This window comes from Oryzias latipes, chromosome 6 (assembly GCF_053564925.1).
Source record: "Oryzias latipes strain Hd-rR chromosome 6, Olatipes_Hd-rR_3.1".
Lineage (NCBI taxonomy): Eukaryota > Metazoa > Chordata > Actinopteri > Beloniformes > Adrianichthyidae > Oryzias > Oryzias latipes.
This window is the reverse complement of record NC_136242.1, coordinates 5349962-5493509: the sequence shown is the minus strand read 5'-3', so window position 1 is coordinate 5493509 and position 143548 is coordinate 5349962. Positions and strand designations below refer to the sequence as shown.

The 143548-nt window shown below is 44.1% G+C and overlaps 4 protein-coding genes and 1 long non-coding RNA gene across 9 annotated transcripts in view; 3 read left to right on the top strand and 2 right to left on the bottom strand.

Annotated features, from left to right (window-relative positions):
* LOC101169916 (receptor-type tyrosine-protein phosphatase beta) overlaps positions 1-43921 on the top strand; it is a 44322-nt gene extending 401 nt beyond the window's left edge. Inside the window, exons 2-31 of the mRNA XM_011472851.4 lie at positions 5339-7947; positions 8667-8946; positions 10881-11144; positions 13124-13393; positions 13990-14253; positions 14329-14595; positions 18506-18769; positions 19012-19275; positions 20599-20862; positions 21040-21303; positions 21382-21651; positions 23215-23478; positions 23560-23826; positions 28111-28401; positions 29395-29673; positions 29751-29900; positions 30901-31150; positions 31333-31445; positions 31539-31644; positions 31734-31811; positions 31930-31947; positions 32025-32109; positions 32460-32550; positions 32629-32705; positions 34777-34911; positions 35385-35507; positions 35601-35764; positions 36345-36480; positions 43538-43644; positions 43725-43921. Coding sequence (XP_011471153.3) covers positions 5339-7947; positions 8667-8946; positions 10881-11144; positions 13124-13393; positions 13990-14253; positions 14329-14595; positions 18506-18769; positions 19012-19275; positions 20599-20862; positions 21040-21303; positions 21382-21651; positions 23215-23478; positions 23560-23826; positions 28111-28401; positions 29395-29673; positions 29751-29900; positions 30901-31150; positions 31333-31445; positions 31539-31644; positions 31734-31811; positions 31930-31947; positions 32025-32109; positions 32460-32550; positions 32629-32705; positions 34777-34911; positions 35385-35507; positions 35601-35764; positions 36345-36480; positions 43538-43636 — 8006 coding nt within the window. The 3' untranslated portion in view covers positions 43637-43644; positions 43725-43921. The remainder of the gene's footprint in view (positions 1-5338; positions 7948-8666; positions 8947-10880; positions 11145-13123; positions 13394-13989; positions 14254-14328; positions 14596-18505; positions 18770-19011; positions 19276-20598; positions 20863-21039; positions 21304-21381; positions 21652-23214; positions 23479-23559; positions 23827-28110; positions 28402-29394; positions 29674-29750; positions 29901-30900; positions 31151-31332; positions 31446-31538; positions 31645-31733; positions 31812-31929; positions 31948-32024; positions 32110-32459; positions 32551-32628; positions 32706-34776; positions 34912-35384; positions 35508-35600; positions 35765-36344; positions 36481-43537; positions 43645-43724) is intronic.
* Positions 43922-46809: 2888 nt separating this feature from the next.
* LOC101158925 (fibroblast growth factor receptor substrate 2) lies at positions 46810-58865 on the top strand. 2 transcript variants are annotated; one of them, XM_078948302.1, is made up of 8 exons: positions 46852-47235; positions 49689-49756; positions 49828-49919; positions 50268-50454; positions 50563-50596; positions 52964-53095; positions 55529-55692; positions 57556-58865. In XM_078948302.1, exons 4-8 carry the CDS (start codon positions 50401-50403, stop codon positions 58585-58587), a joined length of 1416 nt encoding a protein of 471 aa, XP_078804428.1. In that variant the 5' UTR covers positions 46852-47235; positions 49689-49756; positions 49828-49919; positions 50268-50400; the 3' UTR covers positions 58588-58865. The 2 variants fall into 2 exon arrangements, with proteins under 2 accessions (XP_011471154.1, XP_078804428.1); XM_011472852.4 differs by lacking the exon at positions 50563-50596 and having other exon boundaries at positions 46810-47235.
* Positions 58866-66890: 8025 nt separating this feature from the next.
* nup160 (nucleoporin 160) lies at positions 66891-90331 on the bottom strand. Its single transcript, XM_011472854.4, has 34 exons — positions 90139-90331; positions 80967-81075; positions 80047-80257; positions 79523-79745; positions 79256-79446; positions 78944-79180; positions 77861-77958; positions 77665-77749; positions 77507-77575; positions 76437-76520; positions 73973-74143; positions 73794-73893; positions 73561-73726; positions 72996-73129; positions 71909-72069; positions 71672-71808; positions 70976-71046; positions 70441-70591; positions 70265-70334; positions 70084-70182; positions 69897-70010; positions 69707-69802; positions 69538-69632; positions 69188-69284; positions 68921-69026; positions 68686-68846; positions 68544-68604; positions 68267-68383; positions 67957-68080; positions 67696-67794; positions 67490-67631; positions 67293-67418; positions 67130-67225; positions 66891-67058 (listed from the first exon to the last, which is right to left on the bottom strand). The coding sequence occupies exons 1-34, from the start codon at positions 90227-90229 to the stop codon at positions 66957-66959; spliced, it is 4194 nt and encodes a 1397-aa protein (XP_011471156.1). The 5' UTR covers positions 90230-90331; the 3' UTR covers positions 66891-66956.
* Positions 90332-95768: 5437 nt separating this feature from the next.
* Positions 95769-140740, bottom strand: LOC105358736 (septin-7). 4 transcript variants are annotated; one of them, XM_078948301.1, is made up of 13 exons: positions 140660-140740; positions 135591-135690; positions 117821-117927; positions 115065-115165; positions 114853-114987; positions 108025-108142; positions 107851-107943; positions 107554-107650; positions 101242-101293; positions 101027-101152; positions 99196-99331; positions 98890-99035; positions 95769-97012 (listed from the first exon to the last, which is right to left on the bottom strand). In XM_078948301.1, exons 2-13 carry the CDS (start codon positions 135598-135600, stop codon positions 96973-96975), a joined length of 1161 nt encoding a protein of 386 aa, XP_078804427.1. In that variant the 5' UTR covers positions 135601-135690; positions 140660-140740; the 3' UTR covers positions 95769-96972. The 4 variants fall into 4 exon arrangements, with proteins under 4 accessions (XP_078804427.1, XP_023811275.1, XP_023811276.1 ...); XM_023955507.2 differs by lacking the exon at positions 140660-140740 and adding an exon at positions 137600-137874; XM_023955508.2 differs by lacking the exon at positions 140660-140740 and adding an exon at positions 137600-137869 and having other exon boundaries at positions 135591-135687.
* Positions 109405-112090, top strand: LOC144992394 (uncharacterized). Its single transcript, XR_013656298.1, has 5 exons — positions 109405-109550; positions 110067-110124; positions 110267-110328; positions 111139-111234; positions 111724-112090. It is a non-coding gene; the product is annotated as an uncharacterized LOC144992394 (long non-coding RNA).
* Positions 140741-143548: the final 2808 nt, after the last annotated feature.

Sequence of the window (143548 nt, the reverse complement as noted above, 5' to 3'; positions counted from 1 at the left end):
GGAGTAGACGACAGTAAAGGTTGGCAAAATCTTTTAGCCAAAGATTTCTCTCTAAATTTTTAATAAAAGAATGGACATCAGGCATGCCCATTACTTAACCAAACCTAAAACACGGCTCTGGCAGAGGAAGCAGTATTCTTGTTGGTGGAGAGCTTCATCGGTGTGTGTTGGTGTGTGAAGTCAGCTACTTCTGTTAGACTGTGAGCTTTATTACAATCTTCTGGGGCATAACTGTTAATTTGGGGGCTTCAGTCAAGGTTAATGTGGGTGATAGAGATATACATTAAAGTTTCCCTGCTAATGACCTTGACTGTTGGGGGGGGGGGGGTCATTTTAGGATTAATGTGGTGCTTTCCCCACCAGTTATCTGAACTGAATCAGGCAGTAGATAGATAGATCTTTATTTGTCCTTGTCACACTTTCAATGAAATTAAAAGTGCTTCCTGGTCGGTGCAACTGTCCTGCCTTAAAAATAACCCCAGGTAAAAGAAACGTTCTACTAAAAATGATAAATAATATATAAAAGTACATTAAAAGTGCTTCAATATGTGTTATAATTGTTAAAACCAGAGAAATAATAATATTAATAGTAATAGTAATAATAATACAAAGAAAACTTACACCTTATTTAAATTTACAAGAAGAGGTCCAGGTTTAATGTTTTCTGGCCATGTTTAACATGTTTATGGCAGTTCGATGAAAACAGTTCTGGAATCTTTTTGACCGTACTCTGCTTGACCTGTAGCGTTTGCCTGAAGGCAACAGATCAAACAGGGTGTGAAGCGTCTCTGATAATGTTCTTTGCTCTGCTGAGGCAGCGGGAGCTGTGGGGAGACGGCAGGCAACAATCTTTGGTTGGTGTTGATGACCCAGTGAGGAGCTTTCCCTTGAGCCGCTGTACAGCTGCTGAACCAGTGCATATGCAGTATGTTAGTACACTTTCTACAGTGGTACGGTAAAGGGTCACCAACAGTCTTCGGTAGATGGTTTTCTGCCTGAGTATCCTCAGGAAATACAGTCTCTGCTGGTCTTTTTCAGCAGCTCTGTGGTGTTCGTATTCCACTATTCACCAGACCCCACTGATGAATAGTGGCAGTATGTCCGTCTTCTTCTTCCTGTAGTAATACTGTTGATAGGTTCAGTTAAAGAGCAGCTGCTTTAAAGAACTGAAAGAAATGTCAAACAGGAAGGTTTAAACAAGCAATTAAAAAATCTATAATTTAAACATTTAAAATAATGCTTATAAATTGTGTATTATGATTTACAATAAGAGGGGATTTTTATTGTTGTCTTACGGATTGTAATGTGCCTTACAATTCTGATGAAACTGTAAAAATGTTATATAAGATTATTTTAAAAATGGTTTTTGGGGGTTTTACGTGTTGAAACTTAATATGAACCTTGGTCAAACTTTTTAACCTTCATATTTTTTATTTAATTTATACTTCTGTTTAAAATTATTTGAAATAAGAATTAAATTGAATGATCTACAGTAATGCAGTACAACCAGTCACCTTTACTGAGTCAGGTTCAGTGGCGGTATACACTAACACTTACCTTGGGCAAGTAACCCGCTGCCCCTCCGCACACAGACAAATTTGACGATATCCTTTTGTGTTCCCTTATTTGGCCATTTTACATAGAAAATTCAAGAATTTTATAAACTCATATTACAGGGTTGTCAAACTCAGTTGCACAGAGACCCTAAATCCAAAAAATGCCTTAGTTTGCGGGCCAAACAACATAAACATTTACTGAACACACCAAAGCGAAACTTTTAAACCTATCAAACGTAACTTTTTGAACATATACATGAATAAAGACAGATAGGAAAATTAATCCAGAATAAATCAAGTCAAACCTTAAATAACGTATCACATTTTGCTCTCCATAAAAATATATTCTGTCAAAGTTATACAAATATGAACATGCAGCAGAAAAAAAACAACAAACAAAAAACATTAATTTTTAAAAACAGATCAAATCATTCAGTTTTCTTTGCTCTTTTGCCCATTTTTTTAGAGCTGGATTCCTCATGTTTTTTAGCAATAAGTTAATTTATGCTTGGTGTGTGATGTACTGTTTGTGTCTTTGTGAAACACATCAGGGGTATTTTATTTAAAAAAAAACTGTTATTGTGAATATCATTTTTATGTCTTATATAAAAAATTAAAAACAAAATTACATAACTCATCACTGGGATTACTCCCAAAATATTTGGAATTTTGGAACAGTAAAAAGTCCTCCAAAAAACCTAAATCAGGGGTCGCGAACCTATGGCTCGCGAGCCATATATGGCTCTTTTGATGGTCGCATGTGGCTCACAGACAAATCTTTAAAAATACTTTTTTTTTTTCATTAGACCAGTCCTTCTCGGGTGCGATGCGATGCCAGGGGGGGCGCGCAGTAGTAGCGGTGCTTGGAGAAAATAAATCTGCACCACTATCAATTTACTATTATGTATTGTTTCACAGAGTTTATAACAGCCTGAAACGTGCGAACTACCGTCCCTTCAACTGCGCGCTCCCGTCTCTGAGAAAGAGCGCGCAGTGGCAGGGACGGGATTTGTGAGGAAGAAAGGGGGGGGGGGGGGGGGGCACACAGGCAGCAAGGTGAATCGCGCAGGGAATGTCAAAACTTATTTGACATTATTTGACCTGCCCGTCACTCACTGCAGCGTGTGAGTGTGTGTTTGGCTCTGCATCTGCATGTGTGCAGTCATTCTCACATCTACAGAACATTCAGACAGACGATCACGTTTAAAGTCTCAACGACTGCATGAAGCTGAAACTCACCACGTATCAACCAGACTAGACCATCAGCAAAACCATGCAGCACCAGAAGTCGTAATAATGGTAAGAAATACTCATCATTTATTAGCAACAGCATAACAATGTTATTAAAAAAAGAATCCACAGACTGATTGTCCTTTAAAAGTGTTGAAAATACATCAAATCCACACATTCACTTGTATATTTAGTTTTAAACATTGTTGCGGACTGACTTGGACTGGGTGGCTGTTGTTAGGTGGCGTTCTAAATTCTGGAGTTCATTAAACGCATCATGCAGAGATCTGATTGGCTCTCAGTTCTGTCACTCAGCCTGTCGTTGGGGAGTTTGGACCAATGGGGTTCAGCTATGGGCCGAATAAGGGAAATGGGAGGGCTGATGCGGCAGTGAGGGAATAAAAAGTTGGGAGAAGCGCTCTCATCTCGGCGGGAGAGATCCAGGAGTTGCTGAATTGTTTGTACGGCGTTGGTTACGGCCTGCAGTAACCAGAATAAAGAACCTTAAAAGAGGTTACGTCTCCATGCCTCAGTGTGGGAAAGGGACACGTCAATATTGTTTGGCTCTTTCGAAATTACTTTTAAAAATATGTGGCTTTTATGGCTCTCTCGGCCAAAAAGGTTCCCGACCCCTGACCTAAATTCTTTAAAAAACAAATCTTCTATTGTTCATTTGTGATCTTGAAAAGCGCAGCTGTTTTATTGCCTGCATTACCTGCTGTCTTTATATCAAATATGTTACTAACACCAGCTACATGCCAAGCAGACGTAAAAAACTACATTCTACTAGGAAAAAAAAGACAAGTAATAAAAATGTCTGCAATAGTTAATAAATAATGACTTTATTAGCATGAGCGGAGTAATCCAACAGCATACGATGATCCAGGTGTTGCGCAATCGAGGCTGTGCTCTGTGCTCACCTTGATGCCTGCGCCCACTACCCCTCCCCTTTTCCTTCACACTCCTTCTTTAAGACAGGAGCGTGTGCAGCTCGGGGGGGTTCCAATTCGCAGGTTTTAGGCCGTTCCAAAGTCTGTGAAATAACATAATAGAAAACCGATTGTTAATTTTCTTTTTCTTCGAATCACGGGGATGGTACCCCATTTAAATTTTTGCGCCTCGGGCAATTGCCCGCATTGCCTGTGCCTAAAACCCATACTAGTCATGTTCTGTTGGAGGGTTCTTCTTATTCATCCATTCAGATTCAGTTTGGTCATTTAACATGTGTGGACAATTTTCTTAATTAGTTAAAATAAAACATAGCTTTTCTAAAACAACCTTAACATTTTTTAGAATCACAATCTGACATCTGGGGGACTAAAATTGGATACCCAAATGACATTTTTGAAAATAATCTGTTGAATTTATGTCAGCAGTCCAAACAATGGAAGAGTTTGCAATGGATGGTATGAATGGAAGGATTTCAATAGATCCAATGACAAGTTAGAGCAATTCTATAAACGATTTTTGAGTAGATAGGAAACCAGTCCTGTAGTGCAGAGGTGGAGCAGTTGGCTCCTGATTTGAAGATTGCAGGTTTGTGGGCTGCACAGTGGCACTCTTGCCTCACAGCGACAATGCCCCTGGTTCAAGTCCCGGCTGGGGGACCTGCCGGCTTCCTCCTACCATCCAAAAACATGCTTCATAGAAAAAGTCTATATGCATTCATGGTTACTCTAAATTGTCCATAGGTGTGAATGTGAGTGTGCATGGGTGTGTGATTGTGGCCCTGCCACAGACTGGCGACCTGTCTACCGTGTCCACTGCCTTTTCCCGCAAGTGACCGGGATAGGCTTCGGCAGCCCCGTGACCCCGAAAGGGAACAAATGGATTAGAAGATGAATGAATGAAAAAAAGGTCATGGTCTTGCCTTCCTGCTTCTGGTGTGATATATTTGAAATGGGTAAATGAGACTGTGACTTTAAAGCTCCATGGGCATCAATTCGGGTAGAAAAGTGCATGTAACATTTTTTAAAAGTTTTGATAAGTTCATATTTGTGTACTCTCATTGAAATCCAGAATGACAGGAGGAAACAAAAGCATGCTTTTCTGCATTAAGGATCGGACAGAGTTTGGTTCTGTTGTCAAATTTTCCACACATTAAGAGAGACTTAATGTGTGGACACTGTTGTAAGAGAGGTTATATTTAATAATACTGTTTGGTAAATGCTCCAGAGAACAGAATGATAGTTTCACATTTTTACTATAAAATGACCTCAATGTTTCAGCAAGTCTGTTAAACGTCCAGTGTGTAGTGGGAGGGGCCTGCTTGATTAGCATAGGCGTCTACTGCTCCCCTTATCAGACTGTTTTCAGAATCATGTTGACAAATACAAATAATGACATCAAAAAAAGATTTACGTGTTGAAAATGTCCAGAAGAAAAAATCATGCTCAAGTTGACCATAATGCATGCTCTGGACTATTCTCATAAATACAACCGTTTTCTAATTACCTTTCTTTAGCTGTTTGATTTATCTGACAAACTTGCCGTCTTTTGCTTTCAATGTCCACAAACCCTTTTCTTTATCGGTTATGTTCTCCATTTTTCAGACACGTCCTCCATTCCCAGATATCCTCCCTCTGCTAATGCACCAATGGAACTCTCCAGCAACTATGATATCCCTACCAGCTCTTTTTACAAAACAGGTGATACCGAATCTCTAACAGATACAGAAGAACCCCACAGAACCATCCAACAGATCCTTAGTTCCAGTCCTCAAAGCTCAACAGCTAAAGAAGCCTCAGAGTATGATAACGCCAACGAACCTGCTCATTTACGCACCAATGTTTCTTTCTCAGTCACTCAGTCTTTAGGTGTGAACACCAATCCAACTGATTTATTGCATCCCGCTGAGCTCATGGCCAGTCAAGCACCTGTGTCAGAAGGAAGCAGCATAGAGCTCCAGAGTACATCAAGTTCAGAACAGACAGAAGCGTTCAGCGGATCTTCTTTGATCAGAGACCAGACTGAGTTTAGAGCCAGTAGATTCACCATCACCAGGGATTCTACAGCGGATCCACAAGTCATAGGTGACACAGTGGCCTCCACAGAGCTGACCCATGTCTCATTTACAGCTAAATCAGAGTCAGAACACAACAGCAAATCAACAGTATTTGCTTCACAGCCCTTCACACCCTTCACAGTACCTGCTGCAGCACACCTGATACCTGCTTTTATTACACAGTCACACCCTGACCCCACTGACAGTAATGGTGAAGTATTCCAAAATTCCTCATCAGCCACAAGCTCCACCCACCATACAAAGAAATCTTTGAGCAGGAAAACACCTATAACTAGACTTATGAACATAACTGAAATGATGACTGCAGTAACACTGTTGAGCAAATTTGTGACAACACGTGCAACAAATCGTGTAAGAACACCTGTGACAACACCTGTGATACAACCTGAAAGCACACCTGTGACAACACCTGTGACTGAACCTGCAAGCACAACTTTGATAAAACCTGCAATCACACCTGTGAAAACACTTGTGATTGAACCTGCAAGGACACCGGTGACAACATCTTTGATAAAACCTGCAAGCACACCTGTGACAACACCTGGGACTGAACTTGCAAGAACACACGTGGCCAAATCTGGAACCAAACCTGTCAAGACACCTATTACCACACATGCAACTAGACCTGTGACCACACCTGACACAACACCTATAGCCATTGCTGTCACCACACCTGTGACCACACCTGGAAATGCACCTATGAACTCAAGTATGACCAAATATACAAGCACACCTGAAACTACATCAGCAAGTACACCTATGACCTTACTTGTGACCATACCTGCAAGCAAACCTGTAGGTGTGGTCACATCTACAAATCTGGTCAGAGATTTGGTCAAACCTGACACTAAATCTGCAACCAAATATGTGAGCACAGTCAAGACTCAACCTGGGATCACTTCCATGAAAACACTTGTAACCCAATCAGTGCCTACACCTGTGACAACACAAGTGGAGATCCCTGTGACCAAACCTGGAATAACACCTAAACCTGCAACAATACCTGTGACTTCATCTGAGACCAAACCTGTGACAATACCTGTGACTTCATCTGAGACCAAACCTGTGACAGTACCTGTGACTTCATCTGAGACCAAACCTGTGACAGTACCTGTGACTTCATCTGAGACCAAACCTGTGACTGTACCTATGACTTCATCTGAGACCAAACCTGTGAAAGTCCCTGTGACTTCATCTGAGACCAAACCTGTGACAATACCTGTGACTTCATCTGAGACCAAACCTGTGACAATACCTGTGACTTCATCTGAGACCAAACCTGTGACAGTCCCTGTGACTTCATCTGAGACCAAACCTGTGACAATACCTGTGACTTCATCTGAGACCAAACCTGTGACAGTCCCTGTGACTTCATCTGAAACCAAACCTGTGACAATACCTGTGACTTCATCTGAGACCAAACCTGTGACAATACCTGTGACTTCATCTGAGACCAAACCTGTGACAGTCCCTGTGACTTCATCTGAGACCAAACCTGTGACAATACCTGTGACTTCATCTGAGACCAAACCTGTGACAGTCCCTGTGACTTCATCTGAAACCAAACCTGTGACAGTCCCTGTGACTTCATCTGAAACCAAACCTGTGACAATACCTGTGACTTCATCTGAGACCAAACCTGTGACAATACTTGTGACCACACCTGTAACCAACCCTGTGACAACAATTATGTACAAACTGGGAACCACACACATGACCAAACCAGTAACAAAGCCTGTTACAAAACCTGTGGACAAACTGACAACCACATCTGAAACCACTCGTTTTACCTCACCTGTGACCAAACGTCTGTTTAAAACTGTCTCAAGACATTTAACAACACCTGCTACGGTTCGGACTACACATGCAACATCTGCAAAAACTGTCACAACCATGAACTTGTCTAAAAAAACTCCTGCAATCACACATGGAGATAATCAACAGGTAGCTAAAACACCTACACCTACTTCATTAAATAGTTCATCTGTAGCCAAAAGTAAGACTCAAGCTTTTACACCTTCAACACCACTTTTGGTCACTACGCCTTCTACAACAAGAAAAACGACCACAGGAACTGCCATCAGCACAACCCTCCAGCCTCCTTTGAGTACAACTACAGTTCCAGCCACTGTTAAGGTGAGTGTTGTTGTCTTTGTTGAACCATGCCGGCTATTGTTTTCAAAAAACTTAATGTCAATCTGCTAAAATGTAAACATTCATCTTATCAAGCATGTTCATAGAAGGTCTTCTGTTCTTTTTTCATTTATCATCAAATGCAAAGAGAAAAAAGAACTTTCATACTGACTTGGAGTCAAGTTTTAAGGTAGTTAGGAAAAAAAAAAACGAGGTTCTTAAGTTTAGACTTGACTTTCAGCTGAGCTCTATTTGCTGTGCCACAACATAACTGGTGCACCTGCTGTTTGAGGCTGAAGGGAGGCAGGAAGGAAGCCAGGGTGGGGTGTTGTCCAGTCTCTTCTGTGGAGATCAACAGAGTCTAATGGGGGAGCTGTAAAAGAAGAAGAGTGATTGTTCTGACATCAGAAATGCTGGATTCTGAGTCAGTTGATCTCAGACAAACTCTGCATAGTGTTGGGATTCCAGTTTTAAACATGAAACGTGGACTTGGAGGCTCATCATGTCGAGCTTTTGTCCGACTGAAGAGAGACTAAAGTAATCATTTTGTATTGTGTCAGTGATGCAGATTTGACAGCTTCTTCTTTTGACACATCAACCCATTGATTTAGCTTGTTGCTATTATGCTGTGTTAACACCATCCTTTCATGCAGTGTATAAACTAAATGACTGACATGCATATTTTAGGTGTTCAGTGCTCATGTTCAGGTCTGCTTTTGAAGGTTCACACATCAAGGGGACCCAGATGTTCTCCACAAGTGACAGAGATCAGCACCAGTTCAGAGTCAGCAATTCTCCTGTTGACCAGCACCAGTTTGTCTTGTGAATTCAGCGCTGTCATCAACTCACCTTCCTCACCTGGCGTCTTTCAATGTGAGCTGAATGGGAAAAACAGCAGCATGTTCATCTGCCACATCAGCAACTTGGAACCAGGAACTCTGCACCAGGTGACTGTGATCTCCAAGAAGGATGGAGGGCAAAGCAGCACCTACATGAGGACAGGTAAAGCCTGAAGATTGGTTTTACACGTATATCCTTACCAAGAAGAACCAGTGTGTTTTTGTCAGTCAAAATTTGCACAAAGGCTCTCAATGGAACCAAGAGTTGGCCTAAAAATAGGTTTAAACACATCTTTCAATGCAGACATTTGAGTTTAAAAAGAATATTGGTCAAGAAAAAATCTCAATGGTTTCACCAGAATAACATCCCAACAGTGAAGCAACACAAAAACCGCTGACATCTGATGATAAAGAGGCATAACAGTACATGATATCAGGGGACGTGACTCCTATAGACAGAAAGATAATTGTTTTAAAAACAAAAATATTGTAACATTCCTAAGACTAAAATAAACCACAGTGATTCTTCAATCATTGAAGGTCATAGCAGTGGGCAGAAAGGATCATCTGCATAGGATCTGAAGAAAGTCCTGACTGAAGACATGCTAGACAAATAAAGATCCTTTTCTGACATGTTTGTTTCATGTTAGCACGGATAATCTAGGAAAACAAGGACCATTGAGGGGAGCACATATGTGTGCACACATGTATGCAAAGCTCACCTCAGAGTTTATAAACAGAGGAATTTTAACTTATGCACTGAACAAAAAATCCATCTGAATATTTTTTGGGTACTCACACTTTCAGGTCTTCAAAAAAGAAGTACATGTTTAGCCTTTGGACACTGAGCTTTCCAACATTTGGTCAAAGCTCTGTCTCCGCTGTTGGGTCAGGCAACAAAAGGCCACAGCCACAAAGGTGGCTTGGTTTGGTCCTGGTCTGATTCCTTTAACACTTTAGGTGTGATTTCTGATCTAAATACCACTTGCGACCCAAATGTTCCATGGCTTATGTCCACACGGCTTAAGTGTTGTGAGTCTAATGCTCACAAAGGTCATATTTTGTTTAGGTCCAGTAGATTTTTTTAAGCTAAATTTACTTCAGTAAATTGCACCAAAGAGACAGATGTGGTGAGGGAGGTACATAAACATGGAAGCAGAGAGGAAACTCACCAGGAAGGGAGAAGTTTTGCTTGTAGCCTGCAGATCCCATCCACACCTCCTCCTATTTCCTGTCCCGTCTCCATACTCTGTGTGACCCAGGTCCTTTGGGTCTCTGTGCTCTGGGTGTTGCTGGCATTCAGGAACCAGAGAGGTCTTCTTAGACAGGAAGCCATGATGAGGAGCAGGGAAGAGTTCAGTACTGATGTTCTCTCGTGTCACCCACTCAGAAGTTTCTATTTCCTGTTTTGACTCTCTCTGCTTCACTGGAAACACCTCTGCCTGTCATTTATGATTCTCTTCCACCAATGTAGTGTTATCCAAAACTGCCCTCAACCCATCCTCCTTCCAAACCACATCCATGTTCTGATCCACAGAGTCTTTCGTCTATTAGGCAAGCAGAAAGAAAAAGTAGGGTTTGAATAATGGATAGTCTTGCCACCAGGTTCAACATAAGTGAAGTTAAACACAGTGTTGTCTCCTGCCTTAGGCCCAGGGAAACAGCCTACCTGGAGGTTCAGCTTCACCCTCTTCAAGCTCAGTATAAAGTCCTACCTATTGATTCAATGTCGCTTTCTTGTGCCCTTGGTGTTCTGGTCCTGTTTTGCTGGACCGGCAGACTAGTATCAAATGAATCTGTAGAACCTGAGCACAAGATAATTTCCCAGCATCATACTCACAGGTTCTGCAGTTGCCAAGTCCAGATTTAAATGAACAGTTCTGGGACAGTTAATTATGGAATGGTTTTCTAGAAAAAAAAATCTAATTCATAAGTTTATTTGTCCGGGTTTGAGCTCTGGTTTTGTACTGCTGACAAGTTTTCAAATTGTGTCTGTTCACAATCCCAGTTTTTATAGGAAAAGTCCTGAAATCCAGAACACAGGAATGGTTGACTAAATCAGCAGAAAGCTCATTCTCTCTCTCTGTCATCCTGAAGCTCCCTCTGCTGCAGTCCACCTGCAGGTGGCATCCTCTTCCTCTGAGAAAATTAAGGCATCTTGGCAGGCTGGTGCTGGACGGTTGGAGAAATTTAGGGTTCTGCTAATGGACTGGAATGGAGTTCTTCTGCAAAACATCACTGTGAAGAATACCACCACGTCTGTTGACTTTGAGAGTTTGGAGCCGGGTACTCGATACACCATCACCGTGGTGGCAGAGGCTGCAGGCCTCAAGAGTTCCACCTCCACTGATGCTATCACAGGTTGGTGTTACAGGCTGATTTAAAAATTCTTCATTGATAGGTTTTCAGTTCTGCAGTGTTACTCAACCTTAGTACAGTGTTTTTCAACCTTTTTTGAGCCAAGGTACACTTCCAAAAATGGAAGCATCCAAAAATGTAAAAAAGGAGACTCCATAGTCAGTATTGATGTACAGTCCCTCCAAGATCTCACGTGGATTTTTTGTGATGATTGAGGCATCATCATTCTTATCAAAGTGTCTTTAATAGAATCGAATGAACGTGACAACACCTGTGACTGAACTGAATGTACTTTATGATCTTTCATATTCCTAACTACTCAGTGTTTTTATCAGGGCCTGGTTGGATGAACACAGAGCTGATATCCTGGAGATGTTTTAGATCAGAGAAAATGATTAATTTCCCACTGTATTCCTGACCATCTCTTACGGCACACTACTGTGCCGCTGCACACGGTTGAAAAACACTGCCTTTGTATTACAGCACACCCAGCAGCTCCTGACAAAGACTTGAGACGTGTTTGTAGATGAACAGTGAAGGAGCTTGATCAGGATGCACACATCTTTTAAAGAATACAATGTTTTTAGCTTCAACATTGGGATCATTTGTGGTGTTTTGTCAACAGGAAGTGACCTCATTAAAATGAATTGACTTCTAGGCCTGAAGCTCATCTATGAATATGCTGAAACATCCAGGACCAGGATGGTTCCAATACTGCTTGAAACAAGACATTTGTTCTAACATGCACATCTGCAAGAACATGGTTCTTTCTGATCAGGTCACTTTGTGCTCCAGGTGATGGGTAGCTATCCTGTAACATCCTCAAAGGGCCCTCCCACTGTTATTTATGCCACATGGACACAGCAGCAGCACATGGACCACAGTTATCATGGAGCTGGTTGAAGAGAGGGGGAACCACAGGTTTTGAGGAAGAATCTAATTTGCTGTCACAGGGGAAGACTGACCAATATTTGTCATTCAGTTCTTCTCAGACACTTTCCTCAAAGGAAGTTCACAAAAACACCTTTGTTCTGAGTCAAAGCTGATAGAAAATGAACTCAGTTGATTGAGGGAGGTGTTGGAGGAGGCACAGGAAGTAGTGCAAAAGTGTGAACAGTACTACGGGATGGTAGAAAATGATCAGTTGAAGTTGAATTATGCAGTTGGATGAAGATCACAGAGTCTGACCAAGGAGAACAGAAAGGTAGAAGCTGATCTTTTGATGGTACATGACAAAGCAATTGGAAGATGAGGAAATGTTTTCAGCAAAGTTAAACTAGCCCTTATCAATGAGCCCCACATTTTTGTGGAACGATCTCTGAGCTTGATAGTGAATGGAGCCTGGTGTATGAAGGTTTACAGGAAAGGTCAGGACCTCCATCAGGATGTAATCCATTCCAGGACCATGCAGAGAAGCAAAGTTCGTCAAGGTAGAGAGGAGAATGGGGTGATCAATAATGAAGAGAGCTGCAGAAAGATCAAGCAGGACAAAGACAAAGGTTGTCCTGCAGCTGTAGCTCTCATGTCCTCCCTCGTCGGTTTCGCAGATCATCACATAAGGAGGGTTCAACTTTAACCTGATTATATAGAATGGTTGAAAGTAGCTCAAAACACATCCTTGATAAAACCAACAAATTAAGGTTTCTTTGTTGGTCTAAAGCAACAACAGGTCACCTATAAGCTATTTAGCACCCAGAACCATCAACCGTCAGAACAATTCCAAATACTATAACTTTTATCTATGAAGCAAACATTTTCCCCTTTTTTTGTCTAAATCAAGGCATAGAAACAACAAAGAATCACAAAGTGAAGGAAGATCATCTCCAAAAATGTTCATTAAGATTTGACTTACTGCAATCAAAGATCGGTTTCCATCAGTGAGTCTCCTCATGGCTGAGGACATTAGGATCTGGGTTAAGGAGAAGGCACACAGAGGGATTTGGGGGGAGAAGCTAACACTTATGTGTGTCCTATGTTTTCAGCGCCTGGCCTGCCATCTGCTTTCTCCATGTCCATCAATAGCCGCACTGTGCGACTCAGCTGGAAACCCCCCAGAGGAAACTTTGACAACTACAATGCCCTGGTCCTAGATGGCACCACCATTCTTCTGAACCAGACTGTCAGCAAGCTAAGCAGCGAGCTTGTCATTTCTGTTGATACACTTGGCCTGGTGCCTGGACGCCTTTACACAGCAGAGCTCACTGTGCACTATGGCATTCTGGGTAACACGACACGTTGCAGCAGCAGACTGGGTAAGTTGGCGAATGCAGCATCTTTCTCTTAGCCTCATGATTAAAACTGGTCAAAAGCAGCACCACAGTTACCTCAGGTGTGGTGAAGATGTAGAGTGGTTGACCACTAATCAGAAGAGCACAGGTTTAGTTCACACCTTCCCCGCCTTGCACCCATGTGTTGTGGTGTCATTTGTCAAGTCATTAAACAAGACGCTCCTGGTGGTTATATGTTGGCGCCAGTGTCCGGCAGAGGAGCCGGCATCAGTGTGTGAATGTGTTTTAATGGAACTCTATGGCCCTTCAAGAAGGGTGGTATATAAGTATGTGTAAGCGCTATATCAGTATATACCATTTACCATTGGCTGAGGTGAGTTTCAGTCACCACAGTCATGGCTAAAAACCAGCGGGAGGAATCCCAACAGGACACTCTGTTCCTGAGCTGCACCTTGGGGTAACAGAAACAATCTTCTTCCAAAGCATCACAAGACTTTAATAAACCTGAAGGTTCAACATCCCATTGGCTCAGTCTTAAACTCTGAGGATAGATGTTTTGTTCTTTTATATTGTGTAGCTGTCGTTCTTCCCTTCCTGAGTTGCTCTTTGTCTTCTGGCAGCACCTCGGCCTGTGGAGATGCTGCACTTGCGCCACTCTGACGAGACATCTTTGAGTGTCCAGTGGATTCATCCCGTTGGACAGTGGGATGGCTTCTTGGTGTTCCTCACAGAGGACCTCTCCACTGCTATTTCTCAGAGGATCCTCAGGCTGGATGCCAGAGACTGCACCTTCACCAGCCTCACTCCAGGACGCCGTCACACTGTCACTGTGGTAACCAGAAGCGGCAACCTGAGCAGCTTAGCTTCGGTGATGGCGTGGACCAGTACGTCAAGTGATTGGCAGTAGTTCATAAGGTGAAATGTGAAGACCTATTCTGTCTTTCTGTTTGTCTTCTCAGCTCCAGCTCGGGTTGGTCACATCCAAGTTTTTAGTCTGGGCAGCACCAACAGTCTGCAGACACTGTGGGAACCAGCCTCTGGAGACCTAGACTGGTATCAGGTTCTGCTGGTCCATGATAGCAGTGTCATCAAGAATGAGAGTGTTGGAGTGAACACCAGCCATGTTGTCTTCCAAGAACTGAAACCAGGAGCTCTGTACAAGGTGGTGGTCACCACAGTGAGGGCCGGACTTACTTCCAAACAAGCTGTGGGAGAGGGCCGCACAGGTGAGAATACCCGCCATGACAGCTCCACCAGTAGCGCCCCCCCCCCCCCCCCATCCCCAATCTGCCAATAACAGAAGAGGTCTTAAAGTGGGGAATATGTTACGGATTCAGACTCACACTTATATATATAAATATATTTTTTTAACATTGATTAGGGGGTCATATTAATGACCAGTTAACATGCCCACAGTAGAACTTAAGAAGCTGTAGACTTTGTTTTATCACTTGCAAATACTCTTTCATCAGCTGTTGATCATCCAACAACTGCAGTTACTTTTCCTTCATTGACTGTTCACCCTTCAACAGCTGTATTGTCTTCTCCTTCAGCAGCTCTCAGGGATGGAACAATAAATTTTAACAACGATATGATTCATATAATATTTTGTGGTTGCTAATACAATTCATATTAGATTTTGGTTCATTTTAAACTATCTGATTCAGTGACCTATAATGGATCCAGGACATCTTTATCCAAAACTTAGACCACTGTGACTCTGAGAGAAATTCCTGCTACTGAACAGTGAAGGTTTCCAGATTCCTTTTATTTCTTCAAGATAATCAAGTGTAAATGAAATATGTGTCCAAACAAACAAGTAAACTAGAATGAATGTCAAATCCATTCACATGTTAGTTTCCTAAAGTTCACCACTGTTGTTTTTCCACATCCAAAGAATCCAAAGGGAACATTCTTAGAACATTCTAGACACTGGATGGTCACACGACTTTATTCAAAGTCTGTCCACACTTTGGACTGGAATGATGGACTGATCAGTTTTTGCTGCATCACACGTGTGTTGTCCGCTGTGATGCACTTGGTCATTTTTACATTATAGTAAAATAAACCTACCGTGCCTCAATCCAAATGGTATTTTCCAATGTTGATTTGATTCAATTAATTATGGTCACTGACTGCAAGGACCATATTGTTTTCACAGTTGGAAAGATTTCGCCACCTTTAATCAAAAATTTGACCCCTGCCGCATACTCGTCAAAATGTCCACAAAGTCAACATCACCCCCAAAGACGATGACATCATGGTGAGCGATCCTGTAAAAAATTGAATGGGCCGAACATCGCATATGGGGCTGAAATTTTTTTTTTCAAAATACAGTTATGAAACCAAAACACACATGTTGGGGATGTCCCAATAAAGTTTTGAAATCATTATGGGATGGCCACACAACCTACGGCTTGGCGGCCATTTTGTGGCAAACTCTGAGAATTGGCGATTTTTGTGTTTTTCCACAATATGGGACATATTTGACATTTTTGTTTGAGTGATTTTCACGCAATTGCACTCACTTGCTTCCAGCTCCAGTCTACAAACACCACAGAAGTGTCGTTGACCTTTGACCTTGGAAAAAGGCCGCCATCTTGCATTTTGAAAAAAGGGCACCTTCACCGGCAAATACATACGAAAACTCGTCCTAGGGATTTTTAGCGATTATCTTGTTACTTCTCAGGCATCCATAGCAAGATGATGTGGACAAAATGTTGGAATTAGAAGTTGTAGATTTTGAACAGCGTGTCCGCAAAATCACAAACTTTGGGATCTAGCTAGCTCGCACATTGTTATCAGAATGTCGTGAAAATGAAATATGCGATCCCCTGACCCGCGCTGAACAAAACGATATAACATACGACAAGATTAATAAAGGAATGTGGGCGTGGTAAGCAAGAAAACGTCACAAAAAATGTGCTGACTCTGCAAAAACAAAGAAAATTGAGATTTTTTTTTCTTTGAGAATTGACAAACGAAACCAATATATCTTTGTCAGCAATATCAAGAGGAAGGTTTGGCGGCCATTTTGTACCAAAATCTGCGATTTAGCCATTTTCACGTGTTTCTACAACATGGGAAAAAGAAATTCCTTTCAAGCAATTTTCACAAAATTCTACGCATGTCACTAGCATAAGTCTACAACCACCTCCCGAGTTTCCTTAACCTTTGACCGTCATTTTTAATTTAAAAAAATCAAGTCATTGATTAATCGATTATTTATTGTACCCCAAGCAGCTTCGAATCCTTCTTTTTCGCGGTTTTAAGGAACTATTTCTTCCATAGTATGTAACTCAGACTTAGGTCTGGTCTTTGACTAAATCATTTCAGCAACTTGTTTAACCTTCCTCCCTTCATTGGATTATTACAGAATAAAGGTATGATTGAGATCCGTCCTTGCTCCTTCTCTGGTTGCTTCATATTAGATCAAACCATTGACTGGCCATTTAAAGAGAACTACAACACTGAACAGGTTTGTTCAGGGCAAGCAGAAGGCTCACACCTATCATGTGAACAGCACAGGATATGAATGGAGTTGAAAAAAATTTATAATTTATATAAAGGGAGTTGAAAAATTGAATAATTTGTACGACACGCCTGCATCTGACCTATTTCACCCTTACTTCCCCTTGCGTTTGTGTAAGTGATCCCAACCTGTCGCCTGCAGCATGCCCGTGGAAATAATGTGTATGAACAATTTCACTTTACATGCTCACCGAGTGGTCTACAGCCTTAAAATTTCACTTTCATCACAGCATCATCTGTCTTTTCAGAATCACTCAGATATAAATTGTTCTTGTTCCTTTTCTGGTTCTCCTTGGAAATTTCTTCTGGAGTTTCAGAGATGGAGACAAAGATTTTGCCATAATATAAAAAGGCATGGCAAGGTGTGACAGAAACACCTCAGAGGGGAAAAGAAACCCTTCATGAAGGTGGCTTACTGTCATCATACTGTTGGAGATCCTCCTGCGCTTGGATCACTGTTTAGTTGAAGACCCTGGTTGAGCTCCAGTGCTCACACAGATTTGTAATGGATATTCTAAAAAACAGAGTAGCGTATGGTCTCATGGACTGGTTATGACCTGTCTGATATGCAGCTTTTAACAGAAAATTGGGGAGGACATGTCTAAATTCTATTTATGACCTTCACAAACTGATGAAAATTTGCAGTTTCCTCCCAGAGAACGTTGCTGATGTCTTTCCTGCCATTGTTTTCACACACCTGAATGCCAGCCTTAAAAGACCTTGGGGGCCCCTGTGTTTTTTGAGAGTAGCTATTCTGCCATTACTTCTAAAAAGGTTTTTTTTAAAGTGAGATTAAACCCCTGGATCTTGTCCCTTCCAGCGTTTTCCCTGTGACTGTTTCGAAACTTAAACTTCTGGATAGCAACAAATAACTGATCAGAGTAATGTCATGTTAGTGTGTTTACTGAGTGACGAGCAGAGAAGGTTTCCTGTGTTTGTGTTCAACTGAAAGCAGGATATTGTTGAAAAGCAGGAATTTCTTTAGAAATTTTCAGGAAGTTTTGAGGACGACAACACTAAGGAAGGTGCAGGCCTCTGCTGCACAGCTTCCTGTCAGGGTGAGTGTAAGACCTCACTGATGCCAGGAAACAGGTAATTGTAGAAACTGCTGGCCTCCTCACGTCAGCAAATGTTTGTCCAGAATGTTTTGTATCTGCCAAGTTACATCCTGCTCCTATGTTTCAAAAAAAATTTTATTGAACAGGGAGTGTACAAGAGCATCAGTCACATGGGATAAAGTTTGTTCTTTGCCGCAAATTATAGGTCTTTACGTTTTTAAGCGAATTGCATCTATTTCCATCTGCAGTCCAGCACGGAACATCTCAGACAGTTGTCCCTGTTTGAGGATAAAAACCATGAAAAATCTTTGTTATGGAACCAAACAGGAGGGTAGACACAATTATAGCTGATGCACTTGTGTACTCTGTGTCGTTTAAATATTTGTCACAATGACTGTCAACCAAGGATTTGAACCCCCAAACAACCAAAAAGCTGACAGTACTCAATCCGTTGAGCTACAGCCCTCCTGTTACCACTCAATAACACTGGGACATAACAAAGATTGGGAAATTCACACTGCTTATACCTGTTCTGTCTGTCCTCCAGTGCCAGCTGCAGTCACAGACGTACGGGTCAGTAACAATGGCCGGACAAATTTTCTGACCGTGTCCTGGGGCCAGGCTGCAGGTGAGGTAGACAGTTACCTGGTGACTCTAGCAGACCAGGACAGGACGCTCCACACTGTAGCTGTCTCCAAATCCAACCCCAGCTGCATCTTTAATTCGCTGGTTCCTGGACGGCTTTATAACATTTCCATCACCAGCTGCAGTGGGCGCTACCAGAACAGCACCTTCATCCAGGAGAGAACCCGTAAGTTATGCTGTGTTCTGGTCCAGAATTCTGTTTTAAGTTTCTTTCTGTAGCTTCTTCACTTAAGTTCAAGACACTTCTGTTCTGCCAGCAGTAAAACAAGAAACACAATTCCTGCCAAGGGCTTCATTAACTCTTCATTATGATATATATTTCACAAGTTTGTTCTGATTAGGCTTGTTCTTCATCCACAAAAAGAATATCTTTTCAGCATGAAACTCACCCCACACTTTCACCTTCAGAGCCAGCCATGGTGCAAAGCCCGACTGCGACCCACAGCGCGAGGGACGACTACCTGAAAGTGTACTGGCGACATGCTGCCGGAGACCTAGACCGGTACCAAGTGTTCATCAAACACAACAACACCCTCCTTCAGAATAAGACACTGCCAAAGGTGCAGAGTGAGTGCGTGTTCATGGGCCTGACACCTGGACGCCTGTACACAGTGCTGGTGAATACCTGGAGTGGGACGTATGAAGCCAGTGCCTCTACCTTTGGACGGACCCGTGAGTAACCGGCTCCGGCCACCACACTGACAACCACACAATCAGAGTTGGTCCATAGTCCACACCAATCCATCAAATGACAATGAGCTGGATGTGAACCAGAGCAACGAAGGTCACAGTATCACGGTTGGTCAGGGAAAATAAACCCAGGAGCAGGAAGACTCAAACACGTTCATCAAGTTTCAAGAATTTACTCGAGATTCCAAACAAATGATCCAACGTAGAAGATGCTCCAACACAAAACACAGAAAGAACAGAACTTAAATGGGAAGCACGATAATTGCAGGCAGCTGTGACCAATCAGGGAGAGTGCATAGCTAACCTGCCAAAAACAGAACCAAAAAACATCACTAGGGGGCAACCATAACATGCAACTACCAGAACAACAAGACGTTGTAGTTATGACTCCTCCATCAACAGCTTTACACCCTCTTAGATGTTTTTTTTTCAAATGGACCATCTGCCAGGCAATGTGGTTCTTTTTTGCCTTTTATGAAATTTAAGTAATTTAGGGGATAACACATGTTCATTGGGCGGTTGGGCAGGTGACAACAAAAAAAAAGCTGCAGAGAAGTGATGAGGACTAATAGATCATAATTCTAGAAATAAGAGCTGCAGTGTCTAAAGAATAGAATTGAATAGAATGCCTTTATTGTCACTGTACACATGTACAATTCGCATCACACACACATGCAGTGAAATTAAAGCCGCTCACTATTCAGTGCAAACATGCAAGAGAGAAGTAATCTCGCAAAATAATATAATAATAAAATAAAATAATTTCACAAAATGAAGAGCACAATTTACGAAGTACAATATACAAAAGAACAAAATCTACAATAGAAATTTCTGCAGAGACGTAGTTATAACAAACACAAAAAAACCTGCTGTGTCCATGATGGCAGAGATATATTGCACTTAATGTATTGCACATGATGAGATGATATTGCACATATTGAGATGGTGTTGACATTATGGGATGCCCATAGTGAGAGAGAGAGACATGGGGGTGGAGCTGTCAGTGTCAGTGCATGTGGGAGTTCAGGGTGGTTATGGCTTTGGGGAAAAAACTGTTTTTTAGGCGGTTTGTCCTTGATATGATGCACCTGTAGCGCCTTCCTGAGGGCAACAGGTCAAACAACAGGTCCAACAAGCAGGACGAATGTGATTAACGAGCGGGTGAGGAACAGCACGTCATTCAGCACTTCATCTCAGACTCGACTTGGCAGAGCCTCGGAGGAAACTATGGAGTTAGATTAAACAGACTGTAACTCAGATATAGAACGACAAAGAGGCTAATCTCAGGTCTTGTCTCACTTTCAGTGCCAGCCCCGGTTAGATCTCTGACTCTAACAGGGTCAGGGACAAAGGAACTGTGGGTGTCATGGCTGCCGGCTCAAGGTGACGTGGATCACTATGAGGTGCAGCTGCTGTACAGCGACATGAAGGTGTTTCCACCTGTCACTCTGGGCAGCAATGTAGGGGAGTGTGTCCTGACATCGCTTACACCCGGACGACTTTACAAGATTCTGGTGTCCACCTTCAGCGGTCCCAACCAGAGAGCCCACTTCATTGAAGGCCGTACAGGTCAGTACCCCTCTATGAAAACATAAAATGTTCCTACTGAGGATGAAAAGTTCTGTGACCCACCCATGACCAGAGGTAGAAGACCACAAACCAGGTCAACGTAATAGAAACAATTGGGAACAGAATGAACTCTAAAGAAAGTGGCCTGACCTTCAAGCTGCCTCTCCTCTTCCTCAGTTCCCAGTAAGGTAAAGAACATCCATGTGAGTAATGAAGGGGGCAGCAGCACCCTGAAGGTGAGCTGGACTCCAGGACATGGCGACGTGGACGGGTACTCTGTATTCCTGTCCCAAGGAGACCGAGAGCTAAGTGTGCGCGTCATCCTCAAACAGCAAAATGAGTTGACGTTTGATTCTCTACAGCCGGGTCAGCTGTACAGTATCGTAGTTCAGTCTGTGAGCGGGCAGCTTATGAACAACCACAGCGCCACTGGCCGCACAGGTGAGTCCTCCCACATCCTCAATGCTGCACCCATCAGCTGACCACAACCAGCCTTAACAGCAGGTCTCTGTCCCACAGTCCCGTTGTCCGTCACAGGGCTGCAGGTGGATCCCCTTCAGAGCACCTGCAGCCTCCAAGTGAGCTGGCACGAAGCATTGGGCATTGCAGATGGCTACATCCTGCAGGTCCTAGATGACAGAGGAAGCCTGGTCACAAATGCCTCACAGCCTTTTGGACTCACACATCACAGGTTTAAAGGCCTTGAACCAGGCAAGAATTACCAATTATTGGTCCAGACCACCAGCGGAGGCATCAACAGCCCAGGGGTCAGCATCAAGGCTCGAACATGTAAGACATAAATTTCAACATTGGCAAGAAAACAAAGTAGACATTCCCAAAAAGGGGTTTACGTTTCACAACTGGATAATGGCAGCGAAACAGGCACATCAAAGACAGGCTGGACAGAATGTCACTCATTGGATTCAGCTCGGAAAAAGGAAGCCTGAAGTGGCTTCAGCACACTAAACGTTAGTTAAAATATGAGTGCTGCAGGTTTTTGGTTGTCCAGGCCCGGGTAGGGTTGTAGGGAGGAGGGGCTGCGGGTCTTTTTTGCAGTCCCTTTGAGATTCGTATGGCCGATTTAAGGGACGTCAAGAAAATGGAAGTTACACACTCTTATAAAGTACGGGCGATACTGTCATACAGTGCCCTTTACGCTGCACTCCAGTCATTAATGAGATGTATGTATTGGCTCCTTATTGACCACACACAAACGTTTTACACATGGTGTGTGCATGTGATATGTAAGTGCTCGTAAGATGCCCCCACACACTATGCTCCGATTAGATAATTTTCTGATTTCAAACACCTAGGTTGCATGCAATTGGTGCACAAAAAAAAAAAAAAACATTTGTACAACACACCTATGTCTCACCTACTTCTCCTTTACTTACGCTTGAGTTGGCAATTTCAAAGATGGGCAGTCCTAGACAAATGTCACACAGAAGCTGACCTCTAGTTGTTTGATATACAGTTAAAAACACTTTCTATGCTCTTTTGAACTTAAAACATCTTATTTTGAAATACTATGTATGTTTGAAATAACGTTGTTTTTTCTTTTTTTCACTGACACAATTTTTTACTTAACTTGATGTTAAAATATAAAAGGCACATATATTTTCACAAGACTTGTAAAATTATTGTAAAATCTAAATGAATAAAAATAAATTAAAAAACCTTTTGCTCGCCCACAAGTGGCCAGGATAGACTCTGGCAGCCCCGTGACCCCAAAAGGGATAAAACGGTAGAAAATGAATGAAATGAACCCTTTTCAAATATTAAATTTTTCAATTTACATGTTTTCACATGAATTAAACATTTTTATCTCATCATATCTTGCCATCTTATATGCCACCTTATTTCAACCAAACTATGAAGTTTAGTTCTTTAGGAAACATCCAGATATTCTTCGCTTAGATTTATTCAAAGAACTCATTTATGAGACATGACAACACCTGGGCCTCTAATCTCAATTCTTCCGAAAATTCTTCTTAAAGAACCCTCCTCCTGGGCAGAAGGACTTTGCCCCTGCCTTGCTCTCAACTGTACTTTCTGTAACATGGGCAGGGGGTTGCCTGGGGCATGAGGCCGGTCTTTCTTAGGGGGGCTAGTTTGTGCCTGGGTCGGGGGGGGTAATCAAAAAGAAATGTACACATTTATAATACAGATAAAGTTTAGCATCAAATACAGAAGAGGTTTATACAAATATACTCTTCGTGTGTCATAAGATTCATAACCCCTATTGTAACGGGAAAACCTTTTCAACACAAGAAACCTTCAGATCTTTAAAAAAAAAAAGTAAAATTATAATCCAAAGTTCTTCTGCTCTGTTATAATTTCCTGTCCCATCAGGGCCTGCCGCCATCACCAGCCTGTCCATAAAAACCAGCACCACCACCAGCTTGACCTTTCACTGGTCACCACCAGAGGGAGACTTTCAACTTTACGAGATCTTTTTGTATAAAAACGACAACTCCCTGCAGGAAAGTCGGCGTTTGCAGATCAGCAGTCAGCAGTGTTCCTTTCAGGGTCTCCGTCCTGGGGCTTCTTATCGGATGGTGATTGTGATCCACAGTGGCACACAGACCAACCAGACTTCCATGTGGGCCAGAACAGGTAACATCACGACTGGACTTTGGTACTTTTTACTCACAGTTTGAAGTTGCAGGTTGTGTAACAGAACATGGTTCTCCTCAGTGCCAGCCGCGGTGGTATCTCTGAAGGCTAGCAGTGGTAACCAGTCAGACCGTCTGTGGGTGACCTGGAATCATGGTTGTGGGGACGTGAGCGGGTACCTGCTGTCTCTCTACAATCCTGATGGCTCCAAGCAGGCTGAGCATCAGCTGGGCTCAGATTCCACAGAGTTTGTCTTCTCAGGCCTTGTACCGGGCCGACAGTACCAAGCTGAGGTGCTGAGTCTGAGTGGAGAACTCCACAACCGAGCCAGCACCAACGGCCGGACGGGTGAGACCTCATTTTGACACCACAGTGCTTTGCATGAAACTTATCTCACCTGGTGTCTAGGTTTTTAGTCAAGTTTGAAATGTCAGATCTGCAGCTCTCGAGGTTTATCCTCAATTTTTGAAGCAGCAGGGCTTTACAACATCATTACCGCAGACATGAGAGAACGGCTTTTTGTTTTTGTTTTAATCTGACAATCCACACCAGGAACATTATACATATCTTCTGAATGACTCATCCATGACACAATCCTCAAACTAGATAGTGTTCTATTTTTCTAGTTTCTCTGCATCAACCAGCTGAAATAAGGAAACACAGGATCCATTCTGACTAGAGTCAAATGAAAGGTCCACCACAGTTTGAAAACAACGGATCTCTTAAAAAACATGATGAACATCACATGTTTCACCAATAACTTGATGCTGTGTCTAAACTATAAGTCAGATCACAATAATTATTTCAGTTTTGAAAAGCTCTCAAGTTGAGGGATACAGTGATATATGTTTTATTAGTCTAAATAATAAAATCTCCATGTGTGAAAGTTTAATGTTTGTATGTTCAAATATGTTCCCTCAATTTCAGGTTAAGAACATGATTTGTTAGACAAGCAGTGAGAAAATGTAATATGGGCATGAATACGAGAAACAGTAAACTATGTGTCAGACTACAAGCGGTAGAGGCAAAAGTGTTTACCCCACAGGTTTGAGGGTCACATGTTCCTACGTTTTGCTGAAAAAATTGTGACTGTTACGAACAGTGTTCAAGTAATGGTAGTTTGTCAGGAAAATTGTCATCTTAATAAATCTGGTGGCTCCCATATTGCGTCTCTGCTTTGACATCATCCACTAGATCCTGAACATTTCATCCATTGAAGTACATTGAAAATTGAAAAATGCCCTAATATTTGCATTAAATTTTAACTCTATTTTCATAAGAACCATAAGGTATTTTAAAATGTTGAAGGCAACATAAATTGCTCAATCTTTGCTGAACATTTTAAAGTTTGAATTTGGTCTTTAGCTGAAAGTATGCAGACATTTATAGGGTTCAGATTGCACAGTTTTTGAAGAATTTAAAGAATTTCTTATTTGTTTCCTATAGGGCATATTTTGTTCAATATTAAAAAAATATATAAAGTTTATCAATACCAAAAGTACAAGCAGTTACTTCCTAAACAACCTGAACGATTTGATACCAAAATTGCTGAAATCGCTTTAATTATGAAGGAGTTTTTATGTCCCGAAATTATATGGAAATGCAATAAAATAAAATGAGAAACTATGTGGTTCAGTCTTATCCCCACCAGTGAGTCCTTTCTGTCCCTCCTGTGAGAGATGTCCTCTCACCACTCTCTGAGGACCCTCCTTTGTAAGAGCATATGAAGAAACAACCGTCCTTTCTGTTTTCCTCATGACTCAGCGTATTCTGATGCTTTGTGATCCGATTCCTCTGCATCTGCTCCTATGCGTTTGGCAATTCCTGCTAAAGCCTTTTCCATGAGTTGCAGTCTCTTGTTGTGTCCAGTAATCCACCCTTAAACCTCCTCCATCCTTGCATTTGTTTTAGAAATTTCACCTTCAGTATCTCCTTGCTAGTGCTTATTGTCAAACCTGGGTTTTCAGAGTCAGACACATTTTCTGATTCATTCTCAGCATCGTGCTTTGGATCCTTAAAGTCCAATTCCAATCATCTTTTGATCTTGTGTAAAAGCGTACCAGCTCAGACGAGGAAAACAAAGATGTACAAGGATCTATTTGTCTGCAAGTGGATGCATCAGAATGGAGCGACCAGGTTGCTTGAGGCCCACCAAGTGTATTTTTTATGTCACATTTAACTTCTTTTTCAAACTGCATTTCTATGGTCTGCTTCTGATTCACAACAATTTGAATAAAGAAATACTCAGAAATGCAGTTTTAACCTGTGAGATCCCAGACCCATTTTCTCTTGAAAATAAAATTCTGTGAATTTTACCACAAACCAAATGAACCCCAGAATCAATTTCTGATATTTTCCTGTTACACTGATGTTAAGCTTAATTTTACTTATATATATATATATTTTTTTATATATTTTTTTTTTATTGAAATATAATCATTACAAAACTCTCGCAGACACAACACACAAAGATGCAAGGCACAGCTCTTTTCAAAAACAAAGCTAAAAAAACACAAAGTATCATGAATAAAAGATATTTAAAAAAATCAGCATAAATTAAAATACAAGGAAATCAACAATCTGGACCCTAGATTTGTAACCATTCTGTAGCAGAGTTAAATGTCATCAATGAAAGGATTTGAGTTGTGAATACATTTCAATGAGGAAAAATACAATTTGACTTCATTTTGAAAACACAGGAGGTTCGGCCGATCTTTTTTCCACTTTTTCTTATGTATATGATATTTTCCCAAATGCAGGAAGATGTTCACTAAGTTTATTGACTCTTTTGGCAACTTACTGTTATAAAACAAAGTATCTTTTTCTGTGAATTGTATGTTGTTTTAATTTTACTTATATATGCCCTCCGTCATCAGAAAAACACCACAAGAACATGTTTCATTGGAGTTGGTCTTTAACATACCATTTTTCTTTTTCTTTCGGCAAACTTGTTTTTATACGACATCCTTACCCCCTTCTTAGACATTCCTTAACTGCCTTATTTTCTCAAAATGTAAGTAAATCCAGTAGAATGAAAGATTTACTTTTATCCTGTCCTGTCGGTGACTAGAAGTTTGAGAAATAATTATTGGTGTGTGGCAATTGAATACACTTGAGAAATAAAACACCTATTTTATAACATCCACAAGAGTGGGAATGAAGTCTGCAAAACACAGGATCCATTTCCTCTTGAAATGGTCATTTATTTTTCTATACATTTCTTTTTGAGAATCCCCCCCAACCCTGAACCCAGGCACAAACCAGCCCCCCTATGAAAGACCGGCCTTGGGCCCCAGGCAACCCCCTGCCCATCTTGCAGAAAGTACAGCTGAGAGCGAGGCAGGGGCAAAGTCCTTCCGCTTAGGAGGAGGGTGCTTTAAGAAGATTTTTCTGAAGAATTTAGATCCACAGATGTCCACATGCAGCTCTCACATCTTCGATGTAGACTTTTTTTTATTATATGCATTAAATAACCTTCTGCAGGAGCATTACTTGGGCATTTACGGCATGAATTCAGCATTGCGCGTGTAAAAATTGTACATAATAATACAAGGAAATCGTAGCAGCCTTGGAGTGGTCAAAATACTGTAAATCTAATCAAAATATGAACAAGAAACAATTAAATACATCTATGAAAAAATAGAATAAAGTGGAGTTCAATAAAGTGCAGCATAACAAATATTGTGTGTAGAGGTAGATGAAAAGTCAGTTATTGCACACATTCGTAATAAACAGGAGTTTAGTGTGTGTGAAACAGTCAGAGTGGGGTGTAGTTAGTGGAAGAATGTGTGTTCCGTATGGTGATTGCCTGTGGAAAGAGGATTTTCCTGAGTCTGTTTGTCCTGGTTCTGATGGACCTGTACCTCCTGCCAGAGGGCAGCAGGTCGAACACAGGGAAAGCAGGATGGGTGGAGTCATTGATGATGCTAGTCACTCTGCTAAGGCAGCATGACTGGTAAATGTCCTTCAGTGAGGGCAGAGGGCAGATCCTCTGCGCTGTCTTTACCACTCTCTGCACAGGCGCTGCTGTGCCTTCCCGATGACAGTAATGGTGTTGACGGAACAGGTGAGGTCAGCCGAGATGGTGGTGCCCAGGAGGATGAATCTGTGGACCCTCTCCACACAGTTTCCGTTGATGTAGAGTGGGGGTGGATCTGCTCTGTGCTTCCTAAAGTCCAGGATGATCTCCTTGGTCTTGGTGGTGTTCAGGATGAGTTTATTAGCCTGACACCACCTGGACAGTTTCAGGACTTCATCTCTGTAGGCCGTCTCATCAGCCCCAAAGATCAGCCCCACCGCATTAGTGTCGTCTGCAAACCTCACTATGGTGTTGCTGGTGTGGGCTGGTCTACAATCTGCCGTACAGAGCGTGTACAGAAGGACTGAGCACACATCCCTTTGGGAATCTGTGCTCCGCATCCAGGAGGAGGAGAAGTAGGGTCCCAGTTTAACTGTCATTATTTGTATATATTTAAATTCTCATTTAAGTACAAATACCCACAAACAATACTTAATCCCAGTTGCATTAAGAATACAGAATTCTGCTTCTAAGATCTAATCTCATGAAGAAACTCTGAAGATGGGGAAAGTCCTTTGATGATTTCTTCTTCCCTTTACTTTCTTATTTCTCAGCTCCTAAACCGCCCGCATCTTTCCTGTTTGGGGGGGTCACCAACACCTCCTTGGAGATCACCTGGAGTGGGCCCGTGGGGTCAGACTATGATGACTTTGACCTGCAGTGGGACCCTCATGACCAGCTGTCTGTTGTGAACCCCTATCACAGCCGGATATCCGGCAGTCGTATCCTGACAGGACTGTTCCCTGGACGGCTTTACAGCTTCAGCCTTCGCACTGTCAGTGGGGCCACACAGCCAGGGGCCGTGGTCACCCACAGCATCCCCATCTACAACAGCATCCGAACCAGTAAGTGACAGTACCTAACTTCATTTTTGTTTTATTTTTTTTAAATGCCAGACACTGAACATCAGAAGATGTATTCATTTTTTAAGTGACCTTCACTGAAGGAAAATCTCTGAAAGTTTGGTCCAGTCAGAACATTTGTGTCCCCACAAAGAACTGAGTGTGTTTTTATTACAGACACCAGGGGCCTAATTTCAAACAAAAAAGTTGCTCAAACCTCTATAATTATTAACAAAACTGTGAAAAAAAGAAGCCATCTTTTGTGCATATGTGAATCCTCAAATCCTTGATTATGGTAATAATGGGACTATGAACGCAAACTCCTCAAGACAGGTGTGACTCTCTTTAACTCTGGAGCTGCCCACAGTGACAGGCAGGTGTGGGTGTGGTTATAGCCCCCAGTTCAGTCATAATGGCCTGAGGTTCACCTCGGTAAATGAGAGCGCTGCGTTCCTGAATCTCCTGGTCAAGGACAGGTCTCTTACCATGACCAGCTTATAGGCCAGTCAGGAGTACAGACTACTCAGGGATTGTTTTAGGTCTCTTACAGAAGAGTGTTCCTACTGGGAACTCTATTGTTCTACTGGCAGATTTCAGTGCCCATCCAGGCAAAGACAGCACATCTAAAAGGGTATGATCAAGAGCGGAAACCTGAGGTGGCCCAGGCATCTGGACACCTCCCTGATCAGTTGAGCGTGACCAGTAGCAGTCCTTATGGCTCTCCCAAATGTTTTTAACTTATTCAGAAATTCAGATTTCTAAGTTCGGATATGAGATAAGCCACAAAAATCTTTGGCACTAGAATTCTAAAGTATTTACACGACCAGAAAAATGTTGAAAAATGTAAATTTTTTAGTGGGCTGTCAAATGTGAACGAATTTTTCACACCTTCAAAGGTTTAGGAAACCAAGTCTTTTGGCAGCTCAGTGGTGATGATGGAGAAGAAACAGACTCAAGGCATCTCTTCATTTCAGGCTGTTCTGTCTTCTTGTGCAGGACCAGGGCGAGTCCTCGGCCTCCATTGCCGGCCCCAAAGCTCTACTTCCATCTCCTGCTCATGGACACCCCCAGAGGCTGATTTTGACTCCTACAACATTGAGTGTGTTCATCAGGACTCCCGCACCGTTGTCTACTCTCGGCGCACTGGGAAGGACTCCACCAGCTATGTCATTACTCAGCTAGATCCCCACAGACACTATACAGTCTATGTAAAGGTCATCTCTGCTGGGACCACCAGCAGTGAGGTAGAGGACAGCATAGTCACCATGATTGATCGTAAGAGATGCTGGATCATAATGAACCATCTATCAGCCAGGCAGGAGGTCAATATACTCTTTGCCCTTCCCCTGCAGGTCCTCCCGCACTCCCCATTGGTACCCGGGTCAGTGAGAGGTCCACTGTTGTTTCCACATGCTCCATCTTGTTTTCGTTTAACTGCAGCTGGTTCAGTGATACCAATGGCGCTATCAAGTTCTTTACTGTGGTGGTGACAGAGTCTAAGGGTGAGTGGACTGGACTGTGGAGGACCTTCTGTAGAGGAAATCTTATGAAATGAGTCTGAAAAGATGAGTGGATCATCTTCAGATGCTTCTGTTGCAGATCAAGTAATCAGATCTCAGAAAGTGCATTTCAGAAAAAAGGAATAGTGGTAATTTTAAATGAAGAACCTTTAATTATAAGTAATTACTGAAGTGTTTTTCTTACAATAAAAAACAAAATTGTTTAAAAAATAAACAGCCCAAGAGATGGGAAAATAAAATAAACTACAAAAAATAGGTTTTAGGATTCCCCTTGATCCCTAAATAGTGGTTTAAGAAAATAGGTGTTTTGGGATTGTTTTAAAAGTTAACAGGAAAGATGTTTCACGTGTTACTACAGAGCTGGGCGCCAGCAGCTGAAAGCACTCAGTCATCTCTGTATTTCAAACCCACAAAAAGCAAAATCTTATGTAACCTAAGAGTTTTATCATCAAAAACAAAGACTGGAAATTGTTGTATAGTATAAAAACAACTGAAAGCTGTGGAGAAAAATTAGTGTGATAGGTTTATTGGTGTGACATGCTTTCTTCTGGGTGTCCCAGTAGAGAGATTCAAAGCTGCATCTGAACAAGCTGTAGACACTATAGAGACAACAAATAAACCAAAAGTTCCCTTTCATATTTACTTTGTGCGGTGAAGAAAGCATGGATTGCTGGATGCAGATTTTAGTGACTACCAATACAGATTTTGCTAACAATCATCTAAAAAAATAATTTTGACTTTTGAAAACTTTGTAATTACGCTCATGTCCGTCAGACACCACAGCCACTGAAAGAAAACAGCTTTGGTAAATGGGTCAGACTTTTAATGGAAAAATGTGTTTAGTGTTATGGTTACAAAAATTAAAAGAAATATTTGATACGGTATACATGTTAGATTTAAACACAGGCAATATTTAAACTGGAAAGATGTAGAATTCCAAATATCAAAACAGGAATTAAATCTGTCTTTGACCCGTTTGCAGGTGTGGAAGATGTTCTGCCCGACCAGTATCACCCACTACCTTCTTACAGGGACTACATCTCCAACAGCTCCATCAAGTCTTACCAGACCAGTTACTTCTCCAGTTACTGCTCAGAGAGCCTTGACAGCAATGCCCATGTCTTCAACATCAGCCTGGGGTCAGGCATGGAACCACTGGGGGGACCCTGTGAGCCCAGCAGTGACCTAAACCAGTTCTGTGATGGACCACTGAAGCCCAGGACCTCCTACAGGTATCCATGACTTTATCCTGTCATAACAGTAGCTAAACTTAAGGGACAGGGATACAAGCGGTCTGAAATTGAGTCAGTAAACATTCCATCACGAATAAGCCTGGTTAAAAATGCTCCTGGATGACCCAAACTTTGTGGTGCAGAAATTATAGGTTGATACTGATGGTACTACTGTCTTCCAGGCTCAGCATCCGAGCTTTCACTCAGCTCTTCCATGAAGATTCAAAGGACATCGGCACCTTCAGTCCTCTGTTCACAGACACGTATCTGTCTCTGCCCATTGTCACTGAGACTGGTAAGGACCTACCACAACTTAACATTCTGAAGCTAAGTGAAAGAGGGTACGGGCCAGGACGATTTTGATAACATTCTGGAAACTGTGCTGCAGAAAGTCTGAACGGGGTGATTGGAGGCATCAGCGCTGGACTTTTCCTCATCGCAGTGGTCGTGGTTATCACCGCTCTGTTGGTTTGCAGGCGCAGGGTTGGCAGAGTGTGAGTAACTGCACATGAGCAGTCACTGACAGGGAGATGATGGCTGGGCATTGATTCACCTGCTTATCACCTGTTGCTGTTGGATTCAGGGGTGAGGAGAGGCCTGTTTTTGGAATGAGTCAGAGAAGAGAGAGACTTAGTACAGGAACCCAGCTGGGTATCAGAGGGTAAGAAACAATGTTTAATCTTAACCGGTAATAATGATTACAAATAGTGTGTTGAAGCTCCACATGGAATGGGTTTGTTGAGTTTGACGTTGAACTTTTTGTTTTCATTGTTTCTCAGAAACAGAAGAACCTCTAGGTGAGACATTCAGATGTTCTCTGTTTTGCTGATACAGTTCAGGTGAGATTTGTTGTTAAACTTTTCCTTATCATTAGCAGTCCCATCAGGATCATGAACTTTGAGTCCCACTTCAACAAACTGCAAGCAGACTCCCACTATCTTCTCTCAGAAGAGTATGAGGTGAGCCACCCAAGTCCATCTTCTTGAGCATTCAGTACCTGTTAGAACAGAGTGCTTGTTTTTGACATACTCCACTAGGACATGTTCTTATTGGCTGGACACCTGATCCAGGTAATCATCTGTGACTTTGTGAATAATATCTGGAAAACATGTAATCGCACTAGCTCCTGAGGTCCACCCTTGTTAGAATACGATCAGTGCTCACTGTTTGTCAGGAGCTACGCCACTAAACACACAGCCGCTAACGTGTAGCTCAGGAGATGACAACAGATCTTCTCACTTTCATCATGTTGGGCAGATGGATTTCTCCTCATTTTTTGACTTTTAGGTTCTTGTTTTCCTTCTGTCAGGACCTGAAGGATGTTGGTCGGAATCAGCCTCTGGACTCAGCACTGCTGCCAGAGAACCGTGGGAAGAACCGGTACAATAACATTCTTCCCTGTAGGTGACCCCTCCAGCCAACTCACTGCTTGGTTCTTTGTCTGTGTGGAACTGCAGCTCTGCTTTGCTTGTGCACAGATGACTCCACCAGGGTGAAGCTCTCCTATGTGGACGATGATCCCTGTTCAGACTACATCAACGCAAGCTACATCCCAGTATGATCCTCCTGGAACCACATGCTAGTGGCCTTTTACCCACAGACACAATTCATTTTTCCATTGACGTCATTCAGCCTCAGTTTTAAAAAATGAGTGCAGAGGAAAATATTGGTTTAAACAAAAGCAGAACCTTAAAGCAGAGTGGTTACAGTGCTTATTCAACATAATCCAATACTAACTGCAGTTCCATGTGCAAAACATCTTTGATCGGATCAAAGATTGGATTAGAATTGAACTGTGTACATGGGCCCAGAAATTTTTTTTCCGATTATAACAAACGTTTACATACCCCACACTTTCGGTCAGAATAAATAATTTAGATGTGCAGAACTCTCTAAAATACCGGAAGAAGAAATGAGTTCCGTTGTAAACAAACAGAGCTGCCACATAAAGCAGGATGATCGTCTGAACGTGATGTTTTTATTATCATTATGATTATTATGAAGCGCCTGTTTGCTCAACTTTTTTTTTTTTTGTGCTTTTTTGTGGCGGAACGGACCCATGCGGGCAATGCCGAAGTCTGCATCTTGGCTGCACGTTAATATGTGGGAATACCGTCAGCCTTTATTTTGTCGGGTCACGGCTGGAAACACAAATCCACGTGATTGTTTGAACGATTTCTAAGGACTGCGCGGCATTTCTCCTTTGAAAAGCTGCCTCCGTTAGCTCACACACAACCCCAAAGCCTCTCCTCTGCTTGGGGATACAGTTGTACCGGGAGACACGGTCCTCCTGAGTTTGGCAGCTCGCTCACGAAGAGTGGCGGGACAGACTGTCAACCGGAACTCGTAACAAAGCACCATATCCACCCTCCCCTGCCCGCAAACACAAAGCTAGGAGTCCGGCTGCTCTGCTCAAAGACACAATTTGCTCGCGTGGAGCAGCCAGTCGGTCCTGTTTGCGTTTTAAAGCCTCCTCTGGAGCGCCGCACCGTCTACGCATGATGCAAAACCAGAGCAGCAATGACCCACGATCAACGATTTTAGTGACTAGCAATTTATTAACTGTATTTATAAACACAGTTAACTGTTTACATGTACCATGATCATATCAACAATCGGCATAACCCAACTATCTCGAGCAGAAAGAAATTTTGATCCGAATGAGTCTGATCGGGGCAGATTATTCCGAACGGCGTGTTTACATGACGCATTTTTCTTCCGATCAGGCATTCATTCTGATAACTTTTGTCCATGTAACTGCAGCTAATGACATGTTCAGTACAATGCGGGCTTGGTGTTGGTGTGGTTTTAGTGCAGTCTTGGTTTGGCCCTTGGTGCAGTCTTAATTAATTCATGGTGCATTCTTTTAACAGTCTTAGTTTTGTGCTTGTCTATCCCTGTTTAATCTTTGCTTAGTCCTGGTACAATCCTGGTTTAGACTTGAAACAGTCTCGGTGCATTTAGTTCAAGTAAAGTTTCAGTTCAATCATTACAGTATGATTGCAAATTGATTTCGATCGGGCTCACTTTAGGACCTGTCTTGATTGTCCAGATTTGGTTTACTTGAAGTCCTGGTTTAATGTTGTGTAGTCTTGATTTTGTCTTGATTCTGTCTTACTGATGTCCTGGTCTAGTCTTAGTACAGTCCTAGTTTAGTCTGGGTCTGGTCGTGGTTTGGTCCTGGTTTAGTTTTGGTTTTGCCCTAGTTTAACTTGGTGAAATCCTTGTGTAGTCTTGGTGCAGTCACAGTTTGGGACAGACAAGTTTGGATCAGTCTGATCTGCCACCCACTGCAGCAGAATAAACCTGCATCTTTCTATTGGCGTGAATTAGCTTAGTGATGACACTGAAGTCTGTTTCTGCTGCTCTAAAATGAATCTACTGCAACTCATCTGTTCTCACCTTCTGCTTGGGATTATAGTCAGCACAAAGACTCTTATTTGTTATTTTGTTCTCAAGGCTGGTGCACTTTGAAATTTATCATAACTGCATATACAAGTGAACTAGAAGCTGGCAGATAGAGAAGGACAATGGCAGCGCACAGCAACGCAAGTTGTTGGTCATCCTGGTGTTCTAGAGCAGCAGAAGCCAGCTCAGGATAAATGTCACCTTTTTGTTTTTTTCAGGGCAATAATTTTCGCCGGGAGTACATTGCCACACAGGGTCCACTGCCAGGAACTAAAGATGATTTCTGGAAGATGGTGTGGGAACAGAACGTCCACAACGTGGTCATGGTCACGCAGTGTGTGGAGAAAGGCAGAGTGAGTGCAAGCTGGAAACATCTTTTTAATTTTTTCTTCTTATTTATTTTACTTGATAATTGTCTTGATTAATTATTCAACAATTTAATTTGATTTTTTTTGTGTTAACTTAATTTAATACTTTTTCCTTACTAATGCCAAATTTACTATTTTATTCAGTGTTGTTTCAGACTAATATTTCTTAAAGTTTTCATTTAAGTGTTATAGATTAAAGCTTAATTTGAGCTTGTCTCATTGCGTTACCCAAAAAGAAAGAAACAATAAACCAACCTCAATCCATTATCATCTCATCATCCAGTTCAGTCCAGAACAGTTCAGAACAGTTCAGTATTTTACAAGTTTTTGGTCTAATCCTCGAACTGAGAAAGCAAAAGGTGACACTAAAGAGTAAAACACCCTTATTTTATCTTGAATTGTATCCAGTTAGAATGGTTGCAACAATTCAGTTAATAAAAGTTTACTTTTTTATTCAGGTAAAGTGTGACCACTACTGGCCCTTTGATCAGGACCCGCTGTACTACGGAGATCTGATTGTGCAGATGCTTTCAGAGTCGGTGCTGTCAGAGTGGACGATCCGAGAGTTCAGAATCTGCAGCGTATGCAATTCAAGTTCCTGAACCAAAACACAAGCTTTCAGGAGTCGAATTAAGACCTAAAACCTACATCCGCTCTTATGTTTCTGTGTCCAGGAGGAGCAGCTTAGCTTCAGCCGTTTGGTTCGGCAGTTTCATTACACGGTGTGGCCCGATCACGGCATTCCTGACAACACCCAGTCCCTCATCCAGTTTGTCCGAACAGTGCGGGACTACGTCAACAGGTCACCTGGTTCTGGTCCCACTGTGGTCCACTGCAGGTAAAGAGCATTCTGTGTTTCAAGGAACCTATGGTTACGCTGTTAATGTAAAGAACGATATTCATACTGGTGCCAAAGATTTAAAGATGAGATGAAGTTCATTGTTGTAAATGAGAACTGACTATGCTGAGCAAAGCTCGATTAGATGAGTCTCCCTGCCTGTAGTAGGGAGATTGTGAATATTTGATTTGATTTGTTTTTCCCCTCTCTTTAACACACAGAACTTAAGTACGGTAATTACATGCATTTGGTTCTTTTCCACTCTTTGGTTTGTGAAAAGTCCATGTGCATTAAGGTAAACCACACAAGAGTTCATCTGCAAGTGAAATGGAACCGTTGTTCTCAAGAGGACCAGAGTTTTGTAATTTGGTTCAAATCAGAGTTAGAGGGAGTTTTCATGCTTTAAAAACATCAGAGAACACAAGGTCTAGTTCAAATCTGACCAAATATGTCTGTCTATCCAAAGAGTTTGAAGTGCATAAATTCTACTACAGACAAATTTTGAAACAGGAGCAAAATCCCAATCTGTGGTTTCTGTAGTCAGTGAACTACTGTGTCTGTGTGTTTGTGTGTATATTAGTGCGGGAGTTGGCCGTTCAGGGACTTTTATTGTCTTGGATCGAGTGCTACAGCAGCTGGATGTCAGGGACACAGTGGACATCTACGGGGCTGTATTTGATCTGCGACTCCACCGCTCACACATGGTGCAGACTGAGGTAGGAAGACTGAATCTTGTCTGTCTATGTTTGCTTGTGTATGCTCACCAAAGCACATGATGCGTGTTGTTAGGCTTTACATAAGGGTAATTTCAGAATTCAAGTCTGAACTCATGGAAGCACTCATCTCTAGGCTTATGACAGCACTCATCCTGGGCACATTCAAGGTTTAGGTCCTGGTTTATGTGAGGACCCATGTCCTGGTTCATATCAGGGTGTCATGATATGTATGACGTAGCAGACCCAGATGCTGGAACCCGGAAGAAAACTCAAACGTAGAATGAATAAAAAAGTTTTTATTTTTCCGGCTGGAAAAATTAAAGTCTTTGGAGTTCTGACTCTTTTGGCTGGTGACCAGAACCGGCAGTAATCTTGTCGAAGTAGGAGTTTTCTTCGTGGCGTGGCTGGAGTGGAGCGTGGCAGGAGGCGAGGTAAGGCAGCGGCAGATCTTGGAGAAGATTATTACAGGTGGACACTCGTGAAGATGGACCTGAGAGCGAGATGACAAGGCCAGGTAAGTAGCGAGACACGTAGCGAGCATGAATAAACTAGGTGACCAGACTAAGCACCGTGAAGGGCAACGAACTGGCGATGAATGCTGGGCTGGATCTCCTTAAGAAGGCGGTGAGTAGATGAGATGAGTGTCCACAGCTGGTTCCAATCTTCAGAGCAGATGAGAGAGGGGAGGGGGAGGAGAGCTGCCAGAGGCACCATGACACAGGGTTGACATTTTGACTTATTTCAGGGTCCATGTAAAGGCTTATTTCATAGTTCATGTCAGTGTTTATAACAGCATTTAGGTGGGGCTTTATGCCTCATAATAGATAGTGCCCTAATGCCCTCTGCTTTTTTTTCTAATTTTTTTTGTATTAACATAACTACACTTTTGTTAGAGATACAAGAAAGAAATGTGGCTTCATAATTCCCCCGGTATTTTATTGAAATCGTTTTCATTGCCGTTTCTGTCTTTGCGGCTTTGCTTGGACTCAGAGCAGTCAGAGAGAGTTAAGGACAGCCAGGGACAGCGAGAGCAACTGCTGCCCCACCGAGACCTGAAGAGACATGAGAGTGAAGCTACTTGAATCTGATATTTTGGGTCTAACTAGTCGTTTACTGGTTTAACAAGCTTAAATATGGTTCATATTTGAGAAAAATGCTCTATATTATTTAAGGAGTCACTTTTTACTTAAGCCAGATGACTGAACGGCACATCAATGTAACACGGAGTAGATCATTCAGGGACAGGAGGTTGGGTACTAATTTCCAAATAAAACACTGGGGAATTTTCAAAATAAATGAATAGTATTTATAGCGAGTTCACAAGCCGGGTTAGCTCGTGCAGCCGGGTTAGCTCGTGCTGGTTTGCAGCGCCTTCCGTCCGTGAAACCAGGGTTCAACTCCGGGCTGCTCCCTGTTCCCTTCTCTGCCTCTGTTCCGGTTCCAAGCCCAGTTTGAGAAGGTTGCGTCAGGAAGGGCATCCGGCGTAAAAACATTGCCAAGTTTACCATGCGACTTGTTCGCTGTGGCGACCCCTGATGGGAGAAGCCGAAAGAGGAAAAAAAATTTATAGCGAGTTCACAGCTTCCCTGCTACAGCTCTGACACTGCATGTATCTGTTTAACGTGAACAGGGGTCTCCAAACTTTATCCAGCGATGCCCCTTGACGTTTCCATTCTCTGATCGGGGCCCAGGGTCAGTTTGAAACAGAGAAAGTGTGACGATCGCAGGGGGGCCTAAATGTAAACTGAAAGCCACACATAACCAAGAATTAAGAACCCAATCTGATATCAAATAATTCTCTTCACCAAAAGACAATGATAATAGGAAAATATATAATGGAACTCTATGAAATCAGTAAAAAACAAATATCCCTCTCTGGGTTATTTACATAAAAAGTCAGGAAATATATAGTTAAAGTATTTTAGATTTTAGAAAATCAATAATAACCAAATGAATATCTGTGGGTTGTTAACAGAAATAAAGCTTCTGTTGTCCATGCACACTCTTAGGTAAATTTCCAACTTCAGTTGTAGAGCAGAATCTCTTAACCCTTGTGCTATCTTAGATGACCCCACCTTTACATTGACGTGTTCTCCCTACCATGACAAAGGTGGAAAGATTTCATGTAATCCGTGGACACCAGTGAAGATCACAAATCATTGAAGTGCTCTGAACTGCAACGCCTTGCCTTCCAGGAGACCAATGACATATGACACCTTTGCTTGGTCACTGGCGTAGGTGAGACGTTTCTGTTCAAAAATTAAAGAACACTGCAGCAGGAAACCCCTGCACTTAGACAGGTCTCCGGAGTATGGTTTGGGGTCCGGGAAATGAGTCCCTCTCACCGCTACTGGCGGATTCGCCGGAAAAGCTGATGGAGGTGGAGCTGGTGTGGATTTTGCTGCACGGGCGGTGTGTGTGGAGAAAGACTGAGTGAGTTGATCCATCTGAGCCAGAACTGCATTAAACTTGTGATCCAGGTTAAAGGTAATCTGTTTGTGGCATAGAAGGTCCACATCAGAGCGAGGGTCCTGGGAGGCAGACATGTCCGCTGGATCCATGTTAAATGGCCAGATTATTCTGTTGGGAGAATGTAGTGGATATGTGAATCCAAGTGCGGACACAAACTGGTAGAAGTGAAGTTATTTATTTTGACTTGGCAGGCAGGCAGACTGGAAGGCAGGCAGGTAGACTGGAAGGCAGGCACTTTGTGGAAAGAGATGCAAAAGTTATTTCAGTTGCTCCTTGGTTTCCAGAAGAAGCCTGTTTTGCGCAAATACCACCAAATAGCTAACTTACATTACGCCAAACAGCAGAGAGAAAAGCCTCTAAACTTCTGGACCAAGTTCATCTTGAGTGATGAGACCAAGATTGAACTTTTTTGGCCCCAACCCTAAGTGCTACATTTGGAGAGGCGTCAACAAGGCCTGTGATGAAAAGAACGCTATTCCTACCGTGAAACATGGAGGTGGATGGCTGATAGTTTAGGGATGAGTAGCAGTGGTTACATGGGCAGAATATCTTGATCGGATCAATGGTCGGGTTAAAATTCACCCGTGCACATGGGATCAGAAAACCTTTTTCCGATTAGAAGAAACGTTCACATCGTCACACTTTCGGTCGGAATAAATGATTTGGGCATGCGCAGTAGTGTTGAAAATACCGGAAGGAAAATGTGTCCCGTTGTAAACAAACCTTTGCTGTCACATATATTTATGCAGCAGCTCGGTTATATACGAGGCGATCTTCCAAATGGGCTTTTATTAATGTTATGAATATTATGAAGTGCCTGTTCGCTCATCATTTTATATTTAATCCATGTGGTCAGTGCTTTTTTTGTGGAAGAACTGAGCTGGAAGAAGAACCCAGTGTTAGGACAGGCTAACACGCGCTAACAACATTAGCCTTTTGATGGACACAAAATCCAGGACCATGCGGGAAACGCTGCAATCTGCAGCTTGGCTGCACGTAAATGTCTGGGAATAACATCAGCCTTTATTTTGTTGGGGCACAACTTTCAACGTAACAAAGCACCCTCCCCTCAAACACATTAATAAATCCAGCTGCTCTGCTCAGAGAGGTTCACTCGGTCCACTGGCACCGGAGCCCAAACGCAGAGCTCGGGTGCCGGCTCCAGACGTCAGTGGACACGCATCCCCCCCGCATCTCCCTCGTGAGGGGTGAAAGAGAGGGGAGAGCCAGCGGGGCGAGAGCGGGGCGGCGCTTTTCACGGGGCGTCTGCAGAGCAGCTGGTCGGTCCCGTATGCGCTCCAAAGCTTTCTCTCAGCGAAAACAGCGTCTATGCATGACGTAAACCAGAGCAGAAGTGACACACGATCGGAATGACCGTTTACATGCTCCACGATCGGTTAAACGATCGGTATAACCCACCTATCTCGATCGGTAAGAAATTTTGATCCGAACGAGTCTGACCGGGGCAGAGTAATTTGAATGGCGCGTTTACATGACGCATTTTCTTTCCGATTACTTTTGCCCATGTAAACGCGGCTAGTGAGCTACACAGGCAACAAAAACTTGGTCAGAATGAAAGCAGCCCGTTAACGGAAGATACTGGAGGAAAACTTGCACTCTTCATCTCGTGGGCTGCACATGGGACGCACCTGGACATTTCAAAATGACAACGGTCCAAAACACAATACGAAGTCCCCTTGTCATTGATTCCAGGAGAATAAGGTGAAGGTTCTGGAGTTGCTATCTCAGTTTCTTGACCTCAGTATAATTGAGCCACTTTGGTGAGACCTCAAATGGGCAGTTCAAGCAAGACAGCCCAAGAATTTAAAGGAACGTGAAGTTTTCTGCCAAGAAGAACAGGCTGCTTCACCATTAGAGAAAATAAATAACCTAATCAACAATGACCATAAGTGACTTCAAAATGTTATTGATGTAAAAAGAGGCAATGCAAGACATTAGGAACTGGGGTACGTCAACTTTTGAACAGGGTAATTTGAGAAGTGTCTTTTGCTAGTATGATTTAAAAAGGGTAAACTGATTTTTTTTTTTTGACAGTAAATGGCTTCACCCAACCACTCTCTCAACCTGCAAAGGTGTACGCTCAGTGGAAGCGTCATAACAGCAGAACAAACCCACCAAGGCTGGAAACTAAACAGTATTGTAAAAGTATATGGGAGAAAGAGACAGCACATAACAGCAATCCTGAATGGCTGGTTTCTCTGAGAAAAGAGCATGGCAGTCTTTTTAAACAGAGGTCAGTGACCATCATGGTGACAGACATCCAATAACTGGATAGCACTGGACCCTGACATGAGACTGGCTAAAGAAACTCACAGCACTCCATGAGCACCTGGGAGCACAAATGAACCAGCTGCAAAGAAATGGGGCTCACCCTGAATGGCTAACGGGAGGGTGAACAATCAACAAAACAATGTAAGGTTTTGGAAAACCACCCTGAAAGCCAATGGCAAGCTACTTGCACAAGTGTCCATCAAATGGGGCATGTACCAAGGAGATGCTCTGTCCCCACTGCTGTTCTGCATAGGTCTGAACCCCCTCAGGCAAATAGTCAACAAGACTGTCTCTGGATACCGAAGCAAGAATGGGGACACTATTGGTCACCTCCTCTACATGGATGACATCAAGCTATATGCTAAGAGCGAGTGCAACATTGACTCCCTGATCCACACCCCCAGGATCTACAGTATGCACACTGTTCATGTTTGAGAAATGCAGTCACATAGAAAAACCACAGGCAAATGGCAACCTGGAACAGGCAGCATGGAAAGCTGCAACAGCCAAATACCTCCAACGAGTAAGGAAAGTCCTGAAAAGCCAGCTCAATAGCAAAAACAATAAACAATTATCAGATACCCTGCAGGAATAAGAAGATGGCCAAAGGAGGAGATACAATCAACAGATCTTATGACATGAAAGCTCCTCACCACATGGAGGGTTTCATTCCAAATCTAGCATCCTGAGACTGCAAACTAGAAACAGGGAAGGACTAGTGAACGTGAAAGCCACTATCTAGGATGAAATATCTAAGATCCACATATAAATCAAGGACAGGGCCCAACTAATAGTGTGCTCAGGCAGTGGAGGATGGATAATATGGAGGACATTATCATGGGAGGACAAGCTCCTGAATGCGATTTACCACTGGACCATAACTGAAGTGACTGGGATCAAGACGTCCTACCAATTGCTAGAAAGAAGCCAACCAAAAAGACAGCACAGACGCACACATCCTTATGTAAGTGCGTTTGTCAGTGCTAATATCAGGGTTAATTTTTGAGCAAATCTCTAGGCTCAGGGTTAATACATGGGTCTAAATTTAGTTTTTTTGGTAGTCTCATTTCAGTGCTTCTATAAGGGTCTACGGCTTAGCTCATGACATTGTTAATATCTTGTCTTATTTCAGCACTCGCATCAAGGTTTGTGTGTAGGCTAAACTCAGGATTTGTGTAAATATTCCTGTCAGGGTTCATGTTAGCTCTCATATTATGGTTAATATCAACGCTCACATCGGGGTGCATGTCAAGACTGATGTCAGTGTTCATATTTCAGCTAATGTCAGTTCTAGTGTCAGAGTTAATGGCTCCCGTCTCCTTTTAAATGGCAAATGGTGTATACTTGTACAGTGCATTTCTACCTTGCTTCAAGACTCAAAGAGCTTTACAGTCACTCATGCCGGTTCTGCTGTCTTACACTGGCGCCAACCTGTAACCACTAGGAGCAATGTTGGACGCTTTGACACATGGTGAACAAGGCGGGAACAAGGGAACCAAACCTGTGTTCCTTAAATCAGAGGACGATCACTCAATCTCTATACCACAGCCACCCAACCTTTTTATTACTCAGTTCATGTTCAAGTCTTACCCTATGTGAGCTTTAATGGCTTTATAGTTGGACTCTTGTCAGTAATTTCCTTTGGGTTCTTGTCAGTGCTTATCTCAGGGTTTATGTCAGAATTCATCCCATGGATCATGTTTGGGGTTATCGTACTGTTCATAGATGAGCTCCTGTCAGGGATCATGTTAGAGTTTATGCGTGTGGCCTCACTGCACTGCTCATCTCAGAGTTCATGTCTCAGCTAATGTCAAGGCTCATATGTAAGGGCAATGTCAGAGTTCATGCATGGGCTATTTTTAGGGTTTGTGTATAGTCTAATTTCAGTGCCCACATCAGGGTTGAAGTTGTTGCTCACTAAATTGTTAATTTCTTGGATCATATCTCAACTTATCTCAGGACTCATGTGAATGCTCATGTCAGGATTCTTACCATGGTTTATATAAGGACCCACATCAGGGTTTCTGTCAGCGCTTAAACTATGGTTGATCTCCGTGGTCTTGTCAGGATGTATGATTAGGCTCATGTCAGTCTTTGTCAGAGCTTATCTTTGGGTCCATGTTTTTTCTCACATTAGCTTTCATGTCAGCAGGAAAAGAAGCAATACTATATTTATCAGAGAACCTTCCAGTCCTTGTCCAACTAATTTGTCTCTTACATGTACCATTAGGAGGAGGGGCTCTGTGTCAGTAACAGCCATGCCTAACGTGCTGCTCTGCCCCCCTCCCCCCAGGGTCAGTACTCTTACCTTCATCACTGTGTTCGAGATGTCCTGAGAGCCCGGAAGCTGCGCAATGAGCAGGACTGCCTCCATACCCCCCTGAGAATATAAATCCAGAGGTGAGTCAGCCAGTCACCACACTGCAGTTCCCGTTTGACCATCACCTCAGCTGACAAGCATACATTATTATGTCCCACAGATGGTGAGGCAGCCCACCTGCTGAGACGCTGCAGAGAAAAACCTTCATATTTTTATTTTCATATGCACACATGTTCATGTGTTTTTGTCTGCACTAAACCTTTCACTTATTTATGTTCCCTGTGAAAAAGTGGCAATGCGTTACTTTCCTGTGTGACTGCACTCACTTCAGTCAGCATAAAGTACTTTCTTTCAGCACTGTCCTGTGTAGGTGTGTGTATTCGTGTGGGTGTGTGGGTGTGTGAGGGTGCGCACTTCGGTGTGATTGTAATACAAACAATAGTGTCTGAAGCTCAATAAATACACAGCACGTGAACAGATGCTTGACCATTTTAATTATTCATTTGGAATAAGTCAAGATAACTGCAGCAACACAAAACTGCAGAAGAATCCAAAACTATAGCAACACAGTGAAAAAGTAAGCAATAGAAATCAACACCAAAACATACACAAAATTGCATTAACACAAAACTATAGCAACACAAGCATGAAACTTCAGCAACAAAATCATAAAACTGCAACAGCACAATCACAAAACTGTAACAAAACAAATCAATAGCAAGACAAACACAAAACTAAAGCAGCACAATCATAAGCTACAACAACACAAACAAAACTGAGTATAACAATTATAAAACTATAATAGCACATGAAACTGCCACAAAACAGATCAATAGCAAGAAAAACACAAAACTAAAGCAGCACAACCATAAGCTACAACACAAAAACAAAAGTACAGGGGGGTATTCCAGAAAGCAGGTTATGCTAGTTACCACGGTAAGTTTGAGGCTAAGGAAGTTGATAACCTCAGCTTTCGGCCCCAAAAATGGAGGTATGTTTCAGGGTATGTCAAGTTCCCATAGCAACTCATGCTCTGAACATAACCTGGTCTGGAGCAGGTTTAGTTGAAGGTTAGTTTGTTTTCAGAGAGGTGAAGCAGCATGGCGTGTCCATTTGAAGATGATTTAGTGGATGAAGAAGCTCAGATAATACTTTTTCCACCATGAAAGGGTGATAAGACCACATATAGATGTTGGAAAATTAAACTTTTTACTTTGATCTAACTTAATTATTTGCTTCAGTTAAGATAAATCATTTTTTTAGTTAAGTCATCTTAAAAATAACGTGTAGTTTTCGGACATTTATTTTACTTTCATTCAAATTAATTCAATTAAGTAGGTGGACCTTGGTGCTGCTGTTAGATCAGCACTGCAGGGGATTGTGGGATACCATTCCTTTTGCCTGTCTGGACGGATTTTGGTTTAAGTGTGGGTTTTTGACCAAATGTGTTTAGTTGTTTAGCTGTTTTACTGTGTTTTACCGAGTTATTTTTCCTGTTATGTTTAATTCTTTCTGTACCATGAGTGAGAGGGAGGAAGAGGAGGATGATGAGTTTATTTTGCACCCCTAGTGCTGCTTTAAGACACAGAAACTGTGAAAAGTATATATATATATATATATATATATATATATTAACTTTTTTTTTTGCTGATGATGCAGTCACATTACTTTTTTGATGGTCGCATAATCTTCATACGCCGTCATTAAAATCTCTGACTGCGTGTCACTGAAGTATAGCGCTCTCTTTTTTTCTCCACACGTTTCCATGGTGACTCCGGAAATCTGCGATCCATTGAGAATGTCTTTATGTAGTGGCTGTGCACGTGCATTAACCCAGGGTTACCAAGTGGAGCGTAATTAATCTTTTGGAACCGACATACCCAGAGTAAAGGCCCGTACACACCGGGACGAATATTCACCAGGCATTAATCGCCAGCGTTTTTCAACACGTCTTTTGTGTTCACACCCAGGCGATTTTCGCTGACGATGAGCCGAGCGAACATGCAATTTCATTCCCTGACATTAGATGGCGCTTAATGTAAACAGAAATACTCCTGTACACAAGGTGGCGCTGCGCAACTTTATGCTTCTTAAAGTCGCTTTTCACTCAGAAGAAGAGAGCAAGTATTTACACGCTTGTCAGAATCATTCAAAGAAAACATGAATATTTCAAGCACCAGTTGCTCCAACTGGTGCTTGGTTCGGGGATATTTTAGAATGTCCGTCATTATTTCTTCGCGGCTGTGTAGATGCAACTCTGCGTCTATCTTCTTCGCTGGTAGGTGTGCTCAGCAAGGCAGTTTTGTGTTTGAGCGCCCCCAAGTTGTGTTTTACTGTCACTTCAGAAGCTCCAGACACGTGTGCAGAAGCGGCATTCTCATTGGTCGAATAGATTTCGACGCGACGCGTCAAAAAAAAAAACGAACCCGAGGCGTTTTTTAAAAAGTGACGCTTTGACGCGTGGCATTTTTTCGCATCGGTGTGCACACTCACATTGGTGCCCTTTGTTTAGTCACGAGGCGTTAAACGTCTGCGAATATCGCGGGCGAAATTCGTCCCGGTGTGTACGGGCCTTTAAGCAAGTTCAGGCGGATTTCAGCCAAAGTTCAGGGTTAAAGTCAGGGTAAATAGTGACTTCTGGAATGCCCCCCAGGAAGTCAATCATAAAACTACACCAACAGCTTCACAAAACTGCACAAACACTAATCACTAAAGAAGCACAATCATAAAACTACAGCAAGCCTACAACAACAGAAAACTGCAACAACACAATAATGACTCAACAAAAACACAGAACTGCAACAACACACAACTTTAAATAATGTAACAGTATTGTAATATTCTACAAAGTGGTAGAAAACACAAACAGAAAAACAAAACGCACAGAAGGCACAACAAAAACAATGCAAAAACAACACAGCATCACTGAAATCGGACATTACATTAACATGACGTTGCTGCAACAATCTTTAAAAATGTGTCTCTACTAAAGCTAAAGAAGAGCAGACGTCAGCAGTGGACCTTCTACAAGACCACAACGCCCAAAGGTAAGTGAAGGATTGTTCCTGAATATTGTCCTGTTCTCACTGTTACTGTAATTCAACACGAGTCTGTGTTGTTGTGTTTCTCTCTAGGTTATTTTCCCCCTAACCCAAACGGAATTGTTTGGATGTTAATAGTGATTGTGTTATTCTGTCAGGATTTTGTTGTGCTTTCGTTTGTGCGGCTGGCTCTGAGGCCCCCACATTCCCGGAGCTCTTGGACGGCGCATGCGCCGTGGCGCCGTTGCTGTATCGGAAGTTAGGCTCGCAGTGATTTAGCTCATGAGACGGCTAGCATTTTAGGTTTTGCCCGGGCGCTTAAAACCACATTTTAGTCCCATAAAAGTACATTTTGACGGAGGGAGGGTGCCCACAGTGAAACGCCGTGGACTGCCCATGGACTGGGGGTGTTCTAGGCACTGCGGCTCGTGGGGACGGACGCGTTAGACGCGTGTGAAAGAAGTTGTGATTGTTTTTTGGCGCTCCGGAGGAACATGGAGGATTTTCTGCTGTAGCAGCGGCTAACGCTAGCTGCCTGCCGTCACCACCCAACAGAAACGAGCTGCTCGTCCGCTTGCTGAAAGCCCCCCCAAATCTTGATGCTGGACGTCACCGCGCTTACGGAACCAGGTAAGTTCTGCCGGGTGAGTCGACAACTTTGTTGCCGCGGGGGAGCCCTGGGGGGCTAATGAGCTGAAATCTGAGTTAGCTTATTGAAGCAGCACGGAGGAGCTTAGCTCGCTGCTAATTAGCTGCTCTGGACCCGCATCTATCTGCCACTCAAAGACCAGTTGGAGCAGCTGACCAATCTCTACACACGAACCAGCAGCAGATGGTTCTGGCTCGGGTCTTGGATAGGGGAGGATAGGGGATTGGGGTTGGGAGGCGCGGACACAGGCTTCACGGTTTGTTTGGATGCGCTGACTAAATTCTGGAGTAAGCCCCAGGAAGCGGAGGACTTCACGGACACACGGCACGCACACGCCTACGCGTGTCACGGCTAAAGTATTCAGTCTGACAGTCAGAATCTGAGGCCGTCGGACTCGGAGTTTAGTTTTTGTAGCTGTCAGACCCCCTCCAGGTCTTCGGAAACCGGCTGAAGTAGTTTGACAGACGATCAGACCAACCTGATCACACAGTGTGGCTGGATTGATCACTAGGGCTGGAATGATTGGTCTACTTCATCGATGAATCCATATATGCCTCTAGGATCCAACCAGATTGATCTGTTAGAGGCAAGTTTTTAATCGAATTAAATCGTCCCCCAATTCTTATAGAATCGTTTAAAAAAGAATTCCATCAATATAATGTAAAATCCATCAAGTGCATCACAGCGGACAACATGCATGTGATAAACTGATCAGTCCATCATTCCAGTCCAATGTGTGGACAGACTTTGAATAAAGTCATGTGACCATCCAGTGTCTAGAATGTTCTAAGAATGTTCCCTTTGGATTCTTTGGATGTGGAAAAACAACAGTGGTGAACTTTAGGAAACTAACATGTGAATGGATTTGACATTCATTCTAGTTTACTTGTTTGTTTGGACACAGATTTCATTGTTTCAATCTGGAAAACCTCACCTTCACTGTTCTGTACCAGGAATTTCTCTGAGTCTCACTGGTTGAAGTTTTGGATTAAGATGATCTGGATCCACTTTAGGTCAAAGAATCTGATCGATCAAGATGAATCATATCAGCAACTACAAATTATGATATGAATTGAATCGCTGAAATGAATCCTTACACCCCTAGTGATAACTGCTGAAGAGGGTCCAAACCTTTTAATCAGGCAAACGGAGCACTTGTTTAACCCCCCACCACACACGCACACACACACATACACACACACTCACACACACAGGCCCGAAGGGTGGTCACCTGAGCAGGTCCTCCCTACCTGAAGAACATTTTGTCGAACCGCCACCTCACTATCAACATTCAGAGAGGATGGAGATTGAAGTCTTTGGGAGCTTGATCTGAATCACACGATGCTGCTTTCCTAGTCAGACACATTTTCTCCAGCTTTAGGTTAAAACGTAGCTCGGACTCAGTTCTTGCTCGCTTTGGAGAAAATAATCTATGGTTAAAAGTACCAACCCAGCTGCTGTCTGCTCCCAGTGCATAGATGTGTGCTGGACCACTGCTGCAGAAGTTGAAAATGTAATTTTGAGGGGGTACACTGTGTATCTGCATCCCTCACACACATGTATGTTATACCTGTACATACATGCCTCAAGTCGTTCCACTTCCTGCCTGGGTTGATTAGGGTGGGACTCAAACATACAAACATGAGAGGAGCCGTGCGGCATCTGTTTATTCACCAGAAGCAAATGTAATATTTTCTTTATTTGGAAGTGAGTCTGTTAGTTAAACTATGAGGTTAGTTTCGTCATACAGCGCCACTTCACACTTGTCTAAAAGACATGCACTAAAAGCAAGAAACATTAAATTGTACTGAACTGTGATTGTTACTATCGCTATTGATCAGGGATGCTAAAATTCTCAATGCTGTAACCGTACTTTACACCATTGAACCCAAACGTTGAGAAAGTGAATCGCGGCATCCCTACTGCATACCTGTATGTTTGCTTTGAAAGCGTCAAACCCACGTGTAAGAAGCAGTTATTATTTTAGGACATGACACCAGGCTTTGGTTTTCTGCATTTTTACTCGCTTTTTAGCTAATAAAAAAGGTTTCCTGTTTTTTTCCTTTTTGTTGTTTTGTAAAAAAAAAAAAAAAAAAAAAAGCAATCATGTATCGAACTGAAACACATCACCGGAACCCCAAAATGGAGGTTTTAATGGAGTTGTGGTGAAAGTGAACTGTTATATCCTACTACTGATCATTCCATTAAGACCATTCCAGCCTTAGTGAGCAACAGATGACACCATTTAATGCAATCCCTTACTGAACAGGTGGATTTAGCCTTTTTTATTGCAATGAGGATTTAATCATTTTTTTGACTTAAAAAGCAAATGGAAATTCCAGCAGCTCAGAAGTATGCAGACGTAATCCCTGTGAAGTTTGACTCTGTAGTTCTCTTACAGCACAGCTCTGACTTGTCTGTCATTGTTTTGAAGGAGCTCTGAAGCATGCGAGTCCCTCAGGCTCTCAGGATGGAGGCACAGCTTTCGGAGGCAGCATTTAGGTGAGTCCACACCTGTACAGGGCCAGCATGGCTCCTGTGCCTGTTCTTCACTGCTGCTGGTTTTCTTCCAGATGTCACATGGTGCTCTGAAGAAGCCATGGGTGGCTGCTTAAGCTGTCCAGAGAAAGAGTCTATTCCAGATAATCATCAGAGTAAATTCAAGGTGAGCATTTCCTTCCTGCTCATGTCTTTTCCCTGACTGAACTGTTGTGGAGTCCGCTCTTATTAGTTAGCAGTCAGGGTAGGGGTGTGGCTTATGTCAGTGTTCTAGTTTTTCTGCAGACATGTTTGTGCATTATCCAGCTGTGATGTCACAGAACCAAAGAAGGACCTCTGAACTCCTGAGACATTCAATGTTGGATGCTCATGTTTCTGGGCACCTTTGTAAGGTGGTTTTGTGTTGCAGCAGCCAGACACAATGATGAGCTTAAACTTGCTCTGAGTTTGGTCATGTGACACACATAAAGTGAAGGGGCATCCCTGACTGCTGTAAATGTGCGTCCTTTGTCAGGTGATCAACGTAGACGATGATGGGAACGAGCTGGGATCAGGCGTGATGGAGCTGACCGACGCTGAGCTCGTCCTCCACACCCATCGGCGTGATGACGTAAGGTGGCCTTACCTGTGCCTTCGCCGATACGGCTATGACTCCAACCTGTTCTCCTTCGAGAGCGGACGTCGTTGCCAGACTGGCCAAGGTATGCACATGTCTTTGACCTACAGCTGCAGGCGTGTCCTCCGTCAGCTGCAGAATGTTGACCCGTGACATGTTACAGTCTCAATATGTCTCTCAATCATGCTGTCAGGACCCTGGTGTCCTCTGGGGGCTTGGTGGGTGTGGTAAGTCTTGCTGTGGTCAGGTGACCCATGTTGAGTGTGTGTTACGGTTCTTCAGATCAGCCGATGTGTTGTTTTCGTGTGTGTGTGTGCGCGTGCGTGCTGAGGTGCTCCTCCTAAACTCTTGAGTCTTTGGGTCCTCAGACTATGGACTGTATACGAGAACTATGACCCCTCCCCCCTGGCGTTGCAAGCAGGAAGTACCAGCTGGTTCCAAGAAGCCATAGACTTCTATAGAGAAATAAACAGCTGTTAGTCATTCTATTGATCAGAAGAACCATTCTTGATCTAATACGTTTTTTAACATCTTCTCGATAATCCTTTATTTTTCCTTTATTGCAAGGTGTTCAAGTCATAAATTGACCAATCAGAGGCTTTAATAAAAGTATGTGGTGCCTGCTGGCCCCCACATCCAATGTTCACAACGTTTGATTGACGGATTTCGTGCAGCCCACTTTCAAGTGGGAGCAGTGTGGACTTCCAATAAGCTATAAGCTCACTCCTCGTTAGTGTTAGTGGTTGCCATAGAAACTTTGACTCACTGCTTATTGACAACTGGCTGCAAGATGAAAACGCCCGTCTTGCGAAAATACTGGTGACTAAATTGACTTAATTTGGAGCCAGAAGTCAGCCATTTCTATGGGTGATGTCGCACTCACTTGGTCCAGAGTTCATATAGTCTGTCTTCTAGTTTTTTCTGTGCCAAGTCAACAAACAGTGGCAGGAGCTGCTGTCGCCCTTAGTGTGACGGTCAGCACATGTGTGACACAAGCCTTCTGTCATGATTCAGTTCATCATCAAAATCCAAGACAAGAAAACTGCCTCACAAACACAAGAACTAAAAAAAAAAGTTATTCTAACCGCAAAGCAGGACAACACTACTGCTTAAAGACCCATTCTAATGAAAATAGTGTTTTTTGGTGTTTTTCAAATGTTCTTGTAGCATTTACTGATGATGGAGGATGTGTATAAAGGAAATTCTGATTAAAACTGCATTTCTGAATATTCCTTTCATCTTTGTCGTTTAAAAAAAGCTTGTAGTCTTTACATACAAACTACAGTCGGTGGGTCACAAGCTTCCTTCTCCACCCTATTCTGATGCAGTCAAATAGATCCATGAACGTCTTTGTTTTCCTCGTCTGAGCTGGAATCTGCATCTGAGCTGTACGGCGGGGTAGCTCCAATGTGGCTCAGCGCTAATGTTAGCTTAGGGTTGTGAAGGGCTGTAAGCTAGCAGGAAAGAGTGTAGACAAACAGATGATGGAAAGTGTGGGCAGGATTGCACCATGCCTGCAGTCTCATCCTTAACTCAAACGTGAATTTCTTATGAATTACTGTCACTCTGCAGAAGCTAGTTGTTTTTATTTTTGGCTGTAAAACGGCTTAAATATCGTTAAAAGACTTCTGGGAAGGCTTTTACTATGAATCAAAAGATGATCAGACGGAGAAGTTAAAAAATAAAGCCACTAAAATAACTTGTACTGTCAAAAGTCATAATGTTGAAAGGTTTACTGAAAAGAAGCAAAAATCAGAAATTGTTCATTTTGTTTCACAGAACTATTTAAATAATTAACAGTTTGATAAATCTCTGTAGTCACTCAATAACTTTTGCCAGTCTCAAGTTATTTTGGTGAACATTGCAAATTTTTATTCCTAAAAGGGATCAACTATTGTTCTCAGGTCTTCCTAGGTCTGAGTTCGGCCTTCAATACTGTCTCACGTTCCATTTGTTAGACCGACTCCTGACTGTCGCCATCACTCACACACCCCTGGACTGCTCCAAATCGATCCATCTGACGGCTCATTCATGTCAAATCTTTTCATTCCTGTCTCACAGGCGTGCCCCAAGGTTCTGTCCTGGGGCCGATGCTCTTTATTGTTGACCCTTACCCCTTTGTAAATACAACATTTACTTTCACTGCTGCAGATGACGCCAAGCTCTACATCTCCACCCCCCCCTCATTTCTTTAACTGCATTCTTACAATAAATTCCTACTCTACTGAAAATTTACTCCAGTTAAATGATAAAACACAGATGCAATTTGTTGACGTCAATTTCAACCCAGCCACAGCCTCCAGTTTATGCGTCCATCTGTTACATTAATCGTCTGAGACCCTCCATCTGCGTTAGTTTATGATTATATTGTGCTGCATTGAAAATGTCCAATCTGCATCATTATTGTCATGAGTCCCTCCGTGAAAGCACATGGACCCGGGCAGGAACTGTAGGTTTGACTGAGGATCCGCAGCCCTCCTTCTTCCATAGAGGAGCTGTGGCAGTTTGTCTGTGTTGTGGTGTTACATGTCTTTGTGTGTGTTTGTACTCTTGTCATTGAGCTTTTTCATTCTTTTGCCACTTGTTGTCTGCAGGGATCTTTGCCTTCAAATGTTCTCGGGCTGAGGAGATCTTCAACATGCTGCAGGAGGTGATGCACAGTCACAGCATCAGTGTGGTGGAGGAGGCCGTGCTGGAGCCCAGCCCTCAGGCTCTCACGTCTACAGGTACATACATACCTGACCTCCTCAGCGTGAGGGGGTTCACTCTGTGAGGGGGTCTCTGTCAGAAATCTCATTTTTCTAACTAGGCCTGAAAGCCCAGCTCCCACTATGTGCTGGCTGGAACTGGCTTTAATGAGGAGGATTCAGATAAAACCATTCCAGTAGTAACCTAAACTGACTTAGAAAAGTATGTTTTTCATAAACATGTAATAAAAAGCGCTGAACACTTAAACAACAGATCTTAATTAGACCTAATATTGTGTTTTATTTTATTTAATATCATCTTGCTTCCACTGCTGACATTAGCTGCGGTTACATGTGCAAAATATCTCGATCGGATCAATGGTCGGATTAAAATCCTACTGTGTACATGGGATCAGAAAAAAATGTTCCGATTAGAACAAACGTTCACATGGTCACACTTCCGGTCAGAATAAATCATTTGGGCATGCGCAGTAGTGTTGAAAATAACGGAAAAGGAAATGAGTCCCATTGTAAACAAACCTTGCTGTCATATACATTAATGCAGCAGCTCTGTAATATACGAGACTGTTTTTATTAATGTTATAAATGTTATGAAGCACCTGTTTGCTCATCGTTTTATTTTTAATCCGTGTGGTCAGTGCTCTTTTTGTGGAAGAACGGAGCTGGAAGAAGCCAGTGTTAGGAGAGGCTAACAAGCGCTAACAACATTAGCCTTTGATGAACATAAATCCATGCAGGAAATGCTGCAATCTGCATCTTTGCTGAACCTAAATATGTGGGAATAACATCAGCCTTTATTTAGTCTGGACACGACACAAATCCACGTGATTGTTTGAACAGTTTCTAAGGACTGAGCGACATTTCTGCTTCGAAAAGCTCACACACCGCCCCAAAGCTGCTGTCTGAGCTGGAAGTCCGAGCTCTGCCCGGACACACGGTTCTCCTGACAGCAGCTAACCGAGAGCGGCGGGACGTATCACAGTCTGAAGTCTCCCACACATAACAAAACAACAAAACGCGCACGTAACAAAGCATCCTCCCCTCAAACACAAAGTAATTAATCCAGCTGCTCTGCTCAGACACACAGTTCGCTCGGTCCACCGCCACACGAGCCCGGATCGCGCAGGGTCCAGACATCACGGGGCACGAAGCGCTCCTCCCCCGCACCCCCCTCGTGAGGGGTGTAAGAGAGGGGAGAGGCGAAGAGCCAGCGGGACGAGGGCGGAGCGGTGCTTCGCACCGGCATCCGCAGAGCAGCTGGTCGGTCCTGTTTGAGCTCCAAATCTTTCTCTGAAGCGAAAAACCGTCTATGCATGACGTTAAACCAGAGCAGTAGCGACACACGATCGGAATTGTTTGCATGAACAACGATCGGATCAACAATCGGCATAACCCACCTATCTTGATCGGAAAGAAATTTTGATCCGAATGAGTCTGATCGGTGCCGGAGTATTCTGAACAGCGTGACACATTTTCCTTCCGATCAGGAGTTCGTTCCGATTACTTTTGTCCATGTAAACGCAGCTATTGATCCACATTATGATGGAGTTTTGTCAGTCATATTGAAACTAGGTTGTGTTGTCAGATTCTATGAAATCTGACTGGGGCCTTCAGGACCAACAGAACCGGCTGCAGTGCTGCACAGAGACAAACTAGTGCAACAGCCAATCAGATCTCAGTCTGGGAAAACAAAGCCAGCTGGAAGGTTCACTCCATGCATCTTGTGATTGGACAAAAACTTCATAACAAAAAACCTAAACTTGGTCTATTTTCTTTTGAGTCAATTGTGTCCAAAGCTGCTGCTCAGCCCTAAAAACACAAACACACACACACACTGCTATTAGTATGATTAGCATTAGCCTTTGTGGTGCTGGAAGTCAAACAGCAGTTTTATATGATGTGAGGAGGAGGAATTTCATTTGGAAGTTAGAAGGTGGTGTGGAGGAGATCTGTGTTGGTGCAAACATTCATGTTTTTGGAATGACACAGCTCAATGGAAGGTAAGCAGTGGGTTAGTTAGTTAGTTAGTTAGTTAGTTAGTTAGTTAGTTAGTCAGTTAGTTGAGGTTTTAGATGTTAAATATTGCTACAGCACCATAAGTGAGGACATGATGTCACTGAAGTCCCAGTGGCATTGTCATAGATGAGCTCAACAGAACAAAAAAGTATCAAATTTGTCTGTGAGTAATGTTAGATAAGTTGGGTCATTGTTTTATTTTATCATTTTACTCTGGGTCATGCATGGCTCTACAGTCTGATGAAAATATGCACAAGAACAGCCGTTTCCTTCACAAATACATTTTTGTGTAGACACCCCCTGGTGTCTGGGGTCAATGAAGCTCTGAACAGTAACCTGCTGTGCATGTGATGGCCTGATGGGGTAATTAAAACTTTTTCATGTCTTCTGATTGGAGGAAAATCATACGATCCTATCACTGTTTTGTGTCTCCAGCTCTGGGTTACTCTGTACCCACCGTGCCCAACGGGGTAGGTAGGCTGCCCTCTGTGGGGGAGGCCTCATCCCACCCCTCCACCCGACACCCGTCTGTGGCCAGCACCCGCCTGCCATCTGTGGGGGAGGAGTCCACCCACCCACTGCTGGTTGCCGATGAAGGGGTAAGCTCTGTCTGATCATGTTGGGGTTACATTATGGAAAGGAGGATAATGAATAATGACAATGGTGGTTGTGGTGATGATAAAGATTACAGTGGAGAAAATAAGTACTTGATCCCTTGTTGATTTTGCAGGTTTGCCCGCTTAAAGAGAAACTGACAGTCTGTCATCCTAGAGGTCGGTTCATTTGTACAGTCAGCGATTAACAAAGAAAATCAAGAAATCTAATTTAAAGAGTGCATTTACATTTATTTGCATTTCATTGAGGCAAATAAGTATTTGATCCCCCAGTAACCATAAAGAGTTCTGGTTCACACAGACCAGTTAGACTCTCCTATTCAACTTGTTACCTAAACGGAAGACCCCTGTTTGAACTATTCACCCGTCCACAGAATCAGTCAGACTCCAAACTCTCCAACATGAGGAGCTTTTAGTGGGTTTAGAGGGAGAAGGTTGTAGACCTGCACCAGACTGAATGGTCTACAAAACCATCAGCAAGAAGCTGGGGGTTAAGATGACAACTGTTGCTGCCGCATGACCTGCTGTGATGTCCATGATCATGACTACAGAGAGTAATCGGACTAAAACAACGCAGCAGGAGTCAGTTGATGAAAGCACAGTCACCAAGAAAACCATTGGTAATACTTTACACTGCAATGGTTCTTGCAGAGCTCGCTAAGTAGTTGTGCTTAAGAAGAATGTCCAGACTGCCTGAAGTTCAACAATGAACACCTTCAGGATTTAGAGAGCGATTGGGAGAAGGTGATGTCAGATGAGACCAACACGCACCCGTCATGTTTGGAGGAAATCTTCCAATAACCTCAAGAACACTGTCTCCTTTGTCAAGCATGGAGGTGGAAACATGCTTTGGGGGTGTTTTTCTGCACGGGGCTACTGCACTGTGTGGATAGGAGGATGGATGGAGCCGTGAACCATCAAATCCTGAGTGAGAACCTCCTTCCCTCCACCAGGAGGATTAAAATGGGCCATTGATGTAATGAGCCAAAACATACAACCCAAAAACCCAAGGAACAGTTAGAGAAGAACCATATCACATTCATGGATAGCCCAGCCAGTCTGTGGACCTCTTATAGAAAGAGAGCTGAAGCTCAGAGTTGCTAGGCAACAGCCACCAAATCTGAATGATTTAGAGATCACTTGTAAAGAAAAGGGTTTGACCACAAAATACTAAATCCTTCCAGGAAGAGGGTTCAAATACTTATTTCCTTCAATGAAATGGATTTAAATCTATATAAATTCTTTAGTCAATGTCTTGATTTTCTTTCTGATTTTCTATGAACCGACCATTAGGACAACAGACTGTCATTTTTTTTTGTTTAGGTGTGCTAAATTCATGCAAAGGATCAAATACTTATGTTCCACGTTGTATGACTGACAAAGGTTCTCATACATGATGTTTCCAGTCGGTGAGGGTGAACCTCTTTGTGTTAAAACTCAGTTTCCCATGATCCTGTGTAACAGCCAGCAGGTCCAGCTCACTGATCAGAAAACACTACAATCCTGTGATTTCAGGAAACACAAGAGCTCAAAGATCAAACAGGTTTTCATGAGAGCAGTGGAGATGTACGCTGATGTCCCTCTTAAAGACCTACAAAATAAAAGCATCCGTGTTTTTTACAAGTCTAGCAAAGGAAAATCTATATGAGAGCGGTGAAATGTAGACGACGCTAAAGGGAGAAAGCCAGAGCGGCACCGCAGAGTGTGAAGGTCCAAGTCCTCGTCTGATAGGAGGCAGACCTGTGGGAGGGTCTTTTCAATTGCTGATGCGTTCGGGGAGTTTCCCCCCACCCCCATGACTGTCTGTGGGTATTTGATGATGACTAGAAGCTGGTTGTGTGTCTGCAGGTGCATACGTACGTCAACACCACGGGGCTCTTGGATGAACAGCCCAGTCCTCTCACCCTCACCACCCCCCTGGAGAGCCCCACCTCTCCACAGTCCCAGTGTCCTCCCACACCCCCCCCTCCGCCCAGGACTCGCACGGAGACGTCGGAGGCGCTCCCCCCGCCCGAGCCCCAGGTACTCCTGGAGCCTCAGGGGGTGCGCTTTGTGCTTGGCCCCACCCCCGTTCAGAGGCAGCTGATGGAGCAGGAGAGGAGGCGACAAGAGTCGAAGGAGGCCGAGGAGCCCCGAGAGACTGAAGGATCGGCGGATGCGGAGCCCGCTCCACCACACTCCAACGGCTCCACCTCCAACGTAGCGGTGGCGTCCCGCCGCCATCGGCCCCCCCCACTCACCCCTGACCTGCAGAATGTCAACAACTCCGCCCAACGGCGCACTGTCCTGCTGGACTACGAAAACCTGCCGGCGCTGCCTCCCGTCTGGGAGACAAGGAAACCAAGCGCAGAGGAAGAGGAGGAGCACGCCGGGCTCAAGACGCCGTCGCTCAACGGCTACAACCACCACCACCACCCCCACAGCCTGCTGCATCACTCCTACTCCCACCCGCTGTCCGCCACTTTTGAGCCTTCGCACAACTACGTCAACACAGAGAACGTGACGGCTCCACTCAGCGCGCACCGCCCAGAAACGGCCCGCCGCCGCTCTGATGGACCCACCATCTTCAACTTTGACTTCCGCCGGCCGCCGCTGCCAGGCCACTTGGAGCCCCCCAAGACCCTAAACTACATCGAGGTGGAGATGGAAAGTTGCGGGAACAGAGGCGCCTCAGATGGGAGCAACCCCCATACGCCCCGCACCCCTACCTCCCCGCTGCCCCCCACCACGCCCACTCGCCGCACTGAGCAGTACACTCTGATTGACATTGAGCGCACTGCCGCCATGTCTAGCCTGCAGAAGGCGCGGCCACGCGACGATGGAACGTCGCGCAAGACCAGGCACAACAGCACAGAACTGCCCACCAAGAGCACGGCGTGACTTGCTGCTGCCACCGTGAACGGCGGGAGGATGGGTGGATGGTCAGTAGACGGGACTCGGTGCACACTTGCCCGTGCACACATGCACGGCAGATGAACTCTCTGGCGTGACACCTGCGAGAACTATGATGTCACAGACTGCATTCCTTATATGGTACACATCAGTATTACTGAGCAGCATTCCATTAGCCTTTTTGTACGAGTCACTCCGCTGCGGCGAGACGACGCTCTGCTTCAGTAGATCTGACGCAATAAAGTCTGGGTTCTTTGTACCAGCGACGGCGCCTCCTGTCCTCCCTCCCCTGTAATGGCCGTGACATGAAGTACAGATGGTTCAGCAGTAGGAAAGCAGGTCTAGGACAGGTAATACCGACTGCTCAGTGCGACGTTACCTGTCCTAGAGCTGTTAGTGAGCAGGTCTACGTGCATCTAGCTAACAGTTTGATAACCGTGTGAACAGAAAGCTGGTGGAGCCAAAGTCCTCCGGCACTTGCAGCTTTTTCTCCAGGTGGAACCACAACAACTTCTTGGTTTGACTCTGTCGGGTTTTGGGAATTGCCTTCAGTTCTTATTGTCTGACCCAAACCCCAGTCTTTTTACTATAGCAGAGCTCAGCAGGCCCAGTAGTTCCAGTCATGTGACCTGCGAGCTGCTGGAGGGCAGCTCAACATGAGGGCGCCATTCAGACTGTGTGTAGCTATGCAGCAATATGAGGAGAAGCTTCTGCGTTTAAATTCACCAAATTTTATCTTTACGAAGTGCTGAAAAAACTAAAAAGGCAGCTGGTCTATTTAACCCTTGTGCTATCTTAGATGGGGGTCACCTAAGACAGCACAAGGGTTTAACAAAGCATCAGTTCAGACAAAACTTCTCCCTTTTTCTCCCAGATTTTTTTTCCAGTTGATGAAGCTAATGTTTATTTCTAAAAGACAATGTCTTAATATTCTCTCCTTAAATTGTCTTCTGCTGCATCCCAGTCTTCATAGTCATCAAATTCACCTAACAGGAAACTATAAATCCCGTTTTCTACTTTACTGCTGTTGTGACAAACTGTAGACGTCTGTCCACCTATGTTCCAAGATTTTGTTGTTCCGGTTTCCAAGTGGTGTTTGGGCCGGCGTAATGATATGGAACATTCAGCCTATGTGACTGGAATTTCTTTTTTAGCTGTTCATTATCAATTTTGAATGGACACCGTGCAGCCAATCAGGACTGAGTATTCACTCAGACCATGGTATAAAAACATTTAATACATATTGATGTGCACTATGATTGCAACAACGTCCTTGAAAGCAGCAACAGTTTCTAACTAGCGTTGAGTCGTGTCAGAGAGGTTTTGCAGTATTTTTTTTCTCTCTAAGAAGAACTGGTTGTTCCTCACTAACCCTTCAGAAAGTCACTGTCCTGCTAACAAATGCACAATGAACATCCCATAATAGCTGCATGTTTGTTTTGCCATTTTAAATGAGTTTTGTTCAAAAACAGCAACATGTGAGGCTGAAACTGAAGAGAATCCTGACGTCATCGTGTGCGAAATGTAACCATCACACATCGCAGCTCAAACCTTCATCACACGTTCCAAACATGGTTCCAAACGTGGTTCCTATCTGATCAGCTGCTATTTTGGAGAAATGATTAACTGATTTCTAGTTACGTGTCAAAAATATCTCATGTGCTGGAAAAGTGCCAGAGGTATCAAAGGAGAATGAAGATAAAAATATTTACAGAATTATTAAATGCAGTTTTCAAAAGTCTAATCAATCCTGAAGATCTTTGGGTTTGGGACGGTGCTGGCCGTGTTTGGGTGCAGAGTGGTTCTGTTAGGGATGATCCATGAAGAGACCGACAGATTCTGTAGTAGAGGATGGATCTGTCCGTCACTGAAGCTGCTCTTCAAACTGGACCTCCTGCAGTGGGCCAGACTCAGCTTAGAGGTTTAACTTCTGCTGCCTGTCTGCCTGACACAGCTGACCTCAGCTTTTTCCTCGTCCTTATTGTGATGCTGCTGTAGCAGACTGTGTTATACAGTGAAGCGGATGCAATATGGAGTCATAGAAGGTCCTCAGCAGTGACTCTTCCACTCCAAAGAACCACAGTCTCCTCAGTCCAGAAGCAGCAACAGCCTGCTCCAGTGTTGATGGGCCATTTCATTTATGGAGTGAACAAATGACAAACGTGTGGAAGTTCACCCAAATCTCCGTGTCTTCTCTACTTTAATGGGGGGGGGGAGGGTTAAATGGGGGAGGTCTGCTAACATCAGTCCACCAAGTCCTGCATCAGTCCTCTGTTTCTTTGTCAGTATACAGCAGAAACAGCCCTCAGAGTTATTTTTTTTTTTTTTTCTTTTTTTTTTTTAACTTGTCCTGTCCAACAGCTGGGCAGACAGACGAGAGCTGAGGGCCTCTTGTGTTGGACATATTTTGCTTTAACAAGAGGGGTTATTAATCTTCTGACAAACCAAAGGTATGTCTGAATAAACCCCTTTTGTAATTGAGGCCAAACTTTATTAATTTCAATCATGTCTGAAAATCTTTGGTGTTGGACCGGACGGAAAAGGAAAGAAGGGAAGAAGAGAGAGGGACGCTAGAGAGAGGGGGGGGTAGGGGGTGATAATAGGAGGGGAAGGGGGATAAGACCATGAAGCAGCATAAAGCAACAAGTTTACTGGTTGTTAATCATTATGGTAAGGTTCAAATGCAGTACAAAAAGGGCGGGGCCCGTCCACACACACACTCAAATGTTATAAACACACCTGCTAGCTGCAAAAATGTCCACCTGTCGACATGTACACAAAACAGATAGTGTTCACACGCATACTTATGCCTTAAAACCAACTAGTGTGAAATATTTCAGTCATTCAGTCATGCAAACTGTTAGTGCAAAGGTGAGCTAACACCAGTGCTCAGGTGAGGTTTTATGTTCTTCTAAAATGGATGGTGGAACGTGAAAAGAAGGAGGGAGAGTGCCCAGCCATCCCCACCCCAAGACCCCCACCGCAGCAGCAGCGGCAGCCGGAATCCCCCCAACGCCACACGGGAACCGGCAGGGAACAACCGCCGCCCGGGCGACCAAGCCCGCCACCCAGGCCAGGGCCAGCAGGGCCGCCGCAAGGCCCCCAGAGCCAGAGGCCAGGGAAGCACGGAGGGAAAGAGAGCGCCGCCCCAGCCCAACCAGGAGAGCAGCCCCCCCGCCGCGCCGGGAGAACCCAACGCAGAGCCCCACCGGAGAAGGACGCCCACAGCCCCAAACGAGCACCCCACCACCACCCAGGAGTTCCGGGCATCCCCCCGCCCCAACCCCAGGTACGAGCCAGGACCCCCCAAGGGAGACCCGCTCCGCACTCCAGGCAACCATCCGCCCGGCCCACGGTTGGTCCAGGGAGGAGCGAGGCAGGGGGCCCGCCGCCACCGCCCAGGAGGTGGGAACCCCGGGGAAAAAAAGAGGGCCCACAAGGGGTGTTATAAATATGGCCCGACCAGGCTCGGCCACAGTTGGAAATTTGGCGGGGCCCAGCACTCAGGAGCAAGGACCAGAACCCACCCCCCAGGGACCAGACACCCCCGGCTCAGATGTAATGTGAACTCCCCCACCGCGCGGAGAGAGCACCGCCGGGCCCAGGAAGCCGGCACCCCGGGGACACGGCCGCCGTTGCAAAGGGGGGCCCGCACCCCCCACCAGGGAAGAGGCAGGGGACAGACGGACCCAGGTCCCACCTTCCTTGCAAATTGTGTGTGCGTGTATGTGTGTTTGAGATGGTGTGTGTGTGCATGTGTGTGTGTTTATGTTGGGATGTATATATTGAGGGGGGAGGGGTGTGTGTACTAAGGGGGGTGCAGTTAAAATTGGCGGGTAGGGCACTAAGGGGACATCTCCTGATTACTCACAGTGACGTCCCCTCACCCTCCCCACCAAGGGGCCCTAAATGTCTAAGGTGCGGTTAAAATTGGCGGGTAGGGTGCTAGGAGGACATCCGCTGCTTGCTGGCAGTGATGTCCAAGCACCCCCCCTACCAAGGGCCCTACATGTCTAAGGTGCAAATAAAACCGAAAGGGGGGGGCCCACTCCATACGGCAACCATAGGAGGGGGGCCACTGCCTAGTAAACCCCCCCCCAAGGCTCATCGCAGGCTAAGCCCCCCACCCCCTCACCCTATTATGAGGTTATATGAGGAAGGGGGTAAGTTGGGGACAGCTGATAAACTGTCCCCCGGTGGTCAAACAGCTGTCCCCCGCCCCTCCCCCAGCAAGGGGGCCAGGCCCACCCAGCCCAGGGGCCCCACCCCCGGAGGCGCCGACACCCCAGGCCCAGCACCACCCCCCCCACACAGAGAGAGAGGAGCCAGAAAGCGCCGGCCCCCCCCGGAGCAAGCCCAGGCCCCCACCCCCAAACGCCGGCCCTAGAAGAGCTCTGGTCAGGCCTCGACGGGACCGAGGCAGCCAACCGGCCGGGGAAACCGCCGATGGCCTCAGCGGAGACCCCGACCCGTCAACCCCCCCTGCCCCGTACCAATAGTGGACCCCCCCCTCCCCCAGAATGCCCCCCCACAGGTCAGGGCCGACAAGACCCCCCACCCCACCCCACCCCAGACCCCGCAGCCGAAGCGGAGGACACCCAGAGCGACCGGGGGCCCCAAGAGGGTTGTCCCGTCCCGCCCCAGAGCCAGGGAAGGGCCGATCCCAGCCCCAGGCGTAGATGGGAAGCCCATCCAGTGCCGCTGCCCCCCCCCCCCCCGAGCAGCGCCCCCCGCCGACCCCCCCCAGCACAGGCAAAGGGACCACCCCCCCAAGCCAGGCCAGACCACCACCCCACCCCCCCACCACGCACCCCCACACCCAAGCCCAAAGGACCACGCAGCGCCCCAGCCCGCCCCACCCAGGCACCGGACCCGACCCCCCGACTAACGGAGCCCCCCACCGCCCCCGCCAGGCACCGGAAGCCCCGACCCCCACCCCAAACCACGGCAGAAGGGCAAGGAGCAGCGACGACCAAGCCCCCCACCCCCTAAGTCATGGAGTCAACCACAGGAGACCAGAGAGACTGAATTCTTTCAAAGTTACTTGAGCTTTGGGCTGACATTTTTTCCAAGCTGATATGATCAAGCAGCAGATTTCTGTGTTGACTTATATTTATATTTTTTTTGCTTTTCCAATTTATTAAAATAGTTTTTTTAGCAATGCAAAGAGTTATGAAAATGATAGATGCTAATCCTCCTTCTACATCGATGGCACTCATGTCACCAAGCACACAAAGTGACGGTGAAGCTGTGATTGAAACCTTAAGCCAGACTGATAGATCGGCACATACCTGCTGCCAGAGAGCCTGGACAGGCGTGCAGAACCATAGTGCATGCATGTAATTGTCGGGTAGATTACTGTCACAGTGCTGACAAATGTCTGAGTTACTGAGACCCATCTTGAACATCCTCTGTCCAGTGTAGTAAATTCTGTGAAGAGTTTTGAAATGGATTAGCTGCAGATTGAAATGGATTAGCTGCAGCCCTCAGAGTTAGATCTGAAGTCTGTAATGTGGAAGAGAAGGGGGCCTAGAACAGTTCCCTGTGGGACTTCCACGCTGTAGTTTAGGATACAATCAAACAGCTGGAGTGGTGGGGCTGATCCAACCAACAGAAATTCTAAATTACGATTCTGAACACACTTCTGGTTCTTAGCCAGTGTGAGATTCTATAAACCCTGAGCTGGTGTAACCCTTGTGCTATCCTAGGCACTTTAACATTGGGAGTTGGGTCATTTAGACCCACTAGACAGTGCTCTGAACCTTTTTTCTTCAATGATTTGTCATCTTCACTGGTGTCCATGGATTACATGAAATCTTTCCACCTTTATCCACCTTTGTCATGGTAGGGAGAACACCTCAATGGAAGGGTGGGGTCATCTAAGACAGCACAAGGGTTAAGCAGAGCTACTCGTTCTTGGTCCTGGAGATCTCCAAGCCCTGCTAGCTGCTAATCCGCTCAATCAGATGTCTCCACTGTTCAATTATGTAAACACACAGGTAATTAGCAGCAAGCAATGCAGAGAGAGGTGGGAAACAGGCAGGGTGGTAGATCTCCAGGACCAAGAATGAGCTACCCTGATCTAAATCCTCTTCCTGTAATACCCGAGTTGGTCCATGGGGAAATTGCAGAAATTTTACAAAAAATGTGTTTTGAACTTAACCCTTGTGCTATCTTAGATGACCCCACCCTTACATTGACGTGTTCCCCCTACCATGACAAAGGTGGATAAAGGTGGAAAGATTTCATGTAATCCATGGACACCAGTGAGGATCACAAATCATTGAAGAAAAAAGGTTCAGAGCACTGTCTAGTGCAGTGTTTTTCAACCAGTGTGCCGTGGGAGATGGTAAAGTGTGCCGTGGGAAATTGCCCTCATTAATCATTAACTGATCTAAAAACATTTCCCATCTCCAGGAAATCAGCTCTTTGTTCATCCAAACTGGCCCTGATAAAACACTGAGTAGTTAGGAATATAAAAGATCTTAAAATTACTTTTTTCTTTGTGTTTATTTAATTCTATTAAAGACATTTTGATAAGAATGATGTTACCGCGATTTACCTGCAGCTGACAGTTTGCGGAAAAGTCCCGCCCCTTTAAATGTCTCCACCAATCATTCTTGAAGTCTTAATCACATTTCATCAGTCTGACCAATCAGAAGTGGTTAAAGTCTTCACTTCCTTGTTCTTAATTCTGCTGATAAAGTCGCTCAGTTCTAACAAAAGTACCAGCTAAAGCTCGTCTTTAGCGGTGTAGCTTTCCACAGAGTCCGGTGTCAGACCGTGGAACAAGTGAACAATACAATGAAGCTCAGAGACGCGAGTCTTTCTGCAAGTTTTCGGCAGTTTTCATACTACATCTCCCATGATGCATTGGCCTAAAGGGCCAGTGTCCCAGCGCACAATGAGTTGTCCTTGAGAAATGTCTTGAAACCACAACAAACAAACAGTTTCTAAATTTTCTAATTTAACTTTCATTTCATCTTTTAGAAAAAACAGCCGCAACTTCCTGCTTTTCCGGCCACAATTATCATAAAAATGCACGTGAGATTGCGGGGGTGGGGGGGGGGTGGCTGTCGATCAATACAGACCATGAATTTCTGTTTTGTTTTTTTTGGATGCTGGTGTGCCGCGGGATTTTTGTCAAGGTATAAGTGTGCCGTGGCTCAATAAAGGTTGAAAAACACTGATCTAGTGGGTCTACAAATCACGACAGCCAAGCAAAAACAGCAGTGTGCCTCTGCTGTCCCTAGATACAAAGATCTGTTAAAACTCATGTAACCCTTGTTCTATCCTAGGCACTTTAACATTGCGAGTTGGGTCATCTAGACCCACTAGACAGTGCTCTGAATCTTTTTTCTTCAATGATTTGTGATCTTCATTGGTGTCCATGGATTACATGAAATCTTTCCACCTTTATCCACCTTTGTCATGGTAGGAAGAACACGTCAATGGAAGGGGGGGGGGGTCATCTAAGATAGCACAAGGGTTAAAATGATAATTTTAGAGTTGTAGTTGGAAAGCATTTGGATGAGATCAACTCAATAGCCTACATTGACTTCTTCATTTTGGCATCAACTCAAAAATGAACTCTGCACCTGTAAGTGTGGGGGTGTTTGGTCTCACACACAGACATGTTTTACACAGATAAAACAGCCTGGGCTCAAACACCAATGTATGCAATATGTGTTTAGCACATTGAGAAAAATATCACCATGATAATTTTATGCTTAATCAGTTGTCCCCATCAAATCAGGAAAAGTCATGAAATATGAATATGAAGGAGCCCAGAAAACACATCCTTCTCCATCTCACTAGTGCCCCCTGTAGTTTCATTTTTGACAATGAAAGTGACTCATATCTCTATTTGGAATGATTAAAAACTCAAAACAATGACTTCTTTGAAAAGAAAAACGTTGCTGTAGCATGAACATGATAACTATTTTAGAGATTCCTTTTTTTCTGGAGCATGCACTTTGTAGACGATCCCTGGGCAGCTGTTTCACTGGATTCCATCTGGTGCCCCCCCCTGGACAGGTTGAGTCTCCTCAAGTTTCATGCAGTCGCCCTCAGAGCAAGATTGATCTTTTTCTTCAAAATCTGGATGAAGATGGGATGTGGTTTATTGTGAAATCCAGACCTTTTCTGGATCTTTCCAGTTGCTCCTTCCTCCTGTTCACCAACATTTTCATCAATCTCAGTGTTTCTCCAGCAGAAATGTAAAGATGGAAAGACGTTGGACTTTGTGTCTGTCATGGTACGAGTGTTTGTGCCTTCAAAGAAAAGTCTCATCAGTTACAAAAACACTTTATTTTCATAAACAACAACAACTACAAAACCAATCAGGCGACGGCGCCTCATGTGGTTATCTGCCGTCTTTGCGTGGTGAGTCTGAGCGCGCTCAGTTGCCGTACGGTTCTGTGATACTCGTCCAGTTTGTCCTGGACTCTGGTGTGGAGCTGAAAGACAGGGTCGTTAGAGTCTGTGGCGTCTCTACGGCGGGTTCTCGTGGACATGGGAAGTGACTTACAGTGTTGTGGGTCTGCGTCTCGCTCAAGGCGCGCAGCAGCTGGTCGATGGCGGTGTACGGCAGCCACGCCGGGTGGGAGGTGGCAGACAGTGGGTTCTGAGAAGACGGCAGGAATTCACTTTCAGAAGAACTGGAGGAACTTTCCAAGTTTGCATCTTCTCACCTGGATTCCAAAGTATTGGTGACCACGACCTAAAACTGCGTCCACGTACTCCAACACCAGCTCAGCGGCGCTCTCCAGCTGGTCAAAGTTCAGCAGCAGGCGCAGCAGAGACGGGGCATCAGCACGCTGCAGTGAAACAGCCCAGTCAGTTTTTACCACCAGCCACCTCGTACCTTTCTAGCTCCGCCCACTCTCACCTTGTAGGACTGGATGAGCCAATCAGGCAGAGGCACCCCATGTGACAGCAGTTTGTGGATGACGAGGCGGTGATGCTGTCCATTCGTGGAGGGATATCTGTCCAGGTAGGAGGCCAGCAGGCGCCACGCCTCATCTGCAGCACTGAGAAGGGGGCGGGGTCACAGGTGTGTCAACTCACCGCCATAACACCCACTCAATCCCTCACCTGGACTCCTTGGTGTTGATGACAGACAGATGATTAGCAGCCAACCAGCTCCAGGCTTCATTCTGAGACTCCTCCCCTCCCAACTGCAGCTTAATGCACCTGAACAAACCAAGAGGGGTTTATGGTCTCCTAAGCTCCTCCCACATTTAAGTGATCACCCTACCCACTGAAAAATATCTATGTAGGAGGAGCCTAACTTCATAGAAGCAGGTGAAGAGATGAGAAGATGTAAGGAAGGTCAAGAGTGTTTCCTGGACTCACTTGAAGGCTAGTCCCTCAAAGACCGGACTTAGGTCCAGCTTGAAGGTGTGACAGAGAGACAGCGCCGAGTCAAAAAGCCCGTTCTGGACCAGGAGGGTGACGAGTTCTGCCTCCGACACAGCGCCTAAACACAGAACCTGAACTGAGACGCAGAGCCATCTTGGAAACAGAGATCTGACCTGCAGGATCCACCTCAAACGTTCCAACAGGCTGGTGAACCCATCAGAACCACACAATCTGACTCAAGTGTGGGGCGACTCATGTTCTTCATGAATCGGGTTTGTCACGTGTGTCTCCCTCCCACACATACCTGCAACTGCAGCAGAGGATGGGTGGTGCTGCGCCAACGTGAGGCGGCTGCGGGACAGGAAGTACTCTTTTTCTAGATTCTGGAGCTCCAGGATGTCCACCTGCTGCCTCCCTGTAGCTGCAAACACAGACACCTATGGACCCACACATGTTCCTGCTACACTCACACAAAAGATGCAGGCGCACACCATAACACGCACAATAACGCCCACAATAACACGCACAATAACGCCCACAATAACGCGCACAATAACGCGCGCACACAAAGCCAGGCTCACCTGGTTCACCAAGAATATCTCCGTCTGAGTTTCTCTTTGGCGATGCCCCCGCCCGCTTGCACTGCACCCAGAGAAATCATGTGATGGTTTTAGTATGCACACCTGTGTGTGTGTGAACATGCGTGTACATTTGCGTGCTCACCGCGCTGCTGGCGGCCGGCTGGACGATCCAGGCGTACTCGGGTCTAATGAGTCTCAGACAGTTGAGAGCAGCCAGGTAGCAGTTCACCTGCTTCTGGAGGCCCAGCCGGGTCCGGACCTCCCGGCCCAGACGCATCCCAAACTCGAACATGACCGTCCCCGCTGAGAGAGCAGAAGAGTGAGGGGGGGGGGGGCCAACAGATGCGTGGGGGGTGGCGTGCTGTACACGGCCTCACCTTTCCTGTAGTTGTGTCGGCCGATGTGGAAGGCGTACAGCAGCTCGTAGTAGTTGTGGGTCAACAGGTCCAGACCTCGGGCCCGGGACTCGATAATGTTCACCACCTGAGGGTCATATGACTGCATTCAGAACCACCACAGAGACGCAGAACTTCCCTGAAGAATATCCAGCGTGGAGCAAAGGTCCAGGCGGCAGAACCAGTTTGGTCTGTAAACCACCTGATCAAGGATACCATCTGTGGTTCTGGTTCTGATTCAAGTCTCACCTCGTCGTGCAGGTTTACGTAGGGGAACTGGACCAAATCTCGAAGCTGGGAGCGCTCACACAGAACCACCACCAGCTGACGGAGACAGTCCAGCTGCCTAAGACACAAAGGAACCCCGATCAGAACACGGCAGGAAGCCTCAGCTCCAGAACTTTCTTATTGGTTCCGTCTGAAACGTCAGGCTTCTTGATCACATTTATGAGGGTTTTAGCAACCTCACAGGTCACATGATCAGTCAATCTGTTGCTTTGTTTGTTTTTTATAAATTAGCTGATCTGTGAACAAAATGCAGTCAGAACCTCGAAAGCCCTGAGCGGCGCCGGCACAGATCTGCTTCTGTGAGAACATACATGCTGCTGTCTGGGTTCTGGGTCAGAGCTTCATAGGCCTCGCTGTTGTGTCCCAGGTCCAGATGGTGCTTGAACATCCTTGTCCACAGAGCGGCCTGCACACCCACACACACACACACATGAGGAGCTTTCCATCAGAACCAGCAGGAGTCTGGCCATCACCTCTTACCTGCCTAACCGCCCCCCCTCCCGCCTCTGTGACGGCCAGAGAGGCCAACTGGACCACCAGCTCCGGCAGACCCATGTCTTCCAGAAGACGCAGAACCTGCGTGTCAGAAAGGGTTTCCCGTTCTACAGTCAGCTGGGACTCTGGAAGGACGGGGGTGAGGGTGGAGCGTGCTCCACCTGTGGGTTCTGACCTTATTGTAGTACTGCATTCTGGGTGGAGCTTCCTCATCCTCGCTCGCCACCAGCTTCATCAGGAAGTCCTCTTTCTCCACCTCGGAGGCCGCTTCCTGGAAACACTGCAGGGCCTGGACAAGAGACAGGAAGTGAAGTAGCGGGACGTCCCAGCAGGTCGCGGGTCTTCATCACGCTAAGACTCACCTTCTGCCCCTCCCCATTGGCCAGGTAACACTGACCCAGAACAAAGCGGCAGGAGCCCACGTTCACCTGACACCAGGGGCTGATCAGCCTCACGTACTCCTGCACACACGCACATACAGGTGTGTGCACGTGCACACAAAGTGTTAAGCAGCTCCTCCCCATGGTTCAGGTGTGCACTCACCTGCAACTGCAGGTACTGACAGCCAGCCAGCAGGCACTCAGGGAACTGGAAACCAGGGTTACTGGGCCAACTGGGAGACAGCTGTTAAGACCAGTGACAGACTGCTGTGCACACGCATGCACACGCACTTGACATCGTGTCATGAAAAACCAGATTAAAGCAGACAGGAAGGATACAGCAGCTGAGCCAGCAGCTGGACCACGCTGGAGATGACTGTGCTCCAGAGGAGCAGGGAGGGGATCTGCTGATGGGAAAACATCTGAGAGACTACCAGCTTCCTGCCTGCAGTCCGGTAGAAGAGCTCCACCACTGTCTGAGGACAGAGGCCTGTGGGGAAGGAGATCAGGATCAACTCCAGGAGGAGGTGAAACAGCCCCACTGGGTCTGAGTGAAGGCCTCACAGCAGGAGGTGAGCAGCTCAAACCGGTCCATGACAGCTTCTCCATCATCACAGCCGTATTTTAAGGCCCCCACCAGCAATTACTTTACATTTGAAGTACAAAATGAACAGGATTCTAAGTGATGGGGGGAGGGCTCGCTGCCTGAGGTTGACCACAGGACGGTTTCAGTGGGATGAAAGGGTCCGGGCTCACATTCATGCAGCTGCTTCAATCCAACACTGACGCTGCAGGCACTCAAACATGCTCAGACTCTGTCAGCGCTCCACAGTGTGTGTGTGCGTGCGTCTGTGTGTACATGCGTGTGTCTGACCCAGTCGGCCGCAGCAGATGCTCGGTGTGTCCGTCAGTTCCAGGGCTGTGAGGTTCTGTAAGTTCACGTCTCTGAAACGGATCACAGAAGAACTATCATTTCCAGCACCGTGGTCCTCCTTGGGATAAGGATAAGGCCCCACCCACAAACACCTGATATGAAGCATTGGTATCCCTGTAGACACAGCCAACCAGCTACAGCCTCCACCTTAATGATCAGACCATTGACTGTATAACTGGACTGAGTGAGCCCTCCCCCATGGCGTTTCAAACAGGAAGTACCTGCTGGTTCCAAGAAACCAAAATCCCATAGAGAGATAAACAGCTGTTATTCTACTGGTCAGAAGAACTATTCTTGATCTGACACCTTTTTCTAACATGATCCTCATTTTTTATTATCATTTTCTTTATTACGAGGTATTTAAGTAATAAACTGACCGATCAGATGCCTCAATAAAAGCATGTCCAGGATTTACATTTGATTTCCTTTTTTTCAAGTGGTAGGGGTGTGGATGTCCAACAAGCTCACTCCTGATTGGTAAGAAAAGAAACGGCTGACTCAGACCAATCACTGCTCTCTGATGTTGGCTGTCACCAACATGGTGCCGTTCATATGGCCAGAAGTGAACCACTTTCTATGGGTGACGTCCCACTCACTCAGTCCAGTTCTCAGGAACAATCAATGGCTCATACTCACATTGTGTCCATGGCAACAGAGGAGGCCAGGCTGCAGCTGACATGTTTGAGTAGGTGATAGGAGGAGAGAAGGTGGGACGTCCGGGGGATCAGATCCTGCTGGAGCTGCAGCAGCTGGTTCCCTCCTCCAAGAAAAACCTGGACAGACAAGAGAGAGCATGAAGAAGTGCAGCACAAGAAACGCTTCCTCCAGTCATCCATTCTCCTTCTGCAGTGGCTCTTGAAGTGCTGAACATACATTGTCTCCAAAGTGCAGGTAGAGCTTCTGCAGGATGAGGAGGTCTCTGCAGAACATGGCCCGGGTCATGGCCATGTGACAAACAGCCTGACCCAAGAGAGACACGGCGGTGCTGCTGCTGTACAGACGAGACAGGCTGAGCCTGGAGCTCAGGGTCTGATCTGCAAGACGCAGCACAGGGTTAACACAAGCCAGCTCCAATGTACAGCAAAATTCATCCACAAGTGCTTCATAGAAAAGGACATATTAAATGTTGCAGGCCGTGGTGCAGAGGTAGAGCGGTGAACTTTTGATCAGAGGATTGCAGGTTCAGTTCCCGCTTGTATTAAAGACCCCAAACCCCACACATTGCTTCAGGTAGTTATAGGTTGGCGCCAGTTTGGTGTGTGAAAGAGACGCATTCTGGGCCTCAAAGCAACACAGAAAAGGACTGTACAAGTATGAGCCATTTAGCATTTCAAATGTACACTGGTCCCTCACAATATCGCAGTTCACCTTTCGTAGTCTTGCAGTTTTCCTGATCTTTTTTTTAACAGTGCATTTTGTTCTGCGTCCTGATTGGCTGTGACTCACTGTCAATCAACATCTGTGTTGTGTTTCTTGAACAGAAAGAGTTCAGCTTGCAAAAAGGCTTTTGTTTTCTTTCTATACTGGACTAAATTTTCAATCAAGGTTTTCAATTTTGAGGTTTAAACAACAAAAAAGTGTAAAAAAATGTCCGTCTAAGAAAAGTGGGTTATTTTTAAAACAAAACTGCCGGGAAAAACGAGGGAGCACTGTCATGTAAAACCAGATTAAAATAAAGGGTTCAGGTGTCAGACTCTGATCTAGAAAGAACAGTTTGTGTTCTGGATCTGAACATTGCTGGAGTAGAAATTTGTCCAAAATCATCAGGAAGAATGTTGCAGATGGCGGCGGCAGCGGCAGGTCTGACCCTGATCTTATCAAAGTCCAGCTGCTTCATGTGGACCAACATGTTACAGCAGTCTAATCCACGGGGAGGGGGTGACTGAGTCTATCTAGGTCTGGTTCAGGCAGAACATCTTTGATTCCCTTATGAGTGGATGGAGTGGTGGAGTCGTCTTACCAGGCATTGCAGATCCTTCCCCTCCAAGCTCCAAATCTGTTTCCAGTTCCAGTTCCCTGAGCAGAACCATCATGGCTGTTGTCGGATTCCGCACATCCTGCATTATGCTCTGGATATCGGCGATTGCATTCTTGCTGCAGCAGAATAAGACAAATGTGTAAATTCAGTGTGAACGTGCTCTCATGACTGAAGAAATGAGACTCTGCACAGACAGGTTTGCACACTAGAAAAGTCAAAAAACTCATTTCTGTCACTGGAAAATTTCTGCTAACCTGATAAAATTACTTTACAGGAAAAGTGATAAATGGGTTTGAATTATTGATAATTTATTTTAAAAAAAGATCATTTTGATGTTTAAAAATGACTGGTTAAATGCTTCCTTGAATATGACTGTAGTCTCGAACAGGACGGCAGTCTGGATGAGATGACTAAACAGGCAAGTTTACGGAGTGACGAGACTGATAAGATCTGACAGTGCGTTCAATTCAGGGTGTGTTCCTGTTTTAAATAAGCGTCTCCCGCTGCCCCCCTCCCCTCTTTGATCCAGGATGATCTGGTGACCCACCTGTCATTGCAGAGCATGTCTTCCATGACTAGCTCCGCTGCTCTCTCTGGGGTCTGCAGGTACTCCAGAGCCTTCTCCATCTCGTACGCCATCTCTCCAGAGACGGAGTCGCTGAGCAACCGCACACACTGAACCAGCTGCAGGACGTCCCGACCCACATCTGGGTCTGAGAAACGTGGACACACGTCAGTGTCCACGTTTCCATGAAGCAGGTGGGGGTTGGGTGTGTTTACCTTCAGTGATGGGAGTGTCCTCCTCAGACATCAGATACTGATCATAAGACAGGTACAGGTGATCCACCGCAAAGCAAGGCAGCAGGAAGGACACAAAACTCTGTGGCACACAGCAGGAGATCAACGAATGAAAACTGGACCTGCTGCGCAGACTTGCTGAGGCTCCGCCCACCACTCACCTTTCGCAGCAAACAGCCCATCCCTGTGTGCGGGTCTACTGTCAGGCCCAGAGGGGACGACAGCACCTCCTGGTACTGCAGACAGCAGGAGTAGAACCGGGACCAGAACTCCTCCTGCAGCTGACGGTACTCCTCCTGAGAGAACTCGAACTCTGTGACGCTGCTCTGCAGCTGCAGATAAACAGGGGAGACACAAAGTCTGCTCATTAAAGACAGTGAGGATGCTGAAAAAAGACACTCAATTCCTACTGCCTCTCAATGCATCAGCAGCTGCACGAGGATACAGAATGACTAGGGAAGTAACCATGAATCGATGTATCGATTTCAATTCATACCATCCAACCGGATTGATCTGCCAGAGGCAAGTTTTTAATCAACAATCTAAACCATAAAAATCCTTTGAAAATAAAATAATTTGATTACACCCATATTGGAAAATACTATGTGGATTGAGACACGGTGGGTTTATTTTTATTGTAATGTGCAATCACCGCGGACATGTGATGTCAGCAAAAACTGACCAGTCCATCATTCTAGTCCAATGTGTTAAATCACTTAGAATTTATCAAAGTCATGTGACCATCCGGTGTCTAGAATGTTTTGGATGTGGAAAAACAACAGTGGGCTGAACTTTAGGAAACTAAAGGCAGTGTCAAACAGCCACTATGTGCTTTTTGCATATTTCCTACGTATTAAATTTTGGTCTTTCGTGATCCACAAGTGATATACCTAATAAGGGCCCGAGCACGTAGCGCAAGGATGTATCTGTTATGTTTATTATTATTATTATTCTGCCGGAAGAATCGCCTTCTTGAGGCCTTTAACATACATGAAAACTCACCAAATTTTGCACACTCATCAGGAGTCGCGATAAAATTTCGTATTTTATGGGAGACCGGCATGGGTGCACAAAAATTGCTCGATAGCGCCACCTACAAAGATTGTTTTTGCGAGCCCCGCCACATGCTTTAACATACAAGCTTGATTTTAACAGGGCATGTTCACAGATGGAAACCTACAAAATAAACACACGCCATGATAAGAAAAATGGCCATTACTCAGCCATGCATAATCTAATCTGATCCAAAATTGATATGAATAGTTGTAGTCTGACTCTGAACGAATCTGCAGTGGAAGAATCCTGAACAGGTGTAGCGCCACCTGCTGGCAACAGGCAATGACACGTTTTGCTTGGAGCATCACTGCTCCAAGTAGGATGAGCCGACACCTCAAAACTTAATCCACATGTTGAAAAGCCATTGAAGTTTACTCTAATAAAAGACCACACCTTTCAACGCGGGGGTGTGGTCGTGACAGAGCAGCAAAGTTGGCCGTCTCACCGTGCACACAAAAGTTGCTCTCTTGTGCACATTCCTTTTCCTTAGATGCCTATAACAAACTCCACCTTTGACATGAAACACTAAAGGGTCTACGAGAAATTTCATCACTTGATCTTGCTGAAAGGATTTTTGAAATTTTGGATTGAACAAATATTTTTATCACAACTTCCGTTTAGGTTATCAGCACAAAACCTTCCAAAGTTATAGGCATGTATGTGCTACTGCTTCCAAAGAAATTTCAGAATTTAAAAAGTTACAGGTGAATTTTGAGACATTTATACGTCCAAAATGTCTGAAAAGGTGTTTTTTAGGCAAAACTCCGAACGCCTACTTTTTTCATAACTTATCATTCATATATCAACACCAAACTTTAGAAAAAGGTAGGGATATGTATTTACTGCCTTACATATTTTCTTCAGAATTTTAGGTGGAACAGATGAATTTTAAACATTTTATTCATCACAAAATCTGTGCGAAATCTGTCTGGACTCCAAACAAATATTTTTATCATAATTTCTGTTTAGGTCATCAGCACGAAACCTTCCCAGAATATAGGAATATATGCACTACTGCTTCCTTAATATTTTCAGAATTCAAAAAGTTACAGGTTAATTTTGAGACAATTTTACATCCAAAAAGGTCCGAAAAAGGCTCTCTCTGGCATAACTCCGAACACGTTTTTTTTTTTTATAATTTATCATTCATATATCAACACAAAACTTTAGAAAAATGTAGGGATCTATGTCCTACTGCCTTAAATATTTTTCTTCAGAATTTTAGGTGGAACAGATGAATTTTAAGCGATACGTCGCATCACCCAACAAATAGTCTACTTTTTGTGAGAAAAGCAATCCAAATCGGAAAAAAAACCAAGGATTTAGGACTAAAAACTGGTTAATATGTATTGCTTTTGTAAGTGACCATGGTATAAGCAGGTTAATGGCCGACGATGTGTGCGTTATTTCTTTTTAACGCACGTGAAGAGTTATTTACCCTTTGTTGGCAATGACGGCAGTCAAATGTTTTCTTTTAGTCCTCACAAGGTTTTCACAAACTGTTGCTGGTAAAACTTGCACAAAATACTTTTTTGCCAACTGTAAGTGAACCAGAAGATGTGCAGATACCTCGCTCTCCACTGCCAGAGTTACTTCCTTCTTCAGAGTCTCCCATGATGAATCCAGGAGCTCCTCTGAGCCTCTGCCGTAGATCTGGACAACAGTTCAGAGCAATCAGAATCCAGCTGAGCAGATGCAGCCGCAACCAAGGAGTTAAAGAGGAGTGACAAAAGATGAACCCTTTAAGACTGGAAATGGCTTGGCTACTATACCAACTACCAGATTTTTCTGTGTATTGGGTTCAGTTTTTTGCATCGTTTGGCTGTGGGTGCAACTTATACTGAGGTGTGACATATGTGATGTTTGAAAAATAAATAGCAACAACCACTAGTTGGCACTGAAGGTTTGTGTACCAGTATTTGCTACTGACACCAACAGAGGAGAGAAATGCCGTTCAGTCTTAAACCAGGCTCGGCAGAGTTGCTCCAAAGCGACACAGAGGATGAAGAATTCAACAGATTTAGGGATTTGAAGTGATATACGGAGTGTGGTCGACTACTTGGCATGCTCTTTATGCTATGTTTGTCTTACAGGGCTTGTGCAAAATTTTGCTTTTTAACAGTCATTGGGATTTTTAATCTCTTAAAGAGCATCATCCACAATATTTTTTTTTAGCTTTAAAGTGTATTGTAATGTTCATTCCTCACCAAAAACAACCCTAAAGTGGTATTCAAGCATTTCTGAGTATTCCTCTAAAAACATGACTGTGCACACCAGCCCCTCCCAACCCACCAAAACAAGTGGCTTCTAACATTGTGAGGTAGATAATGGGGAAAAGCCTCTTTCAGGAAGAGTCTGTGCTGTCAGCACCACCCCCAGGCTAACACACACCCACGTTCTCCATTGAGCTAGCAGTATTCAGCTAAACGCTTTCCTTTCATACGCACAATATTGCACATTCATCTATGCAAAATTTTGGATGTTTGTGTTCTTTCGTGTGGCATTCTGACGCAGTGAAAAGCGGCTTTTCACATCGGCTTTGCATTGATATTCTACACATCACTGAAGTAAAGTGTTGCATTATGGTGCAAAGCTGCTTTTCAGCAGAGACGGCAAAGGTGATGTCAGCGTGCACTCACCTGCAGAGCTTTGATGATGGCCGCGGCACTGAAGTGCAGCGGAGAGAACAGGACATCCAGATAGGTCTCCTAAAAAGAACACACCACATCTATATAAACATAAACATTAACCATGTCACTCACACCAGGCTGTGTTCCATCACAATCACCGGTCATACCCTGGGGTCCAGATCCATTCCCACAGGAACTTCTTCCTCAGGCAGAGGCTGAACAAACACTTGGTTCCACTGACCTGATGCACTCCTGTAACACACAGACTAATCAGAACCAATTGCCCAACACGGGAACTTAAAAGTCCAGTTCCAGGATCATATACTTCCAATGAGCCAATGATCCAGAATGACTCAAACGTACTGCTCAAAGCTGATGTATTTGACCACTGTGGCATTGGAGTCATCCACCCACAAAGCCCAGACATCTGAGGAGGTCAGAGAAAAGTCCACCAGGGTCTCCTGTCAGACACAAATCGAGTTCTGTCAGAATCACAGCTACTACACAGGACCACATAACCGGCCCCGGCTGTTGGTTGGCCAGCTGTGGACACAAACGCAGCTCAGACCCCGCTGACTGTAATGGAGAGCTGGACTGAGTGAGTGTGATGTCATCCATAGAAAATGGTTTACTTCCTGCTCTAACCAAATGAAGTCAATTCAGAGCCCATTTTTGGCGATAAGGACGCAGCCATGTTGGAGTCGGACAATGTCAGTAAGCAGTAATTGGTCCAAGTCTGTCTGAGAAAACACTTCTCTGGCAACCAGCCTCACCAATCAGGAGTAAGCTTGTTGGAAAGCCACACCCCTATCACTTTAAGGCTGGCTTGGGAGAATCTGTTAAAAGCTTTGAACATTGGATATGGGGCCACCGGGCACCACAAACCTTTATTGAAGCATCTGATTGGTCAGTTTATAACTTTGAATAACTTGCACTACAGAAAAATATCATGAAAAAAAGAAAATGATCAAGAACATGTTAAAAAAGGTAACAGATCAAAAATGGTCATTCTGTGAGTAACAGCTGTTTATTTCTCTATTGAAGACAATGGGATTTTTGCATAATGGAGCCAGTAGGTACTTCCTGCCTGGAACACCAAGGGGGAGGGGTCACTCAGTCCAGCTCTTGTTTACAGTTAATGAGTAGGCCGCTCAAAAGAGGGTTCTACTGCATCTGTCCCTGCTCAATATCTAAAACTTTCCCACTGCCACAACATCTCCATGGAAACCAATCAACCAATCTTCCTGATTGCAGTCAGTACTTAAGTGTAACTGTCCGCATTTCTGTTTGGACTGCGCATCTTAAACCCCATTAGAAACAGAAACCTACAAATTCACGCTTTAGTACGTTTTCTGGTCCAGTAGCCGCCCGTGGATCTTCACGACTGCAGACTGGTCCTGCTGTGGTGGACCCAAATGCTAACAACCCTACCACCATGCAACTTACCAGCGTGCTGAACAGGGAGGAGATGTGCTCCAGGCTGTAGCGATTGTTGTCAGTGCCCACCAGCTGAAAGACGGTGAACTGTCCTTTCTGAGGGACAGCCAGGTAAACACACAGACAGAGGCCGGTGGAAGGGGAGAAGGCCAGCCGTAGGCGGTGACCCTGACCAGACAGTCGTTTTACACCTCTGCAGGCCGGCATATATTCCAGAATGTCTATTTCCAGAAGGCACGTCTGCTCCTGTGGACGCAAAAAAAACCAGTATAACAGGCAGAAGCCACGGGACGGAGTCCATCATGAAGGGGACACACTGACCCTGAGAGACCACATGCGAAGTCTGTGGTCCTGGCACAAAGCAAAGATGAAGGAGTCTTCCTCCAGCTCTCTGACAGCCATGCTGAGAACAAGATCTCCTGGACTCTGCTCCCCTCGGATGGCTGTGGGCATCCATCCTGAGATCCTCCTCATCATGGAGCTCCTCTTCAGCTCCACCACAGACAGGTCGCCTACACAAGGGATAGAGGCTTCACTGCACCACCTGAACATCACCCAAGCATCACCAGATGGAAAGCTGGTCCTCACCCTGTGTGTCGTGGCGTGGCAGCGTCACCACAGCGATGCCCCCAGATGGTGATGCCAGAGCGAAGTGGGCCTCTCCCTGGAGGCTGAGCCAGGCCGCACTGGTGCTCAGACTCCCCGAAAGTCCTGGCACGTTGGGGATGACGGCGCTGTTAGGCCAATCCTGAAGATTCAGCTTCCCCACATCAGTGAAGATGGACTGCATGTGCAGCTCAGAGACAAGTTCCTGCAGAACAGCAGGAGGTTCCTCACACAGACATCAGGAAAACCAGCTTCAGTAGCATGATCACTGCAAGGTGAAGATTGGTACTAAACGCACAACCACAGCACGTATGCAGCTAACACTAAGAGCTATGGAAGAAAAAAAGAGCTTTATTCCACAGAAATCTGGGATGGTTAAAGGGTCAGAATCTAGAACCCAAATGGGTTTGGACTCCTAACACCGAGCTGCAGCCAAACACTGGAGTGTGTTGACGGAGCGGGATCTCCTGCAGGGATAATAAGCCTGTTGTTCTTGTTCTACTCACGCTGCGGTACATGCGAGCAGGATGAGGCAGCAGCACTCTGTGGACACTCTGATTGGTGCAGATGAGGATGATGACATTGTAGAGGGTCTCCTGTATGCTGACCCCCCCAGGCAGGACAGAGCAGTGGGGGAACTTGAACTTGACGGCATTGTTCAGGAGGTTGATGTCCAGAGACTCCTCCACCAGCTGCACCGTGTCTCCCGACGTGATCCTGCAACGAGTGTGAGCGTAACCCAGAGACCCTGACTGATCATGCGTGGACAGCATGGACATCCCCATCACAGTTCAGTCTAGGACCAGCAAACTAAGAGGTCTTGACCAGGAAAATCTGGGACTGAGTGACCCCTCCCCTGTGGCATTCCAAACAGGAAGTACCTGCTGGCTCCAAGAAGCCAAAATCCCATAGACTTCTATAGAGAAATAAACAGCTGTTCCTCAGTCATTCTATTGGTCAGAATAACCATTCTTGCTCCGATTCATTTTTTAACATCTTCTTGATAATCTTTTTTTTAAATCATAATCTTTCTGTATTAGAAGTTATTCAAGTTAAAAAGGCCAATCAGATGCCTCAGTAAAGGTAGGTAGTGCCTACTGGCCCCACATCCAACGTTTTAAAGGTTCAGCTAATTTTGAATAGCGTGATTGCAAATGGTAGGGGCGTGGCCTTTCAACAAGCTTACTCCTGATTGCTTACTGACAAATTTCTGGTTTGATGATGGCCGCGGCAATGGTGGCCTCTGCATCTCCAAAAAATGGTGACTGAATTCACTTCATTTGGTTAGAGTAAATCATTTTCTATGGAGGAGGTCACAATGGTTCCAGTTCTCAGATACAGTCAATGGGAAGGACTAGACCACAGAGACACCCCCCTGTATAAACACCCCCCACCCACACCCATCAGTAGAGACAGAGATGCTCACCAGTGGACAAATCTGTTGCTGGTGACAGTCGACAGGTTGCCGCTCTCCTCATAATGAAAGGCTCCGGCGTTGTCGGGAACCTTCAACCCCCCAGGGAGACAGCTAACACCTGCAAACAGGAAACACAGGTGGGGTCAGATGCTGCTTCACCTCCAGGTTGGCCCAGGAGAAGCTGTCAGGAGCGCACCAGGCTGTCAAACTACCAAGAGGAACGCCAGTCTTTTATAAAGAGGATCATGTAAGGTTCCTTCTGTTTTCAGACAGACACTGCTGAAAAACAGACAGCTTCTCTCCTTTAAAGGGTTTCACACAAACATCCAAAGCTTGCTCAAGGGCCATGTCTGCTCAGACACTGCAGTCGGCTACAGGGTGTTTTTTCTATTAAATAAACATTCACAAAAACGGTAAAGCTTCCTTTCCCGTTTTTTCCTTTCGTGTTCCACCCTGTTGCCATGTCGACATGGTGAAACCCCACCACCACCTTCAAAGACCCTCAGCACAGAGACTCTGAGAAAGAGAGGCACCCGGCAGAACACCACAGACGGATTCAGCATTGCTGCAACATTTCCCATGTGGCCTACTTACATATACGACTAATGAAAAACAAAAATATAAAAGCCATTTTAATAAAAAGAAAGCAACACCTCCTAATCTCACTGTCTTCCTCAGAGGGAATCGAACCCCTGATAGCCCTTCAGCAGAGCTGGCTGTACTGTTTTCAGAGGGCAGCAGACCCCACCATCAACGGTGGCTGCATATCCTGAGGATCCATTCAAACATGCAAAAGAACAAATGAGCTCAAATGATCCATCAGGAAGACGGCAATGTGTCACGCTCACCTGACGCTCATCTTACTCTGACGCCGTCTCACCCACCTCACACTGTCCCACCTTACTAACGCTCGGCCTAAGGCCTTCAAACCCAACAGGGATGCAATGGATCACGGCTGAACTGTGATCTGTACAGATCAGTAGCCACAGTTCAGTTGTGTTCTGGTCCGTCAAGTTCCAGGGCTCGACATAGCCATTTGTCCGCTGGCCCGGTCCTGTTTTTCGAGCAGTACGGACCACAAGACTTTATTTTTTACTTGTCCGCTCGGGCCACTAAAATATCTAACAATTAATACATTTTTCATCTTTTTCAATAAAGTATATTTTGCGAAAACGTGTAGATTTACCTCGTCTTTATAATTCACTTTTTCTGCTAGTCCTGTGTTCAGACTTCAAGGGTTTCTATGGGAAACCTTTGATCACTTCTCCTCCTCTCCCGCCTGCGCGCGCGGCTTTCACTGCCGAGCACCACGCGGCACGCGCTCACTACTTTTTTTTTTCAAACTTTATTGAATGTAACAATTCAATACTAAACAATGTTAAACAGCAACAACGAAGGAATAAGCCAGTGGGTTATTATTACATTTTAGGCAGATATATTTGAACTGACACACATATCAGCGCGCCCCCTGGTGGTTTTTCACCGCGATGATCATAAATCCAACACTGTCACTGAAGAGAGACTGAAGCATGTCAGAGATGTGGAAGACATGGCAGGAATAGATAGGAATATGTTGGATGGAGTAGTGGGTATAATTAGTAGTATGGACAGCAAGATATTTAATGAATGCATTGAAGATGAAACTGTATCCACTAAGCTTTAAGATGAATGTCAAAGAATCAAAGGCAACTCCAAATACCTGAATCTCAGACCAGGGGTTGACATAGCCCAGAAATTTGCACTGGCCCACAGGGCCAGTAGTTTTTGAAACTTACTGGCCCTGCCTGAAAGTTACTGGCCCGACACCGCGCACAGCGAGACCCGCCGCTCCGCAGGTGCTTGCAACTTTAGGGGGGTCCGGGGGCATGCCCCCCCGGAAACTTTTAATATGGTGCAATTTGGTGCATTCTGGTGACATCACTTATTTCTACACTTTTCAATGACTGAAAATAGACCATATCAAACTTAAATCTGCTCTAGTCTGTTTCAGATGTTTTGAAGAGAGCACTGCAGTGTAGTAGGTAACACTAGTTAAGAAGTTTTCATGGTGCTTCTAACGGCAAATAGCGCAATAAATCATAAACCTTAAATGTGTTAAAACAATCTAATGGCAGCTTGAACCATTTAACGAATCAAATAACTGAGATCATTCAGCTAACTAGAAATACTTACTGCTTACAGTGTTGTAAAGAAAAACAAAATTAAGTAGTTTAACATTCTACTGCATTTGAGTCTGAGATTCAGGTATTTGGAGTTGCCTTTGATTCTTTGACATTCATCTTAAAGCTTAGTGGATACAGTTTCATCTTCAATGCATTCATTAAATATCTTGCTGTCCATACTACTAATTATACCCACTACTCCATCCAACATATTCCTATCTATTCCTGCCATGTCTTCCACATCTCTGACATGCTTCAGTCTCTCTTCAGTGACGGTGTCAGATTTATAATCAAATGTAATAATAACCCACTGGCTTGTGCCTTCGTTGTTGCTGTTTAACATTGTTTTGTATTGAATTTAGGGTTGGGCGATGTCCCCTAATTTGGCCGTTGACGATGTTTGCTGTCAACCATCGGGATGGACGATGACATCGTCGGGGGGGGGGGGGGGGGGTATTTTTACATTTTTCGTTCTTATATAACTGCTATTCGTTATTTTGCTTTTTTCATTTTATTTCCCAACTAATGGTTAATCCGCAATGATCCAGTATAAACTGAGGGAAGTGACTTTAACAGAAAAAGTAACAAGCAAAATAGAAAAGAAGTGGTCCGCTCCTGCACTTAACTAGCGAAGTGGACCGGCGGAGCGCGGATTTACAGCTTTATGTTTGATGGGAAGGGGGGGGGGGGGGGGGGTACATGAGCGGTATGTGTGGGAGATTTAAGACTGCGATCCGTCCCGCAGCTCTAGGGGTACGAGCTATCAAACTCAGAACCGGGTCTAAACGTGTGTCTGAGCACAGCTCGGATCGTCAGCACACACAGCGGTTTGAGCTTCAAAGCAGAAATTTCGCTCAGTCCTTAGAAAACATTCAAACAATCACGTGGATTTGTGTTTCCAGTCGTGTCCCGACTAAATAAAGGCTGATGTTATTCTTACACGTTTACGTGCAGCGCCACCCAAAGCTAATGTTGTTAGCCCGTGTTAGCATACTGCTAATCCTGGCTACGTTCAGAAAAAGCACTGACCACACGGATTGAAATTCAAATGATGAGCGAACAGGTGTTTCATAATAACCGTAACATTATTAAAAGCACGTTTAGAAGATCATCTCGTATTTTACCGAGCTGACATGTCAATGTATATAGCCGCTCGGTGCTGTTATCGTTTTGTATTGAATTGTTACCTTCAATAAAGTTTGGAAAAAAAGCCGCTCGGCGGAAGTTGTATCCTCTTCCGGTTTTCAAACTGCGCATGTGCGAATACTGCGCGTGTGCGAATGATTTATTCCGACCGAAATTGTGACCTTAGTGAACGTTTTTTTATTCTGAAAACATTTTTCTGGGCCCATGTACACGGTTGGATTCTAATCTGACCATTGATCCCATCAAGATATTTTGTACATGTAACCGCGGCTTATGATGTCGACCCGCAACGTGGCGGGGGCGTGGCATCACGATGGTGGTCTCTCCATCGGGATGTCAGTCACCCATCACGATGGACGATGATATCGTCCATCGGCACAACCCTAATTGAATTGTTACATTCAATAAAGTTTGGAGAAAAAAAAGTAGTGAGCGCGTGCCGCGTGGTGCTCGGCAGTGAAAGCCGCGCGCGCGCAGGCGGGAGAGAAGGAGAAGTGATCAAAGGTTTCCCATAGAAACCCTTGAAGTCTGAACACAGGACTAGCAGAAAAACTAAATTATGAAGACGAGGTAAATCTACACGTTTTTCGCAAAATTTACTTTATTGAAAAAGGTGAAAAATGTATTAATTGTTAGATATTTTAGTGGCCCGAGCGGACAAGTGAAAATAAAGTCTTGTGGTCCGCACTGCTCGAAAAACAGGACCGGGCCAGCGGACAAATAGCTATGTCGAGCCCTGCAGACTCAAATGGAGTATAAGGTCAAACTACTTAATTTTGTTTTTCTTTACAACACTGTAAGCAGTAAGTATTTCTAGTTAGCTGAATGATCTCAGTAATTTAATTGTATTTAATTTTTCAATTATTTAATTTAATTAGGTAACTAAAGTAACTAAAAAGTAAATGTAACTTTGCAACAGTAACAAAAAGCAGAACCTTAAGGCAGTCAGGGCAAAAAAGTCAATAAAACTTCTTAACTATTGATTAGGAACAAATGTGAAATAGCAGTGATTAGAAGCAGCATGAAAACTTCTGAACTAGTGTTACCTACTACACTGCAGTGCTCTCTTCAAAACATCTGAAACAGACTAGAGCAGATTTAAGTTTGATATGGTCTATTTTCAGTCATTGAAAAGTGTAGAAATAAGTGATGTCACCAGAATGCACCAAATTGCACCATATTAAAAGTTTCCGGGGGCATGCCCCCGGGCCCCCGGACCCCCTAAAGTTGCAAGCACCTGCGGAGCGGCGGGTCCCGCTGTGCGCGGTGTCGGGCCAGTAACTTTCAAAAACTACTGGCCCTGTGGGCCAGTGCAAATTTCTGGGCTATGTCAACCCCTGAGTTCCCTTGACGCTTGTCCTGAAGTGTGTTCATAAACCCGATGTTCCCGCCGCGTGTGGGAAGAGCTACCGTCAGAGGTTTTTCTTGACTACACCTCATCACTAAAAGCACGGAAGACACAATTATGTTGGGAGATCAGATTTATATATTTATTTATTTTGAAGAGCTCCAAAAAGGCATTGGTAAAGCAGGAATTCTAGAATGCACTGCCAGCAGACTTTACCGTACTGGAATGTTTTTTTCCCTGATCTGAAGATTTATCTGAACTAAGGATACAACTTTACCAAACTTAACTAGTACCAGTGAAAAACAGTGACAGATTAAACTCCCACATTGCACAGAAGCCACTGAATGCCCACAGAGAGTGGGGTTACTACCATAAACAGTAGTCCCTGGTGTACTGAAGGGGATTCAGAACCACCATTAGTAAAAAGAACATGTGATGACAACTGCCATGCGGTTCAGAGCAACTCAAAATGCCTTCCATTGGAGATGAAATCCACTAAAGAAGGCATGTCCAAATCTGGCCATATGGTGATATATCGCGATATTTAGTCCCATGATTGTTTCTCGATGCATTTTCATTAAGAATCAACCTTTTATTTACATTTAAAGACTCTGTAAAACATTATATGAATCATTCTTTGGTAAGTCGATTCTTCTGAGCGTCGATAGGGGGCGCTCATTGCTGACTGGCTGTACCGGACGGACCAAGAAGAATACACATTCAAACAAAAATGGCAGAGGGGAAAAACAAGGAGAACAGCGAGAGCAGCAAATTAAAAGACGCGCCGGCAGCTTTGAAGCTGCATCACACGGAGTTGTGTGTTGCTGGCCTGACGCCGACACAGCCCGGCGCGGATACCTTTTTCCAGGAGAAGTTACCAGGAGAAGTTACCACAGTCTTCTGCGAGAGCAGGGACAATAACAAATGGGATTGCTGTTTAACCCGTATCTCGGTGTCCGGCGCCCGGTGGCCCCCATGGCTGCCGCCTGGTACGGCTAAGCGCTCCTGTGCTGTGGCCTGGGGGCCCAGATGCCGGGTTCGCCTATGCTTCTGGGCGCCGGTAGGGGGGCATTCTCTGCGCCTGGCTGGCTGGGTGGGTGGACGGTCCCCTCCTCCTCCCCTCCCGGGCTGCTTGGGTCGTGACGCCAAGGGCGCTCCTCGCCTGGGGGTCTCTTCTCCCCTCTCCTGGTCTGGCTGTGTAGGATCTGGTTCCCCTTATGAACACACGGTTCACGTCGGCAGCGTGCATGTATCTCCACCCCCACGTGCACGTGCACACTACCACACTGCTCCCTGTCTGCTTCATCCCTCCTCCTTACCTACAGTGTATCGATGGACAGATATTTTCCGCTCATCTTAGTGTCAGATTTTCACCTTTGATGTAATATTTGTCTTTCCAGCAGATCTGGTATAATTGTTACAGCTCAAAATAATAACTTATTCAAATCAGTGCTTGTATCCCCCACCTTTTCACCTTTCTTCCTTTTACTCTCCCCCCCCCCCCCCCCCCCTCACATTCTTCCCCTCTCCCTCCCCACACACACTAAATGTAACAAATAAGTAAAAAATAATACAACAAAAAGGGGTTTATACAAATCTAAACTCTGGTTTGACGAAGTTATTTAACCTCTTTTTGTGATATTAAAACCTGATAATATGTAGCCTGTGACCCAGAAAGGGAAAAACGGAATAGAAAATGAATGAAAAAATGAATAATATGTAAGATTTTATATGAACCCAAATTTTTTGTTTACATAAAGGTTTTTCCCAAGACTTTTTTCATTTTAAATTTTAAGTTCAGGTCAACAAATATTAAATTTACAGTAACTTTGGTATAAAAAAACAAAGTATTTAGATATAATTCTGTTCTGTGAGGAAATGAAAAGTATCCCATTGCAATAACATTTTCATTAAATAGTTTATTTGCATTTAATTTTATTATAAAAGGTTTAAAGGTTGCAAACCAATTGGTTGGCCCACATAGATTTCCACTCAATAAATCTGGGCCTCTTTGCGAAAAGTTTGGATACAGCTTTAAAGTTTGGACACCCCTGCACTAAAGCAATTTGAAAACAGAAAGAGAGACGGGAAGTTTTAGGTTACTGTAACAAATAATAGATGAATCGATTTCTATTACTACGATCCAATTAGATCGTTCTGTCTGAGGCAAGCTGTTAATTGAATTGACCTAGACCAGGGGTCGGCAATCCAACATGTTGAAAGAGCCAAATTGGACGAAAAAAACAAAAAACAAATGTGTCTGGAGCCGCAAAATATTAAAAGCCCTATTTAAGCCTTATAATGAAGGCAACACATGCAATATGTATGTATATTAGCTATATTAGCCTACTATCAAAATGACTAAGTTGCTACAAATACATAATGAGCATTATTAACGATTAAATGTTTATTTACCCTGCAGTGCAGTCAGCAGAGAACGACGCGTCATGTGACTGCTCTGCTGTGCAAGTTTAACTTCATTACAATATCAATGAATTATGTTTCATTGCTTTGATTAAATTAAAGAAATTTAATAAAGAAATCCAATTTTTGATGTCATTTTTATTTTGAGGATTCGAACAAAAAACAAAAAAAAATGGAACGTGCGTGACTGGGAACTAAACAGAGTGCAATAAAACGCAGCCAGCATTTATAAAAAAGAAAACAGCAGCCTTTTGAAAAGGTAAAGTATATAAAATCAAATTAATACAGTTAAGTTTGATTTCTGTGCAAATGCCAAGCAAGTCAGTGCAAGGGTTCACCAGTTCCACAACAGTTCACCACTGGTGTGGAAAAACAACAGTGGACTGAACTTTAGGAAACTAACATGTGAATGGATTTGACATTCATCCTGGTTTACTTGTTTGTTTGGACACAGATTTCATTTATACTTGATGATCTGGAAGAAATCCAAGAATCTGGAAAACTTCACTGTTCAGTAGCAGGAATTTCTGTCTGAGTCACCATTAAGTCAGAGAATCTGATCGATCAAGATGAACCAAAATTGACTCTGAATCGTATTCAGAACCACAAATTAAGATATGAATCAAATCATTGTTAAAATGAATCTTTACACTCTTATTACTGAATGAATGATTGCATGAGACATAAACAGGAATCATAAAGCTACTGGTTCCATAATAAGTCACCTTCTCTAATCACAGCAGGTATTTTATCATAGAAACCTTCAGCCTGTTGCTTCCTTTTCTACTAATTCTTAAGCTTAGACAGAGTGGACCCACCCCCAGAATGAAGACGGTTAAAGCTTTTACAGATTTCTCTTCTCTATTTGAGTAATCGGCTGTATTCCAACTCTCCTTTGCATCCATTTGGTTTTCCTGTAGACCTCTTTCCTGGTAGCTCCAGCTCAGAGCCACCATCTCCATGTTATCTTTAACATCTTCTAGGGCTGCACGATGAGGAAAACTTGCGACATGTGATTTTAATGATCAATATCCTGATGACGATATAACAACCATAAAACATCAATTCCGTTTCACTGCGACAGTTTAAATAAGAGGCGACATAACTTAAATTATACTCCAAATGACCTTCGTCCACATATGAGATGAACATCTAACATTAAAGGGCTCCATCTGATTGGTCAAATGCATAAATGGATTTATTTGATTGGTTAAATACTTCAAGCTGCCATAAGATTGTTTTGGCACATTTAAGGTCACCATTTATTGCAATTTTCGCCGCCGCTTGCGATATGCATATTTCACAGCTTGATACTGCGATCACAATAATTTACGATTTATTGTGCAAGCCTAACATCTTCCTTTCACTCATCACCTCCAGAACATCTCACCTGTGTCTTCCAGCTCTCATCCATGTCCTGAACAACTCCAACCTTCTTCACTGTCACTGCAAACCACAGCTGCTGTCTCTGGATCATCCTGTCATAGACTTTCTCTGGATCTACAAAGACACGATGCTGCTCCTTCTGATCTTCCCTGTTCTTCTCCAGAAACATCCTCAAAGCAAAGAAAGCATCTGTGCTTCTCTGCATGAAACCAAACTCTTCACAAATCTGTTCACCTCTAACCTCAACCTAGCTTCCTCTACTTTCTCAGAAACTTCATTCAGTTTTATACCTCTGAACGTCTGAATCCTAACACGTCTCCATTCCTCAGACATCTTAGCTCATGAAGACCTTGACAAACAACAGTCAGAAACTCTTCTTCTCCCATGATCCATCTCTCCGGTGCAGGTTGGTAAACCGGAACACGGCCGAGCCAGAAAGAAAGTTAACATAAACGCAACAACTCTCCTCCAGCTTCGCCTTCTCAAAGAAACAGACGGTGGTTCTGACTGAAGCATTTTCAGCGGGTCTGCTCTGACCCACTGACGGTTTTTTGGGATCTGAGCAGCAGCGGCGGCGCCGCGCGCACGCGGCAGTACACTCCAGGCGTGTGTGATGAGGCTAGGCCCGAACAGTTCGCGCGGGTCACACGCTCAAGTTCGGGTCCGGTAAAGCCGGTTGGCATACGATCCGGTTTGTGATGTCAGCTAGGCTCACCTGTCTGAGTCACGGTCACCTCTCGGAAACGGCACGCGCCGCTTCGCTCGAACCCGCAGATCTCGATGTAGCTGCGGTCCAGGGCCGCCATCTTGTCTTCGGGCTACGGCGCGCGCGCACAGACTTCAAACTGCCGCCGCCTCTTTCTTCTTCTTCTTCTCTTCTGGTCACTGAGGCTCCGGCGCCCCGCTCGGTTACACGAAGAACTCCTTCATTACATTTATTACCTCCGTTGGGGTCGAAAACTATGGAAGCATTTGTGTAGCATAATTAAAAATAAAAGTCAAGAATAAAAGTCAAGAACAGAAGTGATTTTTCATTTTCAAATTGAAACTGCATCAAATAGGTTGTTGTGTAACCCTTGTGCTATCCTAGGCACTTTAACATTGGGAGTGGGGTCATCTAGACCCACTAGACAGAGCTCTGAACCTTTTTTCTTCAATGATTTGTGATCTTCACTGGTGTCCATGGATTACATGAAATCTTTCCACCTTTATCCACCTTTGTCATGGTAGGGAGAACACGTCAATGTAAGGGGGGGGTCATCTAAGATAGAACAAGGGTTAACCCTCATGTGGTGTTCGGGTCTGTGGGACCCGTTTTCATTTTTTATCAAAAGAAAAATGATACAATTAATAAACTTTTCAAACTCAGACTCACTGGCCTTGGCTCATTTTCTGTGAAGAACATATATCAGAATACATTTTTAATGACCACACACCGTATACCCCCCCCCCCCCCCCCCCCAACACATTTCTATTACATACAAGATGTTTGGGTCCACTAAACCCAGGGCTAATAGAAGTGTGGAAATTGATGTTTTATGTACCTACACTCTGTCCTCCACCTGCCTGGGCCTGCTGTGTGTGTGTGTGTGTGTGTGACCAGTGAGAAAGAGAGAGAGAGAGTGGCAGAGAGAGAAAGATTCACTGTAAATGTGAGTTCTGTTTCTGCACCTGCGGTTCCCGCACAAGGTTGCAACATTGTTAGAATAATTCAAGCATCAACTCTGCGGGCGCCTGTGTTTGGCAGCGGAGCCGCCACCAGTGTGTGAATGTGTGTGTGACTGGGGGTATGGGTCTGTGACTGTAAAGCGCTTTGTCCTTGTAGGAAGAAAGGCGCTATATAAGTATACGCAATTTACCATTTACCATTTAGATTGAGCATCAGCCAGTTCCAAAACGAAGCCATCAGCACCCAGCCACAGGACCAGGCCGTCAGCAGCCAGGACCATGTGTTGTACAGGCTAGTGGCTAGAAGGCCATGTGTTCAATGGGGCTGATGTGTTGTCTTGACAATAGGTTTACTCTATGTGTTCAGCTTGTGTTGTGCACCTGAATGGGTTCAGTTTCTGTGTTCAAATAAATAAAAGTCAGTAGTTTTGAAAAACCTTGCTTCACTTGAAAATTTGTTTCCACTCATATCTTGATTTTAATTGATTTTCTTTATCACGTTTTAAATAATGAGTTATGAATGTGATCTAACAAAGGTTAAGGGCAAATATTAACCAAATATACTGATTGTAAATGGATGAGGTAAACATCTGTCGAGTATTTTAACATCAAAGTGATTGTGAGGCATTAAAAAGCACAACATGCAACCGGACCCACGAACACTGGCTGAGTAACAACAATATGAACACCACACAAGGGTTAAACATGCTGCTCCCCAGTTGTACTGAAGGTCTGACCCGGACTGTATTATGGAAAGCAGCTGTATACAAGGGGACACCTGCAGAGCTGCTTTTCAACTCCTCAGGTGGTGGTTGTGTTCACAGAAATGCTTTCTGCCTGAGAATGAGTGAATCTTTAGGAATTCTTTTGGAAGAGGCTCCAGATCCACCTTTTTAAAATGGCTTTTAAGTTATCTTACCTGATTTTTTTATGATACTTTATTTTGTTTATCTAACTTAATTATTTATTTGGCTTGCTTGACTTTTATCTATGTAAATGTGTTGCATGTACTTAATTTGAACTTTTCAGATCTTGCAGATGAACACTGCAAGATCTGTACCCTTTGTCTGATACACCCACCAGACAAAGGGGGATGCCTCCACTCCACTGTCTTTGGTTTTCCTGCAAACAGGTGTGTGACTGACCTGCTGAAGGAGTCACCTCAGCCCTCTTGCACAGGTACGTCTCAAACGGCCTCCTCAGTTGAACATGGGGGCATTCTTCTTATCAATTCAAAAAAGCAGTTGGAGACCCACCCCCATCATCTTTTGATCTATTCAGAAAGTGTTCCTATTGATCTTTTTAGTATGAATATACAGTTTTTAGCAATCGTTTTCTAGAACATAGTTTCTGTAGAGAGGCAGGAGGTCATTAAAAATTCACCTCTGAGTTGAGGGCGGGACTGTTGGCCGTCCCATCATCTCTTTGTATCCATTCTCTCCTGCTAGCTTACAGCTCCTTACAACCCCAACCTGACATTAGTGCTGCAACAAAAATAGTGAATAAAATCAGATCTATCCAGCCGTACAGTTTAGATCCAGATTCCAGCTCAGACCAGGGAAACAAAGACGTTCATGGAACTATTTGTCTGCAAGTGAATGCATCAGAATGGAGCGGAGCAGGAAGACTGTGGCCCTCTGATTGTAGATCGAAACAACTACAAGCTTTTTTAAACAACATTTTGTGTCTTGTGATTTGAGTAAAGAAATACTCAGAAATGTAATTTCCCTTGTACATGTCCTCAATCATCAGAAAAATGCCACAAAAACAAGATAAAACCACCAAAATAACCATTTTCACTGGAGTGGGTCTTTAAAGAAGATTGTCCATAGCTCCCATAGTTTCAGTAGAAATGATCCCAATGCTAATAAGAATTCAGATTTTCTTCACTTAAAGTTTTAGGAAAAACTGTCAACTCTTCCCGTGTTGAGCCCGTGATCCAGTGCTTTTAAATACCTGAACCCTCCCTGCCTGTTTGTGCATGCGACTCATTATTGTCTCACACAAGTGACACAACACGTTTTCGAGATGCTATTCACATCTCCGTAATTGTAGGTAATGATTTCAACTTACGGCTGTCTAACAATCTTCAAGTCTGAGATGGAAAAAAACTTCCATCGACCCTCCCAACCTGCTGAATCCCTTTCAGGGTCACATGTTTGCTGGGGCCTATCTGTGAGGTGATAGTGGTGTGATCATTAAATACATACATGACAAAAGATCTGCACAGTGGTTAGGAAAGGGGTGGGCAATTTTTTTTTTAACTTGTCCTGTCCAACAGCTCTCTTGTGTTGGACATATTTTACTTTAACAATAGGGGTTATTAATCTTCAGACAAACCAGAGGTATGTCTAAATAAACCCCTTTTGTAATCGAGGCCGAACTTTATTCGTTTTAATCATATTTGAAAATCTTTTGTGTTGGACCGGACGGAAAAGGAAAGAAGGGAAGAAGAGAGAAGGATGTTAGAGAGGGGGAGGTAGGAGGGTGATTATAGGAGGGGGGGGGGGGGGGGAGATAAAACCATGAAGCAGCATAAAGCAACAAGTTTCTGGATGTTTATCATTACGGTAAGGTTCAAATGTAATACAAATTTCAAAGGGCCCTACATGTCTAAGGTGCAAATAAAACCGAGAGGGAGGGGCCCCATTCCATACGGCAACCATGGGAGGGGGACCACTGCCAAGTAGCTCCTCCCCCCAAGGTGCATCACAGGCTAAACCCCCCTCACCCTAATATGTGATTATATGAGGAAGGGGGTAAGGACCGTCCCCCGGTGGTCAAACAGCCGTCCCCCAGCCCCCCCCCAACATAGGGGCCAGGTCCCCTCAGCCCAGGGGTCCCATCCCCCACGGCACAGACACCCCAGGCCCAGCACCACCCACCCCACACAGAGAGAGGAGCCAGAAAGCGCCAACCCCCCCCGGAGCAAGTCCAGGCCCCCACCTCCGGGCGCCGACCTTGAGAGAGCGCTGGTCAGGCCTCGACGGGACCGAGGCAGCCAACCGGCCGGGGCAACTGTATATTGCCTCAGTGGAGACCCAGACCCGTCAAACTCCCAAGGTCCCGTACCGATAGTGCCCCCCCCCCCCCCCCCCCCCCCCAGCCGCAGCGGATGACACCCAGAGCGACCGGGGGTCCCAAGAGGGTTGTCCTGCCCCGTCCCAGAGCCAGGAAAGGGTTGATCCCAGCCCCAGGTGTAGATGGGCAGCCCATCCAGCGCAGGACCTCCTACCCCCCGAGCAGGGCCCCCCGCCAACCCCCACAGCACAGGCAAAGAGACCACCCCCCCAAGCCAAGCCAGACCACCACTCCCCCCCCCACATACACACCCACACCCAAGCCCAGAAGACCGCGCAGCCCCCCAGCCCGCCCCACCCAGGCACCGGACCTGACCCCCCGACAAACCCCACCGCCCACCGCCCTTACGGTGCACCGGAGGCCCCGAACCCCACCCCGAACCACGGCAGTAGGGCAAGGAGCAGCGACGACCAGGCCCCCCACCCCCTAAGTCATGGATTTAGCTATGGGCACTTATTGTGACTCACGGGCCGCATTGGGTTGTAAAATTGGATAAAAGGGTCGGCCAAGGAGCAGATGTGTGGAGTGAGAAAGAAATAAGATGGAATCTGGATGAAAACTTTTGGATTGAAAATTATATTTAAAAACAGAGCATTTTAGAGTTTTTAGGTTAAAACTTTTGTTCTTATTTTAGAACCAATTGTACCAATGGTTTGATGTACATCATGTAAAACTTAGAGAAAAAAAAAAACTTAGCTGCAGCTCCTCACACGTCTCACAGTTTGTGCTAAAACTGAGCATCTGTGTCCTGCACGTCTGTTTCTCATCCAATAATGAAAAAGCACATTTCTACGTCTTATGCTGCAGCTAAGCATATATCTGCGTTACCTTTTCACCAGTACAGAGTTCCCTCGTTTATTGCAGGAGTTATGTTCTAGAAATAACCGTGATCGGTGAAATCCACGGAGTCTGATTACAGACGTTTATGGCAGTAAAACTCCTCACTGACTAAAAACACTTTTCCCAGACAGACATGAATATTTTCCCACTTTGCTCTTGTTTAAATTCTCAAAACTTCATAGAAATTAGGTCCAGGATCTTAGAATGAAAACAAAGATCTGATCGATCACAGATTTCTGATCTGAAGAGCTCTGCGTTTCTGTACAGGAGACACGCCATGGACATTGATTGACAGGGTCTCCAGCCAATCAGGACACAGAACAAACAGGGTGTTTAAAAAAAGCAGCATATTCGCTTTAACAGAACGAGCTAAACCGGGAAAGATGACCTGCGACGTAGAAAGGAAAAACTGTCTTCTGTTCTATTTGACAGAGATTTTAGAGGGTTTCAGGTTGGAGCACAGACTGCAGAAGGGGGGAAGAAAATGTCACATTCTATGCAGGTCTTGATCGTGTGGGCAGATAAAAATAATAAACATGGGTCTCTGATGCTGTTCAGTGGGCCGGACCAAACATGGAGGCGGGCCGGATTCAGCCCGCGGGCCGTAGTTTGCCCACCCCTGGGTTAGGACCATCTTCAACCATTTAAGACGTCCTGCTTAAACTTTACCTACACACAGACATGAACACACAACACACACGCCTATACACATTTAAATAGGAAAGTAAGAAGTGAAAGCTGCTTCAGCAACAGAGGTCTAGCATGAATCAACTTTATTAATAACTGTGTACAGTTACAGACAAACATTTGGTTCAGTCATAAAAGCAAAACAAAAATATTTATATAAAATGAAAATATTACAAAGATGAGTGTTCAGAAAACTTTCAGTATGAGGGTTCAGAGCTGACACACACTTGAGTATTAATATCTGTTTAGGAGAGTCCAGATGAGTTGATCCTGAAGTTTCTTATTAATCTGAAAATTAGGATGAAAAAAGATAAAAAGAATAGTGGAGATATTTACACAATAATGTGGAGAACCAGGCAGAGAAATGTTTGTATCTGAAGACGTGAGGCTGATCTGCTTATTTCCATGAAAGCATCTTCAAAATTCAAAAAGGAGTCCATGAAGAAAAAGGAAACACAGGAAGTCCTGACTCTCTAATATCATGACTTTCACATGTTTGGTCTTCCTAATCACATTTTCTGATAGTTTGCTGTCGTGGGAACTTTTTAAAAGACTAAGGAGGTTGGCACCATCAAACACATCAACATAAAAAACATCTTCTCTCTTTTATTTAGACGGAGACAGGCTGTTGCATAACTGTTTTCAGGAGGAGACGGATCCAAACAGACAAACACACCATTCTAATGTTCCCATAGCAGAGCCTGGAACACCCTGAAGTTAGATTTGGTCTACTGAAGTGTTTACAGGACAACTTATTCTGCAGGATCACTTGACCTGAGGTATGTCAAAGCTTATACAGTTTGTCAAAAAACATGTTAGGATTTTGATGAAATTCTTTGAGGACTTTTTAAAGAAATGTAGTTTGATTTTAAACCTCTATTCTATGTAGAAAAAAGGAATCTTGAAGAGAAAGTCTAGAGATTTTCTATCAAATTCTCAATTTCCGTGCTGACATGAAGTGCAGCTCTGAGGACGGTAAAGCAGCTGAAGCCGGAGTTTTCTCAGGGGGACTTTCTCCTCTGACAGGAAAGTCTATGTACCTGCAGGTTTACAAACGAATATGTGGGATTGGAGAAACAGCCCCACCCCGGTCACATAAAGTAGGAAACAGAATTTCACAAACGTGCACATCCATGAGGACGACAGAAAGCCCCGCAGAGAGCGTTGTGTGCGCGTCAGAGTCTGCTTGGAGCAGACGGTTGCTGTCTGTGTTCTCACATCACAGATGAATCCCAGGAGGTTAACGAACAAAAGACGCCGGCTGCCACTTCCTTCAAAAGATTTTTCCTTTCTTCTTGTTCTTTTCCATTGTCCTGCCAGAGACAAACAGGAAATCAATCAGTCGTTCCAGATAAACAACTGACACCACAACCACGGACACAATATGAAACCAGGGAGGACTCAAACAGCTATTGAGAGTGAAAAGCCAAAAGATTATATCTTAAAAAAATAGAACTGGCCAGCATGTGGGTGTCTGAGGAAAGGGAGCCTCTGACTTGGTCTATTGTGTTTGGATCTTGTAGAACAGGGGTCAGCAACCAGCGGCTCCGGAGCCGCATGCCGCTCTTTCCTCCCTGTGCTGCAGCTCTCCATGGTTTGGTTAAATAACGATCACGTCCTCAGATTGTCGTGGGGCCTTTAAGACCGTTGGGCAGTGCGAGCGGCCAGGAGGAAGACAGCAGCGTGAGAACGCGGAGGGGGCGTGTCTGCAGCTGTGAACGCGACCAGAGTCCTTTTTAGGATGGAAAGTTCCTCTAAAAAGACAGTCCGTTGTGATCACGTAGGGGGCACATGAACGCCCCCCCCCAAAGCCTTTTTCCCCCTACACTAAAACCACCATTTCCGCGTAAAATTAATTACATTTGCATTAGAGCGCCCCCACTCTGCTGTCACCTTACTGCTATGATGACCGTATGTTGCACTGTCTGTGTGGAACACGCTGGAGGGAGGGGGGGTTTGCATGCGGGGAAAACAACTAGGAGCTGCAGAGGTGTGAACAGGTAGAGAGGAGGGGGCGGGGCTTAGACTCACTGCTTATGATTCCAGACAAACTAACAGCTGCTTCCTAATAACAATAGTTGTCATCTTTCAATAAAGAATTGAAAATAAATACTTAAATAAATATCCTGATAGCATTTTGAATTAATACAAATATCACAAAAATGAACTACCACGATATATTGCCGAAATGATTTTTTCTAACACCCCTATTGTTGTGGCTCCCTGTGCTTTCGTTTCTGTGGGAAACTGATCCAAACGGCTTTTTGAGTGGTAAAGGTTACCGACCCCTGGTCTAGAAGAAGAAGAAGGAGGACATCGCTTTGCAATGGTTATGGAGGGAAAGACCTTTAAACCATGGTGTGTTAAAAATAATGGTAAATCTGTGATGGACAAGCAGCCGATGGGGTGGGCTGGAGGACTGAGTGACCCCTTACCCCTCACATCCAAAACAGGAAGTACCTGCTGGCTCCAGCAGGTACTTCCTGCCCCTTCCAGGAAGAGTCTGCGCTGCCAGCTCCGCCCCCAGCCTAACACACACACCCACTCTCTCCGTGGAGCTAGCAGTGTTCAGCAAAAAGGCTTTTTATTTTATATATACAATGTCCACATCCATCTTTGCAAAAGTTTGGATGTTGTTTGTTTTTGTGGGCGAAACGCAGACACGATGCTGACTCTATATTGATGTCATGATATGGGCGGCACCCACACGGAGCGAAGGGCGGAGCCTCGGAGATCGAGTCGTCTTACTTCCAAGTTGGAAAATGAACTGTGGGAATAACTCATATAAACAATAAAAATTGTAAAGAGAAAAAAGAGAAAACAGTTTTTGATTGTAAAAAACTGTTCATGCATTCATCTTTTATCCCTTTCGGGGTCACGGGGCTGCTGGAGCCCATCGGCTGCTGGAGCCTATCCCGGTTGCTTGCAGGCGAAGGCAGGGGTCACCCTGGACAGGTCGCCAGTCTGTCGCAGGGTCACAATCACACACCCATGCACACTCACATTCACACCTAGGGAGAATTTAGAGTAACCAATGAACCTAGGAAGCCGGAGTAAACATCAGCACTAATCTGTTTCAAAGTTGGCGGCTGTTTTGAAAAGAATGAAAGGTCATATTTATGATGCCACTGGACCCTGCAGAATGAGAAAGGATTTCAGTTCTTCCAAAATGCCTCAGAGTGTCACTGACTTGGAAGCATCCAGTTTTTGCTGCTCCAGGATCCTCTGCTGAGCCTCCCAGTTGGCCTTCTCCTCCTCGAAGACGCGCCTCTTTTCCTCCAACTCTTTGTACTGGGCCTCCAGGTTTCTCTTCATTTGCTCGTGGCGTCGTTCCAGCTGAGGAGCACATGGAAGAAAAACAGCACAGATGTCTTCAACAGCTCCAAAACTGCATCTCAATAACCGATGTTGGGCTCTCCGAGTGTGATGGAAAGATGGAAGGAGAATGTTGACGAGCTGTGTCAGCACACTGTACAGGCTTGGAGTGGACGCTCACCTCAGCCTCAGAGTCTTTCAGCTTTTGCTTCTTCTCCTTGACTTTGAGCTCAAAGACCTGCTCCATCTCTGCCTCCATCTTCTTCATTTTCATGACATGCTCCCTGCGCTCTTCCTCCATTTGAGCCAGGGGGCTCCTTGAGTAACAAAAATACAAAAATAAAGGTGAGGTGAGGTCAAAGATCAAGACTCAGAGACCTGCATGTCTGTCACTTCTTCTGCTCTTGAATTCTACCTTCTGGAATTTGAGAATAAAGACTAAAGATCCTAGGAAATTCTGTTGAATTGGGGGGTGGGGGGATGTCCAGCTCGTTTCCTACATAGTTTCCCTTTATTATGGGATTTTATCTTAAAATGGCTGTAAAACTTGGAGTTTAATGATGAAGCATAATATAGATATTCCTCACTTCTGGGAGTTATTATGGGTTCTTCAGTTCTAAGGTCATCCCACCTCTATGGAAGCCATTCTGTAGCATAATTAAAAATAACAATAAAAACCAGAAATGCTTTTTTATTTTCAAAATGAAGCTGCATTTTTTGACTCAACAGTAAAATGAAAAAGCAATCCGCCAAAATGCTTTTTCATTTCTACTTAAAAACTGCTTATTCTGCAAATAAAAGGACATTTAGAAGATACGTGTTGGTCCAACCAGCAACCAACAAACGTTTAGCATGGTGAAATCTGCTATAGCTGTTGATGGGGCTCCTTCTGTCATCGAACATCAAAATCAGGGCGAAGCTGCAGGAGACTATCTTCTAACTGTGCTTTTATTACTGTCATGATTATTATTAAGGGCCTGCTGGCTCATATTTTTTTTAATCCGTGCGGTCAATGCTTTTTTCTTCACTGCAAGGACCCAAAAGACGGGTTAGCATTAGGCTAATACGTGCTAAAAACATTAGCCGTGGAGGGACTTGAAACTCTGTGTGGGCAATGAGCATCTTGGATGTAAATATGTGGGAATTACATCATCCTTTATTTTGTTCTGGACACCACTGGAAACACAAATTCAGATGATGGTTTCTCAGATGGTAGCAGCATTTCCTCCTTCAGCGATCTGGAGCTTCTGATTGTGGGGCTTAGCGCTCCGCTATGCAAAGGCGGCTGCCGGTCCGAAGACAAAGCTAGTCCACAAACACAAAGCTACAAGCCTGGCTGCACTGCATCTAGCATGGTTCTCTTAGCAGCTGGACACACGGAGATAGAAATGACGTCATCGCCCCGCCTCCCCTCTGGAAATGCTAAGTGGAATTGAATTATGCGACAATGTTCACAGGGTGGATGTTAAAATGAAAATGCAATCCCCTCTTTGCATTTTCATTTTAATTATGACACAGAATAAGAATAAGACAGAATAAGTAGAAAATGAAAAAAGCATTTTGAAGTATTGATTTTCCATTTTAATTTTGAGTCATTTGATGCAGTTACATTTTGAAAATGAAAAAGCATTTCTGTTAATCCATTTTAATTGTCAAATTACACATTTCTAAATAAATTTTGCTACAGATTTACCAGAGAACTTTTTGAAAATGAAATGTCAAATATCATTTTCTTTATCATTTTAATTAAGTGACAGAATAAGCAGTGTTGAAGAAGAAAATGAAAAAGCATTTCTGGTATTGACTTTTATTTTTAATTATGCTTCAGATTCACTTCCATACATCTCCTTCTACAGATGTAAACTGCACTCTTAGTTCTCTTAGTGCTATAAACACCAGTGGCTGGTCTGTGTGAGAACGATGCCTGTTTTTATTTCCAAACCTTTCTGCCGCTCTGAGACAGATGGATCTCTCAGACTTTTCTAAAATAAACTCCCCCCGTCCCCCCTTACTTGGTCAGCTGTCCGTTCCTCTTGGAGGTGTCCACCCCGTTGCAAGTGACAGCGGCCAGCTTCCTGCTGCGGTAATTCTCATAGTGGACGTTGTTGGTGACATCCTTCAGGTCCTGCATGTGAGTGCTGACATTAAAAGGACATTTATAAATGGTTGAGTCTCATTCCTAACACTTGGGCTCTGTTTTCATTCTGGTTGACACTTGGCGTCTCACCGGATGAGCATGTTTCGCAGGACGGTGAAGTCACAGTGCTCGCCGTTCTCCACTGCAACAGGAAGCAGAGCATGAGTCATGTGACATCAGCAGGACGACCTGAGGTGAGCCATGTGCTGCCTCTTTTTGAGTAAGAACCGTGTTAGCCGTTAGCTATAAATGCAGGATTACACAGAGAAGGAGCAGGGCTCGGGGGAGGGTGGGTCAATGCTTCAAAAATGATGAAGGGGGGGGCATGATCAAACAGGATCAAAGCTCAATAGACGTTCTGCTCATACTTTCCTCCTACACCCCCCCCCCCCACGCTAAAATGGAAGCAGCTCCTGTGTGATCACAACCATCAGGGTTAACGCACGTTTCCATGGAGACACTTCTAGGACAGAGTTTGCATCACTGAGCCTCCTCTTCGTCAAACATGCTGCTCCTCGCTGGGAAGACGCCTACCAATGCAGCAGTCATTCATCACTGAGAGGGGGGCAGGGGGCAGCTTACCATTGATGAAGCTCGGGCTGTCCTGCCCCTTGGCATTCCAAGCCAGCCACTGACCTCCCGACTCTTCCAAAGGAGGAAGCTCTGATGTAAGGGTGGGGTGCATGTAGGGGAGGGGGGCAGTTTGACAGTTACTGTCTGCGCCCAGAGGAAAGGTGGGGGGTATGGGGGCGGGGTGTTAAATCTAGGTCAGCTGTGTTTCAGGGTTTAGGAGTGTCCATGGTGGGCTGTCCCGGATTACAACCAAGACATATGCAAACAGTCATGGGGGTGGATTTAGGGGCATCTGTGCATGACCAGCTGGAGGAGAGGAGCGGAGGAGGAGTGAGGAAGAACCAGAGAGCATCTGAAGAGATTTCCCCATTTTATTTGATTTTTCCCCATTTTAGATTGGAATCTGTATTAGAAATATTCATAAATATTCTTGAAGAAAAAAGTTTATTCTTGTGATTAGAATTAATGAAACATTTGATCCAAAGCTGAAATTTAAAGACCAGCTCCAATGAAAACGGTCTTTTTGGTGTTTTTGTCACGTTCTTGTGGCATTTTTCTCATCATGATGACAGACATAGATAAAGACAATTGAGCTTAAAATTGCATTTCTGAGTATTTCTTTATTCAAGTCGTTGTGAATCAGAAATGCTGGGAAGGCCATAAGATTCCTGCTCTACTTCATTCTGATGCATCCACTTGCAGGCATATAGATCCATGTATGTCTCTGTCTGCCTTGTTAGAGCTGGAATCTGGGGCTGGGGGCTGTAAGCTAGTGGGTGTACGGGTAAAGCGATGGGTGACGGGATAGGGGGCAGGCTTGCTCCACGCCAACGGGATTTTCTACTACTGGCGCTTTACGATTCGGACACCACGCTCACTACTTTTTTTATAATTTGAATGGTGAATATGACGCCATACATTTCACAAAGTTGAAACCTGATTGATATGAGCGTTTTGTGACAACCATTTATAAATCCAATGTGTACGGAAGATGAAAACATTGATATTTTATTAAAAATAATACATTTAAATACATTTTCTTTGCAAAAATGATTCAAACATATATTCATCATCCTTCATGTGGGCACCCCTGAGGTTTATTCTTTTTTACTGGGATCCGTTTTTTTGGGTGAAGGAGGGTCTAAGGGCAGGGATGCCCATTTTAGTTTAGTCTCTTTAGTTTAGTTTAGCCATCAGCTATTGAATTTATGACTTTATATTCTTTATGATTCATGTTTATTACATAATCCCCGGCATGAGGCCCATTGAGACGACTCTTTTCTTAAATATTGGGCTATAGAAATAAAATTGAATTGAAAATTGAATATATTCACCAATCTAGTGAGCATTGATGCACACTGGTGTTTCGCAGAGACTTCTGGGAAATTTCCAGAGCACTGGATTTGGGAATTGTAGATACGGACAGCCCTACAATATGGCAAACGCACCATTTAGTGCACTATGTAGTGAGTAGGGAAGAAATTTGGACACAACCTTAGAGAGTGGGTCTTTCATGATGGGATATCTCTATTAAAGCAGAAGGCGTGATGGTTTTTTCCAGAAATCTCAACTACTAAAGAAACTAAAGCAGAAGCAGGCGTTTTCAGCTGTGAGGCTGGTTCAGGCCATAGGGTGATCTGCAGGGAGGGGCTCAGCCATCTGTCTCCAGCATGCACATGCACGTGCGTGTGCAGGATGTTCCTATGTTAAGGCACTTCATGTATGTATGCACTGAAGCTATATTAGACTAGTAAGCTAACTGCATTAGTGGCACAAGAAGCCTAAAGCGATGGATTAAAAGGGGGAAGGGAAGGGACATGACCCTAGGTTGGATCACAGAGCTGGACCGATGGATCAGCCCCACAAGCTGAGGCGGGGGCTGATATGAGGGTGCCGGCTCTGTGCGAAAGCATGAGGTTTCTGCTGGAGGAGCAGCTCCCAACTGATCCTCCGCTCCGTGACTTCACAGATTCAGACCTGGACAGAGGCGTGCCAGAGGACACTCGCTTCACGTTTACCAACCCAGATCCCAGAGGTCCCACTTTCATCCACTGGAAATTTGAAGTCAATGCACACCAGCCAGTTGGTACCTGAGAAGGTCCGCCCCAGAGCCATGGAAGCGGCCCAGAGGTGGGGTGGTTTGTCGCTACCTTCTGTGCTCAAAGTGAACTAACGACATACTCACAGCGCATCGTCTGTGCTGAACTGTGCCAAAAATGGGACGGCAGATTGATTGTTTAATGGACGGTCAAATGTCGTAAGACATTTCAAAGATACACACAGAGCCTTTATCCGGAGGGAGAATAGAGAAAAAAAGCTGTTAAGGAACTAATGCGAAAGGCTGATATGACGAAAAATCTATTCCAAAAGCGAGTAAAGTCTGCAAATTCAACTACATATGCAAGTTTTGTGGCGCTCAGGATGTAGTCAGGCATGGGAAACCGTTGACAGATGGAGAATATGTCAAAGAATCATTCCTTAGGATTACAGAACACCTATTAGCAGACTTTAAATAGAAGGCCTCTCTCTGCAAAGACAGAACCATAAAAATGGCAGAAAATATCACAAAACAGCAAATGAAAGTCATCAATTCAGCTGCAGTGTACTCAATCGCCTGTGATAAGTCCAAAGACAAAAGTGATATTCTGTTCTGCTGATATGTGAACTCAGACACCAGGGGAGGACGTCTGTGAGGCCGTGCTTGAGAAATAAAAACAACACACCTAGTGTCAGCGGCTACCGATGGGGCATAGAGTATGACTGGAGCGCATAGGGCTTTGTGGCCTTGCTGCAGAAGTCACTGGATAGACAGCTGCTGACCTTCCACTGCATCCTGCACCAAAGGGGATGGGGCGCACAAACCTTTCCTCCAGAATGCACAGAGGTCATGAATGTTGTCATTCAGATGGTCAATAAAATAATGGCAAAAGGTTGAAATCACCGCCAGTTCTGTGTGTTACTGGATGAGGTGGAGAGCACAGACTCTGATCTGCTGATGCACAACAGAGTCCGGTGTCCGGCTGTCCAGAGGAGAGGTGCTGAAACGATTCGCTGCATGTCTGACAGAGGTGAGAAATGTCATGCCACACAACTCTTCAGGGGAGAGGAGCCACAGCGTTACACCTGCTGGAGGAGGTGTTAACGTTTCAGCAGAAACTGACAGATTTAGCCCCAGAGTTACAGAGGCACACTGTCTCACTTCCCCTCTTTAAGAGAATTCAAACAAGCTCACAAGCTGATCAATCCACAGTATTTGCAGTCTGCAATCACCAAAATGCATGCATTGTTTGGGAAACGATTCTGTGTGTTCAGAGAGGAGAAAACCACACTGTCCTTCCCCGTCACTCCCCTGAACACCAACCCATCCCTGCTAAATGTGACTGCATCAACCTGATCTGGAGCTGGAGTTGGCTGACAAAGACAAGTGGGTGTCCAAATTTAAACACGTGAATGAGGGCCTTGAAGATGTTGCCGGTCAAAAGGTCACTCTTGCTTAGACACACAAATGGAGTGAGACTGAGAAGCTTCCAAGACTGGAGAAAACATGGAATGCCATCCTGAGTCCTCCATGAACATGAAGAGATCTGCCTTTTGAGTCCTGTTGATCTTCTGATCCACATATGAATGTGAGCAGCTATTCTCCACCATGAAGTACATTTAAAGCAAACACCCTCACGCCTCCCAGATAACAGCTTACAGTCGTGCGTAAAGATGAAAGTGACTTTGTCCAGCCCCGAATTGCAGACGTTGTGCGCAGAAGTTCAGGAGCAGAAGTCCCACTAAGCAGGTCAAATCAATATTTATGCAGATATTTTGTTCAGTGAAACAGTGTTTTTCCCCCTTTTTTAAATTCAGGTCGAGGCTTCGCTACATGCTCTGAAAACCCCAAATCGATAAAGGGAGACGGCTCACTGCTTTTAGTTTGCTAAATAGATCCTTTAAGTTCAGACATTTTTATTATTATTTCAAGAATTCAGAATGTTCAATTATAAACAATTTATCATTACAGATAAAACAGCCCATATTCAAAGGGGTAGTCAAAGCACTAACAAGTGTATGTATATATATATTTTTTTAATAAATGCAGGTTTTTTTTTCCTTTCTTTTTAGATGTCAAGAAGTATTTGCGGCTTCCAGTGTTTTCTGGGTTCAAATGGCTCTTTCTGTGTTAAAGGTTGCCGACCCCTGGACTAGGACTATCCTCAAACACTCATCCTTCAATCATTCCTGTGGACTCTGGCAGGTCACTTTCACAAACTGCCCACCTCTGCCTTTGGCTTGGTTTATCACATTAAGGACCTGGTGTTTCTTCAAATATCCCCCTTTTGAGACCAACGTTGACATGTTCGGATCATTTTTTAACGAGCTATCGAGCACCTAAGTAACATTAACGTGGATTTTCCACATTTGACCCATCACCTGGGTGCAGAAACAGCCTCTGGAGCCATTTGGTGGTTCAACCCAAGTCAAGGATGGAGTCTTTGGTATGACCATGGATTTGAACTCTCGACCCTCCAGTCTTGGGTCGTACACTCTTCCACAAGGCCACAGCGACTTGTTTTGATTCTTCTAAAGAATTTGGTACATTGAGGTGGAATAAAACAGTTCTTTGACAGAGAACCGGTGATGGACTTAATATCTGCAGCATTAAAACAATCAACAGGAATGCAGTTTTAACACTACACTGTCAAATATCTACTGGACATAAAGACACACGGCTGATGCTGCCGACATGAGGAAGCACCCTAACCAAACCCAGCAGTTCAGACTTTTCCCTTTCATTTCCTTCATATTTTTGGTTTTTGTTCTTACGACACGTTTGGAGTCTTTAGTGTTGTAGCATTCAGAGAACCCCCCCACCCCCCCACCCCACACATCCACAATGCTCAACAGAAAGGTCAGTTTGGAGATTGCAGCGGCACAGAACTCTTCTTCCACAGGACGGGGGCTACCAGGTTCACATGTATGACCCCCCCCCCCCCTTCAGTCCAGGTCTGATCAGAGCATTGGTTGGCCCACCAGGCTGATGGTTAAAGCGTGGCAACAGAAAAGTGGAGGGGGCGGGGAGACTGACAGGAAGGGGCTGGCGAAACCTGCGGGGAGCAGGGAGGGGGGAAGGGGGGGGGGGGGGGGGTCCGGAGGAAATGAGGATGAAATAAAGTGAAAGATGGTTTGTTTACCAAAAATGCCCTCTGCCAGTCACAGAACAGACGGAAACAAAACAGGGACAAAAAGAGAAAAGAAAGAATGAAAAGACGCTCGACCACAGAGCACAGACACCCCTCATGTCCGCACACAAACACACACACACACACTGGACACCCCCAAGGGAGCAGCGGGAGGGGTCCGACCCAGACCTGCATGAGGAGGTCACTTCAGGTCAGCTTTCACCTTTGAGGGGTTTTCTCCTTAGAGATGTTTTGGGAGAAAACATCTGCACACATCTCCCTTCTGACGGGTCATAATTCCTTTCAGTTGTCTGCTGACCATAGATAGACTTAAATGAATGCCCCTCCCCCTCAGGTGGAAGTCTGTTTCTGCCTCTGATGCGTTCAGGGTCTTTGTGGCCTTAGCTGAGACGCTTCTGGAGAAACTTCCACGCACTCCTGAGGACATCACCTGCTGCGGCTCCTTGTCCCTGTGCCCCCCTGGGCACAGGTTTTTGTGGATCCCGTTACCTGCAGGAGCTGGGGCCCAACGCCTGGACGAGGCGCAGTGTGACGAAAGGAAAGGGTGCAGCCCAGCCTTCAGGGGGTCGGAGCTTCATTCACTAACACAGACCTCTCCTCCACATTAACACACATTTCCAGATCTGTGGAGTTAACCTACCCTCTGCCACCCCCCAGGGGTACTGCCGACCTCTGACCTTCTTCCCATTCACCTCCACCACCACATTGCTGCCGACCACGGCGAGCGGCATCTTCTCCTGCAGGGAGGCAGAGGTTAAGCTGTGAGAGGACTTTCGTCTGCTCTGAACGACATACCTTCATGCTGGAGCTCTGGACCTCTCACCCCACTCACACACTCACAGACACACACACACACACACACCCACTCACAGACACACACACTCATATTTCCCTGCAGATCTAACTTGGATGACAAAACTCAGCAGACTGCAGCTACCTTGATCTTCCGGATCAGCTTGTTGTCCTCGTCTTCTTCTGTGTCAGGAAATTCATAGATTTTGATTTTGTGCTCCTGAATCTCCTTCATAATCTGGAAAGAGAAGGAGCTCATAAAAACAAGTCAAAAGAACCTCTCTGAAGCACAGCAGGCCGTCACACTACGACACTTTACCTGCTTCTTAAAGAGCTGGCATTCCTCGGGGGTGAGGGTGTCTGCCTTGGCAATGAGGGGGATCACATTGACTTTATCATGGAGTCTTTTCATGAACTCAATATCCAGAGGCTTCAGGCTGAAGGACAGATGGGAGAGCAGATGTTGGTTTGCCCCAGAACATGTGTAAATAAAACAATGGCAATAAAGAAAATTCTGTTTTTTTTAACATACTTTTGTAACTTAGGCTGCTTCTGACAAATTAGTTTCTAAGACAGAAACTAAATGAAATGTATTTGTAGCAAAGGATTCATGTCAGACTTTGTCTTAGTGAGCCTGCAGTAAGACATGTGACTGAATAATGTTTAGTTCAATAAAAGGGTTCAGTCATTTAAGCAGGAGGGGGTCTGGTGGGCGTTTGTATTGGCCTGAGTGTGTGCATGTGTGTGTGTGTGTGCGTGGTTTAACAAAAGCTGCAAGACTAACTCCAGCAGTTTCGTGAGTGACCAGTAGAGGGCAGTGCAGTCAAACGCTTAACATGGAAACAATAACAGCTTCCCCCAGTATGAGGGGCCGTATAAGACATTATTTATTCTGAACCATTCACATTCATACATTCTTGCTCTCACAGTCATATATACTCTCTTTCGCATACATATATTCTCTTACGCATCCATATATTCTCTCTCTCACATTCATACATTCTTGCTCTCACAGTCATATATACTCTCTTTCGCATACATATATTCTCACTTGCACATCCATATATTCTCTCTCTCGCATGCATATATATTCTCTTACGCATTCATATATTCTCACTTGCACATCCATATATTCTCTCTCTCGCATGCATATATATTACTTTACACATACATACATTCTCACTCTCATTGTCACTCTTAAAAAAGAATGTATGTATGTGAAAGACAAGTATATATGAACGTGTGAGGAAGAGTTTATATGTGTGTGTGAGAGAGGAGTATGCATGAAACGGAAGTTACTTTGCATGAAAAGGAAGGCACTTTGGATGAAAAGGAAGGCACTTTGAATGAAATGGAAGGCAGATGATTTCTCGTGCTCTGATTGGACGAGAGGCCGCCACCTCCCATTTTGAACACACTCTAAACCCTATCACTTGTACTGACTCATAACTATTAAGGTTACACAACTTAAATGTCATTTTGTAGTTGATTCAACTATAAAGTATTAAGCTCTATCAAGATTTTTTCAAATTTAACTTAACAGTGCTAAATATTTTAAAGCTTATTTGTATCTGGCACTCAAAAATTTTAAGATCCGTGAAGTAGCGTTATGACGTCATCACGTACTGGTGGGAGGGTCTTTCGTTTTCTCTACGTTAGCTCAGGTGGCCATGTTGGATTTGCCGAATGCGAGTATGCAACGTTTGAAATTGAAAGTCGAGCATTTTATTTTTCTGCAAAGCGTTGCGATTTCGTCCCGCTTCAAGACGCCCCAACCTCGGGTTTTTTTTTTCATCCGCCTCATCGCTGATGGTGCCGTCTTGTCTTCAGCCCTGATTTAATTTGGTAAGTATCGTTCATGGTTTATGAATGAATGCTTTAAAAATGCTCTTATACTACCGTAAATGTGGTTTACTGTTGTTTAAACATATGTGTGTTATGATTGTTTTAGAGATTAATGTGGAAATGTATACATGATTAGTTTGTCATAGCAGACGTATGGCGAGCCAAACCCAAAATGCATTTCTGCCCGTAAGTTACGACAGTGATGAGGTTTTTTTTTTTTCAGAGGTAGAAATGATCTGTTATGCTGCAATCACACTAAACATGATCCGCGTGTGAAATTCGCGTTGGAGGCCTCTGTCTGTGGCTAAAGTTTGCTGCTGGACATTTGTCCAAAAATGTCACTCAAAGCCTCTAACGGTTGTGTGGGAGGAGCTACCGCCAACAGTTTTAGGCCTGGTTGCTACATGGAAGCATTGGGTTTTGAATGCAGCTTTAAGCTTTTATAAATCACTGATCTCCGTTATAAAAAAGGTTTTTGTAAAAATAAATTAATCAACGTGCTCGTGTTGTGTTCAGGTACCGAACTACAGAGTGTTCAGTGTTTCACCTCCAGCTAGACGCCAAGGCCAGCCAGGTAACTTGTCTCAGTTATTTGTCTAGAGCTATTTTAAAAAAACAAAAAATGCAATAGGTTGTGTAGTGCAATAAATGTTTTTTGATCAGAATATAATTGAAACATTTTTTAAGATTGAAAAATCTCTTTTGGACTTTTTCAGATACTGAACTTCAGAAAGTTCACCAGAAAGTCACCATTTCACCAGAAAAGACCTGTCAGTGGGTGAGTTTTATACTTATTTAATACATTCATCCTGAACTATTACCATTATTAGATTTATACGGCAGCATGGAAACATTTATGCACATTTTAACTAGCCAAAGGTCTAAATAGAGCTGAAATTATTTACAATTTAACTAAACATATTTAGATTGCAGGCTGAAGGTGGCACAATGGAATGGAGGTGCAAGTTGTGTTCTGTTACTTTGGCACTATGCAGTACTACATATAATACTGCAGTACTACATAGCCAATATTCCAAAGTGTTTCCACTGCCATGTATGTGGAGACACTTTGGAATATTGTCATGTCTTTATGACAGTATATTACAATAATAAAATGATGTTGCATTAGCACCATTCCATCATTTGAAACCATGAAAACTCATCTGTCAAGATCTGAAATGGATTTATGTAGAGTAGATGCAGTCAGAGGAAATTGTGCAGTTTTTACATGTTTGTGTAACTTAAAGCTGCCCTTTCTGAGACTAAGTCCACCAAAACAGACAGGAACTGGCCAGCTTGGTTAGGATTTATGACCTCCAGGTGAATTTCTAATGTGCATAATTCAAAAACGGATAACAAATCATTTGTAAACAGCTGTAAGAAGCCAAGGTGTAACTTGCCTTCAAATGACTTTGGGTCTTTGACCTGAAGTGGATCATGACATAAACACTGTATTGTCCTCTTACTAGAAATAGACATCTAGAAAAGGTATCATTTTATTATTTCTTAAAGTTCCTTGAATAAATATTGGAAGTGTTTGCTCTGCATTTGCTTCAATGGTAATGGATATTTCTTTTTATTCTTTTAGGACCAGCGTGACGTGAACATGAGACGGGCACTTGTCCTCCTTGCACTTCCTGTTTATCTGCATGAAGATGCCTCCAACTTCTTCAAGACCTGTACAGTAAGTGCACACGACTCCCTGTCAATGGTTTTCACTAATCCTTTAATATTGATTGAGATTTTATTGAGTGACATAATAAATAGGGCAATTGTTTGTAGTTTGTAAACTGAGTGATATTTTTAAATGGTTTTAAAACTGAGACGGAAGATGAAAGGCGAACATCAGGGACTCCTGATTGGAAGGAGTGGAGTTTCGTTTACCTTTTCTGCTCCTGATCCATCATTATTTGAATAAAGAAAAATGAAGCTTTAGTCTTAAATTATTTTATAAATGTCCTCCTTCAGAACAATGCTAAAGAACTTTTTAAAAACACAATTTTAATTGGAGTTGGTCTTTAAAACATCATAGCCAGTTGATTAAAAGCTAACAGAATGTTAGCATGAAAAGATTCCTATTGACAGATGGCAGGAATGTCAGTTTTGGACATTAGTGTGATGAATATCTTTGAGGGTCTGAACTCATCTGTGTTTTTTGTTTTGTATTTTCCAGAATACCAGACCTCACAGACACTGCTGTGGGTATCTTCTCAGTTGTCGTGGTGACGCTCCGGATGCTGCCGTCAGTGGTCCCACAGATCTGGCTGACTAATCTCTTCTAACTCTTCGGGGACATCTATGCTCTGGACCTACAGCACCCCAAAAAACTTGAACTTGCCTTCATATTTATTCAGAATGCTGTCTTGAGCCTTGAGGACAGCAAACCACTGAAAGGACATTTATTGACGCTGAAGAATGTTTCGTTGAGTGAGTCTTCCAGAATGGACTATTTGTTGGTTTAAGTGTTATGTAACTAATGTGTTTTGTTGTGATCATTTGCTTTTTCTGCCGTAAAATACAAAACCAACTCTTTTTGTCAATATGTTGTGTGGCACTCTTATAATGCAGCTTTATTGCACTTATTGTTTCTTCATCCTCTTGATATTTGTGCTTTTTTTTAAAGAGCAATTAAAAAAAGTGTATTAAGCAATCACTATTGTGTGGCCTTCACGTTTGTTGGTTTTTATCAATGTTAGCCTTTAAAATGTAGTGGGGCAGTATCAATATCTCTGTTTAGAATACATTTTAAGCTGAAGAATTTTAAATATTTTCAATGCTACACATTTAATGAGTTAAAGAATTTATAAAGCATTTGAGTGAATTTTACATATTTTATGAGTTGAGTAATATAAAAATATAGTTAGTTAAAGCGTTTTTTAGTTGGAAAATATTAAAAACTTTAAGTAAATAATCTCTCTTTTATAAGTTGAGGAATCTTAATATTTTTTATATGAAATAATACAAATGTAAGCCAACTGACAATATGAATTTTAATAAATGTTAACTTAAAAGTTTTAATAATATAACTTAACTGTTGCGTAATCTGTTACAAAATAATTTTTAAGTTCAGTCAACTCGCTAGGGATTACAGTGCAGACGCTAACATGAACAAGCAAGAAATCCCAAATTAACAGACTTGTGGTGTGGAAAGGTATGTTTTTCAGCTAGCAGGAATAATCAAAGTATCCGTTCTCTGTTTCAAAATGAGATTGCCACAAAACCGTATGTTATCTCATACTGGAACAGCTTTGGATGTAGAATTCAGTGGGAAAAGGTTTGGACCCTGCCACAAAAGTATTTCATCACCAATAAAATCAGAGAAATTTCTTTCAAAATTCTTCACAAATTTTATCCAGTGAAACATTTCTTTACTAAGTTTAAAAAAGATCTGGACATAAACTGTTCATTCTGTCATTCCTCACCAGAAACTGTGCCTCATCTTTTTTGGTTTTGCTCTTTCACTCAACTATTTTGGAAAGATGTGATACATTTTATAAGAACTCATCTATGTGAAGATTATAGATTATTTTCCGAGCATATTATTTTTGGATATTTTACACAAGAAAGACTTAATGCAGAAAAAATATATGTAGTTAATTTACTTATAATTATGGCTAAATACTTTATACACAAGTGTAAATATGCCAACAAAAAAACCGTGTTTTATGTTTTTCAGAAAGAAATGGTTTTGTATGTGAACAGTATTAAATCTTCCACTAACAAAAAAGCTGTCAGAACAGTTGAAACATGGTCTCTCCTGAAACTTTAACAGATTCCTTTGCCTTATTATTTTTGTTTTCTTTTTGCATAACCTGTTTTACATGGTTATCATTATGTTTTTTTGTTCATTCTCATGGCGAACGTGAAGATTGTATTTTGCACACAGTGGAGTTTTGTGTTTGGTATTTTGTATGTGCAAGATATTGTTAATAAAGTTTATTTTTTAAAAAAAACGAACCGGCAAGAAGTAGCCACGGGGGTCCTGCAGCCATCGGAACCTTAACAAATATTTCATCTCCACCTCACCGTTGCCTTTTTTAAGAAATGACAGCTGGTTTTCCCACATTTATATGTAGTTATGGATCGAAAACAAGAGGAATTTGTTTTAATGTAAATGCGTGTTCCAGCGTCTACAGGAAGTGTCGCCCATAATTCACGCAAAGGCTCATGGGGGCTAGGAATAAGGTGGATACGGATTTTCTGTTTCGGTGGCACTTCTATTACCATTATTGATATTTGAGACATTCCTTTGTGTCTCTAGAGATGCAGACAGATTTGTGACCACTTGAGGTGAAGATAAAATATTTCTTAAGGTTCCGATGGCCTTCTTATTGGTTCGTGTTAGCGTCTGTTCAAAATGGGAGGTGGCGGCCTCTCGTCCAATCAGAGCACGAGAAATCATCTGCCTTCCGTTTCATTCAAAGTGCCTTCCTTTTCATTCAAAGTGCCTTCCTTTTCATGCAAAGTAACTTCCGTTTCATGCATACTCCTCTCTCACACACACATAAACTCTTCCTCACACGTTCATATATACTTGTCTTTCACATACATACATTCTTTTTTAAGAGTGACAATGAGAGTGAGAATGTATGTATGTGTAAAGTAATATATATGCATGCGAGAGAGAGAATATATGGATGTGCAAGTGAGAATATATGAATGCGTAAGAGAATATATATGCATGCGAGAGAGAGAATATATGGATGTGCAAGTGAGAATATATGTATGCGAAAGAGAGTATATATGACTGTGAGAGCAAGAATGTATGAATGTGAGAGAGAGAATATATGGATGCGTAAGAGAATATATGTATGCGAAAGAGAGTATATATGACTGTGAGAGCAAGAATGTATGAATGTGAGAGAGAGAATATATGGATGCGTAAGAGAATATATGTATGCGAAAGAGAGTATATATGACTGTGAGAGCAAGAATGTATGAATGTGAATGGTTCAGAATAAATAATGTCTTATACGGCCCTTCATACACCAGAGCTTCCAAGACACTCTGACATCTGGTGACTGCAGCATCTGCTGGAATGTAAAACTGACAGCAGTTTCCGGTATAGAATGCATGTATGTGCAATGGTGTTTATGCAAAAGGCCTATTGGAGCTCTGCTATTGTAGAGAGCAGAAAGCAGATGAAGCTGGTCTTTCTTGTGGAGGGGGAGAGGCCAGAACATGAAGTGTTCTGTTAGAGATGTTCGGACGAAAGCCTGCCGACACACTCACACCCACCTCTGGGCGTAAATACTTTAATAAATCTGTTGGACTGGATTGGCCCAACAACTACAGAACCTACCCGTGTCCAGAGGGGGCGATGAAATAAAGGCAACAGTGCACTCTGTTGTCAGGCATGGATCTGCGGTTGACCCGGGACTCTGCATTCAGGAAGTCCTCACACTTGCTGTCAATGTAGTTGATAACCGGCTGCCAGCTAGGAAACGGAAAAACCGTAGAAGACTGAGAACCTTTAGGCCGTCGGTCTTTGGACATGATCGTCTGCGCTCCTACCAGTTGCTGTTGTCCACGGCATCTCCAAACCCTGGAGTGTCCACAATGGTGAGGGTCAGCTGGACCCCGCCCTCCTTAATCAGAACTTTTGACTGTTCCACCTGAAACCCAAAAGAGTTTGAAGCCCTTTAACAGTGGAATCAGAAACGGTGTGGGGGGAGGTGATTAGAGGAGGGTCTCTCAGTTTAGCTATAAACGTTCCATCAGGAACAGGCGGAGGCGGTCGGCCTTAGTCATGCCTCATGGATCATGACAGGAAACATCCAGGGCTTAAAGGATGCAGGAGATGTTGGCTGTGTCCTGCATCCTTCAATGGCCGCATCCTTCCCAGTCGACGTTAGCCGGCCCCTTTGTTGAGCGGCCGGATGTTAACGGCTGCGAATTTGGACGAGTCTAGCCTTTACAGAATTCCAGTTGTTACTCGGTGAATGTCCTGTCACCTAGCAACCGTGAGTCCGGAACAGAGAGGAGCAGTGAACCAGGCGTGGAGCTCAAAATTTTCCGGGTTTATTTAATCCAATTTTTTTTATCTTGGGGGTGTAATAAAAAGGTGTAATCATTTCCAGCTCTGGGTCCCAGTAAGAACGCAGCCCTCCAATTTGGACCCAGCCGTTGATGAAGGTTTGGTGGTGTTCATCGTCTCCTTGATGAAAGCTAATGTAAACATGAGTCTTCTTCATGGTTCCTTCCACAAGTAGAGCGCCCTCCAGTGGACACAACCTCAACACACTGATGGACTTGTGCTTGTGTGGATTAAAGACCAAAGTAACTGATTGGTTATGGAGAGTTCATAAAACACGGATTCATCCTAAAGAAAGGTGGAGTATGAATCCCTGAGTCCTTGAAGATCAGGACTAACTGCTTATTGGCCGGTAAAGCTTGGGAAGTGTTCTTTTTTCACAAGAGAATGTGAATAGTCAAATGTAGAGGATAACAGGCTGGATTTCCTGCGTGAGGCTCAGTCTGCTGTCTTCATTGTTCTGAAGAATAGTTGGTAACAGCAGCATCGCGTCCCACGCTCTGCTGCAGAATTACAGAGCCCTCTACTCTTCCCTCTGACTGGGGGCTTCACTGAAACGCTAAGGTTTCTTCAGATAATTCACCAGATTGCTCAGCAGAAGCACATACAACCCCCCACCCCCCGTGCCTCCAAACCAGATCTGCTACTTCCAACGTTTCTACCAAGAAAAACAGGCTGGAAGGAAACCTCAAAAATGTCCCTCCAGGCTCAGTACCATCATTTAAAAAGGGATCTGATCCAGGGAGGGGGGCAGCCACAAAGCATGGAGACTTTTCTGCAGTATAAATACAGTGACCCCTGCAAGACCCCCTTCCTGCTTAAACCACAGAACCCTTTCAGAACTGCCGCCTCGGTGTCAGAGCCGCATTATCTGGTCTCAAAGATGAGCAGTTCAGCTCTTTGGTTCTCCAGCATCACTGAAGTCCACCTCCACTGCTCTACTAACATCTACTGTACATCCACAGCAGAATGTGGTTCTGATCCAACACTGAAAACGGTCTTTTCTTCTTTTTTACAGGAACACTCATAGTGGTAATATGCTGCTGTCTGTTGAGGGATTCATTGGTTTCATCTCCAAAGCCAATTGGCTCAAGTTCTGCTGTCTCTGCCCCCCCCCCCGGAGGAAGGAGTCCTACTCTGAAAAGACAAACTCACAGCAAGACTAGTTATAGTCTGCTTGGAAACGGTTGCAATAACTAGTCAAAGTCTGGGGATTATTATGTTATGTCAGGGATTACCTAAAGTCTGGTTATGTCTCATTGAAAGGACTAGTTACAGGCTGGTTATGCATGGTTGAAAGGGACTAGTTTAAGTCTGGATATGGCTGCAGCACACAGCTCTAAGGCCCAAAGGGTTTGTTGTCATGGGAACATTCCTGGTCCTGGTCCTGGTCCTGGTAGCACGCAGACTTCCCCGTGCTCCTCCGCATAAGGGATCATCTTCATCTCTTCGTGGCTCTTCTTTCTCCTCATCACATTCTGCTGCTCCTCTTCCCCTCCACATGATGCATCATTCCATCTCCCGCTCCTGCCCTCTCTTTCTCCTCTGCAGATCTCCTCATGGCCATAAAAGGACATATCCAAGCCCTGTGGCTGTGCTGCTCCCTCCTAACTTCTGCAGGATCCGATTTCCTTCCTCTTTAGCCAAAACTAGGAAACAGCAGGAGTTTCCTGGATTTGATGCTGCTTTATTAAATGGACTCTGCTCTTCCTCCTGGTCTTACTCTATTTTTCTGAAATACAACCATGGAAAGTTCACTTGTGGCAAAACTAAATGAACCCAGAAGACCCAGATGAACTTCTATGATTTGCAGCTCTCAGACATCAGAAGCCTTTGACTCATGACTCCACCACCTTCAGCGCCATTTCTGCTTTCTTCTTCTGATGCATGAAGCAGACGTCCCACCGGAGGAACGCACACGTCTTTCTGAGGAAGGTGTCATGGCGTCTGCAGGGTTCATCAAGGCCAGAGGTGTATCTTTGGAGGAATGCAACACAAACCCTGCTCACACAGATGGAGCGAAGGAGGGAAGGAGCATGAGGACTCCAGTCCCCCAACCCCAAAAGAAAGTTGTAATGGTTGTCAGTGATGAATAATTCATACCAGCTAAGAGAAGAGCCTTTCTGAAATAAAAGCTCAGAACCAAATCCCCACCAAAGGTCAAAGCAGAGAATGTACGGAAAGGCCGAGACCATTTCAGAAGAGCAGGAATAAGATCAGCAGGTGGACACCTCACCTGCACGGTCTTCTTGATGCGCTGGGAGGGTCCTGGGTAGTCTTTGGAGTACAGGTCCGTCAGGAACAGAGAATTGATGAGAGTGGATTTTCCAAGACCAGACTCACCTAAAAAGGACAGCCAAAGGTGAAGAATGAGGAGACTAGTTTAGTTTATTCCTAAACATGAATGCAGCCTGACCTCTGGGAGAAGCAGAGCCTGAGGTTCTTCTCACTTTCCAAAACAAAGTGTTCTCTCTTTGGACGTCCCAGACCTTCAAACTCTCCTGTCACAGTCCTAAAGTGCTGATCCTTACTGTTGCACAGACCCTTCTTTATCTGGAGACTCCATCAGCCCACAGTAATGTTCACTCTCTAAATGAGGTCATTTCCCCTTTGTGGGATCAATAAAGTTTTACTTTATAAAATACCAGTTTATCACTGAGGTTGTCCCAAAACACTACAGAAAAAGCTAAAGACATCAGACAGAGCTCTGGTCCTTCTAATCTACGTCAGTCTGGATCGTTTTCTTCAGTCTATCCATGTGACTAACATGCTGTACAAGTGACCAGCAGATTGCATGGAAAGGTTTTTGGTGTAATGACGCCAATGGTGACAGACAGCTGGGAATTATGAGGAATTCATGTTTGGGGTTAAAGGCCAAAGTGTTTTTTGAAGCTTCTTTGAAGAGATATGGGTGAAGGAAAGGTCTTCCCAAAGCTGGGGGTGCAGAGGACAGAGGCCTATCTCCCCCTGGTGGACAATAGTCAGTTTAGACACCTGCTTCACTGTTAGAGTCACTACTAATGCAATCAGGGTCCAGTCTCATTCTTACAGACTGATTCCATCCAAGTAGTAGATCAAAAACTGGACTTCATTTATCTTTTATGGCTGAAGATATTATTCCTAACGTTACATTATTTTAAGCCTATCTTCTGTTTTACTTATTTTCTTATTATAGACAGAGATTTATTTTGAAAAACTACAGGAATCTGTTCACCATGTCTGTCTATGACTCACTCTTGATGCGTGTCAATATGATTCTTAGTCACATGTCATAAAAATGGTAACTTCCTAAAGCAGATTTCAGGCAAGTAAGGTTACTACATTTCTAAATTGAAACTTCCAAACCAGCAAGTGAAAAAAAAAGCTTATTTTTTTTCTAAATTGTGAAAGAAATACTGAGGAGACAACACAAACCCTCACAAAAAGAAAAACCACAGTTAACACCAGCAGTCCTGGATGAAATATTGATCTTTTGCATCATGACCCGTGCATAATATGCAGCGAGCAGCTCTCTAATGTTGAGGATGCTGCTAATAAACGTTCATACACAGTGGATTCTCATTTGTCATTTCTCAGAAAATGCTGTTTTTATGCCTGTTGTATCAGTTTTTTTATGATTCTGTTGTTCCCTGATAAAAACTAAATCCTTTGTGGGGAAAAACAAAAATCATGTGATTTTACTACTAAAAGCATTTAAGGAGGAACACAAGAAATCATGGAAATAAAACAAGGAGGTCTAAAGAAAAAGGCTGGAGAGCATTGGCTGTGAAAACAATGGACAGCTCAACCCCTCCCTCCCCATGTTCCCAAATATCATTGGTTCCTGATACAGGCAACGCCATGTTGAAACCAGTCGACAGTGATGGGTCCGACTTGCTCCGAGTCAACGTATGGCAACTACTGTTGCCGTTGCCATAGATATGATGACTCAGAGCAACTCTGACCCATGTTTTAACATGGCAGCGCCCGTATAAGAAAGCAACAGTGAGGGATTTTGCCTGATTTAGCAAGAGCCGGAGGTAAGGCATTCTCTATGGGTGACGTCACACCTACAATTGTTTTTACAGTCTATGCTGGAGAGTAAACTCCAGTATAACAACATTGGACATATAGTAAGAGATGAAGAAGATCACAGACTTTAAGCAAGAGGAGCCAATAAAATGAACGTGCCCTTTAATAATCAAGTTCAGAAACAAGTTTGTTTTTTTCAAGCCAAGGAGATCCCCTGTCCTGGCTACTGGATCTTAACTAGCGGAAGAACATGTAAACAAAGGGATGATGGGAAGTCAGGGCAGTAACTTACTCGACTCCAACAGTCCTGCCTACAACTCAAAGATGTATTTGAAATGAACTCCTGCCGCTCCACAGAAACTATGTCCTAGATCAGTGTTTTTCAACCAGTGTTCTGCAGCACACTAGTGTGCCGTGGGAAATGTCTCTTTCACTGATCTAAAAACATTTCCCATCTCCAGGATATCAGCTCTGTGTTCATCCAAACAGGCCCTGATAGAACACTGAGTAGTTAGGAATATGAAAGATCATAAAATAAGCTTTTCTTTGTGTTTATTTGATTCTATTAAAGACATTTTTAAAAGAATGACGGTACCGCGATTTAGCAGTAGCTTCAGACGTTTTCTGAAAAGTCCCGCCCCTTTGACTGTGTCCACCAATCATTCTTGGAGGCTTAATCACAAGTCATCAGTCTGACCAATCAGAAGTGGGTAAAGTCTTCCCTTCCTTGTTCTGATTCTGCTCATAAAGTCGCTCAGTTCCAACAAAAATACCAGCTAAAGCTCGTCTTTAGCGGTGTAGCTTTCCACAGAATCCGGTGTCAGACCGTGGAACAAGTGAACAAAACAATGAAGCTCAGAGAAGAGAGTTTGTCTGCCATCACTACATCTCCCATGATGCATTGGGTTAAAGTGACAGCGTCTCAACAAACATCCCAGAGTTTGGTCCAAGTCATCTTTCTAACTGAAACACTTTTCTAAGAACGTCTGGATTATTTTAGATGTTAAATTTAAGAAGACGTAATAACATTTAAGAAACAGGATTGAGGTGAAGTGGACAACAGACACAACAAAACTAAGTTGAAACAATCTTCTTTCTCTTTCGGCTTTACCCATCAGGGGTCACCACAGCGAAACAACCTCTCTTTTGAGGATGAGTCACATGGTTAACTTGGCAATTTTTTACGCCGGATGCCCTTCCTGACGCAACCCTCTCAATTTATCCGGGCTTGGGACCGGCACAGAAGCAGAGAAGGGAATAGGGAGCAGCCCAGATTCCAACCCCGGTTTCACGGATGGAAGGCGCCGCAAACCAGCACAAGCTAAACCGGCTCCCCAAATTGAAACAATGTAATCATCTAAAAAGAAATAAAACATTTTTGTTTTTGATTAAGACAAAAGAAAAACTAATAAAACTTCAACATGTTCACTTTTAGTGTAGCTACAGAAAACATAAATGTAATGTTGGTCTTTTTTTGTGAAATTTATCAAACATATTGTGATCATATTGTTCAAAAATTACAGCTGCCTTTGCACCAACATCTAAAAAAAATATAAAAAAAAGTAAATCACTATTTAGAAAGAATATATTTGTTTTTTTGTGAGGTTACATAAAATTGCATGTTAATAAACTGAAGGAAAAAACAACTACCAGGGTAAAATGTCAAATAATTTAGTTGAAAATTAGTATGGAAAACTAACCTAACTTTTATTACATCTTTCAGAAAAAACAGCTGCGACTTCCAGCTTTTTTTGTAACAATTATTACAAAAATGCATGTGAGATCATGGAGGGACTGTACATCAATACAGATCATGAGTTTCTCCTTTTTTAATTTTTGGATGCTGGTGTGCCGCAGAATTTTTGTCAAGGAGAAAGTGTGCCTTGGCTCAGAAAAGGTGGAAAAACACTGGTCTAGAAAACGACAGGTTTTTCGATTTGACCAAAAGCCAGTCTAATCATCATTAAGGCTGCTAGAAATACTTTGACGGTAGATCAAAAGGTGATCAGAGTGGGACTTCAAAGCCAATTGGGATTTTGCAGTGGCTCTTCAAATGAGGTCAGACTCAAAATAATGTTCTAGTGCTGCGGAAAACTTCTGTCTTTTTCCATGGCCAAAGAATTCTCACCAGTCTGCCCTAAACAATAGACCTACTGCCTTAACATCACACATCATGAAAGTCTTTGGGAGACTAATGTTAAATGAGTAAATAGAAGATCATTTTAGGACCCACAGCAGCTTGTTTATGGGAATGAGATGAGACAAAGACCCCATCAATGTTTGCATGTGTCAGCTGTATGTCCATGCTGTCAACCCCCCCATCCTGTACCAGATCACAGAGGGATTCAGCGAAGACTTTTTCAGAGATGGGTTCTGCTTTGCAATGCTGTCCATCGTAAACTAAGAAATAACTGTAGCTGTGGTGATACACATGCAAGCGTCTTCAGCAATGAGCGGTGTTTTTGAACTTTGTGTCTCTTAGAGGCAATCTATGAGAATCAGCAGTTCTTTAAGGGAAGTTTGAGAGTACCTGAAACCCGGAAATGTTTCTGACAAATTTCTGACGATGGCAACTGTTGCCAGCAGACCGGTTAGTTCATCTACACATGCAGCATCAAGTGTAATTCATTAGGCCAAGACAAATATTTGCAATTTGTGTTATGCTTTTATGTGAAAAGTGCTTTATAAATAAAGTTTTGATTTGATTTGAAATCCATGACAGAAGTTTGACATGGGTTTAAGGTTATATAGAAGTTACATATACAAGCACAAAAGATAATTGGTTTGTTGTGTGAGAACACACTGGATTAAACTAGCATATAAACCAACAACCCCCTCCCCCCTGACTCACACAGGTCTGCAAAATCAGGAGGCTAGGAGAACAATCCTATTTTATCTGAACACACATGACTATGCACACACACTCACACTCACACAAAAAGGGCTTAATGAAGTTTTAGCAGGACAGAGAGGCAGCTATAATTACTTAGGAGGATTACTAGAGGACATAAACAAGTAATAAGTAAATAAATGTCATTAAACTATCTAAACTGTCTTTCTCTCTGTGACAGATATCAATATATTATGGACTTGCTGTAACATATGAACTGAGACACACTATTGAAAACCCCCCACAAAAGACTGATAACAGATTACACTGCCTAACACCCCAGTGTTTTCATATCCTTTACTAAATTAGCAGCAAAAAGTTAGATTGTGCTTTAACCTTTTAAGGCCTGGTAAATGTGTGAATACTGCATTTTGGGTTATTTTACCACGGTAGGTAATTCGGCTAAACTGGGGCTCTGTCAAAGAGAAATAATAAGAGCATATCAAACAAAAGCTCTGGTCTGAAAAAGTTTATCATCAGTCTTGAAATTCTTTTTCTTTTTTTTGTTTAAAGTCTTAGGCCGGATCCGAATGGCTTCCCCACCCCTTTGCTCCAATTGTAATGGCATTTGGAGCTGTAGTGGCGTCCGAACTTGTTTTTTTAAGGGGAAGCCATAGAGACTTGGGGCTGTGGTAGGGTGATCCAAATCACGCTTGTGAGGCCGTGAAAAACGCATTTTTTCACCTGGGTGTGCTCCGAAGCACAGAAGTTTACATTTAAATGTATTGAGTTTTTGCGTGACTTTCCAAAAGTTCTAAAACTGACGTTGTTCTGTATTTTCCTAGCACTGGAAGCTATGCGCAAACGTAGATGATCGGCGTCTATTCATGATGGGATATGAAGGGTAATAACGTCCAAATTTGAATTGGATTTTGCATTAGTCTTCTTTTCTTTTTTACTATATTCTACCCTGTATTCTCAACCCCTCTTTATTTTTAATGACCTGTGCTGTCAAAACAGAAATGTTACCATTACAATTATGCTGTACAGTGCACAGGTTTTTACACTATTAAAAGTCATATTTCTCACCTGAACCCATTTCTGTTTTTGTAAAAAGTAAAGGAGTTTTCATTTGGTGAAAAACAGGTTTGTTCTGAAACATTTAAAACCACCAATTTTGTTATATAAACTGCATCAACCCAACAACCAGTGTAGAACCACTACGTATTGGTTGTGCAGCTGTAAAGCTGGCAGCCTTTGGATCACACTATGGGACTTTCAGGGGACTTGTTCTGACTAGTTTGATTGGTTTCTAATTTAAGACTGCACACACATACAGAGATATCTGGGCCTTGGCCAAGCAGAGATGAGCTTGCACCTAGTTCTGAGTTCTTTAGACAACAAAATGGCCTTAATGTTTATCTGCCCTTCAAAAAAGCTGCTTTTTGGAGACATGGAATATCAGCTCTCTAGGGGGCCAGGACTTTGACACTTGAGAGAGGTTGGTCTCATCCATACTCACAGTAAGAGGTAGTGAGCTAGGGTGTGCTTACTCGTAATCCCCAGATTAGCTGCCAATTGTTGGAGTACAGCCTAGTGGACAACATAGTAGTGTCCCTGTGCCTTAGGGCAAAGGATAGATAGCTGACTGTGGTTTTACCAAACACCAGGATACCATTGACAGGAGGTCGATAGTCAAGTTTGTAGTTTCAGGTAACCTTCAGCAGTATAAAGAGAAAGTAGAGCTGTCAACCAATCTCCATCTGGTAGTGAGTCTGATCTGCTGGTGGGAGAGGGGACCAGAAAGACTTGGCAGACGCACTGTGAGGGTTTCCCTAGAGAACACCAGGGAAGACTTTAGCTCCACATCCGGGTAATCTTTACATGGTTACCAAGGAAGGCTGATAACATTGAGTCAATGTGGACCATGTCGTCTACCGCTATTATCTTGCCTTTGTAACAATGGCAATCCCGGAACATCCCTGTAAGGCAGTGGTCTCCAACCACTGGGTCACGGACCGGTACCGGTCCGTGGATCAATTGGCACAGGGCCGCAGAAGAAATAATTAATTATGCCTGGTTCTTTTTTCTTTTAAGTTTTGACAATCTTTTATTTTAAAAGATCTTTTATTTTGAAATATAACCTGATTCTGGGCGGAGGCCCCAGGGAAGACCCAGGACACGCTGGAGAGACTACTTCTCTCCGCTGGCCCGGGAATGTCTGCCCAGCTCCTCTGGGGAGATGGATATCTATTTTTAGACTGCGGTCCCCACGACCCACTCCTGGATGAGTAGAAGATGGATGGATGGATGGATGGATGGATGGATGGATGGATGGATGGATGGATGGATGGATGGATGGATGGATGGATTCTCTCAGCTACACCTTTGATCACTTGAGCTGTAAAGTTTTGTCAGGGGTGGAAAAATGACCACGTCTCAACGATCTTTAATTCTGAAAAAAATCAGTTTTAAAAATCGACATCAATGTTTGCTATGTTTCAGTCACTTGAGCACTAATAGTAGTTCGGCAGCATGCTACACAAGAAAAGTTGTACGTGGAAATTTTCCTTGCGAATGGATAAGGGATTAGTGCAGGGACAGAACAGATGGAAGAACGGGCTACGACTTCAAGACAAAAGCAAACAACAGTAGGCCACCAGGAATCCTGCTTAAAATACGGATTTATTACAACAGGTGATTTCCCACACACTTAGCCCGTTTACATAATACTCACAACATTCATTGGCAGAATATATTACTAAAGATTGATGTCCCACTGGTGTTCGTTGTTGTTATAAAACAAAGTTTTTGGTGATGATCAGAGGTTTTTTTTCTTTTTAAAATCGGACCAAAATTAAGCAACCCCGGCAACCCCCACCCCCTTTCTGCCAGGCCGCGGTAAAATCCCCAGGGGTTGACTGGTCCGCAGCCACATACAGGTTGGAGAACACTGCTGTAAGGGATGTAAGGGACACAGTCAGGCTGAAGTACTGTTTGGCTAGTGGGATGCCTGACTGGAGAGTTAGCTTCCCTTTAACAAAACAAAAGGGGGACCAGAGGATGTGTTCAAACTCTTGGGGTATCACACTTCTCATCCTCCCTTGTAAAGTCCTCCAGTGTACTGGAGAGAAGATTCAGCTAGTAGTTGAACCTCAGATAGATTCAGAAACACCAGTGCAATTTCTGTCTTGGTAGTGGAACTGTGGCCCAGTTCTATGATCTCTATAGGTTGCAAGTGGGTTTGTGTAAGTTTGTTCATCAAGTCCATGTCTTTAGTGGATTTGGAGAAGGTGTTCCAACGCATCCACCCTAGTGTCCAGTGGATGACATAATGTGGAGCCATTTGGCCCCTGTATGACTGCAGCATGAGCTTGGTCCATTTAAACAGCAGGATGTTGGACTTCAGCGGGGCTGCTCTTTATCACCAGTTCTGTTCATTATCTTTATGAATAGAATTTCAACGGGCAGGCAGGTACCGAAAGGGGGTTTGGTTTAAACTCTACTTTTTGCCAATGAAATTGGCCTGTTGGCTTTATTGAGCCAGGATTTCCAGCACACCTTTTGTTTGCAACGAAGTGTAAAACAGATGGGATAAGGCCAGCACTGCCAAGTATGAGGTCATGGTTCTTGACTGGAGAAAGCTAGTTTGGTCTTTCTGGCTGGGTGAAGACCCCCTGCCCAAGGTAGAGCAGTTTAGGTGTTTTAGGGTCTTTTTCACGAGTAAGGAAAGATCAGAATGTAAAGTTGACAGGTGGATTGATGCTGCAGTCACTGTCCCGTAGTTATTGTACCTCTTCGCAGTTGTGTTTAGGGAGCTTAGACAGAAAGCGAAGCTCTCAATTTACTGGTTGATGTTTATTCCATTGTTCACTTATGGTCATGAGCTCTGGGTCATGAACAAGAAAGCGGTCCCAGATACAATATATTGTATCAGAGTGACTTGGCGCTTCCTTAGACAGAGTAAGGTGCTCAGCCACTCAGAGGAAGTTTGGAGTAGCGCTGATGCTGCTCCACATCATGTGAAACCAGCTGAGGTGGCTCAAGTATCTTGCTCAAATTGCTTAATGACCTCTCTAGGGGGGGTGTTCAGGGCATGGGCATGTCCCACAAAGCAAAGAACCAAGACATGCTGAAAGGACTATGTTGGCTGGCCTGGGAACACCTCTAGATCCCCCTAGAAAAGCTGAAGTAGGTGGCCAGGAAGAGGAAAGTAAGGGTATCTTTGCTTAGAAGGGTTCCCCTGCAGCTCTGTCCCGGATGAGCAAAAGATAATAGATTGGGAGGCGTTTCTGTGGTTGAACGTCAGAAATGGCACAGAGTTTTTATTTTATTTAGTTTTATTTCTTTTGTTTAGCCGGGAGATATTTTCAAACGGTTTCACGAGTCGTACTTTTTCAGATTAACTGTTTTTTTCCTCCCATTAAAACAAAGTGTGTTAGAAATTTCCTCCCTTTGGTTCTAATTCTTTCTGTGGTCTGCGGAAAATCTTTCTGCATCCACACCGAGATAAACCGTACCAGGGTTCCTCTGCAAGTGAACAGAGATCCTCACTGTCAATAGTACCAGAGTTCTTTGGTTTGATCCAAGCCAGCGTTGGGTGAGGTTTCACATCTGCCAAACCAAGGGTACGGTCATAGAAAACCAATTCTAAATCAGACTGGAAGGTTTTATGAGAAAGATTCAAGTCATCCTTCTGAGGCAAATAGATATGTGGTTGTTTGCTTTCATCACAAAGATATGTGTCATAATGGCCACACGGTGGTGTTAGTGGTTGGCATCCTCACCTCATGGCGAAAAGGTTGAAATCCTTGCTGGGACCTTTCTGTATGGAATTTACATGTTCTCATTGAAATTGATGCTTTTTTATTGCCCCAAAGTGTGGATGTGAGTGTTTCTGTGTAGCTCTGCAATTGTCGAGCCATACAGGGTGTATTCCACCTTTATCTGACAGTGGCTGGGACTGGCCCAGAGATCCCAAAAGGGGTTAAGGGGGTTTGGAAAATAGATGGATGGGTAGATGTGACTTTTAGTTCCACGTTTAAGAATTTCCACTTGTTCTTTGACCCAAACCGATCTGATATCTTCTTAGTTCATGCAGAAAATGCATCAAAGGCTCTTGAGTATAGAAACCTTTAAAGCTCAGAACATTGGTAGTTTCTCTTCTCTCCTGCAGAGCTTTGGATGGACGAGAGTGCTTCAGGATGGCCTCTTTCCATACTAGCAGCAGTTTTTTCTTCTCAGCTCTGTTCAGGTATCAATGAAGGCTTTGGGTTTAACTAATCCATTCAAGAGTTTCTATTCAATTTGCCAGCTAGACAAAAGAGGATAGGAAGCAGCCCCCCCCCCCCCCCCCGTGAAAATGAAAAGACAGCACTGGAGAGAATTTGTGGAAAAAACAAGAGGAAACTAACCCGCTGAAAATTTGTGGTAGCGTTCCTGCTAAAGGAGTGACCAACTGACGGAGAAACCCGAGCTGCTTCTGGGGGAAACAGCACCCAAAGGTTCTCCCTGCTGGTCTTTATGAGGGGAAGTATGGATAAATCCTGAAGATTGGAATGCAGCGAAATCTGTCTGCATTTGAGGAATGCATGAAGAAAGACTAGATCTGGTCACAACCCAAGAAGGTCCAGTTATAGGTTCATGTTGAAGGTTCCAGGCATGACAAAAAAAAAAACATGCATTAGTACAGATTCTAAGATGTCTTCAGTGTGGGAAAGCAGGAAGGGAATTGCTTCCTGCTTTGATTTTTAGAAAGTGTAAAAGTTTGTCATGAACCAAATAAAGTCAGGAGCAGATGTTCCGTGTTCATCTGGACTGTTTTGGAAAAGATTGCTCTCTGCGATTTGAAACAGGGATAAAAGAAAAGTCCAAATCTTAGTGGCAGGCATTAGGAATAGTTGGAGACAGAACCCTAATGTTTGTCTTTTATAGGAAACTGAACCCAAAATCATCATTTAATGAGTGTCTTTTCAAGCAGTCCGTTTCTAGGACTCATCATATCGAGCTCATCAAATCAAAGCCTTTATATGATTAATATGAACTGTTGGATTCGCTCCATTTAAAATATTGTCTGTATTGATGTGATGAAAGATCAAATAATATGGAATATTCAAAAAGCTAAATACTAAACAACATTAATGACTTCATTCAGGTTCAAACGTGCTCTGTCTCTTTAAAGACGCCCCCCCCCCCCCCCCCCCCCCATTCTCCGTGCATGGGAGCTAGAGTGTTTGACCTGCAGGCATTAGCGGGGTCCTCTCAGCTTTCAGCGTGTCAAAGGAAGCGCAGAACCAGCATCTGCAAACATCCCATAGTTTTCAGCTCGGTTGCATTACGACATCCTCCAGTTTTCATTTTCATGCACTTTGAGGCAGAAACATTTGTTTCTGTGTGGAGGACAAACCTGACAGTAGAGCTGGTATGACCGTAGATCCATGTAGGGACCCATGTCCTTACCGCCACCTACTTCCACAGAAATAGCTTCATTTTTTTGTTCCACATTGTGGAAGTCACCTGAATGAGGAGTGGGCGTGTTTAACAGAAAAGGGGCAGATCAGTTCCATGAGAACAAACTGGTTTTAAGGAGTTACGACTTTTTTTCTGTCATTTATGAGTTTCTGGATCAAGTTGCTTCTGTTCCTTCATGAATACGTTTGACTTAATGAGCGGCGATCACAGCTGTCCACTTCTTCTGAGCTCCACCTGCAGCTGCTCTTCCTCCTTTTTTCTCTTTGTTCAAAGTGAAGAAACGGCTTTAGCTGCATCAACTGTCCTTCATGTTTTAGTTTGACCTGATTAACTAACCACCACTAACATCTAGCTGCTGTTAGAGGAGCTGGGTCACTCAGATGCTGCAGCTCTCTTCACACACACCTCAAAGCTTTTTGATGTTCTTCATTTCATCTATTAACGTTCTCTGTTGAAGAAAAGTGAAAGCATTTCATAAGTGATGTAATGCCCATGTGAGTCAGGATCAAAACGAAGAAACTGCCTTTATCACTGACTCCTTTTTAAGGACCATTGTTTCTGTGCCAGGGTCCACTTGACCCTAATGGCTGGTTGGTTTGGTGTTCCCTGGACTCTAGAACCCTGCGGTTGTGCTGCGTTTGCCAGGGCGAACAGAGAACCTCATGACATTGAATATGACAGTGGTCTCCAAACCCTGAGCCGCAGATCGATACCGGTCGGTGGGACACTTGGTGCTGGGCCACAGATAAAATAAACAGAAGCACAACCTAAATTTTTTTGGCCTAATTTATAATCTGATTCTGAAGGAAGTGTTATTTTAGAGAACTACTGGATTTCCCCCACCACATTCGACTCGCTCTGTCATGTCTCTGAATTCTCTTGAAGACACTGCACCAATCACTAAACTGAAACCACCAAGCTAGCAAAAGTACCTAAAAACAAACGTATTTGGAAATTTCGTCTTCGCAGAAAAGAGGCAGAGAAGAAACGGAAGAAGAGCCTTTGGTCTGTGAGCAGACTGGGAAAGTCCTTGCTCCGGACAGAGTCCAGAACCTTGCGTTTGGTCTGCATTCAGACTAGTATCAAGCAGACCATTCTGTTCCGGACCAAAGCTTGTAAACAAAACCTTGTGACTAAAGATCTCTTTTTAGTCATTGACCAGGAACTACGAGGACGGGTCAAAACAACAAAAGTTTACAATTGTTATTGGGACTGTTAACTTGTTAAAACTTTATATTTCAATTACCAGGTTTGAACGTCAGGAACAACATGTTTTATTTGTTACCTTGGTATGGCAGAGGCATGCTGTAAGGCGGCTACTGCAAGGAGACGTGCCGTATGAGCTTTAACTCAGATGATCAGGGCTCGACATAGCCATTTGTCCGCTGGCCCGGTCCTGTTTTTCGAGCAGTGCGGACCACAAGACTTTACTTTTCACTTGCCCGCTCGGGCCACTAAAATATCTAACGGTTTATATATTCTTCACCTTTTTCAATAAAGTAAATTTTGCGAAAACATGTAGATTTACCTCGTCTTCATAATTTAGTTTTTCTGCTAGTCCTGTGTTCAGACTTCAAGGGTTTCTATGGGAAACCTTTGATCACTTCTCCTCTCCCGCCTGCGCGCGCGAGGCTTTCACTGCCGAGCACCACGCGGCACGCGCTCACTACTTTTTTTTTTCAAACTTTATTGAATGTAACAATTCAATACAAAACAATGTTAAACAGCAACAACGAAGGCACAAGCCAGTGGGTTATTATTACATTTGATTATAAATCCGACACCGTCACTGAAGAGAGACTGAAGCATGTCAGAGATGTGGAAGACATGGCAGGAATAGATAGGAATATGTTGGATGGAGTAGTGGGTATAATTAGTAGTATGGACAGCAAGATATTTAATGAATGCATTGAAGATGAAACTGTATCCACTAAGCTTTAAGCTGAATGTCAAAGAATCAAAGGCAACTCCAAATACCTGAATCTCAGACTCAAATGCAGTAGAATGTTAAACTACTTAATTTTGTTTTTCTTTACAACACTGTAAGCAGTAAGTATTTCTAGTTAGCTGAATGATCTCAGTTAGACCTGCACAATATGAGGAAAACTCGCGATATGCGATATCAGAGATTAAAATTGCGATAACGATATAATTTGCGGTATATAAACAAACAGCAAAATAACCAAATAACCATTCCCAGTTTAAAAATTATACTCCAAATGACCCTCGTTGACATAGGTTACAAACATCTAACATAACAGGGCTCCATCTGATTGGTCAACAATGTGAAGGCGTCCATCCGATTGGTCAAATGCATTGAGGGATTTATTTGATTCGTTAAATGGTTCAAGCTGCCATTAGATTGTTTTAACACATTTAAGGTTTATGATTTATTGCGCTATTTGCCGTTAGAAGCACCATGAAAACTTCTGAACTAGTGTTACCTACTACACTGCAGTGCTCTCTTCAAAACATCTGAAACAGACTAGAGCAGATTTAAGTTTGATATGGTCTATTTTCAGTCATTGAAAAGTGTAGAAATAAGTGATGTCACCAGAATGCACCAAATTGCACCATATTAAAAGTTTCCGGGGGGGCATGCCCCCGGACCCCCCTAAAGTTGCAAGCACCTGCGGAGCGGCGGGTCCCGCTATGCGCGGTGTCGGGCCAGTAACTTTCAGGCAGGGCCAGTAAGTTTCAAAAACTACTGGCCCTGTGGGCCAGTGCAAATTTCTGGGCTATGTCAACCCCTGGATGATGCTAGCTACTGCAGTGATGAGGAGATGTTGGGTATGAAAGTATGCTGATAAGTGTTTATGACATCTAGATTGTCTGTAAAACAGAAGCGATTTGCATCACGTTAAAAGGGGTTTAAACGAGTCTGCATTCATTCGACCACGTTTTAATGAGTTGCTGTCTCTCATCATTGTGGTGTTGTGGCATTGTTTTGAAGAGATATCTGAACTACAAGGTAGCTTTTAGGATGACATCACAGCAACGCTTAGTTAGTCCGTGTAAGAAGCGTTCTTAGCTGTGTTCAAATAAAAGTTTTAACACTGTTTGATAACACCACAATCGTTTTATATTTGCTCGCGGTTCACCCGTTCCTTCAATCCTACGCTGTTGACGTCGGCTACGGTGGCCATTTTGGTTCAGTTATTCCGGTCCGAGGACGGATTGTATTCAGACTGAGGTATCTCAGAGTGAACCGAAGCTCAGTCTGATTGGAAATGAACCGAGACCACCTCCAAAGATAAGTCAAAGAGCAGTGCCTGTTCCCAGACCAGAGTCTACTTGGATGTATTCAGTCTGAAAATTTGTTCCGGATTATTGGGGAAAAGAACTCTGGTTCACTTTAAGCGAACCAAATGTGTCCAGTCTGAATACAGCATTTGACCTCATAATAAAAGAAATCTGCATTAACTGACAAAAACCAGGAGTCTTTACTCCAAATATGGATTTATTGGGACAGTTGTTCCCACAGACCATTATAATAATGCAGAATATTCAGAAACTGGCTAATGTCTAAGGCTACGTTCACACTGCAGGCTGAAACGACCCAATTCCGATTTTTATGCCCCTATGCGACCTGTATCTGATCTTTTCATGACAGTCTGAACGACACAGATCCCATCTTTTGAAATGCGACCCAGGCCACTTGGGTATGTGGTCCTGAATCCGATACGTATCTGATCTTTTGAAATGCGACCGCCGTCTGAACGGCAATGTATCAGACCCGTACGTCATCGATACGCTACAAACGTCATAATTCTGCGTTGAAGTAGGTGGGAACGAGAACATAAACATCAACCATGGCGGACGATGCTGCTGAGACCAGCGGTCTCACGCGCTCTCTCCTCTCTCTTACACACACACACACGTGCGCGGCCCCAGCACATACACATCCCTATTCCACAACAGTGGGTACAGACTATCTTGGATCCATTGCCTTCTTAAAATGAAAAGATTGTAATTGTGCTGGCTCCTTCGTGAAAATGAATGTATTAATGCAAAAAGAGCTCCGCTGTTGACAACACTGTTGTTGACATCCATTGCTAACGTTTGCTACTTCCACAAACCACGGGTGACGTCGTTCACCGTTGAAAACTCTTCTGCGCATGCGGGTCACTTCACGGTCACACAGGAGATCACAAAAGTTCGGATTTAATAGGAAATGTGAACGGTCTTGCATAAAAATAGGATTTTTTTTCAAAAAATCTGAATTGAACATTAAGCCCTGCGGTGTGATCGTAGCCTAATGTAATGATGCTGCCAATCAAGTTGTTTAACAAGTGGATTCATATTCAGTATTATTTTTAGTAAATAAGATTTCTTTCCACTATTTATCCATCGTACCTTAAAAGTCGGACGAGGCTGAAGCTGGTGTTTGATTCTTTTGCTTCCACTTTGACAGTTATTGCGTAAGAGGAAATCTCGATTTAGGAATGTGTCCTACATGAAATCTAATGAACAAATAAAGATTAAATACGCTCTAGATATAATTCAAAGGATGAAGATAAACTTTACTCACAAAACTTAATGGATAATAGAAGTAAGTAACAATAAATAAATAAAATAAAACCATGAGACGCCCACTTTAGCCTCACCCTGGCTGGATCCTAAAAATATTATCCGTCATTAAAGCTGTTCCTGGCCTGAAAAAAATTGGAGACCACTGATTTATGGAATGATAAATATCTGAAAGAAAGCAGTGAACGTCTGGAGACAGAACTCCCAAACATGACGACAGAGTGACAGGTTCAGAGCTGACGCCAACAAGAACATTAACAAGTTGGTGACATAGGCGAGTCTCAGGGCTAACAGAGGAGCAGACCACAGCGCCACCTGCTGTATTGCTATATGTTCCCTTGCAAAAGCTGCTGAGAACAGTGAGCTCCTCCTCTGGAGGTGATTCTGGTTTGGTTACGCACCTCACAGTTCTGTTGAGATTCAGTTATCATTCTAAGCAGCAGTTCAGCAAACAGAACATAACGCCAAAGATCCAATAACACCCCCTTCCCATAATGCCAATACAAACCATTAACCCGAGAACATATTTAGTAAAGAAACCAGCTTCAAATGTTGATGTTTTCCACATCTTATCAGCTTTCACTGGAAAACTGGAAATCCAAAACCAGGGACACCTTAATTATTCAAATCCTATTCTGTCACTTAATTAATATGATAAAGAAAATGGTATTTGACATTTCATTTTCAAAAAGTTCTCTGGTAAATGTGTAGCAAAATTCATTTAGAAATGTCTAATTTGACAATTAAAATGGATTAACAGAAATGCTTTTTCATTTTCAAAATGTAACTGCATCAAATGACTCAAAATTAAAATGAAAAATCAATACTTCAAAATTATTTTTCATTTTCTACTTAAAAACCGCTTATTCTGTGTCATGATTAAAATGAAAATGCAAAGAGGGGATTGCATTTTCATTTCAACATCCCCCCCGTGAACAGTGTCGCATATTTCAATTCCACTTAGCATTTCCAGAGGGGAGGCGGGGCGATGACGTCATTTCTATCTCTGTGTGTCCGGCTGCTAACAGACACATGCTAGCAGCAGTGTAGCTTTGTGTTAGCGGCAGAGGAGAGGGCTTTGTGATGGTTGTGAACTCCTGATGGTTGTACACAGCTTCTCAGGACGACGTAGCAGCATTTGCGCCTTCTGCGGTCCTCCTTCGGACGCACCGCGGTTCGTCGAAACTCCCTCCTCCGGACAAGCTTTGTCTTCGGACCGGCAGCCGCCTTCGCATAGCGGAGCGCTAAGCCCCGCAATCAGAAGCTCCAGATCGCTGAAGGAGGAAATGCTGCTAAGATCTGAGAAACCATCATCTGAATTTGTGTTTCCAGTGGTGTCCAGAACAAAATAAAGGATGACGTAATTCCCACATATTTACATCCAAGATGCTCATTGCCCACACAGAGTTTTAAGTACCTCCACGGCTAATGTTTTTAGCACGTATTAGCCTAATGCTAACCCGTCTTTCGGGTCCTTGCAGTGAAGAAAAAAGCATTGACCGCACGGATTTAAAAAAATATGAGCCAGCAGGCCCTTAATAATAATCATGACAGTAATAAAAGCACAGTTAGAAGATAGTCTCCTGCAGCTTCCCGCTGATTTTGATGTTCGAGGACAGAAGGAGCCCCATCAACAGCTATAGCAGATTTAACCATGCTAAACGTTTACTGGTTGGACCAACACTCACTCAGCGGGAAGGCGGAAATGCTGCTACGTAGTCCTGAGAAGCTGTGTAAAATCATCAGAAGTTCACAACCATCACAAAGCCCTCTCCTCTGCCGCTAACACAAAGCTGCACTGCTGCTAGCATGTGTCTGTTAGCAGCCGGACACACGGAGATAGAAATGACGTCATCGCCCCGCCTCCCCTCTGGAAATGCTAAGTGGAATTGAATTATGCGACAATGTTCACAGGGTGGATGTTAAAATGAAAATGCAATCCCCTCTTTACATTTTCATTTTAATTATGACACAGAATAAGCGGTTTTAAGTAGAAAATGAAAAAGCCTCTTGAAGGATTGATTTTTTTTTTTGAGTCAAAAAAGCAGCTTCATTTAGAAAATGAAAAAGCATTTCTGGTTTTGACTTTTATTTTCAATTATGCTCCAGAAAAACTTCCACATGTGTATATGTGTACACTTATATAGAGAAATGTCCCACTTACCAACAACCATCAGGGTGAATTCAAACCCTCTTTTGACTGACTTCCTGTAAACCTGGTTGGGCAGGTTGGCAAAACCCACATAACCTTCCAGGTTCCTCTGCTGAAGAAAAACAAAGACGGCGTTGTTAGGATGCACTGTCTGCATGTGTGTGTGTGTGTGGGGGGGGGGGGGGGGGGGGGCACAAACAGCTGCAGATGTTCATGAATTATCTGTAACAAGTGAATGTTTGACTAAACATCAGTATAATTAGAATGATCATGAAAATGATGGAGTCCTGTCAACAAAAACCAGACTGATACAAATCTTAACCCCCACAGTCCCTCTGCATTTCCCCCCTACCACCCTGCTGACATGACACCCCCATCCCCGAGTTATTGCCCTTCATTGTACCTACATGCTACAAGAGCCAAACACAATTAATTGCTGGGGTCTGTCACGCATGACACAAATAGAAATGTGCCGCTCCGACTGGTCTGCTGGGAAATGAGCCTCTGCTGCTACCCCCACCCCCACCCCTGTCCCAGTTGAAGTTGCACTGAAGCCGAGTCTCAACGCAGAGATGGCAGACAAGCAGCAGGAAGAGCCGCCAACATCAACACGGAAAACTGGAAAAACAGACGATCCATTCAGTTCAGCACTGCTGTGCTGACGGCTCGATGGGAGGCCTCCAACATGCCTGCAGCGCTTTCCAGAAAGACTCATGTGTGACCTCCTCCCCACATGCACTCCAGACCGTAGATTTATGGCGCACACACACACACACGCACACACACACACACACACACACACACACATACACACAGGAGCACCGCGTCTTACATAAGCTGCTGTGTTTCACTGCAGTTTGTTTCCTCCATAGCTGATGAGAAAATAAAGAATGCAGTCACTCTGCATCTTCGTGGCGTGTTGGGGGTGTCAGATGTTAGGACTACGCACACCCCCACTTTAACAAACGCATAAACATGTTGAGCACATTTTACAGTGAACGTGCAGCAGCAAGTGTTTGCTTTCATGATCTAGAGCAGAAAGAAAATCCTTCTCAGCAAATAAAAAGAACTAATTTAGCGGTGGCGGAGTACTGAAAGGTCACACAGAGAAGTCATGCATGCGGCCCCTCCCCCAGTTCACCCAGCCGTGATAGTAGATGCCTAGGACCTGATGTCATCCACACAGCCCCCACCCCCTGCATTTAGCAGCTGATCCATGACCTCTGCCTGGCCTTGCAGCAGCTCCAACATTTTAAAGATATAGATCACATCTACTGGGTACACGGCCAGTTCAAGACTGAAAGAATCTAGAAGAAACCCCCCCGGTTCTCTCTTTTATTTCTAAACACCGCCTCCATGTTCTTAAAATACATAGCATGCATCAGTGATTTTTGCTTCATCGCCATCTAGAAAAAAGCAGGATTTAACGCAAAGAATTGAACTAAAAAGAAATCTAGAAAGACTCATGTGTGCCTTGTTTATGTAGGAAAGTGCATGACTGCACAGCGGAGCACTAAAATAATCTAGACAAATACATTGATTTATCCAGGAAGACAGATTACTGTCCAGTAACAATGAAGACAGAAAACCTGATGACATCACAACAGAGAACTGAAATCATCCAGATACACTTCTTCTTCATCTTAATCTAGAAAACCTGATGACTTCAGGCATTAGTCTTCCAGCCAGTTGTTTGATAAAGGAGACCAATGAAAAAACAATCCTTCTTATCATAATTCAATATTAAAGCACGAGTCCAGACTATTTGCGTGACGTCATAACCCCGCTCAAAATGAATGCGCCTCCTTCACAAATCGCACATCTGGAAGACGTTCCTGCCTGTTGGGATTTCTCCAGATCCGTTTCGGGACTCGTGTCCATCCTTGTCGCTACCCGATCCTTCCGTAGCCGTTCACTTACACATCCGTGCACGCCGCGGGGGGCGGGGCTGGTTATTGTCGCTCCCAAACCCATTTTTCGTTAAAAAACATCCATAATTTAAAAGAGAAAGACGGACTTACGGCAATTGGAGGAAGTGCTGCTTCTGGTCGCTCGATCATGGTTACCGAGTCAGTGTCAGCTCCCAACTGAACGGACCGAACCTTCAACGACAGCTTGTAGAAACAGGGCCGGAGAACAGCCTTTAGGGTCAAATAAGAACCGGGACGCGAAGGACGACCGAACCCGAATAAATGCGGACGATTAGAGATGGCCGCTGACCCGCGCGTGCCTGCGGACGGGGGAGGAAATAACGGCCGTTCGCTTCTCCGTAGACAATCTCCGGAAATCAGACATCTACATCCGGTTGAGCTTTTCACAATAAGAACACGTGAACACGATTAAAGTATAAACGTTTATTTTATATGTAGACGTTTACTAATTGAGCCGGACAGGGTCTAAGAGTTTGTGTAAATCTTAGTATATGTGTAGATTTGAATATAATCCCAACCATGTGTAACCGGCAGGTCTGCCTGTGACAGGTGCATGCCTGTTAGATCAGGGATTTAGTTCATCCAGAACTAAAGTAATATCAGACACTTCTAAAAACAGCAAAACCAGGGTTATTGCAACATTTTACATCTTTTACTGCTAACAGGAAAAATTCATCACTCTACATTAAAAGTAAATGGGAAGCTGAGCTCATCAAAAAATTACAGAAGAAGACTGGTTTAAAATGTGTCTCACACAGTGCTCTTCTAGCTCTCAAATATGGAAGGAATTTGCATGGAAGAATCATACACGGTATTTTATAACGCCCCAAATCAAAAGAAAACAACTAAAAACTTCACAGTCTTGTTGGAGAAAATGTGGGAGTCAGGAACGGAATCACACACACACATATTTTGGTCATGTCCCAGACTACAATCTTTTTGGAAGGCTGTAACAACTGTTATAAAGAGTGTTATGGGATATCATCTGCCAAACGATTTTACAATTGTGTACCTAAGAAACACTGAATACTCTGTATTGAAGGAAGATCTTTACCTGGTAAGGATATTACTCTTGGCAAGCAAGAAAGCAGTGACAAAAAAAATGGCATAAGGTGGACCCTCCTGGAAAGGATGACTGGGTGAAAATCAGATGGACAATTTACTCCATGGAAAAGTTGACGCTTCAGCTAAAACTAAAGTTGGACATTTTCCAAAAAAGATGGGAAAAATGGTGCCAATATGTGGAAAACTACTAAAACTCTAAGAGGAATGTGAAAATAAATAAAAAAAATAAATAAACACAGCCCAATTGTTGCGTATTGTTTTGCTTTGTTTATGTTGTGGTTGATTACCCATGTTTGTAAACACTGACAACTGGAAAAACACTATAAAAAAAAAGTTGAAAAAAATTTAAAAAAATAAAAATAAAAAGGGATTTGCTTCAGCTGTGTCTGTCCCTATATAACGAACAGGAAGTGAGTGGATAGACAGCAGCTGCCTGCCTGCATGGTGGTGTATATGGTTGAAGGTCCTCTTGGTGGAAGGATGCAGGTCACCTTTTACTCATTTATATTCTCTTTTAACTAGATGCTGGAAGCTGCTGGTAGTGTGGCAGATGTCATGAGCCACTGCGTGTTCTTTACCCACCCTTTATGTAACTTTTTTAAAGGTGTTTTTAGAGCAAAGTTGAATTACTGAGTGGTTTACTCTGGTGATTAGTCTTGTTTTATAGGTCCAGGTCGGGCCCCGGTGTGTGCGGTGTCGGTGAGGGGGACCCCTGCTGGCAGCGTTTCCTCACTATATTTTATTTTCAGTGCGAAGTGGAAGATTCTTTGGCACGTTTCTCACTGTGTGTTGGTTTTGTTTTGTTTTCAGCACGGAGTGGATTCAGGTGTGCTGGCTTAGTCCCTCTCTACCCCTCCTGTATGGAAGCGATTATGTAGCATAAATAAAAAGCAAAGTCTGTGCGAAGGCAGCTGGCGGTCCGCAGAAAAAAGCTTGTCCGCGGTGCGTCAGGAGGACCGCAGAAGGCGGACACACAGTTACTTAGTCCTGAGAAGCTGTGGAAACTCATCAGAAGTTCACAACCATCACAAAACCCTCGTCTCTGCCGCTAACACAGTCTGCTCCTGGTGCGTGTGTGTGCGTCAGTCAGCAGCCGGACACACGGAGAAAGCAGTGACGTCATCGCCCCGCCTCCCCTCTGCTAATGCTTTTTCGAAATGAATATTGTGACAAGGTGCGCGGGGTGGATGTTAAAATGCAAATGCAACCCCCTCTTTGCATTTTCGTTTGAATTATGACACAGAATAAGCGGTTTTAGGTATAAAATGAAAAAGCATTTTGAAATATTGCTTTTTCTTTTTAATTTTGAGTCAAAAAATGCAGCTACATTTTGAAAATTAAAAGCATTTCTGTTAATCCATTTTAATTGTCAAATTAGACATTTCTAAATGAATTTTGGTACACATTTACCATGGACCTTTTTGAAAATGAAATGTCAAATACCATTTTCTTTATCATTTTAATTAAGTGACAGAAAAAGCTGTGTTGAAGTATAAAATGATAAAGCATTTTGAAGTATTGCTTTTTCTTTTTAATTTTGAGTCAAAAAATGCAGCTTCATTTTGAAAATTAAAAAGCATTTCTATTAATCCATTTTGAATGTCAAATTAGACATTTCTAAATGAATTATGCTACACATTTACCATGGAACGTCTTGAAAATGAAATGTCAAATACCATTTGAATTTTAATTTTAATTAAGTGACAGTAAAGCTGTGTTGAGGAAGGAAATGAAAAAGCATTTTGGTGGATTGCTTTTTCATTATATTTTTGAGTCATAAAATGCTTTTTCATTTTGAAAATGAAAAAGCATTTCTGGTTTTGACTTTGCTTTTTATTTATGCTACATAATCGCTTCCATACTCCTGCACGGGCGGTTGACTCGGCCTTCCTCTTTTTTTCCTTTTTTATTGTCGTTTTATCTGTGTATAGCTGGTCAGCAGGGATGGAAATAGAAGCCCATGAAGCTTCCCTTGGGGTTCATGTAATTGTGCCGGGAAAATGAACCACCCATTCTGGGCTTTCAACCACACAGAAACAGTGGCATAACATATATCATATTGTAACAACTCATGCGGAACCTCACCTTAGTGGGGGAGCAAATGTCAAGCTACTTCGGAAGTGGCTTCATTGAAGAACTGTCTGTGCCCCGGGAGAAGTAGGTTGAGACTCAAAGCCTCCTTTTCAGTATTGATGCCCGTTTATCCAAACAGTTAAACAGCACGGAGGTCACTTCTGCTTCCAGCTCTCTCACTCATGGTTTTCACCCAAGATTCCCCACTTCCCATGAGTCTTAGGGGCTGAAGGTGGGGCTAACCCCCAGGTCGCTACACTGCCCCCATCTAAGAGGGTCAAATGTCCCCACAACACTCACATTGCTGAGAACCAAACAACACAGACAGCAAAACACACTGGCTGAAGACTCGTGCTCACAATACTGGGTTCCAACCACGTCTTTGGACCGTCATTCCAGCCTTTAAATTAAAATTGTTTTTATCATTTATGTAACATAGCAAAACTGCGGGCCTTTTTATCTAAATCAGTGTTAGAGATGGTTATCCATGCTTTTATTTCTTCTCATTTAGATTATTGTAATTCTCTTTTTACTTGTTTTAATAAATCTGTTCTTAACCGTCTTCAGTTAGTTCAAAATCCTGCTGGAAGGCTTTTAACAGGATCGGACAAAAGGGCACATATTATCCCCATTTTATCCTCCTTGCACTGGCTCCCAGTCAAGTGATTTTAAATTTTTTTTTTTTTTTTTTTTTTTTCTTAACTTGTCCTGTCCAACAGCTAGGCAAACAGATGAGAGCTGAGGGCCTCTTGTGTTGGACATATTTTATTTTAACAAGAGGGGTTATTAATCTTCAGACAAACCAAAGGTATGTCTGAATAAACCCCTTTTGTAATTGAGGCCAAACTTTATTAATTTCAATCATGTTTGAAAATCTTTGGTGTTGGACCGGACGGAAAAGGAAAGAGGGGAAGAAGAGAGAGGGACATTAGAGAGAGGGGGGGGTAGGAGGGTGATAATAAGAGGGGAAGGGGGGTAAGACCATGCAGCAGCATAGAGCAGACAGGTTTACTGGTTGTTTATCATTACGGTACGGTTCAAATGTAGTACAAAAAGGGCGAGGCCTGTTCACACACACTCAAATATTATCAACACACCTGCTAGCCGCAAAAATGTCCACATGTCAACATGCACACAAAACAGATAGTGTTCACGAACGCATATCTATGCCTTTAAACCAACTAGTGTGAAATCTTACATTTATTCAATCATGCAAACTATTAGTGCAAAGGTGAGCTAACACCTGTGCTCAAGTGAGTGTTTATGTTCTTCTAAAATGGATGGTGGAATGTGAAAAGAAGGAGGAGGAGCGCCCAGCCACCCCCACACCCAGACCCCCGCCGCAGCGGCAGCGGCAGCCGGAATTCCCCCAACGCCATACGGGAACAGGCAGGGAACAACCGCCCCCCGGGCGACCAAGACCGCCACCCAGGCCAGGGCCAGCAGGACCGCCGCGAGGCCCCCAGAGCCAGAGAGCAGGGAGGCACGGAGGGAAAGAGAGCGCCGCCCCAGCCCAGCCAGGAAAGCAGCCCCCCCGCCGCGCCGGAAGAGCCCAACGCAGGGCCCCACCGGAGAGGGACGCCCACAGCCCCAGACGAGCACCCCACCACCACCCAGGAGTTCTGGGCATCCCCCCGCCCCAACCCCAGGTACGAGCCAGGACCCCCCAAGGGAGACCCGCTCCGCACTCCAGGCAGCCACCCACCCGGCCCACGGTTGGTCCAGGTAGGAGCAAGGCAGGGGCCCGCCGCCCCCGCCCAGGAGGGGGGAACCCCGGGGAAAAAAGGGTGGCCCACAAGGGATGTTATAAATATGGCCCGACCAGGCTCGGCCATGTTGGAAGTTTGGCGGGGCCCAACGCCCAGGGGCAAGGACCAGGACCCACCCCCCAGGGACACGACCACCCCCGGCTCAGGTGTAATATGAACCCCCCCACCGTGCGGAGAGAGCACCGCCGGGCCCAGGGAGCCGGCACCCAAGGGACACGGCCGCCATCGCCAAGAGGCCCGCACCCCCCACAAGGGAAGGGGTAGGGGACAGATGGACCCAGGTCCCACCTTCCTTGTAAAATGTGTGTGCGTGTATGGGTGTTTGAGAGGGTGTTTGTGTGCATGTGTGTGTGTTTATGTTTGAATGTATATATTGAAGGGGGAGGGGAGGGTGTACTTAGGGGGGTGCAGTTAAAATTGGTGAGTAGGGCACTAAGGGGACATCTCCTAATTACTCACAGTGACGTCCCCTCACCCTCCCCACCAAGGGGCCCTAAATGTCTAAGGTGCGGTTAAAATTGGCGGGTAGGGTGCCAGGAGGACATCTGCTGCTTGCTTGCAGTGATGTCCAAGCACCCCCCCCTACCAAGGACCCTACATGTCTAAGGTGCAAATAAAACCGAAAGAGGGGGGCCCACTCCATACGGCAACCATAGGAGGGGGCCACTGCCAAGTAGCCCCCCCCCAAGGCGCATCGCAGGCTAGACCCCCCACCCCCTCACCCTAATATGAGGTTATATGAGGAAGGGGGTAAGTTGGGGACAGCTGGTAGACTGTCCCCCGGTGGTCAAACAGCCGTCCCCCAGCCCCCCCCCAGCAAAGGGGCCAGGGCCACCCAGCCCAGGGGCCCCACCCCCGGAGGCGCCGACACCCCAGGCCCGGCACCACCCACCCCACACAGAGAGAGAGGAGCCAGAAAGCGTCGCCCCCCCCGGAGCAAGCCCAGGCCCCCACCCCCAGACGCCGGCCCTAGAGGAGGCCTCGACGGGACCGAGGAGGCCAACCGGCCGAGGCAACCACTGATTGCCTCAGCGGAGACCCTGACCCGTTAGCCCCCCCGACCCGTACCAATAATGGGCCCCCCCTCCCCCCCATAACGCCCCCCACAGGACAGGGCCGACAAGCCCCCCAC

What these genes read in the sequence shown, in the direction of transcription:
- LOC105358736 (XM_023955504.2), bottom strand. Translation starts at nt 137,459, where the DNA reads ATGGACACGAGTCCCGAAACGGATCTGGAGAAATCCCAACAG. An exon ending in GCATCAAGAAGACCGTGCAG is followed by an intron (nt 115,166 to 117,820) that starts GTGAGGTGTCCA and finishes TTTGGGTTTCAG; the next exon opens with GTGGAACAGTCAAAAGTTCT. An exon ending in TGAAAGACTCTGAGGCTGAG is followed by an intron (nt 99,036 to 99,195) that starts GTGAGCGTCCAC and finishes TGTGCTCCTCAG; the next exon opens with CTGGAACGACGCCACGAGCA.
- nup160 (XM_011472854.4), bottom strand. Translation starts at nt 90,229, where the DNA reads ATGGCGGCCCTGGACCGCAGCTACATCGAGATCTGCGGGTTCGAGCGA. An exon ending in ACCTGCACTTTGGAGACAAT is followed by an intron (nt 71,809 to 71,908) that starts GTATGTTCAGCA and finishes TTGTCTGTCCAG; the next exon opens with GTTTTTCTTGGAGGAGGGAA. An exon ending in ATCCTCTGCTGCAGTTGCAG is followed by an intron (nt 68,081 to 68,266) that starts GTATGTGTGGGA and finishes TTCTGTGTTTAG; the next exon opens with GCGCTGTGTCGGAGGCAGAA.
- LOC101158925 (XM_011472852.4), top strand. Translation starts at nt 49,854, where the DNA reads ATGGGTGGCTGCTTAAGCTGTCCAGAGAAAGAGTCTATTCCAGATAAT. An exon ending in ATCATCAGAGTAAATTCAAG is followed by an intron (nt 49,920 to 50,267) that starts GTGAGCATTTCC and finishes GTCCTTTGTCAG; the next exon opens with GTGATCAACGTAGACGATGA. An exon ending in TCGTTGCCAGACTGGCCAAG is followed by an intron (nt 50,455 to 52,963) that starts GTATGCACATGT and finishes TGTTGTCTGCAG; the next exon opens with GGATCTTTGCCTTCAAATGT.